This window comes from Xiphias gladius, chromosome 11 (genome assembly GCF_016859285.1).
Source record: "Xiphias gladius isolate SHS-SW01 ecotype Sanya breed wild chromosome 11, ASM1685928v1, whole genome shotgun sequence".
Taxonomy (NCBI): domain Eukaryota; kingdom Metazoa; phylum Chordata; class Actinopteri; order Istiophoriformes; family Xiphiidae; genus Xiphias; species Xiphias gladius.
Window position 1 is genome coordinate 11,761,749 of NC_053410.1, and position 123,400 is coordinate 11,885,148.

Sequence of the window (123,400 nt, forward strand, 5' to 3'; positions counted from 1 at the left end):
GACTTTTCAAAAGTTAAATTAGCACAGAGAACTGTCTCATGACTCATAAGTAGTAATTATCTTGAACCCTAAGCCCCCTGCAAGATTCATAACGTGAAGGGGGGGTGAAAAAAAAAAAAAATCCCCAATTCCCTTGGGTGTGGCATCTCAGACTGCCAAGTACTGATGTTCAAGTCGAGGCAGGACCACGTTTTAAATCAACCCTATCTCCTCATGGCTACAAAAAGACACGGCTAAAAAACGCAGGATATCGCCAAAAGTCTCAAAACAATCTTGAACTAACAATGACTACATCGCTCCGTGGGAGGTTTAAATAAATCCACCAACAGAGATGACTCACCTGATGAGTAAGGCAGACTCACAATATGACTTGACCCGGGTAACAAGGGTAACAAACTAACACTGCTTCAACACTGGACATGTCCACTTGTCCACAAAAAAATTCATTCCTAATTCTTTCCTTTGAGCACTTTATTTTGTGAAACATTGAAGTTCTAAAGAAAATCCTTTATTTATGTATTTATTTTAATTTACTGAAATATTATTATTATTTCACCCAATCGTTGTTTTTGCATCTGAATTTTGTCTGAAATTTTGGAAAAGGTTCAGAAAAAATTGTTATGTTCCATTACTTAAGTCCTTTCTTATGTACTTCACTCAACTAAAACAAGAAGTAAGAGATAATGGAGACTGGTGGGATTGATTTTAGTTTTGGCTATGAGGAATAACGTGTAAATATTTAGTTTTAAAGTTGTGGTTTCGCCACCCGAGCCAACTTCAACAACTACAGCTCCCGAGACCCTCGTCGGTGACGCGTCTTTCAATTCTGTCCAATCGCTGACTTTGGAGGTAAAAATACGGAAAAAGAGAAAGATGTCGCATCACTTCGGCAGTTTTACATCTTAAACAGTGTGTCGTGGGATAACCGTTGGTTTTTTACTAGTTATTGCGAACGTGTTTATCATTCTTGATAGTTTGGGTTTTTCGAAAGTGTTTGTTGAGTAGTTATGTGACCACCGCAGCTGATACGCGACACTGAATTAACTTCGTGGCGTCACGGTCTTGACACTGTGCATGAGTCAAAGTAGGTTTCACCGATGGAGATCACCCCTAAATCAGCTAAAGTAAAATCAGTGTGTTCTCCACCTTGTAATTCAGTGGAGTCAAGCCCCTGTGAATACAGAGAGGAAAAGGTGAGTCAAGTACTCATGTTTACTTGCGTTAACCTTGTCAGTGTGTATGCAGGTCTAGAAAAAGCACGGAATTTCGTTCCCTCAAAAAGGCCTTAGAAGGTATTAACAAGTCCTACATATTTTTATTTTTATTAACAGTGGTTAAATGTTTTGGCTGTCGGGTGACAGTCGCTTGGAAGCTCATCGACTCATCACGGTGAATCCATCACATTTCTGCCTCCTATCTGGGTCCAGGCATTGGTGGATTATGACTTATTACTATACATTATCAGTTGGTATTATTATAACTGACCTCTCTCACTGTCAAACAAGAAATATTAACATTCACTTCAGCCTGTTCAGTCATCCATGACTCCAGATCACATTAATTGATTATTTTACAAAGAAGTATTGATTATGTACAGCTGGGAAGCACAAAAATGTGACATAAATGTCAATAAATGAATGTAACTAATAAATAATTGTAGGCCTTGTTTGTTTTTGGTCATTCTTTGACTGCTATGACCATGAAAATTGCATTCTATGTGGCATTAAGAAGGTCTTAAAAAGTGTTAGATTTAATCGGAATATATAACCTCACTAAAGAACTGCTGCGCACCATGTATGCATCGTGGCTGAGCTCATGCATACTCTGACATTCATCATTATCACCTGTCTATACATTGTGTGCCCTGCCATTCATTCATTGTCTTCTGCACAGCCTCATCAGAAGCTGAGTTCCTCACTGAAGGAGAGGCTGAAGAGATCAAGGCGCTCCTTCATCTCCCCCTCCTCTGTGGCCAAACGACTTTGTGTTGATGACTTGGAGGAGGGTGGCCAGCAAGTTCCAGCAGACTCCCAGGGGACCGTTCATAATCCTCCTCTCATCATGCGCAATGTTGATGTAAACATAAGTGATGCGAGATCAGGGAGTGAAGGTTTTTTTGGACCCATTTCCGAACCAACACATCTTCCTTCAAAAGACTTGGCACAACAACGAGATCAACTCAGGAAGGAGGTTAAAGACAAGATAGAGACTCTGCGCAGACTCAGGATGGTTAAAATGTACCGAAGCAAGGTATCAGCTACCTTTTTTAATTGTCTGAGTTTCTCCTAACATAAACATAATGGCATTTATTTTGTTAACTAGACTGAAAGTAGTAATTTTATAGGTATGTCTCTCTCCCTAGAATGATTTAACACAGCTCCAAACCTTGACTGAGAAGTGGCGGAGTTGTGCTCAGGCTGCACTGTGTGAGCTCCAGTCAGATGTCCCGGTAGACGGACGAAAGGCCAGCCTGTCTGAGCTTATAGACCTCTTTGGTCTGGATGACGCCATTCTGCACTTTGAACGCACAGAGGAGGACTTCACTACCTAATAATATGCTCTGGAACATACACATCATTTGTATTATCAGTTAAAAAAAAAAAAAAAAAGTCCACTGCAGAGGAACAGTCACATTTAATATATCCCGAGTTCATGAATTGTTTTATTTGTTGCTGCTACAGTTTTTATCCACAACTTGAGTTGTAAATTTCCTGTTCAGTTTACTTGTGAAGAGAAGTGTAAATAAAACCTTGTTATCTGCTCAAGAGAAGGTTTTGTTCAGTTGTGTTTCAGCTGATCAAGTGAAGGAAAGTTCTTCATCCTCAGACGCTCAAGTTCTGCCCAGAGGAAAGACAGATATTCCGCCTGTGCTCTGGATAAGTCCTCCAAGTTCTTCTTCTGAACGATTTCCCTGTAGCGCTCCTCTGTTTTAGCTGCCTGATTTTCCTCTGAAGCTAAACAGCAAACAAGCCACATTATCAGTTTGGGGAGGCTCTAAAAACTCTTTTTCTAATGTGTTTGATTACAGCTGAAATTTTTGTTTTATTACCTATTGCTTCATAGATGTGTCCCCTCTCTGCCACAGTCACCTGCATATGGGGTAGCTGCTGTTCTAAAATTGTGTTCTTCTCAGCTTTCATTGCCGCCTGCCTCTGAAGCTGTTCAATCTTTTTTATGCGATGCTGCACACTCTGTAGATGAGTCTGAGAATAGAGCGTAATATGCATATTAACTTAAAATGTGCACAAGAGCTGATTGATGAGATCACATTGCTACATTTCTGTTACCTTCTCCTGGTAAGCTATTGTTTTCTCCAGAATGGAAACTTGCTTGGACACACGAATGTCTCGATCTGTCCTGTTGAGATACTGAAAGAAAAGGGAATAACTGACATTTATGAAGCCAGAATTTAAAATAATAAATATATCAGGCTACTCTGCACCAGCTCTTTTGATGGTACACCCCACAACAGTCGTGGAAAAAAGGCTTCACTATAAAATGGTCTCGACCACTCACGATGGATTTGTTTATATTCGGAGTTTTTCCCTCCCATTGTTTAAGAGCCTTAACAATGACAGGAAACTGCATGCCATGCCTCAGCAGACGCTACCTGAACCTTTTGCCAGAGGAAATTGGCATTCAGACCTGGAAACATGTTTTGTGTTTGCTATGCTCATCAAAATGTGGAAAATAAGATGATGGATGACTCATTTGATTTTTATGTATTTTTTCTTTGCTCAAACACCAACTCTGTTATTTTTTTAATATCACTAAATAAGGAAATTTCTTGGGTTTTTCATCCGTATCATAGGGATAATGGACTGCAACTGAGAGAAAAGTATTTTCCTGTCAACTTTTGTGGTCTGTATTTGATTAAAATGCCTCTTCACACCTTGGATCTACATTTGCAGCCAAATGAGGCAGAGAAGCTTTTCTGTGTTGCTAGAATTTTGAATCACTGCATAAACATAACTGATATGTTAAAAGCATAAAGAAAGCAAAGAATGTCTATAGTTTTTAAACCAGTCTCTAACTACTGGATTTTAAGTTTTAAAAGAAGGAAAAAAAAAATACACCCCCTATTCACACAAGCTCTGCACTGTCTGCTAACACAAGATCATCCATCTGTACTTAGGGATGGTAATAATTTACTGCTTGCAAAACATCTCATCCTGCCAAAACCAAAAGTATCTGCCTTACTATCACCAACTGAGGTTTGACCAGAAATGCCAACAGGGTTAACGTTTCACCCCAAATGCAGAGGATTCATTGCCATTTCAAGCAGATGCTGAACTTTTTGAAAACTTTGGCATATAATTGCCATGTCAGAATTATGTACAGGGTAAAATCTGTTCACAATTCCTGTAGCATTATTGCCCAGAAGTGTTGCTTAGTGCTTGTTTCCATATTGAGGTCAAAACAGTATTAGATTGAGAATAAAAGATACCCAGGTCCCAGAGGAAAGCTAAAAAGGCATGATAAGGGTGTTTTAGGATCCTGATTACACTCACATCCTGTTGCTCCTCAGAGAGACGTAACATCTGGATGTCCCTCGCCTTGTTGTTGAGGTCCTCTATCTGCATCCTCATCAGCTTGTGCTCCCAATCCAACTGGATGATGCCTTTACGGAAGTCCTTGCACTCCACCATGGAGGCTATCTTCTGCTCTCCAAGCATCTGATCATATAAATAATCATCATTTGACAGACACAGACATTTTCATAACCAATCTATTTGACCACCTCTTGAAATCAGCTCATTTTGGCACCTTTTATTAGACAGAAAATTGTTTGTTAGTATTGCATTTACATTGTAATTCAGTCATTAATCCATCATAAGAATATACATAGTTAAGGCTGACCCTGATGGTTCTGTTGAGGTCCTCCACCACACTCCTGTGGAGAAGTACAGAGTCAGTGTAGTCAGCAGTTAGGTCTGCGGTAGGCACCTCCACCTGTCCCTGTTTGAGCAGGACCTGGACCATGATGTCCATCAGGAAACGGTTCTTCTCCTTATGTAGACTAGGAGAAAGCAGGACAACAAAAAACACTGGAGGATCATTCTTTCAAAGAGAAATATAATAAAACACTAATGCTATCTACTTTTTATTACATCACCTTTTTATCTTATTTTTTTGAGTATTTGTTTATGCTCAAAGGTCACAGGGAATGAGACAAATTTAAGAATAAATGTAAGACTTGTGGATTGAGTCCATTGTCTCAGGTCATCCCTGCCATATTTTTACCCACGTAGAGTGACAAGTAAACATTTTTATCTTTTCAATCACAACTGCTTATAATCAGAATAAATGATAACATCGCAGTCATACCTTTCAAGGTCATCAGAGAGATTTTTAATTTCCTGTTGAACGGCCTTATACTCATCTCTCCTCTTCTGTAGGAACGCCTGCATCTCAGCAAGAGTCAAAGCTCTTACTTTTACCTGCAAAAGTTGTGTCCAACAGTGAACCACAGATATAAACACAGAATAATATACATACAATAAGTTTCTTAAATCTATTTAATAGCTGGGCTGCACTGAGCATTAAAGTAGTATTTCATTGTATAAAACGTGAAAATATTTGAAAAATATGCAGTGACAGAGAAGTTAGATCTACTGTATAAATTGGAAAGCCATTGTTGACAAGAATTAAAAAGATTATATTTGAACACAGACTATAAAATATCAAGCCAACTGCCTATTTGTAGTGTAGAAATGTCTCCCTATGTATTCTAGTGTTCTAGCAATGTTCCGCTGTTTTTCCAGTCTTTTACCTGTCTGTGTCCTCATATTACCTTTTGCTCACTCTCTACTTTTGATCTGCGGACAAAACAAAATCTCTCCCAGATGGACGGGTTCAAGCCTTCTGGTATATTTTCCGGAGCATCCAGCTCCTCCATGGCCTTAAGCATTTTGCCAAGCGCATCGGGAGCCAGAGAACCACACAGACGCTGCTCTTTCAATGGGTTGTAGTTGTTGTCAGTCTGAGTCCTCATCTTTTGAACCCTGAAGAAAACAAGACTCTGCAGTCTGTAGCAGACTCTGTCTGCAGGCTATCTACATATGAAGCTATGAGCCAGCACAACTACATTATGTTCCATGCTTGCAATCAAATTGTAAGTATTACAAGTATTACAAACCTGGGTCTACGCTTGAACAGCTTATACAAGTGATCAACAACATGGGTTGGTACATCAAAGAAATCCTTCCTGAATTCTTTGTCAAGAACCTTGGGAGACATGGATTATATGATGTTACGTGCACAGCCATTTACAGCCAGAAGGATTTCAGTGTTTTACCACATGGCTTACTTTGTCCTCAGCTAAGATGCTGTCATAGGTCTCGCGAAACAATTCTACTTCTTCTTCATGTCTCTTCACCTCCTCCCCAATTTCATCCTGTCAGACAAATACATGTCAATAAGATGAGAGCAGCATGTATGGGAAACAGTAACTGGCAGAATTAAAACCTGACAAAAGAAGACAGGTTAGCTCTTGCAGAACACGTCTGAGCAACAGATGTTATACTAGAATTTGGAGGAACACCACAGAGCTTCACTTCTGTTATTTCTTAAATAACAGAATCTGAAGCTGGCAGACATAAATTCCTTCAGCATTACTGTGTAAGAGTTTTCTGACCTTGTATGCCAAAGTTTTTTCAAGTTTAAGCTTGAGCTCCAGCTCTCGATTTCTTATCTCCTCTTCTATGACTACTGTATAAACAAAATAAGTGATCTTGAGCTCTTCCTGTAAAATATATCAAAAACAGCGTTAAACAGGATTTTTTTAAACACATACACAGGGTATCATAATTATCTGAAGGAGGAAACCACAGTGAGGAGAGAGGGCGAGAACAAAAGAAAGCAACAATGATGGAGACTGATTTCATGTGACCGTGTTAAGAATCTGCCCGTGTCACATAGATGTTCTGCATGTGTGTGCGTGAGTGCGTGTGTGTGTGTGTGTGTGTGTGTGTGGGGGGTGGGCTCACCTGGCATATAGCCATTTCACATTTTACTTTCTTCTCAAACAGCTTTGCCAAATTTTCATCAAACCTTTCGGTTTCATCCTTGGTGGATGCCTGCAGTTTTTTCATTTCAGTTTCTAGCACCTGCAATTACAGAGTTCACAAATGATTTATATTGATCACTAATCACAACTTAATGATTTTTCTGATCAAGGCAAAACAGCGCTGTGAAAGCATCTACTGTAATACCTTTTTGTATTTCTCTTTCTCCTCACTCAGGCCTTTGGTTTTCTTTTCATACTCTTTGTAGACTTTTCTCTCCTCCTCACTCCAGTGAATATCAGGTTTGGTCAAAATAAACTCAGGCGGAGGTATTTCCTGTGGAATAAATTCAAAAGAAACTATACGCCCTTCATGCTGATTTGTCTAATTCAACTGACACTCCCTTGAAAAGAATTCAAGTATGAAAAAATCTAGAACATCATTGGCCTAAAGGGAGAAAAATTAATGCTTTCCTGTGTGAGTGTCAATCTGTCAATTTTGGCTGCAATGAGATGTAGCATTTTGTGTAAGTCGTAAGAAATGAGGAGGAGGTAAAGGGTTTATCTCCTGCTCTTTTTTTTCTGTCTTTCTCTTCCAGACATTCAAAAATGTTTTGTGTCACAACAGTCCAAAACCCAAAGATATTCAGTTTACTATCATATATCACAAATAATCATAAAATCTTAACATTTGAGAACCATGAACCATAAAATGATTGTCATTTTTGCATGAAAGATTACTAAAATTATTAATCGAAAAAGCTGTAGATTCATTTTCTCTCAGTTGACTAGTCAATGAATTGAATTTTCATTGCAGCAAGCTAATTTATATGTATCTATTTTTGCAGACAGATTCAAGCCCGCTGATGTATTCAAACTGGACTTGACCACTACCCTAGCACTTGTTTACATCACCCGGATTTCAACAAATAAACTGACACAAAAGACAGTGCTATCTGCAACTCCAGGCATGTAAAATTGTCTAAATTAATTGATCAAACAAATGAGTAGATATTTCACAGGAACAAATGTTTTTTTTACCATATTATATACTATTCTACAAAATAATATATGTGGGATCCACTATGGTATTGATGCTTCAGCAAATATTAAAATATTTTAACCCACCATTTTCAAGATTTCCTCTTTTTTCACTTCAAGCACTCCATCCATCATGTCATCGAGAGCCCTTTCTCTGCAATTATCACTCTGCAACAGACAGACAAAAAACCTTATCAATATGACAGAACTGAACAGCTTGCACTATATACTGTAAATCACTAGGTAAAAACACATTGAATTTCCTCTCACTTTTGTTATAACTATCTTAGATGTAGTAATCGTACATGGAAGTATGTGAAACATTTGCTTATAGCAAAAAACAAGTTGAAAAAGAAAAACATTATGTTAGCATACCTTGGCAGCCAAACGTCTTTGCTCTTCCAACTTCTTCCTCTCCTCCATTTTCTGTTCTGGGGTGTGGTACTTTTGTGCTTTTATCTAGAGTGGGACAAAGTTGCATATCTCAAAAAAAACCATCAAGAATTTCAAGCTCGCTTTGTTTGTTGAATTTAAATGTTTAGAGGAGGAGGTCAGTAACCTCAGAGTCTTCCACAGTGAGCAGCCTCTCTGGCCACTCGTTGTTGGTCAGGCTGGGCTCCCACAGCTTCTCCTTCATGTCCAGCTCCAGCATGATCTCCCCGATGTGTCTTTTTCTTTCCTTCACACGGTTGAGCTCCTGCACCTTCTGCCTGTGTACGGCCTCAAATTCAGTGTTGAAAGCTGTCTTGATACGATAAATCACATCCTGCATTTGGGGTTGAATGAAATTCAGCAAAGAAAAAATATCATGACTGAGCAGTCAGCCAGTTCTCATAAATCACATTTTTATGTGTTCTTAATTTCACCTTTTTTATTTTATTTACTTTTTGCCTTAGTTTGTTTTTTGGGCACTTTTGGAAAAGTACTGTAAAACAAAAAGCGTTATTATCACATTTGTGATTTCTGGAACAGGTTCGCACCTGTAGCAGAATTATTTGGTTGATCCTCTGTTCTGTGGTTTGCAAGCTGAACTGATCATAAATGTAGGGATTTGAATATCCAAACTGAATGGAGAAACTTCCAGTTACAGCAGCACTCTCCGCCGTGTGGTCTTCTTCTCTCTGCTCTTCCTCCTCCGCGTTGGTTCTGTTGGAACTTTTCTCTAGGCTGCTCTGCTGAAAAAGGGGGAGACAAATAGTTTGTATGCAATGGCAGAGATAAATGTTGAGGATTGAACATGTGGCCATAGGATTATAAACTTTATCCAAAGAATCCTGCAGTGAGGAGAACTATCATAACATTTGCTGTTGACCACACAGCCATCTTTTGGGCACATATTCAAGCATTTTTTAAAAATTACCACAGTGAAAGGCCAACAAAGCACTGTGATTCAAAGCATCAAATTATATTCCAGCAGTAAACTCCTTTTGAATTGACCGGTTTTGACATAAAATGTATTTCCTGAGAGTAAAGTACCACCATATTGAAAAGGGTGCATTGTTGCAGCTTTTAGAAAATGTAAAATTTTTGATAAGTTCTTTGCTGTGACTTTTCAAGCTGCATTTCTGTTTCACATTAAAACCCAAATATTATTTAATCCATTTTAACTCATCACTTGTGTTTTCTTTGCAGTGTTAATCAGAATCCGAACCATAGACTGTTCAAGCCTGAGCATTGCTTACGGTGCAAGCTTCCTTTTCAAATTTCCTCATACTCTGAACCCGGTGAAGTTCCTCCACCTCTTTCTCTGTTCGCTCTTTCAAAGGGTAGTTCTTCACTTCCTGTTCAGTGTGAAACGCCTGTGGTGGACAGCCAGAGAGTATTTAAAAATCGTTTTATATATAGATCACAGCGTATTCTGATCATTATTAATGTAACACTTGTTTGACATGTACAGCAAATCCTTGTTCCTGATTTTACCTTGATAGCCCTGCCCTTGACCTTCATCGAATCCCAGCACTCTCTCTTTAGGACATCACGGAGGTAACATTTCCCCAAAATCTCACAATTGATTTCTTTTCTCACCTACAATGTGACTGCATTAAGAATCACTACAATCATGACCTCAAAACAAAATTAGAGATTCACTGGATTCATTTTAATATGTGTGCATTACCCTAGTAACCTCCTGCTCCACCATGGCCTCTAGTCTCCTCTGCTGCTCAAAATCCAGGTTGAACTCCTGCTGTTCCAGACGCTCAATATCTGGGAGGTTCGCATTTTCGCGCATCATCTCCTGGATCTGACAATTACAATACAGACTTGTTTTGTAATTTTGCACCTAACTTTAATATACTTAGTACTTTAGCTACACTGTTAAGATCTATTACCAGAATTCCATATACAGTTTTAGCCTTTGGGTTGTGAGTGCCTTAGTTACGTGATAAACAGTTTTTTTTTTTTCTCCCTAATTTATTGTGTGTATGTGCGGCTGTGGGTAATGAGCAGCTGTGTAATTACAGGGATGAGTCTTATTGAAATGAAAAGTACTTACGAAACATACTATATTTAATGATACAGTATTTTTGTGCTTACATGCACAGTGGGATGCTGTTTTGTCAGCAAGTTTTGTGTCTGTCATAATATCTCCTCAAATAAGGACTGAAATTTAAAAAAATATGTAATAAAACTCACTTACAGTATCACGTAACTCTTTGATGGTTTTCCTCATGTTTTTCTTTGTCTCAGAATATTGCTCATTGTCTTCTTTTATGACCTGTTCAATATATACAGATTGAAAACCAATAAGAGAATTTAACTGAACAACACTAAAGTAATAAACCCGGTAGTATTAAACTGGCCTTATGTCAACTTTACAACACCTTCTCAGGCTGCAGCAAGTACACCAACATGACTTGCAAACAGATAGGTTTAATAATGCTCAATTTTACAATGTAGAAAAAAAACGAAATTATACGCTATCCAACACTTCTTCACTCAACATGATGCAGCTTGACTTAAAAAGAAGCCCTCATAAAACACGTGAGTCAGATAAGAAAGCATGTTGTAGCATAAAAACAGGCTGAAAAGTGCCTCTGCCCGCATCCTTGTGTAGTTCAGGTGCGAAACCAACAGTAGACTGCCACACCTTAAGTATTAGTTCAATGTTATCAAGAAGCTATGTCCGGTGATAAAGTACTGAACTTTTAAAAAAAAAATGCTTATCTGCTTTATTTTACCACTTGTTACTTTGTTAATTTTCTCACACTATAAGTGATGACCAATCAAGCTGTTGTTCAGAAAGACTATCTGCCAAAAGCAACACAGCTGCTTTTCGAGCAAGATATCATATCATTTCGCAACCCTCCACCTGCAACATTTTAGCAGAAGAAATATCTAAACATAGTTAATATTATCCACATGGTACACCACCACAAATACTACAGCATGTTAGTCACTGACCGCCTCCCGCCTGCTTTCCAGCCAAGTGGGATGTGAAGGTGGAGCAGACAGCAGGCTGTTATAACTTTCATCCTGCTCTGTCACATCCACAGACTCTGCCCCATCGACCTACAGAGTGTTAACAACACATAAAAATAGCAAAAGGCATTTGCTTTGACACAGTGCAAGTGTTACTCGGGTTCAGTAATGTACAGGGCGTTTTTAAAAGCAATTAATAAGATAATTTAATATCTATTGCATTGTGTAATATTCACACCAGATTTATACCACAGTGTCTTAAATAAGAACACAAAATGTTGACTCATGTTTGATCGATGAAACAGCTCAGAAACAAACTGTCTCTCATAAAACAATTGACATTTATCGTTACATTCTTCAAAAATACTAAGATGCCTCAAACTCTTATCACTTAGAACATCAACGTAACCTGCTGTCCACTATAACTGGACAATATTATCATTATTATAAGTCTGTAATACAACGTATTATTACCAGTGTTTTAGAGAGGTGTCGACTCAAGTTTTATGATCATTCAGAAGATTGTAGTTTGTGGTGCTGTTGAACTGTGTTGCATTACACTGAGATGTTTTCTTAATACTTTTTCCATCATATTTATAGCAATGAAGGAATACTATATTTACAAACACCACTCCGTATAGCTTGAACATTGAATTGAACGTTATCACTTTCATGAAGATAGAATTTATTGCAGGGCTGTTGTATTAAACTGCATTAGTTTCAGGTAGATGTACCTACTAAACTGAGTGTATCCTCTGCAATTGCAGTGTGGTGTTTGGTGTGTTGAGTGTTTCAGTAGCTACAAAAATGCAATGCAGCTATTACACTGTTATGTAGTACAAATTCACAGCTAAAAAAATAGAATAGATTATTGTTTACCTCACTTTCCTCTGGTTTTTCAGTGCCGGCACGAGACCCTTGGCTCCACTCAGGCAAGTCAATGACTACAGGGTTCTCTGTATTGAATATGTTCTTCAAGAAATGAGCTATAGGCTGGCTATTCTGCGTAGCTTTGTTCACCTCAACATCCACACCTTTAATTCTGTATGGAGCCGTGGAAACACATAAAATATACATAATAAGAGAGCACATATATGGACACATTTGTTATGGGGTTTTAATAATGCCCAGCTTATCCATTAATCCAATCCGTTCATAAACAATCCTTTAAATACAACCTATGCTGTTTTAAAAACAAATTAAGTGAATTTTACAGTTATCTGTTTCTTTCTGTCTTATTGGTCAAAATTATAATAACTTTAAAGGATAAGGCTCGCAATATTCTACAGTTGTATTATTATCAACAAATCCCATGAAAGGTCCAATACCAATAGTGCGTTAGGTCGGCTATGTACAATTTCTGACTTCCCTACCCTGTCTGGCGCACTCAGCCCCTGTTTCCATTGAAGACATACATTTTTAAAAACAGGTCACAAATATAAAGTTTCATTTTTAAAAAAGGATAAGTTGTTTCCTAAAGCAACTTGGCATGGTCACAAACATTACTCCAACAGGAATAAATATTAGAGTATTTGCTGGGGACAGCACAAGGATGGTGTATATGGGATTGACTCAAAATAAACTACAGTGCTTTTGTTGATCATAATAAAGGAAAATGTCACCCAGTGTAACGGTGTGACTCACTGATATGTTTTTAGTAGTTTTTGGACAACAATGGAGCTCTATGACACTTAGTAATAAGCTATATCAGGCTTTTTGGATGGTTGGTTTTGGTCTTTTAATAGGAATTGTTGGTATTTAGAAAAATACAACAGACCTGTCCTTTAAATTCCCATATTATCAACAGCTTAAGCAGACGAAGGATTAGACATAAGTGAAACAAGAATAGTTGTAAAAAAAATTCCTGGAAGATATCATAAAAGTGACAGGACAGACAAGAAAAGATTTTTGAACTTCAAAATAAAAGTGTACAGGAGCAAGCAGAGGAGGCAAATGTGGAATGTGAGTGGGATGTGATTCAGTGTGAAGATTGTGCTGTGAAAGTTATTGGAGCTTTGTTATTCTGCAGATTGTAGATTGTGGTCATGATCCCCCTGGACCCCCCACTTCAGCTGTATTTATTTACTACTGTTCCCCGCTGCCAGCAGTATGAGAAGAAAAGTACTGTTTAATGTACATGATATCAAACTTTGTGAGAGTCACATCACTACCGTGAGCAACAGTTCCCTCTGCTGTTCACAGCTGTGCATTATGTGAGCATGACAGACTGCTCGCTCCTTTACCTGAGATTAGTGCACACAAGAGAGCCGTCTTCAAAGCCAGCAGTGAGGAGGGTCTGGCTGTCTGCAGAGAAGGCCAGACTCCTAACTCCACCAAGACGGCATGAATGACACTGCAGCTCAATGTATCGTTCCTGTAGGTGCAGCAACAGCATCGTACTAATACACACCATAGACAGTGCAAATGTGTTCCAAACGTTTACAAGAATTAGCTCCTACCATGGAAGCAGTTTCTCTAATGCGTAGTAGGCCATCTCGGCCTACAGAAGCCAGCCATAACTGATGAGGAGACAGAACGAGAGAGGCAGGGCCCCGAGGATGACCCTTCACCTCCTGCACTGGTTTCAGCTTAACCACCTGTTGACTGGGGAGACCATCTGTGTCCTGAGAGAAAGAAAGAAGGAATCCGAATCAGAGAATAATAGTCTCATATTTGTGGTTTGAACAGATTTGGAACACACAACGTAACTCAGGCTACTGTTTATATGAAAATTTCCCACGTTTAACGAAAGTTACAATATTTTGTTGTAAATGTGTCGAAGATATTTTAGTGGGATGGTGAGAGAGGTTCATCAGTTACTGTAGCATTAGGCAGCAGCAAACCTGGGGAAGCTGAAGCCGCTGAAGAGTTTTCCTCCCGTGGCAGTAAGCAAAGACCTCACTGACTCCCAGAACACAGGATTTAAGTGGATGAGGCACTTCATAATTGGACACTTTGAGGATCTGAGTAGACAGACAACCACGTCGGTCTACACAATCAGGACCTGCAGGTCAGCAGAGATACGTCATTAATGCAATAAGAAGCAGATACTGTAAACAAGTGATTAGAAAGTGTCTCTTTAATTATCCCGTGGAAAGCACCTTAAAATACACTACTCATGTTTTTTAGTTTTATAACCTGTTTGTGGCACACCTCAAAACCGCTGCCACACCCTAGACTTGATCTTTGCACTTCCCTCTAGTGACTTCTCTGTCTCACGGTCTCTTGTTTAACATCAGCTGCTGTATAAACAAAGGCTTTGTTTTTGTAAACCGCTTGGTCACTGTGCTTTCTTTTTAACATCGTTTGGGACAACATGTCTAAACATTTGGAAAAAAAATGTCCTGTCAAGCACTATTAATCAGTTATGTGCATGTCTCTAAATATAGTTGTTTTGGAAACACAACTTAAGTCCACTGTCAAGCATCTCCTTAGATGAATGATGAGACTTCCAACATTAAGAAACAGAAGGCAAGGGGAAGTCCAGTAAGCTTAAAGATTTATTTAACTTATGTAACCATGAGGTAAAGGAAGCCACTGGCCATTAGTACTCTATTAATTTCTATCAACCAGCACAATCCTTGAATTTGGTTTGATACAACTAATCACCTTGTAAACCTCTCCTCACCTACAGGAGATAATTCATCAGCTGCCGGTGGCATAATAGATTCTTATCTTTTGTTCAGTGTTTCAACATCAGCCTCCCTTGTCTGTAGCGGACCTATCTTACCTCTGCCTGAATTTGTTGAATTGCTTTATGTCAGTATCACCACATGATCTTATGAATAATGTGTTGCATATGAGACCCTCATCTTGTCTCTTTGACATATCTGCAACAGATTGTTCAAAGAGGTAATGGGAGCCTCTGGCCCTAATCTGTTCTCTATTATTAATAGCTCTCTCTCCTCTGGCTATGTACCAAATAATTTTAAGATGGTTTGTGATCAACCAGTGTTGATGTTAAAAAAAAAAAAAAAAAAAACTTCCGACCAATTTGCAAAATGCCCTAAGTAGTGAATCGGTCTATTAAATCAGTGCTGTACCTGCAAGGTTCTTCACAGGCAGAGAGAGCAGTGTGAGCAAGCTACCATCATGATTTTTGCCCTCCTGTCTAGTGCACAGTGCAAGAACTTTCACCTGTTCACAGTCCCTGATGCACTGAGTTGAAAGCGACAAAATGGGTCCAGGAACAACTAGAAAAGAAAAAAAAAAATGACAGAGGGATACAGCTGAGCTTGAGCTGCTCTGTCTTTCAATATCCAAGAATAAAATTAACAAATACATTGTTCTTTATGAGTTAAAGTGTTACAGTAATAGGAGAATAATTTTCTATATATATTTATGTATCAATTCTAAGCTGAAATTACATCTTTGTATTGATATGTACAGTGTTTTGGTATGTACAGAAAAGCAGTAACATGTCTAATCAGTAAAAACATGTTAAAAAAAATACCGCCTACCTGTGTATCCTATGACTGAAAACTTCTTTGATGGCTTTGCATCTAGTACATATATATGTGAATCTGAGGCACCGGTGAGAAGGTAGTGCCCCTCTTGATCAAAACTGTAAAGGAGCCCAAATGCACACATACACACGTCTCATACACAAACGTAAAGTATATGTGCACACAATAAGAAAGCCTGTAACCATTTAATGTGACATTTTAATTTGCTTTCCTGACCAGAAGTGGAAGAGCAGTTATCTTCTCTGGGTTTTATGGGTCGAGATAACTCATGTCTCTACATTGCAAATGTATGATGAGATACTTTGTCACAAGCACAATGTTAAACTGAAACTCTATGGTATCACAGGGATGGAGGATACTTGCACTAGGTGATCCACCGGAGTGTGGTAGAGCTGAACTTGGTGGACCAGGCGAGGCTGCTGCTCCCTGTTCAGGTCAATGAAGAGGATATTTCCTGAAGTTGTTCCCACAGCTGCGTATTGTGCAATAGGACAGCAGGCCAGACCTGTCACCTAAGTAAACACAGATTAATTCAGTTCTGATAAATGTAAGTAAAAGTCCTTTTTGCATGCTTACAGGACAAGTGTATTAATGTGGCACTACTGATGTGTTCTGAATGTTCATGTTGTAACTCTGACCTCTGCTTGAAGAGAAAGGGAACCGAGGCAAATGCCATCTACTGACCACAGCTGAAGTTCTCCAGGCTCCCTCACTGACTGCAACCAGCAGTAAAAAAACAAACGTCACATCATCGTTCACTTAAGAGACATCTACCTAAATTACAATGGCCATCAAAAGACACTATAATTCTTTAGCAACATAAAATTGTTTTACCACACAAATGTTCTTGTCAGAGTGTGACCAAGCTGCTGCAACAAAGTTTCCGCTGAGGCCATCCAGGACCTTCACAATCTTGTCTGACCGGGTTGGGTTCAACACGTAGATCTGCCCCTGAAGAACAAGAAGCCTATCATGTTCTCAGATTTTGTATTCAATATATCTTTACTTTCAAGTAATTATATGATGGAATATTGTGTTTTTTTTATGTACGACAGGCACTATGGTATATTTGAGTACTTACTGCATTAGAAGATAAAAGTAATGTATCATAGTCAGGGGAGTACATCACAGTTGTGGCAGGTCCTTCTAACTGCCATTTTTGTGTGATGTCAATCTGAGTCCCTTTGATTTGCAGACAGTGCACCACACTGTCCTGTGAAACATAACCATTTCAAAGTACTTTTAAATTGGAGGAATTGAGAATTCCTGATGCCTGTAATTGCAAATGAGATCACCAGTTGGCAGAGGAATGAATGTCTTATTCTTCTTTCAGTTTTGAAAGTGCAGTACTCAGTGTCACACTGAGCCAAGCAGATGCTAACAGGTGCATGGGCTCGTACCTGCCCTACAGCGATCAAACCAGTCTTGTTAAGGGTTAAACCTTGAAAGTTGCTCTGTCTGAGATCAGGGATGGCATCAGGGGCTGAACAACAGTGAAACACAAATCAGATGTCAAATGTCTTTTCTATTGCAAAATAAAATTAGATAATCCTTCTATGGAAGAGCAGAAATTCTCCCAGAAACTTTTTAAATATCTACAAAGTCCCAGAGTCCCACTGTGTGTGTTTGTTTACTTGTGGGGTTGAAGAGGACCGAGACAGAGAGGCTCTCTGGGTCAAGGAGGAGCAGAAATCCTTCTTTGCAGCCCACGTAGAGCTCTGATGTGGCTGTCCAGCAGAGGGCAGTAGGAGTTAGTCTGGCTTTGGTGCAAAGTTTAGTCTGTGTAAAAACATGTTTGTTTAATTTTTGTCTTTGTTTGTGTGCCTGAGAGCAAAATGGTTTTCCATTAAATATATTAATAGATCTAAAGGTCACAGCTGCATCACCAAAACAAACATATTAATTGGTGAAAATGTTTTTAATTAGTCCATATTGTGACTATTGTGAGAGTCAGACAATACCACAATGATTTCTGCCTTGTCTCCCTTGAGCCCTGAGATGGCTGATGGAGGCATCTCTGGGCCAAAATAGGGCGGTTTCTCACTGACAGTATGGGAGGTAGGTACCAATCTTTCAGCAAAGCAACCATCAGTTGCTGGAAGCTCTATCACACTGTAACACAACAAATATGATATACACATACATAATAGTACCTGACACTGTGTTATCTAGGTTCTTCAAGTGTTTTTCAGTCCCCACTGTACATAAAGGACAAATGCGGGTAATGTAGTTTCAATCATCACTTAAATCACATGCAACACACAGAATTTCCATTTATCAATTTAGACTTTAACTTCATGCTTGTACTGCCAAGTCTGCTTTACCGTGGTTTCAGGACATGAAAGCTGGCACTCTTCTCAATATTCCAGACAGTGATAGATGTAGTGCTTAAAGCACAAAGCTGGAGCCAGTTCAGAGGGTTGAACACCAAAGAAATGACATCGTGCCCAGCTTGTGGTTGTGTACAAATTGGCTCAGCATTTTGCCAGTTCCTGCATTACACAGTCATGGTTACAGTAAGAGAGCAGCTCAGACTAAATAAACATAACTGAAAATATGTAGCACATATTTTTACAGTATTATACGTCTTTCAGTGGCTCACCACACTGTTATGGTGTAGTCTGGTAGAGAGGAACAACAGCCCAAATAAGGACCACCATCACTTAATGTCAGAGATGTGTAGTCCAGTTGTGCTGTTCCTAGAATCGATATTTAGGATTTGTGTAAGAAAAAAAAAGTATGCAATAAGCATTAACAACTCAATAGACCTGCAAGAAAATTACAGTAAGATCATAGATAACACCTACGAGTTGGAATATTATGGCATTTGCATAGAGTTAGCTACTTATCTCAGCTGGTAGGGGTATTAATTAAAATACATTCAGAAGTAGTCTATTACTAATTCATTCACCCCATACATCATGACACTTTGCTTTCCATGGGATAGCATGGGGTTTTAAAAGTGACCACATGACCACCCCTGTTACATTTCACCAATGAAGACTTCTGTTTTTTTTGTCAAGTGGTTATTCAGCAATAACACAAGAACAGTTTTTGTGCCTGGCTATTAACATTCACACAGTAAACTATCCACAAGCTTAAGTGTCCCACTCAACCTAAACCTACCCGACTTGGTATCGAAACCGTTTTTTGTCAAGTGGGTGTAAATATCGCCTTACCTTTTAACTCGTTCTTCAACTGAAGCTCAGGGAAAATGTACACAAATATAGATGGGGATAACTTTTGCTCAGAAAAAGCAAAAATCCCATTAATGGCATTGGCTGTCAATGTACCAATGCCTCTGCCAGGGCCCTGAAACACGCTTTGCAATTTTGTCTCCAGGTTCAGGAAACAGATATGACTCCCACATGTGTAACAAACGGTTTTATTGTCCACAAACCCGATACTCTTGTTTGTAAAGCCTTGTGTCCATCTGAAGGGAGTAACAGAACATGTCAAAATTAGCTAGATGGCTAAATGCTATAGACACCTGTGATAAAAACGGCACATGAACGGTAAGTACACATTGTTCGGAAGTAAAAATAGATGTCTATTTGTAGCGGCTACATACCTGACTTCTAAATTTCCAATACCATCCATTTTAAGATAACTTTAAAAATACACACAATAAAAGTAAACTTTTTCACCAGCTTAACAGACAAACAAACGGGCAAGTCGTTGCGCATCCTTGGCAACCACAAAACACCTCAGAAACTACTCTTTCACGCCATTGGATGACACCCTTTTCTGGCACGCCCACACCGGAAGTAAATTACAGCGTACAGCCATAGGCTACGTCGTTGCGGACAGTTCTCTCTCTTCTCCGTCGTTTACAGACATTTTACGTTCGTGCCTAGACATTTTTCACACGCTGATCTCATCCACCACTTGAAGTGCAAGCATGACTACTGAAAAATGTTTCGCCAAAGGTACGTAACAGTCATTACTCGGTTAAATGGGGAGTCATCTGCAGGCTGCAAGGAAACTGAAATCAGCTTTCGGTTCGAAATTTAAGGGGAAAGTTAAGGGAGACTTACATTTTAGTAATGAGCCACCAATTTTCTCCGTTTTTTGCGCCAATTATCGTTGTGAATGTGTGATAGATATCCCAATTAAATGCTTAGCGCTGTTTGAAATCCTCTTTCAAATTTGTGAAAACTTAATTTTATTTACGACAACGAGAACGGAAGATTTCGCAGCATTTTTTTTCACATCCAGACCTCATTGGACCAGGTCTAGATCAGTAACTACTTAAACTTATCAAATCTCTACTAGATTATCCCAGACAAGGTAATGGCTATAAAAAAAAATACATTTTCAGATTTGTGAAACATATATTCAATTTGTCAAAACGCAAGAAAGGGAGCTTTCACTGCCCTTTTCACATCGACCATACCAGACCAGGTCCAGGTCAAAAACCACTAGAATTAGACTCGTCAAATCTAGACTGTATTATTCCAGAGAAGCTAAAGACTGTTTAAAACACTGTTACCTGATATGTTAAGCCTTCATTCTATTTGTAGTAATAGTAATGTAATGAGGTTTCCCTTAACTTTCCCCTTAATTGTGGAATCGGAGGCTATCTCCTCCAGCGTCGTCATTTTCGCTAGCAAGAGGTTTTAAGTTACACTTTTTCACTTCCTACAAACTGTCAAGTGCATATCGGTGAGTAATGTGTGTTCACTTTCTTTTCCACTGAATGCATTTTTTTTAAATTAAAATCCGAGGAAACCCGTGGAAAACGGAAGCTTGAAACGTGACATGTTGCCAAATGTTTTGTCCGCCGCCCGGATTTGTGCTGTCTTGCAAAATGCCAGAAGCAAAAACAGTAGCGATATTTTTTTTTTTTTTTTTTTTTCCCAAGTCATCGTGACTATGCGCTTTTTAACCACTTCAGTCCAGCTCGTAAAGCCAACCATAGATAACAAAGGTGTTTTGAAAATATTTCAAACAGTCAGCTCCTTTTTTTTTTCAACTTGAGAATTATCCGTATCGCAAATGGTGAAAGAAAGAATAAGGCAAAAGTAAAATGGACAATATTCGCTTCCAAAATGTAGTGGAATATAAGTATAAAGTAGTAGAAAATGTAAATACTTAAGTGTAGGTACCTCAAAACTGTACTGAAGTAGTGTAATTGAGTAAATATACTTAGTTCATTGCTTTTATCATTGATTGTAATGCACCTTTTGAGACTGAATTAAGCTGCATTACAGCTGTTTTTGATTGGAAAGCTCGAAATGCCCAAAATAAAGCCAGCTACCTGTTTCAGCCTTTACTCGCTGCCTTTTCATAAACGGATACTATAATGTACATGGCTCCACAATCAGCCAGTTAAAGATTGTCCAGTTTCTGATGCTGATAAACTTGACTAACATTAGAATCTGTGATGGTTGTGATTTTTAGATGTGAAGAACAATACATAGGTTTGAAAAATGATATGGATTTAAAGTAACATAAGTAAATGTAAATGGTAACCTTCAGGCGTTAATTGTACCAAACTTAAATCAGCACGCTCCTCTTGTTGCACTTTTTTTTTTTCTTTCCCCAGGAAGCCCTGCACCTGGTCCAGTCCCCAAAGGCCATGTCAGGATTTACAGCATGAGATTCTGCCCCTTTGCCCAGAGAACCAGATTAGTGCTGAATGCCAAAGGGATCAAGTATAGAAACATTTTATTATACTTTATTTTAATCCCTCACATCACTAATACTGAAATATGAAATTCCCGTACTCTGTGCTTTCCGATGAAATTTGCAGAACTTGCTTTTGTCTTTCAGACATGACACCATCAACATCAATCTGAAAGATAAACCTGACTGGTTCCTTGAGAAGAATCCCCTTGGTCTTGTCCCAACACTGGAGACAACTGCTGGTGAGGTGATATTCGAGTCTCCCATCACCTGTGAATACCTGGAGGAAGTTTACCCTGAGAGGAAGCTTCTTCCTCCCTCTCCTTTTGGTAAAGCTCAGCAGAAGATGATGCTGGAGCATTTTTCCAAGGTATCTTATATGAAAACCCGCATTAAAATCTTGGTGTTTTGTTTGGGTGTACATATCTACTGTTACCATCACCAAAATAATCATATTAATGCCACTGTTCTCTACAGGTAGTACCATACTTCTACAAGATCCCAGCCGGGAGGAACAATGGCGAGGATGTCTCAGGACTGGAAGCTGAGCTGAAAGAGAAGTTTGCCAAATTAAATGAGGCAGGTTGCGAAGTCGAGTGCTCTTATTTCTTTACGCATTCACTAGACATGTAATTTGGTGGCTTCCTTCCGTCCGTATGAATGAGTGTGAGTGCAACTGTAGCTGTCTATGAATTTTTATAAACGGTTAAAGATAACGAGTGAAGTGAGATCATCCATGTTTCCCTCTTTACCGCCTGTGCCTTATTCAGCGTTGATTAACACTTTAAATATAATGTTTGTTTTTCAGGACCTGGTTAATAAGAAGACCAAGTTCTTTGGTGGCGACTCCATCACGATGATTGACTACATGATGTGGCCATTTTTTGAGAGGCTGGAGATCTTTGAACTGAAACAGTAAGTATAAATCTCTCAGGACATTTAAAAATAAATACATTTTATTTATGGAGGCATTTAGAGACACTTCAGGTCACCTTAGAGAGGAGCAAAAAGTAAAAATACTAGGTACAGTAGAAAAATAAGACATGGAAGGCAATTCTTCTTTGTCATCTTTCCTTCATGGCATCTGATGTCAGATTTAATGAGGGTGACTTATGCTCGTGTGTTGTAGTTTAGTCTTAGGGGAATGATTTGATTCCCTCTGTCTTTTCAGCTGCCTTGACAACACAGCTGAGCTGAAGAAGTGGACAGAGTGCATGTCGGACGACCCGACTGTCAAAGTCACGGGGCACAGTGTGGACACCTACAAGGGGTTTTACAAGACTTACATTGAGGGGAAACCCAACTATGACTACGGCCTGTAGAAGATACTGAACAAAACCTTAAACCGTCCATTTATATTCATGTTTCTGTTTATGGTTATTGTGGAGTAGTGTATGTTTCGATGACGAAGTATACTTCAGTCAAATTTTACAATGAGTTAACATGTCAGGAATACATTTGAGGAGGGAAAATGTGTTTCTACTGGAGATTTAAGACTTATTTTGTTATGAGGGGAAAATATGATACCACTATAATGGGAATGAGGTAAAGTAATCGTATGACTCAAGAGGTTTCCAATCATCCATCTCAAAGTGTGGCACTTCTTCTAATAAATTGCAGATGTAACGACTCTGACCTGAATCTGAATTTTCTCTGTTGTGTTTACAATAAACAAAAAACGACTTCGTTTTCCCGCCGGGCTACACAGGGTGGTCCCATTTAATAAACTGGAGCGCTATCAAAGATTTGACATCAAGACAGTGGAAATGTAACAGGCAAAATTAAGTTTTGCTCTCTAACGAGCAATAAAAAAAAATTAAAGTACTTATGATGGAAAAATAATCGACTTAATAGCTGCCATCAGATTTGCAACAGTATGAAAGAAAGCAAAAACATTGCTATAATGTTTGGTAAATTAATCCAGTTTAGACTGGCATAATATGAGAGGTATTTCTGTTAAAATGGTGAAATGTTTATCTACAATCATTATCCTTCATGTAGTTGATTTGTAGCTGTTTCTTCTGAGAGGCAGAGGGATATATACTGAACACCTCTGCTCCTGGTTTTATTACTGAACTGCTACTGAATGACTTTTAAAAAAATTACATTACACTTTTTTGGCGTTAGATTTTACAACCAACAGAACCCACTGTTGAAATGCTGAATAAATAAATATATATATTTATTAGCCGGAGGCCCATATTCCCAATACACTGGTTACCGTGTCAAGTTTAACGAAAGCAGCTACAGCAAAACAAGTGCATGTCTAGATAACAGCTACAACTGAAATAATTGTTATATATGCGCCTTCCATTAGTAACATCACCTTTAGTAACACTGAATGATGTTTAAAGATCTGGTAGTGCTAAAGGTTAGAACTTATTCAGACACTGAACATGGCCAGTGCTCACAGACTTTCATCTAGGCTGTGGTGTAAACCTCCATTTGATAAGTGAGGTGTGTACTCTTGTATGAGCACCAGTGCATTTCTCAACATCTCCTGAAAATGCCTGACTGTGGCTGCGTAGAGCTCTGTCTGCAGCACCAGAGACCTGAACAGATTGACGGGCTCCGCTCTGCGAATGAACTCAGGAACCTGGACTTCCTTGGGCACCTTACGGTTCCCAATCAGAGCATGATGTAGCCTCTTCTCCTGTAGGCCCCTCTGCAAGAAGCCGAGCACATCCCGAAGCCTGTGTTCCATGCTCTCAATGCCCCACAAAGAGGGCCTTCTACTCAGCAACGAGTGCAACAGAGCAGTCTTAAAGTGGTAGTTAGTAAGGGCGCTCTTTCCTGTGAGTCCCGTTTGCTTTCTGTGCAGGAAAGTAACAATCTGAAGACAGTGTAAATGACAGGAGTTTTGTGGTAGGCGTTTAGTGAAGTGTTTCAGCAAATTCCTCTCGTAGACAGCAAAAGAGAGGGGCCAGTGCGGGTCTGGAGAGCTGTCACAATCTGATGGGAAGTGTGAGACAAAATAAGCATCTGTATCCTCCAGCTGAACCACCGGTATGATGTTCATTACGATGACTTTCCCTGAGCGGAATCGGATCTTCAGAGCACCGGCGGCATCCAAGTTGCGAAAAGTGACCTCAAAGTCGTATTTGTGAGAGATGCGTCCCCACGCTTTGGTTACAGAGATCTGAAACCACTTCATGACTTGATCTTTTGCTAAGAAAGGGGTGTTCCTGGAGCAAAGCAGTTCGTCAGGACTGTGGTCCACTTTGACGGCCTCGTTCCTGCTATGCAACAGACAAAGCATGTCCTCTCCCAGGTTAGCGGAGCCGCAGAGACAGCACTCCTCGTTCTCCCCAAACCTGGTCACCTTTATTTTGCCACAGCCCTGCATGTCTGGAGGCACGTCGCTGTTGGGGCCGCACCACAGGTGGAACTGGAAGGAGTATGGATCTGGAGGCGAGAAAGGCACTATAAGGTCGCACATCAGAGGCTTGCACACCTTCCAAGACTCGAACATGCTTCCAATCCCGACAAAGTCCCCGACTTCCATGTCTGCCTCCCTGTCGCACACACTCCTGAGCGATTCCAGTAGATCATCGGCAAAACCCTCAACAAACTCCCTCACCCTCCAGTTTTCGTGGGCTGAAGTGTAGGTGCATTTGTCACAGAAGTTGCTCAGGACATCTTTATCTAATACCATTGTCCTGGGGGTGATGGATCCGCACTCCGAAAATATGTCTTCATCCTCAGCTGGCCGGATTTCTGTGTCAGTAAGATCCACCCTGCACATCTCGATTGTGAAGAATATAATGAAAGACACAGCGCTCCAAAAGTACCAACTATAACCTCCCTCCGAGTCGGTTTCTTCCTGCTTTGAGTCCAGATGTGAAAGCTCCCTCTCCAGCTTGGCCTGCTCCATTTCAAGCCTCTCCTCATGCTCCCGCATGCGGGCCATCAGCTCCTCATCCTGGTCCGGGAGCGTGGTGTTCTCTTGAGGAAAGAGTAAGGGATGGTTTAATATGGCAGCGGCCACCACCACACACACTCGCGCTATGGCCCCCTGCATCTTCAGCTAGTTTCTAACATACATGTTTAGGCAACCTCGCAGACGTCCGGGCAGCTGCAGCTCAGATCCTAAAACAAAAATATAAATAGTTGGTTTTATTGAAAAGACAAGTGGATTCAAGACAAAAATAAGCATTGGTGTAATCAATAAAATATATGAAAATCATGGGTGAGTTATTCTTGTAAAGCACTCCACCCATCAGTGGGAGGCTCAGATCGTTTCTCTAAATATAGAGGTAGTGGGCTGAGTGACGCACCCATCCAGCATCAGACTTTGCAACATGGGAGGAAGGAAGATTGTGCCTTTTAGAAGAGCGCCGCCCTTCTCTGATAACCCCATCTAGTTACCAACACTGTGGTTGTTAACATTTACATCCTGTTAACATTTTATCCAAAACAAAATGAATAAAACCCTCCTGTCTGGGAAATGCCCATATAAAGTATGCATGAAATTCAGCTTCTAAGAGAAACAATGTAGAAAGCACTCACAATGAAATTACTATTTTCTTGCCAGGAAGTCATCAGATAGCCGACAAGTAATGCAATGTACTATACAGAAGAGGAAATTGCATAAGTTTCTTGCTCATGTTCTGGGCGTTTAGCAGATGATATATTAGCACACTTCGAAATACTCTGGGCTAGGATGGGATGAATGCCTTGCGCTGTCATCATTACAATCGTTGGAATTAAAAGAGCATTATAATGTAGATTAAAAATAGATTATGAGGTGTCAAAGTGCCGGATTTGATCTTTAAAATGACGTGTGTATGTGAGGTCACGGAGCCAACCAACATCCCCTGACTTAGTCACTGGGTTGTTCTCCAACAAGACCACCAAACTTCTGAAATAAGAAAATAACACGTAACTCCTGATAAGGACAAAAGATTGGATTAATAAGCAATGAAACGTACGCTTGCTCAACTGAAAACATTCACGGGTTTTGCTGCTACAGCCTAAATTGGTCTGGTATGACCAGTAACTTATGGCTAATTTTCGCTGCAAAACTTTACTTAAAGTCCCCGTATTTAGTGTTTATAAGCAGATACGCCAGCCTCCTCCTACAGGAGCTCACAGGTGGAGTTATAGTTGTTGACAAATACATTAATAAACTCTTCGAGCTGCTTGAAACTTCGTTATCGTGTGTCATGATCCTTATATTAAATGTTTATATATTGTTTATAAATGGTAAATAGCAGGAGTAACAGTACAGTGTCACTAAGACCACTGTTAAAATACTACAAGTTAAACTCCTGAATTAAAGGTCTTACTTAAGCAAAAGTACATAAGTACTGTCAGCAAAATGTTGATTTTTGTTGGATTATTATTGTGTGTTGACATGTAAGTAGCATGTGGCAGCTGGTCGATTTGGAGCTGACTTTAATTTAGACAGCACCGGGTAGCTCGATCAATACAAAGCTTCGGACCTTTATGAAACAGAGCTGCGACGATTAGTCGACTGACGAGAAAGTGAATCAGCAACTATTTTGATCATTGATTAATCGTTTCAGTCATTTTTAGAGTAAGACTGACAAATATTCCAGCTTCTCAAATGTGAGAGTTTGTTGCTTTGCTCGTCATATATGATAACACACTGAATATCACTGGGTTTCAGGACGGCCGGTTGAAGAAAAGGGGCAATCTGAAAACATCTCCTTGTGCTGTGTAACGTGCATTTTTCACCATCTTCTTACGTCATACAGAGAAAAAAAAACAATTACTTGATTAATTGAGCAGCTCTTGTTTTTTAAAATAATAATGTATTCTGTATGAAACATCTTCATCTGCAAAGTAACAAGTAACTGCAGCTGTCATGTGCACACTTTTCCTCTGAGAGTGCATGTACCGGGGTAAAGAGTGTGGTATTTTCAGCTAAAACAAAGTGGAGTAGCACGAAATGCAAGTAAAGTACAAGTAGCCTGATTTAAAACTGTGAAAAAGTACACGAGAAGGTGTTGATGGTAAATGTCGTTCCACCACTGTGAAGTGCACCCATTAGGCTCAGGACCTCAGGAAAAGGCGAGGTAAGGGACCAGACGCTGCCGCCGTGACCTGACTGTGAACTTGCCGAGTGATGCAGTTCGGACACGGGGCCAGCGGTTACCTCCTCGTCGGTTTTTCTCCGCAACAAAAAAACCGCGAGCCGCTCATCGCGGAAACGCGGAGGCAAGCGAACCCCCGTTCCGGACCCGCGAGTCACTCCGCAGACTGCGCCATGCAGGGCGTGAAAGTGTGAGGCTTTGAGTGCAAAACAAGACACAAGAGACAAGAAACGACAAAAAAAAAAGAGGAACTACACTGTACCCGGAAATACAGGCAACGGCGGTACTGCCGAACCTGGGGCTGACATGCTCGCACGTTCGGCAGCGCGGACTCGCTCTCCGTCGATCTGCGGGTCAAGAGAGGTGAATTTCGGAGAGGTGCGGTGTGAAAAGTTGAGACCTACCTCTGCACCGTTCTCTGGTTTGAGTTCATGGTGAAAGCGGCCTCCTCATCACCAAACTCACGCGAACGACTAGAGAACACTTCCGCACTTTTTTCTTTTTTTTTTTTCTTTAATTACACATTTCCCGACTGTCCGCTCCACCCATACCGACAGAGACCGCCCAGCTTCCTCTGCTCAACCAAACTACGGACGTCGGGCAGTGTCGGGCAGGGCTGCAGTTCCACGACGCGTTTAGGCTCTGAATTGTGCTTCGGAACTCGCCTGGGATTCGTCAGGTTTTTAAGATCTATTCAGTGTAAAAGTTATCAGTTCATAGTTGTCAGTACATCCAACGGTACACGGGGAAAAAAGCAACACTTACCAGCTAATTCGGCGTTTAAAAATCTAAACAAATATAACAAAAAATAAATAAATAAATAAATAAATAAAGTTCCTGCCCATAATTACGAGATCCTGATTTCTTAATTGTAGGCATTCTTAAACAGTGACGTGTGTGTGTGTGTGTTTAATATGAATTTTTAAAACACGTTTCAGACCGAAGACCAGTTGTTTGGGAACTGCTTGTCCAATTGGACAAAAGCCGCGCCCCCCTATTGGGGGGAAAAGCTGATATTTGGGTCAGTGGATGGAGTAAGGGTAAGTCTCTAGGAAATGAATACAGGTCTCCCCAAAAGTGACCAGGGTCGACATGTGGCGTGTGTTAGTGCGCATAAACTATTTAGTGGTGTTTCGTTTCTTTGTTTTGTTTCTTTGTTTTTTGGCCCGGTTCGGTCGTTCCGTTCTTTCTTCCCTTGCGAATACTGTGTGACATACGGTGATACTGTCGAGAGGCGACTCTTCTCATATGTATCAAGCCTCACTTCCAAATAAGAAAGTAATTGATCCCGATGTGTGTGTACATTTATGTATGACAGTAAATCAGTTCAATTAAGTGGCATTAAATTTACTCGATTAAGATGAAATTGAGTTAAATTAATTGAATTAAATTACACTGAATTGACTCATTTAAATTAAGGTTATTTAAATTAATTAAATTATATTAGCTCAATTAAAATACATTAAATTGGTGAATTCAATTGAATGGAACTAAATTAATAGAATTAAATGTATTGAACTCAATTAAACTGGGTTAAATTCATTAAATTCAGTTGATAAGGATAATTTCGCAAAACTTGAATGACTACAAAAACAGCATTTGTGAAAACCGTAAAAACTGTTACTTAATCAACAGTGGACTGGCTGCGTGAGAGCACTTGTAAGTCACGTCGCTCAGTTCCACAGTTGTAACTTTCTTTAACTAAGATCTCGCAGAATGCGAACGAACAACACACAACAAAAGGCCACAGTTTCGCCGCTGCAAATGTACAACTTGGGCCCTGATGTCGATCAGATGTGAAAAATCTCAGCTGACATCGGAAAATGGCACGAGTTCAAAACAATCCTGACCGAGCGCAAACAGCTGTTTTCGCTGCTGTTGCGCGGTGGGAACCTCAGCAGCCACGGCATTTGCGGAAACAAACCATTGTGCATCCACGAGATGTGGCGCCTTATGTGGCTCGAGTAAACCATCCCTTGACAGACACTGTTAAATCGGCGCTTTCGATCCCGTGTGGATAAGAACCTCGAACAAGTCCGTAGGTTTGTGTGACTTCGAACCTGATAACGCGCACACGCCCCCGTGTTTCAAAGGACCGCTTGTATCTCTTAGCGTTGAAATGTTCTCCACCAGCGCGGAATGGGAAAGCCCTGCGGGATGTGGTTACGCAATGTCAGATCACTTCATCACACACTAAGTAGAAACACATCATTACCAAGCTTTGTCATAGTAGAGAGATGACAGACTCCGAGGGCACGGAGACGCTCTTCCTGCAGACTCTTTGGGACTGGTTGAGGCAGCGACAGAGCCTGCTCGGGTCACCGTTTTTCCCGGTTTCGTTCTCCCTGGCCGTCTACCTGTGCTGCTGCTTCCCTTACATTTGTCTGGATCTGCTCGGCTCGAGAGTGGCCGCGGTGCGTCGCTTCAAGATCCAGCCTCGAAGCAAAGTCACATGGGCAATGGCCTGCGGGTCCCTGCGCAAAATTCTCTGCAACCACGTCTTTTTCATCTTCCCCCTGTCCCTCGTGCACTGCCACTGGAAGCCCGCGAACTCTCCTGCACTGGCACCTGGGCTCCCGTCGGTCGCCACGGACGTGCTGGCCTGCCTCCTCCTGTTCGACCTGCAGTACTTTTTGTGGCACCTCCTGCATCACAAGGTGAGCTGGCTTTACCGCTTCTTCCACATGGAGCACCACTACCACACGGCCTCGTTCTCCCTGATGACGGAGGACACGGGCGTCTGGGAGACGCTGAGCCTCAGCTTCTTCAGCGCGCTGAACCCCGCGCTCCTCGGCTGCCACCCGCTCACCGAGATGCTCTTCTTCGTCACCAACATTTATCTGTCCGTGGAGGCTCACTCGGGCTACGAGCTCCCCTGGTCCCCGCACAGGCTGGTGCCCTTCGGCCTCTACGGCGGCGTTCGGCACCACGACCTCCACCACCTGAAATTCAAGGTGAACTACGCGCCCTACTTCACGCACTGGGACCGGCTCCTCGGCACACTGCGGACGGAGGGCGCGCGGGGGGAGTTAAGAAACGCGGAGATGTGAGTGTCGTGAAGGACATTTTCCCTCTGCTGTCAACCTGCAACGCCGACGAGGACTGACTTCGACTTGGCGAGCAGGTACCCGCTGGCGAGCTCGGCGGCCTGGAGAGAGAGAGAGACAGAAGACACGTGGTTTGCCTTGTTTTGGTCGCGAACCTGGAGCTTTCTCACTGCCATGGCTCTGCGCCGGCTACAGCATCCCTTCTCCATAAAGGATCGCTCTCTCGAAGTATTGCTTAAACCCCCTGAGCGTTGAATCCACTCGTGAAATCATCCATTCGTTTGCTCTAACTACTTTACTTTTGCTACAGAATGCGCAGTATTGTTTTTTGTTTTTTTGTAATTACCCTCCGTTTTACTGGATTCGTTAAAATTAACCAAAAAAAAAAAAAAAACATCATCTCTGAAGTATCAAATGGCTCCATCCCTATATACCGAGCCCCAAATCGGACAAAAGGTAGTAAAATGTTATTATATATAAAATCTAACCAGTATACATCGATAAATATCCCAATAGTTTGTTAAATTATTAAAGTGAGTGTAACAAGAAATATAAAGCCTTATGCTTAACCTGCAATCACTTGTTGAAAGAAGTTTTTAATCAATAAATAAATTAAAAACGATTCATTTTTCTGCTCCAATTTATTTATATATTTGAGAAAGAAAATCAAATTGAATTTAATGAAATGTCGAATTAAATTTCGAGGTCTCGCGTGTACAATCGGTGGCCACTGTGAATACGCAGGGGTCGGATTTGACTTGTCTCGGGCATCTGTTTGCAGTTGTTTCCTTTCAAAGTCCCCCCCCCCCCCCTCACACTCACCTCGATTTCGGAATTCTAATCTGGACATGCGGCGTGGAGAAATGACGCGGGAAAAAAGAAATCGTCCTTATCGCTTCCCGTCTGCGCACTCCCTCGGAATTCGGATCTGAAATGACACCCACGTTGCAATTCGTCCGCATGACAAAAGCTCTGTGAGTAGGACTTGTCTGGTATGAGGCTGATGTACGTTACTCTGGTGAGTTAAAAAGGAAAAAAAAAAAAAAATGACTCAGATGTTCCAGAGACTCGTTTCTGTTCTGGGTGACTATTAATTTTAGATCGCTGCTGATTAATTTCGGTCTCCTCTTCGGCAAAGAGCCGCAATGACGAGTCGATTGACAGAAAATGTGTCACCAACAATTTTGATTAATTGATACTTTGACACACCTTTCCGCCAAAAAAAAAAAAAACATCCAAACCATCTGTTATTGCCAGCTTCTCAAATGTCTGGATTTGCTTTGAGTGATAGTGAGCAACCTGGAAGATGTGGCTGGGGCTTTGAATTGTGATGGATATTTTTCACTATTTTCTGATATTTCACGGACCAAACATTTAACTGGTTAAACGACAATGGAAACATGATACCCGATTATTTCAAACATTTTTCAAAATGACAAACATTTACTGGTGTCAGCTTTTCAGATGTGAAGATTTGTTGATATTCTTTGTCTTATGTAATAGTAAACTGAAACAAACCTGCGTTTTCGGAAATTGTGATGCACTTTTTTTTCCACTTTGGTCTGATACTTTATGGATCAACGCTTAATCAATTGAGATAATAACTGTCAGATGAATCAATGATGAAAATAATCGTTAGTTGCAGCCCTAGTGCCAAAAAAATACTCACTGGTAAACAACAGGACAAAGATACAGGGGACGAACACAAGAGATTTGAGAATAATGGGAATGTAGGTCTAGCTGTAATTTTTCAGTTACTTATACTTAATAATAATTTAATCAATAAAATAATTATGGGGTGCAGCAATGTTACTTTCTAACAAGAGTGTGGGAAAGTGCTAACAATACCGATACATACAGCGTTTAAAAGCATGTATATTTTATTATAGTTTGACAATCTTCACAAAAAGTTCTTTCAAACATGGAACTAACATGGATTAACAATAGACTACAGTTACTGCAACAAGCCTGGGAAAAGGGCAGTAAAAAGGACGTATTTAAAAGTTAGGCATTTTGCGTCTGTTGTCTATCAGCATTAGATGATTAAAACTAGACCAGTCAAACATGTGGCAAGCTATTCATCACTCACAAATGGCACATACAAGATTCTTGTGTCAACACAAGATGTGCAGTGTAATTCACTGCATGCAATTTAATTGGGAAGGCAGCAGTACAGAAAACCTCAATCAATTATTTCACAAACTGAAAAGCAGATAATAATGATTACAGCATGTCATTCCTCTGTAACACCATTGTACATCATAGTACTCCTATAAAAACCTTAAATTCTGTGTTTACAAAGTTCAAGGAAAGACAGCAAAGACTCATTATAGGCGCTCAAAATCTTAAATTAGTATTCCCTGCTCAATCCCACCATGTAAACACCTCAGACGGGACCTTTCAAAATAGTAATTTGCTCAGTAGACATCACTGCAAATATTCAAATAGTTCTCACAATAGATACATTCAAACAGAAGTGTTTTATCTGGCTGCGCTGCCAATACCCAATATATTTTTCACCCTCATTGCTTTGTACCTTTTGCCGCTCTTTTCTAGGATTTGGATCAGTTTTTTGGGGGCATCCCTGCCCTCCTTCTCTACCCATCTCCCTAGTAGTTGCAACGTCTGCTGCTCACTATCTCTGTGGTGGTCCAGTTGACAAGACTCAATGGTAGCTTTTGGTATTCCACTACGCACTGCTACATCATGCATATCCTTCCATCCAAGCTCTGCTGCAATGTCAGGCAGATGAGGCTGGAGATCCAAACCTAATGGAAAGACAGGAATAATGGGGATTAATGGCACAAAGCATGACACACATCGCAATTTTACTCATCTTGTAATGGCATTTTGATTTTAATGGGTGAAGAAAAAAAAAAAAAAACAAATGGGCAGATTCAAAAGAGCTATGTTTAAGGTAGAAGGACAACTGCCATTAAAAAGAAAATTAGTCACAATCGCTGCACCAATTTGGCCTGACTCCAGACCTTGAAATTGCTGCTCACATTCTCAGTTGTTTCAGCAAGGTTTGTTGTGCTAATTCACAGCACTTAGAAAAATAAACAAGCCAATCAGAGCTTTGTAGGCAGGTTAAAGAAAGGGGATGTCATCTTCCTGTGCCACAGCCAGAAAAATAACTACGTCAATGAAAAGTCACAACAGAAAAACTGCCCCAAAAATGGCAAAAAGTGTAGATGAGATGTACAGGTTGTTGTAATTCGACAGATAGCGGGTAACAATTTCAATCTAAAATTGTCATGATAAACATGAACTGCTTCCTGTCACCATGATAATGTGTCAACACAAAATTATTTCAGCAGGACACGTCACTCAGTACCGATTAGGCAAAACTGAACAAAATGCAACACTCCCACACAAAAACCAGATCACATGAACACAATATCAGACTGAATAATGACATCAAATGTAATGTCTGTTCAGTCTGATTATCTATCAATCAGCTATTTCATCTGACAGGCTCAAAAGATAAATTCCAATTAAACTCTAATATTGCATCAATTTAAAAACATGTTCTGGGTTTTTTCTTACCGTTAAGATACTGCCACTCCTGAAAAGAAGTAAAATGAATGTTAATGAAATATTTTCAAGTCCAAAGTGATAAAATAACAAAATGTTTACAAAAGCATGACATATACAGGAGGTCTCACCACAACAATAATGACACAGAAGAGGTACACTAACAAAGGACACCAAGGGTTTCAGACAACTAACCTGTACCTCCTATAGAAAAGGACAGCTATGCCAACATTAGAGGAGAGACAAGAAAGTGATTATCATACATTTATGTGTCTTGTGTGACAAGACCAAAAATCTTAAAGCTAGTCGGAGAGGATCAGAGAGCTATAAATGGACTAAGAGAGAATATCCTACCACATCGTCTGGATCTTCTGTTGTTGGGGCCATGATCTGACGTCTGTTCCCTTCTGAGGGAAATTATCAAAAAACAAGATACACAAAAATATTAAGATACAAAAACAGGGACTTTTGAATTTTGAACTGAACCTTCAGAATTACTACTATACACCAATATTTTACTGAGCAACACATGACGTTCTAGTGACCTCTGCTGGGCACAGTATATATGGTTGTGTAGTGGCAGAAACACTCACGCAATTTTCTCCTTCTCCAAAGGAACACAGCTACCATTACGGCAGCAAAGATTACAATTGGGACAGTTATGCCGATAATTGTCCAACTATTCCCCCCTGAAACACAAAAATAAGATTACATTTTTTTTACAAACAAAACTATGCCATGTTTGTTTTTTACTATACATGCGTACTAAATGAAGCCATCACGATTGAATTCAAATGCAGTAATGCTAAACTAAACCCCACCTTGAGTTTTGTCATTGCAGACTGTGTTATTGGTGGATGTACAGGCTACTTTGATGCCCTCAGCACCACACCTTGAACCAAAAGAAAAACAAGTATGAGTGACATACTGAATCGTGGCAATAAAAATTAACATCTTTATCATGTTTTTAAATTCTGCTATCAGTCTATGAGGACAGCTCAATACATTGGTGACACTGTTTTGGTTTTCTCACAAAACACAGAAGACCCCCCCCAAAGAAGCCATACATACATCTTCAAGTTAACAGATAATATTTGAAGGTGCAGAACTTACTCTTTACAATGGTGGCAGAGACTGCAAATTTCTGTGCCACTGCCGCAATAGTGATCCTTCTTACATCGACATTTAGTGTTCGCGGCAGGGGTACAGGGTTCAGCCTCCTCTAGATTAGCTGAAATGATAGTACAACCAGAAAAATGACATTAGAGGGAACAGTATTTTTCTAAAAAACAAAAAGTGACATATGGTGTTACCTGTGGTACATAACAGTCTACACTTCTACAATGACAATGAAGCATAACCTTTAATACTGATGTATTAGATTACCATGATTTACTTTATTTTGAAATTTACTGATGACTCGTGGATAAACTGAAATAGTGCTACTGGTTATTTTTAAAATCTGTATATCTCCCTGTGCGGAACTAGTTGGGATTAAGGCTAAAACGAATGATAATTTTAATTTTCATTATCGATTAATCTGACCATTATTTGCTGATCAATCCCTTGTTTGAATTAGAGTGTCAGAAAATAGTGAAAAATGCCAAGTCCAAGCTGATGTCTTTACATTTTTTTCGCCAATCAGCAGTCCAAAACCCCAAGACATTTAATTTATGATGATACAAAACAAAGAAAAGCAGCAAATCGTGACATTTGAGAAGCTGGATCCGGGAAACATTTGGCATATTTGCTTGATAATTTACTGAAAAATTTAGTTCATCATCAAAACTGTACTGAATAATTGACTAATTATTTCAGCTCTTATTATGATTATTCTTCTTTGTGTAAAGTTAGCATGAGGTTGTGACAAACTTCACTCCTTTACTACATTGAGATGATCGTGCATGCAAATTTTAATTATGTTGTCGTAGCTTTATGAAATTGTGCTTTTTAAACTTTAATAAGGACAGTGTAAGCAGAGATAAAAATATAATAAATCGGCTAGGTACATCACTACATAGGAACCATTACAAAATAATATTTAACAATTTATAACTAGTTATATTCATAGATATCTTAAAGGCTTTGTATGTTAAGTAGTGTGCCTTATTCCTAATTTTGACATGTCACAGTAGGAAAACACAGGTGCAAATGAATCATGGCTGAATTCCATTTAGCTGCTTCAGGTTCTGGGTCTGGGTATTGTTCATGCTGGTTCACTGTCACACTGCCGTGGTTTACTGGGACACTTGAATAGAACGGAGCCATCACTAATGTTTTTAGTAATACCTGTGCTTTTCCTACTGTGTCAAGTCCAAATGTCTGGTGTGAAAATGTTTCATTGCACCACAATCTAGTCTTTTACGATTTTTTACCAATGTTTTGTTTTTGGTATTAGTGAAATTCAAAGAAACTGCGATGTCCTGTTGTGTCTGTACCAAAGGGGTGATCGCAGGATTTGCAGGGCTCACAAGACGGCTGGGAATTAGGGTGACTGCTGTACGTCCCAGAATCACACTGCTTGCATTGTTGATCATTTGGTCTGGTATTGCAGTGACTCTCCAGCTTCTGGCCTACAGTATGGACACAGATGAGCCAGAAACAGAAGAAAATATTTTGATTAGTTTGGGCAAGCTGATGATATACACACCCAACACCGACAGCCACATGCAAACATATTCTAAAAGTCACTATTGTGGCAACTTCTCTGACAAACTTAAAACTAACAGTTTGAGGTGCACATATTTATCAAAATCTTGTTAAAACCATTTAATGGTACCTTTTTCTGCTGCGGCTCAAGGTTTTGCTTGATAGCACCAACAACACAAAAGCTATCATTAAACACCCCAAAATTTCTTAGCTTGGTGGCAAAAATGAAAAAAAATTAGTGCTGCCAATAAAACGAATCAATTCCACTCTCTTTTATTATGTAGAATAAGACAGGTATACCTCAAAACCTTTGCTCTACCTCACAGGTTTATCTTACAAGTAAAGACGCATTATGTAGAGAAATTTATCTTCGGCAACTGATCAGGCCCCCGAGCACATTGTGGTAATTTGATTTATTTCAAATGTTTGGTAATATGCACTAAAGCAAAATAAAAACTGAAATGTAAGGAAAACTTCATGCATTTTTACCTTTTCTTGAGACACTTTAATTTTAAAAGGGCCCTGTATCAGTTATATTTTAGCATCTTAAATATTTCAGTTAATATTATGCTTACATAGTGCATATGTTTGCACTATGTTATGAAATTGCTTCCAATCACATATTAACCAAACTAACTTGGTGGCCACAGCTCCTTTTTGCCTAAAGGCCTGTTATGAGATACAGTATCTGTAAGTTACCTCTTGTCCATACTTGTTGCTTTGTTTTCAAAGTAAAAAACCCATAAACTACTTTTTTCCTCCTTTTTTTTTTGCCTTTGCATACACTCTGGTTTACAGACTTAGCTGGTGAGATCATTAGAAAACTGACAGCACCTGTGATAGTTTTTTTTTTTTTTAGATTTTTTAAAATGTAAAACAATGCTAAAAAGATTGTTTTTTAAGATTTGGTTTCGTATGGTTTATGACAATGTTCTACTATATTTACAAAATATGCCAGACTTTATCATGAATAGAACAAAAGAGTCCAGGTCTTTTTTCCAACATAGCCTCTGGTATTTTCAATCTGAGATGGAGACCGGCATTTAAGGTTCGATACAAGAAATAACAGAAATTACGACCAGAAAATGTAGTTATATCAGCAAACAATCAGTAACATGTTGGTGTAAGAAGTACTCATATAATTTACTCAAGTAAAAAAATACCAGTACAACTATATAAAAGTACTCAACTACAAGTAAAAGTCCTGCATTCAAAACTTAAGTATACATACATAAGTATTATTAGCAAAATATACTTAAAGTATTAAAGTAAAAGTACCTGTTGTGACTTATTAATTATTACATCTCACATTATTACATTGTTTATCAATGTGTAAGCAGCATTTTGCTGTTGTAGCTGCTCAAGGTGGAGCTACTTTTAACTACTTCAGAAACCTGCCAAGGGTCACCAAATAAATCGGAGTCATGAGATGATGAATGGGAGAGGAAAGAAGAAAAAACAAAGCTCTGCAACACACGTCTGTTTTCAGTTTGGGGACGTTTCTCTAATCTTTTTTTTTTTTTTTTTTTTTGGAAGTACAATATCTCCTTTTGAATTGCAGTCGAGTATAAATAGGTATTACGTTGCAGGGAATGGAAATTCACTCAAGTACTCAAGTAGAGCAAAAGTACCTTAAAAATTGCACTTAAGTACGGTACTTGAGTAAGCCTCCACCACTGGATATCTAAACAGCCAACATCTGTGGATTTAAAAGGTAAAACATATAACGATACATTAAGATATCCACCTTTTATTTCTTAAGGCTGATACCTAGTTCCCTCTATCATTGCCTTACAGACAGGAGCATTTGTCACCTGCCCCTGCAGCTACACTTGAAGTGATTTTCATATTGCCATTCAACTTCACATGTAATGTAGCCGCTGACACTTACCAGGACCACACAGACAACAGGTCCTCCCTTCATACTTGTAGTCGCCATAGTCACACAGCTGCCTTCTGTTACGAAATAGTCCTTTAACTGGACGAGGGACTTTCGCTTCAGTTAGAAGTGAGGCCGAAGAGTACGCCCTTACGATAAGAAAAAAAAAAAAGAGAGAGAGAGAGAAAACGAAATTGAAAATAAGTCTATTTTAGCTAGTTGCTCTGTTGGAGACAGCCCCGGAATCTCCCAGCGAAAGGGGCCGGGGGAGCCGCTCTTTAACAGGTGTGGGGCGAATAACCAGACGCAAGTTAGCAAAACCAACCAGCTGGTCTTCGTCTCTAATGTCTCCTCTCTCCCAGAAGTAAAAATACTGTTTGAAAAGCCGTCCAATAACAATTAATCTCGCCTATAGGAGGCTTGCCTGAACATGTTTTCTTGCGCGGCAACATTTCTTCGCCTTGTTCTGGTGTGCCAAGCCGCAGTGGGCTCACGACTTCCCCCAGAGGCCGGAGGCCCGCGGATACGTGACGGCTGGTGACAAACGCGCTCGTAGGGGGTGAGCCACACCACAACGGCCGCTAGGCTGACTCCACACTTGAAAACCAGCCACAACGAGCGGCGCAGAGGTGCGATGTCAGCTTCACAAGAAGTGTATTCAAACTGTATTTTTCGAGAGAGAAGACTTACACCTGGTTCTGCTAATGTACATCTCCTTAAACGCCACACACCCGTTTAAGAGCAGTGCACGGACGTACCACCGGGACTCTTCTCTGGTAGTTTCCGGGACTCTCCCATTCACTGCTCTGGAAACATTCTCGACCAAGTTGAAATAGCTGTTAAAACAACATTTGTTTCCCCACCTGAGCCCCACCAGCCTGTCGTCCTACGTGGCGCTTAACCTCGGCCCGACCGGCGCCCTAAGGCTTTACTGACTAGCCACCTGTAATGATAAATCTAGCGTCACATTAAACCCTCCACTCAAAACGGCGGAAACACCGTTCGGGTGGTGGGGTGGGTTGGGGTTGGGGGGGCGGACTTCTACTCAACACCCGACTCTGCTGCGGTAAATGCCAATTAATGTTTAGCGTTACTTACGGCGATACGTGCGAGAGGAGCAGGACGAAGGTGGTAAAACACACAGGGAACCCGCGTGAGGGCGACGCCATCATGCCACAAACCGAAAGAGCTGTGAACTGCAGTAGCGCGCGCTTGCCCCTCCGTGTTCCAACAGGGCGGAGATTTTAAGAGGGGATTTTTTTTCTTCCCCCGTTTCTTTACTCACTTTCACATTTTGTCGCCAATAAACAAAAAAGATCTGTGTTTTTTGCAATACGTCTGACTTACTTTATAAACTTCAGACAAAATTGTGAAATACAAAAATAAACAGCTCTGAAGATGTATTTATTTATTTATTTATTTTTTTTTTTTTGCTTTTATGCAGTTTTGCAAGAGGCAGCCTACATTTTCGTTATCTTCGTGCCAAGTATACAACCACTGTGTTATGGACCCCCCCCCCCCCCGCAAAAAAACAACTATGGTTAAAAGCAGGATTTTAGAAATACCGAGGTCACCCCTCACCTCTCTCAGAAAACTTGAATCACAGACCAAAAATAAGGTCTCCAAATTTGCGATTTCTCATATTTTGTTTACTCAGTAAACAGTTCGTGTATCTACTGTAACCCAACACGGGAGACATGCCGAAGTCTTTATTTATTATTTTGTTGGCCTAAAAATAGTACATTTTATACATGCAGCACGATTCTACTGAAAGCTTACCAAGTGTAAGTTTTCTAACTGCGGAGTGTAAACTAACCCAAAAATGTTGCTAAAATACAGTCCTCGGTTCACATTCCTTAGTATAGTGATTCATCTGCAGACGTTGTTTTTTTTTTTTCGATTAATCATTTTGTCTGTAAAATGGCAAAAACAAAATACCAATCACAACTTCCCACAGCTTCCCAGAGTCTTCAGAGTTCTTGTTTTTGTTTGGTCAGCAGTAACAAACTCAAAGCTATTCACTTTTCAGTCATATATATATTATAAATATTTTTTTTCCCTGTTTTTGCTTGAAAATGACTGAAATGATGAATTGATTTTCAGAATAGTTCCTGTTTTGTTTTTTTGTTTTTTCTGTTGATCGAGCTATTGACTAATCGTTTCATATCTGAATCACACTGAATCATAAACCGATCGGTAGGGACAAACTGAGCAGGATCAATACTGTCTTCCTTCCTTTGCTTTTGAAAACTGCCCCCGTGAATCCTAAACTCAATTGATTGCCACTAGGAGGTGTTATTGCTCTCCTTTTGGTGTGATGGCTGCTAGAAATGTGGAGGGTTTTGCTCCCGCTAATGGGATCCATCAGTAAATTAAAAATATTATTTCCCCCGGAGCTGTCTGCCATACACAGTCCAGCATTTTGTTTTAAAGGACCCAATACAAACAGCAGTGTTTTTTTTTTTTTAACTTTTAAAAATCAGCATGTAGGCCAGTAAAAAACAGTATACCTTGAAAGTCTTGATCTTCCAGAATACTACATGAGAATAGGTATAACTGATTGACAGTTGATAAAATGTGATAACTGCAACCCAAACCACAAACTACAAAACAAAAAACCATCCAACAATTGCTAAACACACCTGGATGAAATATGGTTGTGTTGGGTTCATTTTAAATCAAGACTCTAATTTAATTGTGTTAACAGCACAACTCACACAATTAATTACAGACAATTGCTTTTTCGGTTACACACAGTTGAATGGAGCGCTTACAACTGGTCATACGACCAGTTACTGACTCATATCTATCTTTTTCTGTTCCTGAACAGGAAACTGACCAAGAAAATAAATAAAAGGAAGGTGATGCAGGTGAGCAAAAGCTCTGCACAGCTGGATAGCCGCCTCCCTGTTAATACCCTCTGTGCTGAAGCAAGTTCTGTTAAATGAAAGCACACTTCCTTAGTAATATTTGAATCAATATGATTTTAAACTTTGTCTTTAATTTACAAAGTTCTTGTGGAGTGATTTAATGAAGCTCTTAATGTGCTATACAAGTCATTTCTGTAGCAGGAAATCCTTTCTGTCTGTGCCACTAACTTAAGAAATTAATGCCTCACCCCCACCCCACAAAAACACCATATTTGTTTGATCTCTGCCAAGTGTACTTAACAGCAAATTTATCTTTGAACAAAATTGAAGAAAAAAATGGATTTGGCTTGGGAATAAAAACTTAACTTGAAGGAGAAATCCTGTGGGATTTGGTTGTTTTTGCAAGTGTATTAGATTTCAGGCTTTTGTAGTCCCAGTGAGTCCCAGTGTCAGATTTGTACTAGTCTGCTGCCTGCTCATGTGGCCCACTTACAGAGCAAAATGAACACATGCAGGCTCGCGCACACACACGCACGCACGCACGCACACACACACACACACACACACAGGTGTTGTAGAAAAATCATGAATTAATATTTTTAGCCACGCAAGCAGCATTCCTCTAGGGATGGCAATGTCAGTCTTTTGGTCGGTCCACCACTTTGGTCCAGACTGAAATATCCCTGCAACTATTGGATCAATGGCCATGAAATTTTGAGCAGATATTTTCAGACCCCACAGAATGAAGGCTAATGAAATTGGTGATTCCTTGTCTTTTCTTTTTGGCACCATCAAAAGGTTGACATTTGTGATTTTGACTGAAATGGTTCCACGACTGCTGGATTGATTTCCGTTAAATTTGGTGCATACATTCATGTTCCCCCTCAGGGTGAACTGTCATCACTTTGGTGGTTTGGTGATTCATTTTCATCCAGTGCCATCGTCAGGTCAAAATGTAATTTTTTTTCCTGCATTTATGAACAACAAAAACATCAGACTCAGCTGTGTGTTGTGTTTTGGTTCTAATGATCAATTTTTAGCATGCTGACATGCTAAACTTAAGATGGTGAACAGCGTAAACATTACAACTGCTAAACATCAGCACGTTAGCGTTGTCATTATGAGCAATATAGCATGCTGACACTAGCATTTAGCTCAAAGCAGGAAGTAGGACGTACAGCTGATGATCATTTTCCCCAGCTGCTAGCTAAAAGGGTAAATAAGTGGATGAGTTGGACACGGTCTTCTGGCTACAACATCGTGTATTTTGGTGCCTCATTCTCTGTTTTGTGAGGGTTAATCCTTAATGTTATAATAGCATATAAAACTGTTGCCAATAGGCCAAAATAACAGCAACACTCTCCTCCATTCTGCTGTGTGACAACGAAAACCAAATAGCTGCAAAACCACCACCAGAGAAGTTCAGCACGTTGATTTCAGCTCTGTGGAAAGACACAATCATCTACGGTCAATGTGTTCCGCCTCCCATCGCCCCCAGGTCATATGCAGAATAAGGCAGAGTAATAGCTCCACTGAGATGGAGAGGAGGAAAAATGAAATAGAATAAGACAATGTTTTGTTGTTAGGAGGAAGCTGCTCGAAGGGACTGTGTTGCAGAGCCTCCCTGGGGACACAGAAGAAGAGGGAGGAGATGAGTCGGGGGAAGCAGCAGGTAACAGCCTACTTCTCTTGGGGGAAAAGAAGCACCAAAAGAAAAGAGAGGAGACCTCAGCGACTGTCTGTATGCTGAAGTTCATTAATGCTGTTTGTTTCCTAGATTTAGTTAGCTGTAGTCACAGTGCACTGTCTTTTTTGGGAAATTGGGTCACAACAGTGCTCAAAACTAAAAAAAAAAAAAAAAAAACAAGCAAAGCAACACATTTTTCCAGAAAATTGATTGCATGCATGTCAGTGTCACATTTTGTATCAGCTAAAATATTTCCCCTAAAGTACACTGTGCATTTGTTCATTTAAAATTTCACGGATGTTGTGGAAAAGTGCTTCCTCTTTCATATTTATTTCCTTGAGGTTGAGCTTCTTCTTAAACTTGAGCTGTAGCACTTATTATATAGAGCCACAGCTTTTAGGCCTACAGGTAGTAATCATAATCCGTGAACGCACTGAGACTGAATGTGAAAGCTATATTTTCAAAGGGATTGGGTTTGCTCTTTCAATTCAGAGTAGCTATACTGCTGCGACATTGACATTTAAACATAACATAACTGTGACAGTTTTCACTTTTTCCATCTTGAAGTGAATATTTGAAACATTCACCCTAAAAAGGAACCGAGCTGATGAGATTTGCAGTTTTGGTATTCGGTGCTCACGTTCAGATGCTGAAACCATGGTATTATGGTCGATGATAATTCAGGCAAGGATATCTTTATTTTGGATGTCGTTAATGCATTAACAGTGAAAGAGGAAATAAGTAATGTGAGGCAAAAAAAATAAAATCTGCTTGTCTGCCTTGTAACCTGTGTCCAGTATAAGAGAAAGTGGGACAGGGGGTACAAACCTGATGCTTCTTCACACACAGAACAGGAAGAGAGTCATGCTGCTCTTCAACTACAGGAAATAACCTCTGTGCTGATGACGCAGGTCTCAGGGGAAGGCTCAGCAAGTTCTGTAGATCTGAAGCATACTGTACACTGAGTAACTGCCTGGCAAAGCAGGGCTGTGCAACATGTTGCAGCATGGACACACACGCTCGCATACTCAGTGACACAGTTCTTTGAGGGCTGTTTTGTGCCATACATTAAAAAGTAAGGATTGTGTACGTCACTAAATCGTCAAAAACCCCTACAATATTTCCCTGTCTTTCTCTCCCTCTGCACTGGCTTACACACAAACTAGATGAAAAGACGTTAAATCTGTAAAGCTGCCACTCGACGTTATGTCTGTGCAGAGAGATTTCTCCACGCAGCATGTCCAGCAGTCTGCCGAATTAGAGCCGAGTGTATCTGTGGGCAAGGGAGTCTGCGTCTGCACATAGAAGGGGGATTTGGCTGGGAGGCGTTCATTCGCTGGGCCGTCTGGTGGGGAAGACAATGGAGAGAAGTGCAGATTGGATGTCTTCTTCCAAACTGTGCCGAGCGCTTTTTATTCTAGCACAGAGGAGAGACAGGAATAATGCTGCTTGAATATCCCATGGAGATGGATTTACTGGAACTATTGGTATTGGAAAAATCCGGTTAGGGAATCAAAACAGAACAGAGCTGAGCCTGTGGACCAGGCCAAACTGATTTGAGCCCTGCCTGTCCTGTACTTTACCTGTCCTCTCTGTCCTCAGAGTGGGTCCACTCCAGTCATTTGTCCTTCGTCTAGACCATTGAAAGGACGTCCATCCTCCCACGCAATCCTCAAGGACAACCCGTTGTTATATATTTATATATATATATATATTGTAACAATAGCCACTTAATCTAGTGTCCATATCCAGTGTAAAATCAGGCTGCGGGGATGACGTGACATGAAAAGGGTTGGGAAACACTGTTCAACAACATAATTTGACTTTAAGTGAGCGCATAACTTTGCTAAGGCTGCACCATCCTTTGACTTTATTGTTTTAATAAAAAAATATTTAGAAATTTTGCATCTGGATTAGAAAAGACAATGAAAGACACACAGGATACATACATCATATTTCTTTCTTTTTAGGTGCAATAGTTCAGAAAATGTTCAGAAATTAGTGAAAATGTTCTAAATTGTCTCTCTTAATGATGAGAAATCCTATATAAATTAGTGGATACACAACAAAAACAAATCATTTTTGTCCGAGGTCCACTGCCTAATGTTCCACCAAATCTGAAATCTTTTTCAGAACAAACAGACAAACACAATCAACCAATAAATCACCCGCAGAATATGCACTTGAGTGAAATGAATCAGCTTCTCTGAGAATGTGGCAACATTTTACATGAAACTTTTCCCATTCACCCACACAGAAAATTAAACATTAGTGTGTAATCAAACACAGAATACATGCACGCACGCACGCACGCACGCACGCACACACACACACAACTCACTTAACTGACATTGCATGAACTAACAAAACTATCACCTCCCACCCACCAGCCTGGAATATATCAACCTTTTCATCTCGTGTCACCTTTTCTTCTAACTTTATGCATCACGCTCACATGCCTGCAGACACATGCCACATTGCACACATGCCCATTGTGAGCTGGTGTAAGTCCACACAGATTCATACATGCAAACATACAGACACACAAGCGACTGCAGATATCTCAGAGGAACTTCAGAGAATTCAGGGAGTGGAGAGTCATTTGGTTAAAGAGGACCAAACTGCAGGAAATGAGAATCATTGACCCTCCCTTGTGAGCGAATTTACAATCTGTGCCTGAAATCAGTTGAGAAAGAAAACAGAGAAAGTTAGCTGGAGAAGGAAATGTTTGAGTGTCTATAAATAGAAGACCCACGTTTGAAATGATTCTGAAAGGCATGCAGCCATTTATTATTCAGCTCATATTGCTCCGTGTTTATCACACAGAATGAGTAGAAGAAACTCGTAACCTTGGCGCGTCTCTTTGGAATCTAGATTTATTTTCAGACGATAGCAGATTTAAAACCATGGATAGGTTACGTTGTGTGTTTATGAAAGTATGAAGACGTGCAAAGTCTTCGAGGTAAATGAACTCAGATTTACAAGTGGTGGGTTTTGGTGCTGCATGAATTTTTGAAGTAATACAAATTTACGCAATGTGCTGCAGCATCAGCATGCAACCAAATAAAGTGACAAAGAACAGACGCTCTAAACTAGTAGATTAAATACAGTATTGCCAAAAAGTTGGTGTATCCCTGCAAAGCATAAATCAGTTCAGCTCCTCAAATGCAATACCAAGCAATCTAATTGTCTTTGATCAGCACCTATGAGCCATCTGCTTTGTGCATAGTTTGATTATCCTCAGACAAAGGGGATTTGAAAACGCCTCTCAAATGCTCTGCGTACCATTATTTAAGATCTTTAGCACAACCAACAGTGACAATCTGAGGTTGCGTTTGAGTACGAGGCATTAACGAAAACAAACAGTATACTGTGAACATGAAGAGGAGAAGCCTTTTGCATTGAAGAGGTGCACGGGGCCTCATTCATAATTCAGAGGCATCGCAGCGATATGAGAGACGAGGACGCATCTGTCTGCATTACGCCAGCGTTGCCTCTGCGTTGCATCACCCTCCCGGGTGGTTCGTTTTCGAGAGTTTAATACGCTCCCTATCAGTTGAGCTCTGGCTGTGGTCTAATTTCAGCCTCAGATAAGAGCCTTTATTTGTCACCCAGCTCCTTTGCCCTGTCACACAGCCTAGAAGTGCCTTCTCGGTCTGAAATCTTTGAAGGAGCACTGACTGGATGAGCTGCTGTTTGTCTTTATGTTACTTGTGACTGTTCGGTGTGCAGAATCACAAGTAAGGATATTATGAACCCTCAATGCTAACTCGAAACCCATCCCCCACACACACATGTATAGCTGTCTCCCCACACAAAGAGAGGCGCATGTGCCTTATTACACACACACACACACACACACATACACACACACACACACACACACACACACACACACAGCTGGCTGCTGGTCTGTCTGACCTAGTTTATTTCTGTAGGCTGCTGTAATGGAGGGAGCGAGCGTGGTGTATTATCTGACTGCATCTGATTTGCATTTCTGCCCTGTCACTGGCAGATGGCACCAGAGGTCGAGAGCAGAGATTTTTGGAGGCCCTCTCACAGACAACACGTAATGCACACGCGCACGCACACACAGACACACAGACACACACACACAGACACACACACACACAGACACACACACACACACACACACACACACACACAGACAAACACATGCACAAAAGCTTCACACTCTTCATATAAATACTTAAATTATCAAAAAAGCTGACTTAGTATAAACCAAATGCTTCTCGTATCAACTAAAAATCAGTATTTTGTATGTAATATAGACATGCAGGTGTGTGCTTGCAATCACACACACAAACACATGCTGTGCATATAGTACAGTTCTCACTTGCATGCTTGCAGAGGGGTGGAGATCCTGGTGTCCTGATCTGTAGCGTTCGGTTTACACCCTCTGGTCTTGCACTATTCATGCTTAATAGGAAGGAAGTGATGAATCACACTCACTTATTTGTGGTAGTAGTGAGCGTTCAAGTACAGATAGGGCCTCTCTTTCTCACTCTCTCTCTCTCTGTCTCTCTCACTCTCTCTCTGTCTCTCACACACGCACATACACATAAATGCACACACTCTCTAGAAATCACAGAGGAAGCGAACCGACATGAAACCTCAGTACTTTGTCATATTCTATCTGATGGAAGTCTCTGTCATGGTTGAAATCATCCAGAAAGAATGTGATACTGGGTTTTATTTTGACACAGAAACGGTGTGTTTACGTCCCAGCCACTGCATCAGGACATGTAAGGCATCACCGAGATGAGACCTGATACTGTGCACCTTCTCTCTGCATAGTTGTGTTTTATTAAATCTGATCAAATCTGGCTTTGTCTGTTGCAGAGAAAAGACATGTTGGCTTTAAGGTATGCCCTCTTGTCCTGGTTTATCTGACTTGCACATCCCACCCAACTGGGAATGGCGGTGTCACAGGCGCTGAGAACAAGTGCGTCCCCTGCCATAGGTGTACGTGAACGCACTGACATTTTTAAAAAATATGCCAGAGTGTTTTTAGCATCTCGACCACAGGAGCTGATTGCAGGTTTTCGTGTTACATGTGACCCATATCGTGAATGTCAAAAATGAAAATTTGCACTTTAACATAGGCGGAGTTGTGCACAGTGGCGTCTGTAGGTATCCAGGCACACACACATACTGTATTTGCGCTCACATGCACAAGCACACACAAGCCATCAGTTTTTATTTGGAGACAGGAAACATCAGGGTGTGCTCTCACTCTCTTTCTCTCTTTACCTATTTCACAGACACACACACACACACACACACACACACACAACCGTTATTCAAGGGTGTGGGGACATTTTCCATGCGGTTTGAGTGGTTAAGCTTTGCAATTGTAAAGTGTGAAAAAAATCTGCCAGATCTGCTCCACGTTAAGACACAAATGGGTGAAGTGAGTGAGAGAGATGGGGGTTAAACCAATTAGTTTGAGGCTCATTGAAGTGTTGGGTAAAAATTGCCCCCCCTCCAAAAAAAACCCCCACAGCCTTGTCACGCCAGAGAGTAACTTTTTCAAGAGGCTGACTAATATTTGATGACATTGTCATAATTTTATTCTCTGAGTTCAAAATCAAGGGCTAAGTTCACACAGAATACTACTTGTACTTGAAGATTCCCCCTTCCTTCTTCCTCTGTCTTTGCTTCCAAAATTTTCTTTGACATGGCCGTCTCTTGTCTGACTCATCCTTCAGGTCTCAAGTGTATTGTGGCGAACCGCTGTCGAATTCGCTCCGCTTTATGTCCTTTTTCTCTCCTATATCTCTCTGTCTCCCTCTTTCCATTTCCGTTTGCCCCGCGTCTGTCTCTCTCTTTGGCAAAGGTTAAGTTCTAGTTCAATGTAGATAGCTTTAAATAATGCATATTCACAATTAAACATGAATGAGCTACCTTTTTAAAAGAAAATATTGTAAATTATACAGAGTATTCCAATCTTGTGAGCTGAAATAGTTCAATATTTGGACAGATATGCAAGAAATACCCAACCAGGGTAGAATTGAGTTCTTTCTTCGTTCAGTCTGGCCTTTTGAGGTTTTTATAAGCAATGGAGAAGACTAGTCATTAACTCACAGGGTGCTAATTGTGTGGTTGTTCCTCCCGTTTAAAAGAAACTGAGCAAAAACTTGTGTGTGTGTTACCTCATTGTGCTTCAGCTCCTTTAATACAGGTAATACAGGTCCTAGGTCAGCAGAGCAGCAGGAGTTTAGCATCTGTTGGACTTTTCTCTGTGATCCCCTGAATGAGAGTCTTTGGGTAAATCATAAGTGCATTGTGCCCTTTATTTTTACTGTAACTCTTGAGAGCATCACAGCAGTGTCTTCCTCACTTTAGGTGGCATATGTGACAGTCTAAGGGATGGCCACATTGTGTGCTGTCTCTACACACTAGTAATTGTGTCATTTTTACCTCAAAACCTGTTAGCTACGCAACAGTTTGGGCTTTTCATGTCTTGCTTAATAACCTGAAATGGATGCAAGTGGAACCGGCATAAGCCTGTCTGTTTATCTGTTATTGTCTGTGGCTGCGAGCATGTGCTATGGGTGTCCTCTGTGTGTGTGTGTGTGTGTGTGTCTGTGGTGTGTGTGTGTGTCTAAATGTATGTGTTTTTGGATGCTGTGGGTGGGTACAGTCAATGAGCATGCCATGGATGTAGATCATATGTGTGCGCGCGTGTGTGTGTGTGTGTGTGTGTGTGTGTGTGTGTGTGTTCTCATTCGATGGCTGCATGCTATCAGTGTTTGTTTGGGGTTAAAAGCCCCTGTCTCTTAGGGTGTTAGCGGGGGTCATCTAAACCGGATCTGCAGCAGAATCGCTTGAGAGGCAGAAGCATAATCTGTAGCTGGCTTTGTGCTCCCAGATTAAAGTGATGATGTTTTAAACCTTTCTCACGGCCACAATATGCCTTTGCTTCCCTCCCTGCTATTCAGTATATGTGTGACAGCAGATCCACAACGCCGGGTTCAAGAAAAGGACACTTTCCTTGCTATTTATGAAAACTGGGAGCTTTAGCATATTATCTGAGACGACGCATGCATGTTCTATTCATCTATTAATTTGCTCTCAGCGTGGTGTAGCTATAGCCTATCTTCTCCAGTGTTTGAGGGGAAACAGCTGCTAATCCTAATCCCCCCCCCCCACGGGATTCTGTCAAATCACAGGCCCTTTAAAAAGCTCTGGCTGGCTGGTTCCAGGGCCAGTTGAGTGGCTGGCTGACTGGCAGGCTCTAAATGAGAGGACAGACCACGCTTACCCACTCCCGTGACTGACATCCACTAGGCCCCCAGAAAGTATGTCACTTGTTTGTACAAGCATGTATGTACACACACCAGAAATTTCCATTGCGCACTGTTTCTCCAGAGGAATCATCCAGTACGGTGAAAATAGCTTCACCCATAAACATTTTGCAGACAAGAAGTACACGTCGAAGCTTTAAATAAATGCATACCGTAGAGTGAAATGGATTAGAAAAAGGAACCTTTTGGTTTACATACCCAAATGTTTGTTGCTATAAACGATGTCCTGAAAAACATCCTTCAATATTCTCATCTGAAAGAAAACTGACAAACTATCTGGGCATCTGTAGCTCTGGTGGTCCGTAGCTCTGTTGACCACTGGTTGGTGGTCATTTATCACCACCAACAGCTACGCCTGGCTTTGTTAAAAGGTTAAAAAAAAAATCGATATCTTGTTGTTGCTGAGTGATTGCCAAGAAATAGTCTGGTTTATCCCCATGAAACACCAATTTGTCAATTTTTACACTTCGACTTTTGTACAGAATAATAATCAAGGCATAACATTTTAGTTATCTTTAGGGGTGTTGATAACCTTTGGACACAGTCAGGCTAACTGTTCCCCCTGTTTCCACTCTTTATGCTAAGCTAAGCTAACTGGCTGTAGCTTCATATCTACCTTAAAAGACATGAGGGTGGTCTCGATTTTCTCATCTAACTCTCTGCAAGGAAGCGAAAAAGAGTATTTCTTAAAATGTCAGACTATTCCTTTAAGTGTTCCAAAGTGCTCCTGCTGTGTGTGTATGTAAACTAAACAAAGAGTGTATGGCCACAATGAAAACACCTGAACAGAATCAACAGGCTTCTTTTTTAAAATTAGAAGAAGAGAGACTGTCAGGCCTGTATTTCCCCCTTTTTGCAACATATCAGGGTAAACTGAAGGCCATGCTGTATGGCATAAAAAAAAAAAAAAACTGTCACACTCTTTAAAGTGAGACTAACTTTTGAGAAAAGAATGAACACATTCTTCCTCTTACAAATGAAGAGTCGAAATCAAACCTCAGTTGCTCAATTCAGTACACTTAGGGGTCATGCTGCATTCTTACTTGAACTTGTATGACCAGTAGCGTATGGTGGCTGATATTAGGTGTCTGCGAACTTTAGATAGAAGTTGTCCTGTACCAGATAATACTGAGTCGGTTGGCTAATTTTATGACTCTTGAAAGTTCTTGACCTTAGAAGTCATAGTTTCACCAAATTTATCTTAACTCAAGGTCCACTTACTAGCTTTTCAACCGCATCTCCCGGCCTTCATTGGTTGAATGCACAGGAGAAACCTAGTGAGTTGGTGTCGAGTAAAGATTATTATGTCAAATGCATTACGTTCCTCTACTTGTGCTACCAATACACTGAATTGATTGAAATTTACAGCTATTAAAATAATTAACTAAATGAAATCGACCATCATCTTGCAGTTGCCACTTGTGGCCACAGTGGCCGTCCAAACATAGTGCAGATTTAAAATTCAAATCAGTGTGCTGTCTCCTTCCACTGCAGGTTATGGGAATACTATAAATTGAGAGAATCATGGTGGAAAAGTCCTCCAACCTAAACAACCATACAGGTTGTTTGTCCCTACCCTGGGATACGGCCCATAGGAGCGTACCGGCGACAGGTTTACCGGACCTTCGTCGTCATGGTTACAATTATAAAAATATGGTTAAGGTTGTGGAACGGTCATTGATAAAAATAAACAACATTAACTATCAAACAAACAAATCCTGTGTGAGAGTCCTGTGTTTTGTCGACCCATCCATCCACCCCAACCACCTCCTAACACGGACTTAATCGCTATATATACTACGTCACCCGACTTCCTCCTTTGCTCCCATCTTAATTACTACGGCCACTAGAGGTCGCCTAACAATGAAACATAACTACGGGTTGTAATAAGGTGCTCGCAGAGACGACCTATGGGCTTTTGATGGGATCGTCTCGGAAGACAATGTAGAAAACATAAGGGAAACATAATTCTTTAATTTGAGGAACGTCACAGTCTCCTCATCGCACGGGTCTGAGGTTTTCATCTGCCACTATTTTACTCTCTTCAGTGGTCACATGCTTCATGTATGTCGTGATTTATATCACATTTTGTTTTCATCGATACATCAACTTTTCCACCTCTGCAAAGCATAAACAGTTTTCTTTTTTAAATTTACGGCGTTCCCACTCCATTCTTTTATGCCCTTTTTTAATTGGCGCATAAAATAGTTGGATGGAAACGCACTTTATAGGCTAATTTTAAACCACTGGAAAACCAAAACTGCAATGCCAAATGTTGCAGACCGGTCTCTGGATGCATCTCTGGCTGAAGGTGATCAACTGAGAGCCACTGTGTTGGTAACATATAAAATGAACCTTTTTAAAAATACTGGAACTCAAGTTTGTCAGGATTTTGGATCCTTTATTCTGACTAAATCCTCCAAAAGCCCTCCAAATGTACAGTAAAAGCTTTTCTTTTTTAAAAATGCATCTGATGAACGACTAAACCCTGAAGCCCTTTCTCTTCTCTGAAACTCTGAAAAGACTGCAGAACCATTTCTAACTTTCACTCTCCGGCACAAACACTAATATCGGTCTCGTCCATCAGCCATTCTCACATCAGTCAGTTCAGATAATGACTATCGGCTGGTAGAGACAGAGAGTGGAGGGACGCGGAGGCTGAGCAAAGAGTATCAGTAGGCACGTTCGCACTTGCGTCCCTCCCTTGTTCTCGTTCTGCAAGGATGAGATGGGGATGAGGAGTGCGCGGGTAACTATCAGTTATCAGCGTGAGGATTAGGGACTGTCATCAGCAGCCATAAGACTCATATTACCCTCCTGATGACACTAGACAGAGAGAAGGAAGAGAGCTGGGAGGAGGAGGCTCGGGGGAAGGATTACGTCTGCTCTAAGATTTCAGGGTAAAAGTCAGGTAGAGAACAGGGCCTGTCAAAATAACGTCTGATAAATGCAACCAGTAGAATCTGGTGTATGAACCAACGGTCTCATATGCACACAAATTCACACAGATATACATAAAACCCTGCAGCAGAAGTACTTTTCGCTGCTGGGTTCCTGTCACAGAAAGCCAAGCTAAACACAATGCAAGTTCCTGTTGTACAAATGTGTGTGTGCACGCATTTGTGCTGCACTGAGTGTATATATGTAGAGCCCTATGGTAAAGCCTATATGCTCCTTTCCATGTTTTTTGCCTCTGGCTATGCATGTTGACTATTATTCAGTACAATGGACACATATATGCTCTTCATTGATCACATAGAGAGAATAAGCACTCATTTGGGTGTGTGTGTGTGTGTGTGTGTGTGTGTGTGTGTGTGTGTGTGTGTGTGTTGAGAAAGGGGAGGGGTCTGTGGCGACTGCAATACAGTAAGTGTTTCCATGTGCTTCTCTTATTCATGAAGGCACACATAAACACATCGGCTGACAAGCATGCTGGCATATCCATGTCAACAAAAACAAACACACATAGAAACAGAGCGCGTGTGAGTCATTAGGTGACTCAAGTCTTGACAGTAAAAATAACATCTGAAAACATTTACCGTATATTCATTAACAGTTGGTCCAGCTCATGACGAGAAGCACTATAATGGATTTCCATCAAATGCACCTTGCCAGCTAAACCAAGTCTGTGGCTGCTCCATATGTACATACAGCCATGTGTTTCCAAACATCTCCTCCTTCTTCTTCTTCTTCTTCTTCTTCCTCCCAATTCCACTTCCTCATTCACCATGGTTCCTGTGTGCTATCACCGGGCTATTTCGGTGCATTCACACAAAAAGAGAAACCACGCAGAGGATTTGCTGAAAGTAGGACCAAGTTCACAGCAGAGAAAAGAGTGACGTTATTCGATCGTCTGACACTTTTAAGAGCTAAAATGTTGCACAAGGATAGAGGAGTGATAATATTCAATACCTAATGTATTGTGGTCAAGATTTTACTCAGATTTATGCTGTTTGGATGGTACTTTCATAGGCTTGTTATGCTTTTTATTTACGTGATCAAAATGGGTTTTGTGCTGGTATTATTGAAGTTGACCTTAAAGATTCTTGCATCAAAACAGCAAAAAACATTCATCAAAATCAAAATGTAAGCTAAATAATATGCTGATGAAAGCCATAATATTTGTGGTAAATGTCGTTCAAAGAAAAAGCAAGATGGGATTCCAGCTTTTATGTAGTGGATTAATTTAAAAAATCTGAAAGAAATTTAGTGTTCCTACATCTCTGGACATCACTGGTTTACGTTTTCCAGCACTACTGAACCATAGTCAAAGTGAATGCATAAGTATCAGAGTAACTTATGTTGTCTTTATCTTATTCGCAGTGATTTGTTTTGTGAGTATAATTTTGCGTGACATCTCATAACCAAAATACTTCCATCTCAGCATCATTACACTGGCATGCTCCAAGACTGATTGAGCGTGTTTGCTAGTTCCCCTCATCAGCTGCCACAGCAGACCACCATGAAGAGGAGAGGAGAGGCAGAGAGGCACTTAGCATGTAAAAAGACCATATGTGTGAGCATGAGTGTGGGCACTGAGAAATGATATGCCTGTGGTCCTGCCTGGGCTTATGTGAGTTTGTGGGAGGCAGAGTATGACTTTGTTCATACTGTAGTATATTTGTGTGAGCGCCATGGTCTACACGTGTGGGTGTGTGCACTTTTTCCACAGGCTGTCACTCGTGCTGCTGCTGCTGCTGCTGCTGCTGCTGCTGAGTCTCTGGTAAGTTACAGTGCCTGTGTGATAGTGTGTGTGTGTGTGTGTGTGTGTGTGTGCGCGTGTGTTTGTGTGCGCGCGTGTGTGTACGTATGTTTCTCTGTGTGTGTTGAAGCTTTTGTTTAATTTCTACTTCCTGTTTTATTCTTGGCCTAATCCAAACGCAACACAGCTGTGCAGTCAGCCAGAGAAAGAGGGCTTGGGGGATGGGTTGCCAGGTCCTGGTGAGTGCAGCCATGCTCTACAACTGCTACCAACAGATGGAAGGGAAATGGGGTTACCAGCTTGGGCTTATCCTCTCTTTCAGGCCAGACTGACCCCCCCCATACACACACACACACAAACCCAAACCCACACAAACACACAGACTCCCCCAACCCCTCATTTGGTCATAATACTAGGCTTAAATCTCTGTATTTTGGTGTTAGCTTTTTTTTTCTTCTTTTCACAATAGCTTGAGGCATGGGCTATGGAAGACCATTCCTGCCAGAAAAAAAAAAAGAATAAACCTAACCCTAACCCTAACCTTAACCCTAACCCTCATGATAAGTCAACATTATAAGACACTAAGTCACAATTATGTTAGAATTTGGACTCACTATCACATAACTTCGACTTGAGTAAATTCTTTAACATACAATCTCATAATTCTGATTTAGTATCTGATATTTTTGACTTAGTGAGCTATAACCACTTCATAACTTTGGCTGTCTCATAATTTGAATCAGTAATTTTGACTCACTATCTCATAACTGACTTTTTCTCACAGCTCCAATAAACTGTATCATAATATTGACTTTTGACATTTTAAGTCAGAATCATGACTCAGTATCTAATAACTTCATTTTAGTAACTGACTTGACTTTTTCAAATGTATCTTCAATCCAACTTTGAATTTTTATCTCCTATCTTTAACTCTCTCTCATAATTATGACTACTTCATACCAGTGACTTACTGTCTCATCATTTTGATTTGCTAACTCGTGACTTTGGCTATCTCATATTTGTCACTTACAAAGTCTAAAAGTTTTACTTAGTAGCTTATAGTTTTCCTTTTCTATCTCATAACTTACAATCTAAATATATTTACCTACTATGTTATAACTTTGACTTACTCTCTCACTTTTCTCTGACTTATTAGGTCAAAAAACAACAAAAAAACCCCCCCGATCTATCTCATAATTTCTCTTACTAATTCACAAGTTTTACTATCATAAATTTTGACCTATCTCATGTTGACTTGTCATATTTTTTTCCCAGCAAGTCAAACTTTTGACCTACTATCTCATAATTTTTACTACTTCATATTATTGACCTACTACTTGATAACTTTGACTTACTGTCTCCTTATTAGTCCTCTTATCTCATAATTTTCACTTGTAATTTTGAATTCCCATGAGCATTTATATTTTAATCGTGTCCAATTTTTTTTTTTTTTTCCTGGCAGAAATGGGCTTCCATAGCTGACTAACATAAGGTTTACTGGGAGAAGTGGACCAACTGGTTGTAAACAAAACACCCATACACTTTTCATATCATATTGCATCTTTATCTGGCTGAATGCATAATATATTAGGAAAATTCAGATTCAAATATACAAAGCAAACATTCCTCCAAAGCGCCTCAAGAGCGGTGTTGATGCAGAAAAATCAGACAAACGAACATCTTTTAGAAGAGCCAGTGCTCAAAACATACAAATGAAGCTGTATATTGATTAGATTAATATTTCAGATGCTGCTTCTGCTGCTGTGTCCGTGTTTGTGTGTGGGATGAGGAGGGCAATCAAAAGCAAAGATGTGGACTCTCCAGCTGGAGCTCCACTGAAGTCAGCCCTCTCCTTTCTCTTCAGTCTCGCTCGCCTGTGGAGAGCTGAGGCATCTCTCTCTGGTCTCTCTCAACCCGGCACAGCACATTCATTATTAATCAACCGGAGTCTCTCCCTCTTTCTCAGCTCAGCCAATTACAGTCGGGCCCCTGCGACTGCTGCCCGTCTCATTTGACGCTGCACTGGTTGGCTTTGATGTCTCTATCAACACGAAAGAGCCAGGGACCGAGTCTTAATAGAGCAGAAGGGGATTATGTGACTGCCTGCCTCTGGAAGGGGTGGAACTTTTTTTTTTTTTTTTAAATATAGATGTTTAATTCATACTTTACTTTATTATCGGGAGCCTCTGGGCCATGCTTTAGCCAGGGTCTTGTCACTCTCTGCTCTCCTATCACAGCGACATGGTTGTTAATCCTGTTACTTTTCATTTGGGGAGTCACACAGGCCTGCAAGCAGAGCAGGCTCGACTACCAGGGGCCGTGCGCTCCTCCCTCCTGGGCTGGTAGCCTTTCCTTCCTCTGCTCATTTCATGTGAAGAACGCCTTGATTAACCAGCAGCAGCCACTATGCATGCAACACTGATGGTTTGGTATGAGGTCAGGCTGCTTTTGGCTCACAAATGTTAATGTTTTTATCAGGGTTCGGAGGGCAGTTTGCTTTGAAATCAATTCAGGAAATGTAAATGTACTGTTACTTGGAAGAAATATCAAAACAAAAACTCTGTCTGATCTTTAAAGAAACCATAAAAGTGAAAGTGCTCAGTTGTGTGAACCTCAATTACCAGTCAAGTTCGAACGAAAGCAAACTGTTGCGGTACCTCTCCGAAGCCTAAGAGTGCTTAATCTTCAGCAGATTCGTACGTTTTTTCTCGCTCAAAAACTGCCGTTAATGTAGACGCGCAGCTCGCTGGTTGAGTCACTGTTATTTGTTTGAAGTGGGCTCTTCGCCCTCAGTTGAACTTTTAATAATAATAATCCTTCCATCATTTCCCTACCTCAGGTCCCACCCGGTATTTGCAGCGCTGACCTTTAAAGCAGGAAGTTACTGTTAACACAGCTCCAGCAGCTGCGACGACAACCTGCTTTACAGCATTTTTCCTCATCAAGTGCAGCGCTTGTGCAGATTTTCCCTCCCCGCCGCGCTGCGCATGCTCCACCTCGCACATGCTCGAGAGTTCAGATTATGGTGCCTGGCCCTTAGAATTATGGCTTCGTTTGACAGACGCGTCGTCAAGTTGAAGACTGCACTGGCCTCGCCGTCTGATGACAGCTGCACATTACAAATTTCCTTTTCATTCTGCATGATTTTCATTAACTGTGAACAGCAAAGGGAGAATATTACATAAACCTCTGATGTAATTTTCTGAGCATGACTCAAAGCACTGGGGAACCCCACGCAGAAGACACATCTCAAAGCTGGTTTCTTTAAGAAAAGACAACATTGCATACATTTATTAGGGATGGACGCCAATTCCAATACATGCAAATCACCACTGTCCTTTAAATGTAGTGTTGACATTATTGCAAACACTTGTCTCCCTGCTGTTTTGTGTATTATATTTTTATTATCTTAGGATAAAAAAAACATTAACAATTACATGGGATGCCTTGTTCTGCATAATTTAACGTATACACAGTGGGAACAGGAATGGCAATGCTTTAGACATCATCACAGCCTCTTCATAACCCCACCCACCCCCAACCCACTGCCCGCATGCAGTTTGCACTGCACAAAGGCCAAAAGTCACGTGAGACAGCCTGCAAAGAGCACAAGAAGCATTCACAGTAAAGGAGGATAGGAAAGGAGGATAGGGTGAAGGGGAGGGAGAGTAAAAGATGAGGAGAAGGGGGGAGGAGGAGAAGAGAGGGAGTGAAACAAAGTGACTGCAGCACTGGCCTTGGTTTAGACAGGAGAAGGAGCAGCATAGTCCTAGTATATCATTCTAACTTCTCCCACACTTCAACTCCCATCTCCTGATTGTGGTACTCTTTCCATTGTCTTTGACACAAAAAAAGTTTGTTTATATATGCATGTATATATGTATATACATATACGTATGTATATATATATAAACACATTTTTATAGCTACAGCACCTTTTCCCATGGGGCAACAGTGTCAATACCTCGCACATGGTACATGGCCGTGCCAAAGAAAAAAAGAAAAATAAAAAAAACAATATATTGGTCAGGATATTTATCTTTTTTTCCCTAAAGTTGGCATTTGACATGATGATATTCTATTGCCGTCTGGGGGAGGGAAAGGGCCAAAGGTTCTTCTTTTGAGTTTATATTCAAGTTTTCTCCTTTTTTTTCTGGTGTATAATTTCTTCTTTTCCTGTTTAAAAAGAGTTCACACTTTTGTGATTTGCGTGTGCTGCTCTTCATCAAAAGGTTCATTTTCCGGATCAGAGTCAGTGGTGTCAGAGTATCGATAATGGTCTGGCTCATTGTCGCTAACGTCCGGGGTGACGGATGTTGAAGTGCTTGCCTCAGAATTCGAAGGCTCCTCCACGGCTTTCGTAAAATACAACTTCACCTGGAATTGGAAATTAAAGACAACTGGCTTCAGTCTTTGCAATGGAGGTAACCATGAACAAGTCTTATCATTGCTCTTTCCGTTATTTATCTAAATCCTGCCAGCTTCTGTTACTGCTTACCTTGAAGTTTGGCGAGAAGTAGCGGTTAGCTTTGTCTTTGTTGGCCTTGTCCAAGTCGTTCTTAGTGAGCGTCAGGATGAGGTAGTCCCTGTCGCTATCCCTGCAGCTGTCCCTGCTCTCGGCGCGCTGCGGCTGCGTCTGTAGCTGTGGTTGCGGCTGCCCCTGGCCCGGTCCCGGTCCCCCCTGCTGGCTCTCCGCGTTGTTCACTGCCCCGTTCTCCATCTTGTCCCCGCTCTCCTCTGGTCCAGGGATGAAGAAGGTGTTCACCCAAAAGTGAAACATTTTGTCCTGGAGGGGAGATAATGAAAGATGAAATGAGGAACTTTCTAGGTTTTTGATAAAAACGTGTTAATGGGCTCATTTTTTAAACCAGCCGCGATAGCGTGGCTGGTATTGCTTTCAACTTGTGAGTCTGTGTGTGTGTGTCATCATGGCAAAATGTGGTCTTGGAGACGCCTACTGTGGCGGGAACTACCACAGAGGCCATTTGGAATACTTTGGCAGGTGTGTGTGTGTGTGTGTATGTGAACAGATTTAGTCAACGCAATAGTGTCACAACTGAGCGAGATAGTCACGAAACTTGACAGGTATGTAGTTGAGATCAAAATGAAGGCCGAGTTTGACGATGGGTGTGGTCTGACCCATGAGTACTGAGTACTCCTGTAATAATGTATTAACAACTACTGAGCACTCGTGGGTTGGAACGTCAACATGTTGATGGGCGTTGTGGTGTGATCCCTAGTTTCATTGTTAACAAATCTCCCTTAAAAAAAAAACAAAAAAAACCCCTTCTCACAAATAACGCTTCATTTAAAAAAAAAGAAAAAAAAAAAAAAAAAAGAAATAGAAAAATAAAAATAGGTCTCAGTAATTTCCTAAAACACCCAGCTGTTTTAGATCATTTCTGAGCCTTTAGCCACTGTGGTTTTAGCAAACATTACTCAAAACAGTGCATTTGGCATTGGTTGGAGGACTATTTTTAGCTGTCGATTTATACACATTTGTTGCATTAGTAAGCGTCTATGGTGACTGTGGGATCGGGTGCCCTCACACGTGATACTGAAGGAACATGTCAACCAGTGCAACAATGTGGGAAATTGATGTGATTTTAATCATAAACAAAAGGGGTCTTTGGTAACAGTAAAAAAATAATAAGCGTTTTGGTCTCTTCATGGGATTTATGGACAACAACAACAAAAATACAGTGAGAAAATGCTTAGTCACATGTCTGCTTATTCTTCTTTGACATGACAGACATCATGACGATCGACAGCGGAAACAAGCTCTTAATGACTGACAGACCTTTGTCAGTGACAAGGACCAAACAAATTAAGTTACAATGAAAGCCACACAAACACAACTGACCTTCTTCATCATCTTATTCTGTTTATGGAAAAACTCCACTTTGATGTCTCCACATACTGGCAGCGGCTGGGGGAATTCGAAAAACATGTGCTTGTCCTCGCGCCGTGTGTGAGCGGGGTGCGACGTGTGAATCTTCACTTTCAGCTGGTACACCACAAATTGAGGATCTGCGGAAAAAATAAGTAGATGTCGCACGGGAAGGGGGACGGGGGGTCAAGATTATGAGATTTGTGAGGAGAAGAGACAGAAAACACAAGAAGAAGAGGGAGTGAGTGACAGAGGAGTAGGGAGTGAACCAAGAGAGCAAGACAAGATACTAGTGTTATTACATGAGTTTGACAAAAGAAACAGCACACCACACCACCACCACCACCTCCCCCCCATCTGAATAAGTGCAAAAAAAGTGACAAAACATTATATTAAAATTAAGGAGGTGAAAGGGAAAGTTACAGACCACAAAATGTAACACCCAAAGAGACCCAGAACCAAAGACACAGGACCCTATTCTGATAGACAGTCACAGTTTGGTCTTGGACCAGTGCAACTTGATGCATATACAAGAATTTTAACCCTTCCTTCTTCCTGTCAGGGTGGGGGTGGTGTTGAAGATGACTTCATATGCCTGTTAGCTAGTCCTAGGCAACATCTCTACCCCAGACTGCTCCTGCCTGGTGGATCTCTGGGGCCTTATAAAAGCAAATGAGTGAAATGATAATAATGGATGAAAGGCTCATTTACCCCAATGCCAATTCCCTTTCTTGAAGCCCTGAGGGGTCGGCTCGCTCCTGTTTTTAACGGTACTGTCCCCTTAGAGAGAAAGAAGGAGATTATCACAAACAGGGCCTGGCTGGCCTGTCAGGGGCTTGACAGCACACAAGGCACAAACACAAGAGCTCTACACAAATATTTACAGATACGTGCATCTACATAGCTTTTCTTAAAAACAACATACAGTGCGTGGCTTAAAAGTGGAGTCGTGCACCTTATACATTTGACATGGGACCTTGTGTGTTGTGTGATACACGAAGGGGAAGGAAGAAAGAGGGAACTTGAGATTGCTGAAAATCTCAAACAACCACAAAACATTGGATTCAACATACAGAAATGAGTCATGTTGAGTTATTTGTAACAGAATTATCAAAACTAGCTTCTCCTCTTTTATTGCTGCAGTGAGCTAAAAACTGTGGCTAGAAAAAGGGTGATGAGTGTGTACATGTATTAAAGACGTCAAACTCAGAATAGGGCCTTTTTAAAAAGGGAGAGTTAGGAGGAAAGTGAAGTACCAATACAGTCAGGGCTGTTCAGCACAGTCAGGTGTTAGAGTGAAAAGGCCACAGAAACGAAGGAAGAGGAGGCGTTTTTTTTCGGACCGGCAGTTAAAAATGGACAAAATTCAGATACAAAAAAAAAAAAAAAAAAAAAAAGCACAACATTGTGTGACTCAGACACATTTGAGCAGAAACTGGATTGTTTGACTTCTTTGCCTCCTAAGACCATAACAGAGCATTACTAAACGACTAAAAACTGTTTTCTATTAACAATAAAATACACAGTACTAACATGTTGAGAAAATGTGGACACGGACAGAGAAAATACATTTCTGCTGAAATTCTAAATGTGAAAAAGTGTCATTATCTGCTTAGACGCTACCCAACATCTCACGGCCGTGTCAGTGGTATTTTAGAGGATGTGGAAAGTTCAGTCCATATTGATGTTGATAAAAATTTTGGTTACAGCACGCTTTTCTCTAAAGCATATTCTGACACCGACCGCTTTGTGTCTGTGTCACTCTGCCACTGAACACAGGACAAGTGCCACTGTTTGCGCACACACCGTTTTTCAACAATGTCATACCACTCAAGCTCTGAGCAAACATGCAGTGATATGCAAATACTCCTTTAACTACAGTAACTTATTAATGCTCAAATGCTGTGCGGTTGCATGTAAAAATAAAATCACTGATCAAAACACTTAATTCCTCTATGTTATAATGTCTATAATTACTTCCTGGTTATGTGTCAATAGATCACATGCCATGTTGAGTAGTGGCTACTAACAGTCCAGTGTGTGATTCTGCAGTTCACTTGCCTTGTGCAGAGGCTTTGAGTTCTATACTCTGTTTAAGTTGTGTGTAATTCAAATGTAATAACATTTGAAATTCCATTACGCCAAACATAGGGGACCTCATTTAAGCAGAGAATAAGTTGGCCTTGTTGTAAGCAGCAACGAGATCACTTAATAAGTAAGAAGCTGCTTTTATAAGTCAAAACGTCCCAAAATAGTTAAGCAATTTGTTTTGTTTGTTTTCGAACCCCCAGCAGAGTACAACTCCCCTCTACCACAGGTGACCTGCTCTGTTCTGCGGTGCTAAACTGTAGCGTGGGTGAGCCCTACAGCGCACAACACATGCGAGGCTCTCCATCAGTTTGAACAACGGCACGCATGCCTACGCCCTAGTTTGGAGTTAAAGTTGAACACGAGTGTGACTCACTGCAGGTGCCCCCGCTGAACATAGGGAGAGTCTCGAAAACCATTTTGTGGAAGAGGAGCGCCACCGGCTTGTACTCTAGCTGGTTCTTCAGTAGGTAGCTGTAGTAGTAGACGTAGCGGCGCTGGCTTGGGATCGTTACTCCCTGCAACAAAAGTGACAATGTTTAGAGATCCTGAAATGACGTTTTCTTTTCTGTGAGCACTCAAGTAAGTGTTTTCAACTAGAGCTGAACCTGAAAATCAATCGACAGTTTTTCTGATAAAGGAGATAATTGGTTGAGTCATTTTCAAGGAAAAATGCAAAATATTTCCAGCAACCAGATTCTTAACAGTGAGTATTTTCTGCTTCTCTGTTTTACAATCACTACAAACTGAGCTCCTTGGATTTTGGTCCGGCAATGTAATAGCCTTTTTTCACAATTTTCTGACATATAACAGACAACGATTAATCAGGAAAATAATCAGCAGACTAATGGGTAATGAAAATAATCTGTTGCAGCCCTGTTTGCAACAGTTGATGTGAATGGATAAAGAGCTGCTCTGTCGAGACATTTGGTCTCCGATGAAGATCTCACCTTCTTGTCCCTTGTCCTGACTTCACCGTAAAAGTCAAGTGCTTCTTGGGCCTCCAGGAATTTGCCGCGATGGAGGAGATAGGCGCAGATCATGACTCCAGTGCGGCCCTTCCCGGCCTTACAGTGGATGGCCGCCACGTGATTGTCATCCTCACTCAGCCACTGGTCCAGGTCTTCACAAAACGGCTTAATTAGCTCCAGCTGAGGAGGGTTGTGGTCTTCGAAGGGGTACTGTGCAACTGATGCGTGACGGGATGCAGGCCCACGCAAAGTCATAATGAGAGAGGGAAGGATTGCGGACAGGAACACAGCGGCAGACAGGTCAAAGGAGACGAGACGGGGAGGAAGACACAGTGGACATTTTGTGAGATTTTCATGACACGGTGTCACCAGGGTTTTACGTTAGATTGTTTATCTAAGAGAGAGAAAGCATCTACAGGAGACATAGAGCAGCCTACCTCTGCAGTTAAATTTGGCAGCATCGTAGTGTCTTTCTGCGCAGCTGAAAAGGGAAGAACAAAATCCAGTTAGCGATCAAACAGTGGAAGATAGTGAGTAAACAAAGAGCAGTTCAGGTACGAACGATATGTGGAACACTTACAGGTTGTAGATTTTGTAATGGTTTTTATGCTTTGAATCCAAAAACCTGTTTGCAGGAAGAGATATAACCAGATAGAGAGTATATTTATTAGACCAATAAATAAGATTAACAGCCAGAGCAAAAATGAAGAAGCACAAATATTCTATAATAAAATGCCTCTCCGTTTTGCTTTTCTATGATCACACAGCAGAAGGAGAGGCAACACAACTCACCGTACTACATCGTCTATATTGTTTCTGTACACGCCTTCGAGTCTCTCTGCTGGAAAGCCCATAGCAATGATGTTTGGGTAGATATCTGTTCAGGCAGGGGTCAAGGGAATGTACATTGTGCATGCCTGTGGAAATCAAGCCTCTACAGAAAAGAAGTTGCCATTACCGAGGCGCCAAGCACCACATCTTTAATGGCAAATTCTTACAGCTAGTAACTTCTATTAAATAATGACCAAAAAAAAAAAACCCTTTCATTTTAGTCTGTAGCTGTTTGAATGCGTAGGTGGTCAGAGTAAAAGCTCACGTACAAGAATGCAGAGATGAGCAGCAGAGCATGAAAAAGTTTCAGCCAATGTAAATATGAGGGTGTTGTAGTTATGGATAGATAGGTGGTGCGCTGGTCAGTGTCTGTGTGTTGGTGTGTTGTGACAGATGGCCTTGACAATGAGAAGAAGGCAGAGAGGATGGGAGTAACAGCGCTCCTACTCGAGGCAGGCCCACATGTGGGTGCACGGGGACAGTCTCCGCTCCCTGACCTGCATGTATTTTTAGAGCCCAAAAGTTATACTGGGACGATCGCAAATGTTCAGCTTATCTCTCTTTTGAGCTCAGCCGGACCAATTTGAATATCTAGGAGATCGAATGCAGGCAACATGAAGATACAAAAGGTAGGGGGGGAAAAAAAAAAAAAAAAAAAAAAAAAAGTTTTGTCAAACAAGAATCCTTTGTGTCAGAACTAGCGGGCTGCAGGTGCAGCAGAAGGTAGTTGTTGCATTTCCGTGACATTCGGCGATGGACAACACAAGTGGAACCACACACACCAGATTCCACCACGAGTTTAACCTCTGGTTGCACCACCTTGCTCGTGCTACACCTTGTCTGCGTTTAGAGCTGCCCTCCAGGACCGCAGGCGGTTCCACAATTCAGAGCAGAATGGTGATGAAAAATGTCACGGCCAATTATATGGTGACATACATTCAATCTTAAAGGCGCACATCAGTGTCATGTTGCAGTGAAAAGAATAACTGAGTTGGCATGCATGTCTCTGAGGCTTGGCTGCAATGCCTACCTGTAACTGAAGTCTGGTCGTTGCCGTAAACTGCCGGATTCACACTTTAACCACTGACTAAAGGGCAACCTTTTCTTACACTACCTGTGCCACAGTGTCAAAAATAGAAAATATCAATATCTCAAAATTGGAGGTGTCTGGTTCATTTTGAGCAGATCTTATTTTTCCAGAGTCAAATCACTTTTTAACTGGTCAGAAAAATTTGACACACGCATTTGACTACTCGTGAGAAATTGCAACTGGCCCTACACAATCCTCAACTTTGCTAGTGTGCACACATACAAGTACTTGCACGTGCAAAAACCACACAGGAACAAGCCTTTTTCATGGTACACACACAGTTCCTTATTCAATAAGTAGACCTGCTAATTGGGAAAAATGTTGGAATCCAGAACAAGTAGCCAAGATCAACTGTCCAACAACGGCCATATATAAAAAGATGAAAGAAATTTCAAACATTTTCAGATGGAGATCTTCAATAAAACTTTGTCAGAAGGATTCAATAAGGGTGCTAATGCAGCTTGGTGCAGCTGAGGTATGCTCAACATGGGCCTTGATCCATAAACTCAACAAGCCCAATAGCAAATCTATGGTATTATTTGCATACTGCCAAGCTGCCTTCCCTGTAGCTCACAGCATAGTAGCCTATCTATACATACTGTGCCATAATTCCTTCCATTAACGCCTCAAAGACCCAATTAGGAGCCAAATACTGGTTTTCTATGCTATTTAATGGGCTATCTAACCCTTGGACCTACTGGCAAAGTGATCCCAGTAAGACTATTCTAAGTGTTTTTAAAAAGCTCCAGAGCTCCCAGGAGAGCCTCAGCCCAGGGCATCGGGGGCTTGGTCTCTGCAGCTGGGAGGAAACGCACATGCGGGACCCCCGACGGAAGCTCAAAGTAGGAGGGGAAAAAAGAAAAAAGAAAAAAAAAAAAAAAAAAGACCGAAAATCTGCCATTTCAGGCACGCCTTTTCTTTAAAGCCAGCCCTGCCTCGGCTCTATGCATACGCCAAATCCACAACTGAGAACGAGAGAGAGAGAGGGGGAAAAGGGAGAGTGGGAACCGGCAAGCGCTGAGCGAAGAGGGGGTGGGGAGGACAGGAAAGGAGGAGAGCAGAGGAAAGGGGGCAAGCAGAGGGAGGGAGAATTAGAGTGGGAGTAGTAAAGAAAAAGAGCAAAGGAGAGGTGGTGTGTTGAGAGGGTAAGAGAGGGAGAGAGCACTCAGACAGCAACGCTGATACAAGATCACTGGCAACTCTATTTTAAGGGCAATTCCCAGAACTGTGATACTTCATTACATAACGGCAGAGAGCCCATATTGTTTTTAGACACCATACCAAAAATGATAAAAAGGGCCCACATCTGAAGAAGAGGGGACTTGAAGTAGAAGGAAAGACGCCCCTTTTGAATGGCATGCCCCCTTCACACCTGCACAAGGCTGCAAACTGCAGTCCTGCCACTTACAGACATGCCACAAGCTTTACTACATTACAAAACCAGGTTAAAAACATCTGGTCAAATGTTGTGATGCACACATTTCCGCATCTATAGCCACACGTACATCCCAGCTGACACTACTCCCCACTTCTCTGTGCCCTTCAATATGTTTCTATCTCTTGTGGCATTACTGAAGCGGGGTACCTCACTAAGCTTTACACTTCCATTCCTTGGGAAAAGAAAAGAAAAAAGCCTACTCAGCATGTTTGAATTGATACAATACTTGACAATAACCAGAGCAAATTCGGTCCATAAATACACAGGCCTGTTTAATTTTCTACATGCTGTGCGGAACCAGACAGGGCTGCAACTTACAACTATTTTCATTATGGATAAACCTGCCATATACTTTTTCTTGATTAATTGATAAATCTTTTAAAGTGTCTAAAAATAGTGATGAGATGCAACTGCTCAAAAGATCCGAAAAGGCGGTTTGGCATCCTGATACAAAGTCAAGTGCACATCCACCGCAAACATGACCCATTCTCAGTATTGTCACACATCAGAGTTTGCATTTAGTTGGCCATAGTCAACCACATCAGCTGCTAATCTAGTTTATCCCCCAAACAAGTAAAAGTGCCAACTTTTGTACCAGTGATACTGCACCAGGGAACCAGTGGTAATAGATGAGAAATGAGTCTCGCAGAGGGGCGTGATATAGCAAAAGTTAATTGTGGAAATGATCATATCTCCATAAAGGAAAGGGAAGATATTAATTTGATTTTTCAAAGATGTGTTGAAAATCCATCAATGATAACTGACCCATAGAGGACACAGGTGAGGTGATGCAAAGTAATAGTGAGCTTACAAAATTTTGTTATCATAAACCAGAGACCATCCCACCATATGGTGAACTTACATATACTCTATGTCGCTGTGTATACATATCGAAACATCAGAAAAGAGATTTCAAGACGAATAAATAACTAGACAGGATCTACCTGCCTTCAACCACAAACTAATTTAAAAAAAAAAAAAAAGAAAAAAAGAAAAAAGAAAAAAGAAAAAAGGACTTAATGCCACTCAATTTTACAAACTCAAGCTAGGTCCACCACTGGGTTAAATGCCCTGTCTTCTTTTCTTTTTTTTTTTTTTTTTTTTTAAACACTACTGTCCAGTCGGACGTGCTTCTTCCAGTTATAATATGACTGTGACATTTATGTGTGCTGGTTTGACAGATCCACCATCTTTCAAACATGCTGGGTGACAGCAAAGCTGCGCTCTGACCAACTAGCCAGTGAGCTAAGTAGCGGCTAACTCCCTCACATCTCTGTTTCCACTTCTACTCATCAATGCAACTATTACCCGTCACTAATCAGTGTCCCCGGTGCTGTGAAAATAAGGAACACAGGGAAGGATACATGTTAAGTCCAGGTCGAAACCATCCTCTTGATATCTCCTTTTGTTCCGGCTGACCATTTCTTTTATAATCGCAGCCATTGTAGCAGGTGACAGGAGTCTATATGGGGTAAATGATGAAAACAGGTTTTTCTAGTATTGGCTGACTGGTCGTGTTTTGTCGCAGTCGGTGGGTCTGCTCTCTGAATTTTGCAGGTCCTCGCAGAGACGTGCTAGCCCGCAGAGCTAGCGATGGCTGTGGGTCGGATTAGACAGGCTTCCTCTGGATCATAAAGACGGGCCTCGCTCTGCTCCTCCGTGCAGGCCCGACTTTCCCAATCCTGCAATTCGTCTTGCAAAGACCTCCGAATCAAATACATGCAGTTGTCCTCAGATAAACCTCTAGATGCCAGACACGGTCCAAGCCGATGGCTCAGTCGCAGCAGCCGCTGCGATTGACAGCGAGATAGTGGACTCACCGGTTCCCGAAACCCGTATCCAGACGAAGCTAGCTCGCTAGCTAAGCAGCTAGCTAGCACAGCTAGCTAGCAACAATAGCTAATGCTGCCTCCTTCGATCCAAAAGCCTCCTAACGATTCAACATTGTCCTCGACTGATTGCCAAGAACACATCTGAGAAAAAAAGTGACAGGCTCCACCTTAAATGTATATAGAGTATACAAAGCTCAGGAATCGGCAGAGATTGGTTTGACAGCTCGGTCCCGGGGAATCATCTTCTTTTCTCGCTCCTCTCGCTCCAGCTGAACTCTCAGGCTCCCATCATGGCCTCCACCGAGGGAAAAAAAGAAGGTAGAGCAGGCTGGGATTTTAGAACAAATATCCCTCCGCCCTCGCCATATAGTTCCAGAGCTGAATTAAAACCAGCATACGCAGTATCAGCTGATAGTGTTTCAACAGTTAATATTGGATGCTGATAAACAACCCCTGACATATATAGTTGACTAAACCCTAAAAAGCGAAACAATGGAGTTATTTCGTGCCTCTGGCGGAAGAATAAAGTGAGTACGTTCGCGACGCTCCCTTCTGTCAAAGTGATCACGTGTGGCTGTAATTAGGGAAGTTTCCAACATAATGTCACTTTTCGCGGTTTAAACTGTCATTTCAGGCCGCAACAAATATATCCTTGCAACATGGCAATCCATAGCAGTCCATACGGCATGTTTACACTGGAAAATTAATATTCTTTAACGTACAAGCCAAACCTAAAGTCAATCCTAAATTATACCAACTTTGTTAATTGCATGGGCAGTGTTCTTGTTTTCACCGATGCAGACTAGCAGTACAAAAAAATAAATAAATAAATCAAAAAACTTAACAAAATTAAAAATACATCCATTCCCTACATTTGCAAGATTATATTTTCAATAATTATAACAATAATACTATATAAATTAGTTATTCAATAAATCAGTTAGATGATCCACAGAAAATTTGCTGGCATAAAATTTTAGTCATTGATTAATCGTTCAAATTTTTCTTTTTTTAAGTGCCAAAAAGTCACTGCTTCCAGATGCTCAAATGTAAAAATTAGCTGGGTTTCTTTTTCCTTTATGATAATAAAATGAAGCGAGCAATGTGAAGTCATCACTTTGGACTCAGGGAAATTGTGATGTGAATTTTTTTTTTTAATGTTATAGACAAATCAGTTAAGTGATTACTTGAGAAACAAACTGGCATATTAATGACAAAAAATAATCATTAGTTGCAGCTCTAGTTTGGATGCATTTCCACCACACCAGAATAACTACATGTGTCCATGTCCTACCTTTCAGAAAATGGTTCTGGGGGCCCATTATTGTTATAGCCAAACGGTACCAGCCACAGAACGAGTAGGGCTTCACATCCATGATCTTCACACCCATAATGCAAAATAACTGAGGACACAATCTCTCCTAATGAACTGTGTGTAAATATCAGCCCACATCTGGAACCGAGGAAGCCAAAATCAGCTGACGTCCATTCCAGATAAAATCGGAGATAACTAATTGACATTGTCATACTTAAATAATCAGCCTTGAACATCAGTCTTCATGCCAGTGGAGATGTGACCTGTGTGTTACTAGAGGTAGTACATCACATTTTGGGGTGTTAAACTAGAGTTAGCCTATATTCAACAATATTAGGCCTGTAGGACACGAGAGATTTACACCTGTAGCCGTCCTTGTCATTTCTCCGTGACGTGGCATGTTGGATGTACAGTAGTTGGAGATTTTATAAAGCACTGAGGGTGCAGTTCAGCAGATTTAAATGGGGTTACCTGGAACATCGCAGATTAAATGATCTGATCCCAGGTAAGGCTAATTAGGAATCTGCTTCTTACAGGGGAGACTGGTTCTCCTGATAGAAGAGCACTCATCTCATAGCAATGTAAGCCCTTACAGCTTAATGACTGGCAAAATTAATCAGTCCTTCAAGTTCACTCAAACATCTCTTAAGTGTAATTTGAAAGCGCCTCAGGATCTCCTTAATCTGTTATAAAAGATCTAGCTGCCAAAGCCAGTCCAGAGCCAAACCCTGTGTTTTCCAAGGTGCACAAGATTTTAGACCATTTTAAAAAACATCACCACTGTTGACTGGCGCTAGTCCGAGCCCACTCGCCATTTAACATCAAATCAAACTGTTTTTGGACAACAGGAAGAAACACAGGACCATCTTTGGATCTGGTCTCAGTGATTGAAGTTATTACGATGAGTGCAGTTATCACGCTGACCTCCTGTCAGTGCCCTTTTACTTGCATTTACTGTACTTTCTCATGCAGTTATTTCTATGTTTTTTTTGTTTTTGTTTTTTTTTTACCAGTTCCCACCAGCAGATAGCAGTATTGCACTTTTGGCTCCGCAGCCCCAGAATGCCACACTGCTCAGGAGACTTCAACCTTCAACCTTAAACTGAAGAGTATGCACCTTGTACAGACTGAAGTTAATGTATGGTATGTTGCACAACCAGTGGCACACAGACAAAATCAGGACAGAGATATCACAGACGAGAAAACATTTAAATCCATTTCATTAAAGGATATCTGGTTTAGATTACAAATCACATTATCCTAGTATTAGGCAGTCACCTATGATTGATAATAACAAATAATTTCCTACTACATTTTATGTACTCATTTTCATCCTCCTAAAACTGCAGCTCTTTATTACATGAATGCACATTCCCACTTTATAACATCACACAAATCTCAGACGCATTTTAGGCTTTTATAACGTTGACATTTGAGAGAAAGGCACTTTCACATTTAAAAAAAAAAAAAATCTATGCTGTATTTCACAATAATATGAAACATTAACATGATGAAGTAATTAACATCCATACATGTGAAACAAACAGGCACTGTAGGTAGTGATAAAACTGCATGTAACTTTCATTGATGTCATACAAGTAACTTGAAAGACTGCGATGTAACAGCCTCAAAATGCCATAAAAATGTTTTTTTTGTTGTCATGCATCCTTGAGATATTACATGTAAATATTAAAAAATGATTTCCCTGTCTTGGGATGTGCTCCTAAACTTAAAAAAAAAAAAAAAAGAATCTCAAGTTACCTTTAATTTATTAAAATACATAGCTTAAGTTAATGTGCACATAAAGATACAATGCGTTTACAAATCACATCGTTTTATAGGAATGTAAAAATGTAATGCTTTAACTGCTTGAGACAAGTCATTTTGATTTGGTCAAGACAAAACACACACCCCTGCCAGAATTACTCATTATTTATATAAATCTAATTTCATCACTTTATATGAGCATTTTTCATATAAGATAAAAGAAGAATCTATCTAAAACATTCCTGAAGGGATGGATGAAATGTATATATAACCGCCTTTACGAACTAACTGTATGGTTTTATAGTAGAGTGTTGACTGCTGATCTGAGCGTTGTGTTGATTACTCGTCCTTTTGAAGAGAGGTGTAGTATTCGACCAACACCTTCCAGGCCTTGGGGGCCATGAAACCATCGGGAGGGTTCTCTCCGCTCCGAGCCAAGTTCCTCATCTTGGTTCCAGAGATGAACTCAAACTCAGCATGTCTAAGAGACAGGGCAGTATGGAGAGAGTGGGTCAGAGAGTGAGGATAAGTCATTAGAAGTTTTGGGGAGTCTTCCAATATTACAATATTTGCAAATTATACAGTATGATGAGGCCATAATTATACCTGCACAGAAATACCAATAAGGTGGATATAAACACACTGAATCTACAAGGCTGAGTCTCATAATTTATACTGACAGAATTTTTGGAGCTGTCTTTCGATTTAAGGGGAGGCTCTGGCTCAGCAGGTAGAGCAGGTCGTCCACTAACAAGAAGGTCGTTGGTTTGTTTCCCTGGCTCTGCCAGTCTGTATGTCAAAGTGTCCTTGGGCAAGATACTAAACCCCAAATTGCCTCCAATCGCTGTGTGTGTGTGTGTGTGTGTGTGTGTGTGTATATACAGAAAAAAGTGTTCTTTGTATAGAAAAAGCGCTGTGTGAATGTGGCAGTAGTGTAAAGCACTTTGAGTGGTCAATAAGACTAAAAAAGTGCTATATAAGTGCATTCCATTTACCATTTCGACTACAATCTGCTTGCAGTGTCAACAGGATAGGACGTGGGGACATAGATGGTGCACATTTTCATGAAATTCACGTTTTGGTTGAAAAGATTTGGGCCTATAAATGTGTGTGGGAGGATGTTATGTAATGCTGTAGACCTGTAATTTCACAGCAGGTCTAAAAAAAGTGTGGTGACACATTTTAATATAAGAAATTTAAACCCAAAGTAACCAGCGGCATTTGTGATCTACTGCTCTTTGTCCCTTTCATTTGCTCCAGTTTTTCTGCAAATCTTTCTTCACTCACCGCTCTGCGTCATAAAAGTCCATAGCCTTCTTGCTTTTGTTGTAGGCAGCTACCCTGAAGGGGATGATCTCCACAGAGGTGAGGCCCGGGGCCATGGTGAGGACCTTGCCTCCGTGGGTTGGCTCATACAGGTCTTGTTTAGTCTCTGGGTGAGGCATGCCTGCAGGGTCCCGGCCAACAATGTAAAAGTTTGCTCCTGCGATCATTCGGGCTCTGCAGTGCCACTGCACCTGTTGAAAATTGGATCACATGCAGGTTAATATTCAATCACACACACATATCATGGTTTAATGGCTGAACAGTCCACTGACTGTAACATATGACTTAACAATAAGCTACCGCAACACTGCTCCTCACCTCTGTGGGCCCCGCATACATCATAGGTGAGGGGAAGATGGCAACAATGGTGTTGGCTTGTTCCAGGATGCCCTCGTCCAACACAGCAGCATGCTGCTTCATCCGCCAGTCCAGAGGCACGTCATCATCTTTGGTCCAGCCGCCGAGTGGGTGCAGTAGGAGGACTGGATTCTTGTAGCCTCGCTCCAGCAGACGGCGCTTGGTGTCCTGCATAAGCAGGGCGTGGCCGTTGTGGACTGGGTTACGCAGCTGGAATGCAAATACGGCATCTAAGGAGGACAACATGGAGGGGCACAAATACAGTTCACATACCAAGACTGTTTGTAGTTATAGCAGCAGTATTACAATATTTGGGCTGTTGAACTTCATGATTTGTGCAGTCCAAAATATTTGATGGATATTGTGCATTTTTATAGCTGTCACAACAAACATGCTCATCATGCCTTTTACATAACTCAGGTAGACTTTGTTTCATAAATTTGGCATCAAAATTGCTTGTGCTTTGTGTTAAAGGATAGGTCTGTTGATATTCTATAGTTTTCTTACTGTCAACAAATCCTATGATAAGAAAGAAACCCCTACAATGAATTGATCTTACTAAAACGTATCGTCTGGTTAGCCAAAGGCCGACATAGCTTATTTCTCTTTGCCATTGAGCTCCGCTGTGTCCAAAAACTATTAAAAACTCATCAGTGTCACACACTGTTGCACTGGGTGACATCATTACCACCCACAAGAGCATTATTTTGTGTCAATCTCACATATACCATGCTAAATGCTTACTAGTAAACCAAATCTTCAGCAGAAAATAGTCCCCAACAAATGCTATACTTCCTTGTTAAAGTATTGTTCGCTACTGTTCCCAGCTATTGGAAGAAATCAGTTAGCCTATTTTAACAAGAAAAAGTATATATTTTTGAATTGTTTCAAACTGTTCAGTTCCTTAGGAACAAATGCACTTGGGTCTGAGAGCCACAGACAGGAGATGGACGTTGCTGGTTTTGGACTCATCATAGAGAAAACACAGAATATTGTCAGCCAAATCTGTTGAGAACACATCACAACATGCTTGCACCAGTAACAAAACTCAGGATAGGACCACAGAAAAAAAACAAAAATACTGAAAAACAAAAATGACCAAAATACATACTGCATAAATAAATGACACAATCTTGAGCACAGCATTCATATGAAAGTGAACAAGCACGTGAGAATAAAAATGAAAGGTGATCACACATCATTGTTCATCACTTTTCAGACAGATACTGTTCTGTATGTCTCCAGTGATCACTGAACACAAATCACAAACATCGCCATGCAGCTTTAAATTTACCATTTTATTTTTTCATCTGGTCCTTTGTCAAGTGCTTCTGAAAGACAAACGGTTCACTGCTAAACACATTGCTTTCATGTTTACATTTACTTTTTCCCTTGCTGCAAATGATATTTTATTTATGGAATGGTATTAATCAAAAATGTCACATCAGTAGCTACTTACAACTATTTCTTTGCCATTTTTTGTTCCCCAACTGTTACTGTAGTTTTGTTAGTAATTTAGATTTTCTAACCTGCTTTCATGTCTTTGAACCGCTGCTTGAGCTCCTGTGGAGTGAGGCGGTACTGGTCAAGCCCGTCATTCCATTTGATTCGCTCCAGCACCTCCAGGTCGCCCCCCACCAGCCAATCACCTCCCTCCATAACCATCTGTATAAGGTGATGAACAGAGAATACCAGTCATTTTTCCTGACTCAAATATTTACTTGTAAATGCAATTAGTATTAATCTTCATTGCTTTTGAACTGACTTTAATAATGTAATATTTTTTCTGGGGCTTGATTTATGTTTTGTATGCCACAAAAACACAGAGTAGACATTCAATATTGACACAGTAAAAGTAAACAAGGACGTAGGTGCTAAGATCTTGCTAACGGAAGTGCAATCATGTGGCAGACAATGAAATTAAAACTGTGCGTGTTGAAGACATCTGATGAATGCCTTATTACCTTAATGTAAGGGTGCTGTGGACAAGTGGTGCCCCACTGTCTGGCACAGCGTTCCTCCTTGCGGTGTACGTAGAACTCTGGGTTCCTGAGAATAGCCATTCGTGAACCCTGGTACTCCAGAGCTACAGCTGCACAACCGTCCAGCTCCTGCTTGGTCTCGGTGCTGACGGGCAGGACGATGGGAACTGACAAGTTGATGGCCCCACCTGAGACAGAAGAGGACGCCGTGATCTCAACCAGTGAACAAAGGCAAATATTGTTTAAGAGATGTCATTTACACTAAGAAAACAATTACAATGCAAGTCGCGCTCAGCACAACCCATGACTCAGTTCTGATTTATGTTCGGGTATAAGGAGTACTTTTACTCCAAGGGGTACTTGTGCAGTCGCCAGGGGGTATGTGGTAGGATTGTCAAGAGCTGCAATCAATTTTAAAAAATAGAAAATGCAATGTCAGTTAAAAATATCTCTACACAAACTGAGTCAACCGTAACACTTGAAAATGAAATGTCCAGCTTCTCCCTCCCCGGGCGGCAGCTGTAAAAATGCAGACTTGACAAAACCGAACTACATAGTGACCGTTCAACAATATTCACTATTATGTAATTAAAACTGTTCAACAACTCTGAGTCACCCGGTAGGGCTTTGGTTGCAGCAGTTAAAGGTAAAACTAAAGTAATCGTTAATCAGATGCTAACGTCTAACATGCTTGTGTTGGCCCTGTGTTGGACTATGCTGCAGGGGTGTCAGGATTTAAGGCTTACATGGGATGAGATCAGGGTCAAAATACATTTTTATTTATATTGTCCATATATCATGGTCTTAGAAAGAAGCTATTCCGGAAAACAAAAGAAATACATATGTATTTTGAAGATGGTGACATACTGGAAAAATTCAGTAAAACTGACACTTTTGCATTGTCAGAATATATGCAAAAAATGTATTGTAGAGGTAGCTTTTTTATTCTTTCCCTATTTTGCTGCATTTTTGTGCAAAACACATTTTACAGTCTGTTCTTTAGGGACATGTATGACATGTAGTTTGTAGCAGCGGTTTGTTTTTTGTCTTTGGAACATCAACATCAGCTGCAGGAAGTCTTAGTTTAAATGTGGTATGTCTGTTTTTCGTGTCATCCTGTGTGGGGTGGACCACTTCAATGGTATGACATGAAAATTAATGAATCATTCATACTTTGATTCATTCACCCACATTTTTTTTATGATTTAAAAATAATGTCTACAATTATATGTAATCGTGACTTTGGTTCCCAAATTGAAGGGGAACAAGGGTTGGTGCTGCCTTGTGGGCCAGGGTGGTGTAGAGCTAATGTCCTGGCAGTTTTGTCAGAAGAGTAAGTGTGACGGTGCAGTCGCCTCTTACCATCCAGCAGGTTGCCAAAGTGTAAGACCTGGAGGAACTCTCTCTCTCTCATGAAGCCCTTCAGAGGGCTAGCCCAGCCCTCTGCCAAAACCTGCACCCACTGCAGATCCAACTGTGGACAAAGAATAATCACTCATTATCAACAGCCTGAACGGAAGACGATACTGAAGATATTTAACATATGTTCCCACCTCAGGAAAGGCCATGGATTTAATTGCATTGATGGTATTCAGTGTATTACAAATGTTGATACACTAATCAACAAGCCTGTGATTATACTATGAATGAAAAAAAATCAATGAATTATGGAATAATGGCAAGAAGGCTGGATGGTTGGAAAGCAGGCACAGACAATCAGCTGCTTTCTTTTTAAACTCACATATTGGCCCTAAACTTTTGACCTTCAGTGCCTAACCATATAAAAGCCTCATTGTGCTGTGTTTGAATGTGACATGGCTGCTGACATATTTATGATCACTATATTAATTTCCTCACCAAATCAAAGTGAGACGTTCTGAGATAACATGTTGTACACACAGCTTTGGATGAATTATAGACCGAAGATGGGGGTGTTATTATGTTTTCTTTATAAATTGGCTTTCAACATAACTATTGCTGGTTTATTTTCTGACCTCTTATACAACATCATCATATTCAGGGATACTGAGCGTATTAGTGCATATAAATCACTTTGAGTAATCTCTGTATTTTCAATTCTTGCAAATGCTGCAGCTTGAATAAAAGGTAGTTAAAAAGTACCAAGCTAACAGAAATATCTTTCAACTTTATTTCCACTTGTAGAAATTGTATTAACGATCCCATGCACAGTGTTTGAGACAGTATTTTAAAAGCTTAGGCAAGGAATTTAGTGTGTTGCCATATTCAGGACATTGACCAGAAAACAGTCCCAAAGAAAAAAAATGCTAAATAAAAACACAAACATCTATTCTTTTGGTAGAAATTTTCATTCACCTCCAGGGAACTGACCTAAATGGTGGTTTGATGCGAAAATCCGGTGAGTGTGCCTCTGAGTGCCTCAAGCACGTTGCTGTATGCCTGGTAGGCTTTTATGTCTTTATTAGTACCCAGGGGAGTCAGAGCAGTTCATTAGAACACAGGGTCCAAAGAGTGGAGAATGTTTATGGCCTCATCATGAGCAGCTCTCTGCCATGTCCAGTATTGACCCACTTGTCCTTTTGCTGTGTGATAAAAAAAAAAAAAGCCTATATACCGGAGTGGTGAGTTACCTTGGTGATGCTGATGGTGGGAAGCGCATTTGCGTCAGCCGCAGCAAGATTCAGCCTGTTCTCCGGAACAAAGAGTTCATTCACCTCCTCCATGATCTCGCTTGGTACAATATTCTATATACAAGGAGAAAAAGGGAACATTTATCTGACTATTACTTTAGCGATTTATAATCATTTGGTCTATAGAATGTCAAAAAAACTGTGAAAAATGCCCATCACATATTACCCAGATCCCAAAGTGACATCTTCAAATTGCTTGTTTTGTCCAACCAACAGTTCAAAACACAAAGGTATTCGATTTAGTGTCATACTGTGTGTGAAAAGCAGCAAATCTTCACATTTGAGAAGCTGGATCCAGAAAATGTTTATCATTGACTCGATTAATCTAATATCAAAATGTGTGTGTGTATGTGTATGCTTGGTCTTTAATAGTAGATATGACAATTGTAATATTTTGGATATATTTTAAGATAAGAATAAGTGAAAATTGTTCAGAAAATGGTCCAGAAAATAACTGTCAAATGTTCGATATAATTTTATAAAACTTGATTCTACTACGGTATACTTTTGCAGATACCGCTGATATTTGGTGTTAAAAGCCAGGAAGAAATATTCGTAAAACTTTCATGTCACAGCCTACAGTAATTCCTCTGTCGCATTTGCTGATTTAATTTGTCCTCCAGAGTATTGCTAGTTTCCTGTCTTACCACATAGTTTATTGCATTTGGTGAAGAGGGGAGGCATGTGGCAATTACTCAACTTCATGGGAACCTGCTGGGATACATATTGACACAGCTTGCCTCAGGGCTGTTTTTAAGCAATGCACTTACATGCATGCAAATGCAACTTTATAAATTATTCAACCATTAACTACATTTCATCTTCCATTTCTTCTCCTTGACTGGAGTGCTACAATCACAATCATCAATTTTTTCTCTCAACAGCTGCTTTCAAATATACATATATATCAATGACAGCCTGGCTTTGTTACATGAAAAATATCTTTACTGTAGGTTCCTTTTGCATTTAAGTACTATTGAATTCAGCAGGGCATGAGAGTGATTTGAATATTAGTGCAGCTAAATTCCCATCTTGTAAGCTGTGGGGAACAGGAGGCCAATTTTTAAAAATCTTTTCATAAAGCTCGTTGTGTTGACTCAGAATTCTTTTATTAAAAAGTAAGTCACCTCTGCCTCAGTGACGGGGCCGTAAAAAGCTTGGGTACTTCATCAGCAACTTTGACCTCAGCAAAGCAGATGCTTTCTTGTCCTTAAAATGTATTTGTATTGTTGTAGTTACTACAGGTCCATTAATGTATTAATCTATCTATTAATCTGTGAAAGGTGAACATTGCTGTTAGAACAGCAATTTTATTTTGATCTCATATGTTTTAATATTGTGTTCAAGACCTGTACACCTACTTATTCATGAAATTATCAAATCGGCCAATCGAGTAGCGGTAGTGCAATGTATAAAATCATGCAGACTCAGGTCAGAGGCTTCAGTTAAAGTTCACGTCAAACATCAGAAAGGGGGAAACGTGATAAAAGTGACAATTTATCGATCTTCCAATGGCTACTTCCAGCATGAGCATGCACCCTGTCACAAAGCAAAAGTCGCCTCAAACTGGTTTCACGAACAAGATAGTGAGTTCAGTGTACGTCAGTGTACGGCCCCCCAGTCACCGGATCTGAATCCAGGAGAACACATAGCCCATCCTTGACTATACTGAATTTGCTTTATGACATAAGCAGCTTTTTTAAATAGGGATATATTATTCCGTGTACCGAGAGATTTATAGTTATTAGCATTGGAAACTGACATCACTCACAAAAAAGTTCCTTTGTCCACAGTTGAAACCTGTCTGTGCAGTACAGTGAGTCATTGTACTACAAACATCTAGACAAATTTTGAGGGTCAGCATAGAAGCACAAAATTCTCGTCCGTCCCACCCACCTGGTCCCTAAGCAGCTCCAATACTTGGTGGAGGCATTCGTTCACGGAGAGCTCTCCTGTTTTCAGAACAAGCTCTGGCGCCTCTGGACGCTCATAATCTGAATCAATCCCAGTAAAACCTGACAACAAATGTAAAACCATAAAAAGAAATGTCATTGAGACCCCATAACTGTTGACATTCCATTTTTACTTGTATAAGATATAATATGACCACAGTGTGAACACAACTGCCCTGTAGTTGTAGAGAGGGCTTGGCACTACTTAAATAACTCTCATAGTGGTAGCATGCAAAACGGTAGGAGAAAGTTTATTGAGCTGAATATTGTCACACAGACCTTTAATCTCTCCAGCACGAGCCTTCTTGTAAAGTCCTTTTACATCCCTGCTCTCACACACTTCAAGAGGAGCATGGATGAACACCTCGAAAAATGGTAGCCCGGCGCTCGCATGGATCTTCCTCGCCTCAACACGATCCTGTGGAAGAAAATAGTACATATACTTCATTTAGATACAATTTCAAGTGTTGCGGTGTATTCTACACCACTGATACTTTTGACTTTGGATATCTCCTACCCAACTTCATCAGATAAGGTTTTCTTTTCTCAGCTATTTAAATGAACAGATATGCACCATCACATGACTGCAAGTATTAGTGTTTTCTGACCTTTGCGAAAGGAGAGATGAAACTGGTGATGCAAACAAGCCCAGCGTCGGCAAACAGTTTGGCCACCTCAGCAATGCGGCGGATGTTTTCCTCGCGGTCTTCGGCGGAGAAGCCCAGATTCTTGTTCAGGCCATGGCGAATGTTGTCCCCGTCCAGTGAGTAGCAAGGGATAGCATGGGACACGAGATACTCTTCCAGGGCAAAACTGATGGTAGTCTTCCCGGCACCAGACAAACCTTGTGGGGAAATGCAATTACACGTACAAGCATGATGGTGGGTTGAATGAGGCACCGTGTTTAAAATAGTCCATATCAGATTAAACCCCATCCCAGGTATGGTTCCTGTGTGGCAGAAGAATGAGCCACCTCATGACCAGGAAGTGGATATCTTATAAGACTATAATAATTTACCGGTGAGCCAGATGGTACAGCCTCTGAAGCCTCCCCTGGTACCCACCACCTGCCCTCTCTTGCTCCGGCTGACATGGTGGGCCTGGTATACCACATTGGTTGACCTGTTGAGATCCTGAAATAGAAGAACACAGGCTCAGACAGAAGAAAACTGAAGGGGTTCTGGGGGAATTACTAATGGTAAAGATAGCTTGATGTAGAAAAAAGGGCATACAGTAATTGAGAAGTGGCAATAAGCCATCTTACTGTGCTACATCTAAATGTATTCAGCTCAGATCATGTTAGCTATGTTATGCAACACACACATACCATGATGACTTGGATAAAAATGTAGAAACAGTAGCTGATGCCATACGAATTAACAAAACTTATTACTGCATTGTGCTAACTTACATGTCGTGGTTATTTGCATAGCAGTTAGAACTAGGTCTAGCATAGCATGACTGGTTCTACATGCCCTGCTCAAAGTAACTATGTGGACCAGGCTCTGGATAAATGAGGCTGTATTGACTTCTAGAGGGGAGGGGTAGAGGAGGGAGCCATGGAAGGGATGGAGGGAGGGAGAGGACTGACTGGACAATGTGTCCAGTGTGCTGCCTGCAGCCCAGCGATGATGTGGCAGTGCTCATGCCCACACGTTCGCCCTCTGCACCCACTCTCCCTTTTTCCCTGCATCCATCCCAAGGCTTCACTTATTTCATATTCACCCCCCCCCCCCCCACCACCACCACCCCAACTCCTCCTCCCCCTCCTCCTCTCAATCACTATCCCCTTTTGCCTACAACCTGTCTTCCACACCTCCACCCAGTCTTACAGCATCACACATAAAGGTGTGTTTCAGTCAAGGATGTGGGGGAGAATCACCACACAAAGTTTTCATTTACGGCTGTCTTCCGATTTGAGGAGGCGTTGCATAAATTTGCTGGGTTTATAGATTACCAATCCGGGCATTGCTGGTATTGAAAAATAGAATTCACACCAAATATGATTCATTGGTGAGTTGAAAAGTTTAAAAAAAAAAAAAAAAAAAAAAGGGTCGCTGTTGTATGACAAAGGTGTGACATTCAATGCAGCAGAAGGATGTAAATATATACTTCTGCCCTGACCCCTGACTTTAAGGGGCGTTTATGTACTTGTACACATCATCAGTTAACAGTAAAACACGTACTCTGTATGCTCTGTATGATGAGTACAGTCTTCCTCAAATGGCACATAGTCTACAGTTTGTGCAAGTATACACCCGAATTACACGGGTGAGCTGTAGACAAACAGTCCATGTTCTCCAAAAGACAGGAGACACTTTCTCTCCTCCCATTGAAGACTCAAGCTGGCAACACACCGCCCCTCTTCCTGCCTTTCTACCTTTCAACCGTCATGAAAAACACGACGCATTTTTTGGCATTTCAAAACTGTGAATTTACTTGAGAGAAAATTTCAAGACCAAGACCCACCTTTTTAGACATGCTTTTATCCAAAAGCATGACTTCGCTTCACATTATTAAACTTATTTCATTTTAATCCTTTTTTTTTTGTACCTCTTCTCTCATTTCATTTCACTTGCTTTTACATTTAACTGCCCTGTGGAGAAAGGACTTTCAGCTGAATTCCTGAATAAGAAATATGCTATAAACTCTTGTTATTAATCTGGAAAACATTATGTAACTCTTTCCTGTTGCTCCTAGTTCAGCCTACATGCTTTTCCTCGGGAGATCACAACAGGTAAAACTAAGATAATAAATGTTCTGAAATTTCTCAACTGAACACATACATGCAATAATGGAAATAGTCAAGATTTTTTGTCAAATTAACGCTAACGCTTTGGGTCACTAAACAACTCACTCAACAGTATGTATTAAATTATGCTGATTTTAGGGCTGCAACTAATGAGTATTTCCATCATCAGTTAGTCTACAATTTTCTTAAATAGTCATTTTGTCTATAAAATGTCAGAAACCTGTGAAAAATGCCACAGTTACACATTTAAACACATTTGATTGTTGTCCAATCCCCATCATATTCACTTTACAGTGGAATAAAACAGTGATAAGCAGCAAAGACTCACATTTAAGAAGCTGGTTTCACATTTTTGACTAAAAATAGTCCCTGATACTCAGCTCTGTGTTAGTTTTTTTTTTGTTGGGATTAGTGTCCCACACTGTCTGCATCTGCCCTCACACTGGACAAAGACACATGGCTGGTTGTGCCTGCCGCTTTCTTGCTGTTCTCATTTGTGGGATAACTCAACACACAGCGGGGTCCAAAAGTCTGAGACCACCTTCCCAGCGGCGGTGTCAGACTTTCTGTCAGACCCCCTCTGTATGTACTCGAACTTAGCCGCGTTCCTATGCAGCATCAGCCCTGCCATCCCCACCTCACAGTGGCTCCTTTCTCCCCCCCCCCTCACAAGACGCCCTGTGTTATGAATGGGCCGAACAGACACGGATACCTCACTGCAACAACCAGCCCCATTCAGAGTCCAGGCATGTCGGTAACCATCACATCTGGCAGTGCAGGAAAGAGGCATACAAGTGAACAGAGGACGAGCTTTTAAAGCAAAGATCCAGCGTTACTCGGGTGGGGGGAAAAAAAAGTCATCTATTGTGCCTACTTTTTCGCTGCCTTTTTCTATGTGATCGCACCGGACGTCAGCGGTGAGAGCGTCGTCATTAACTTGAACTTACAGCGGATAGTCGGAGTGTGATAACTGTGAATTAAGAAGACACTTATTTGACACATACTTGTGAGGAGTTTTGACCACATCTCGGACGCTGCCCCCTTGACACTTCTCCTCTCTCCCCGTTATCTCCGCATCCACTTACCGTACGAAGCTTTTTCACTCCGGACATTTCGTGCGAGCGTAACACCGCCGAGGGACTGCTGAACACCGGGCTTCACACACACACACACACACACACACACATACACACACGGTCCTGGCTGTTGGTGGGGGGGGGGAGTCTGCCGCTCACTCGACTCGTAGCCCCGAAACTTTTGGCTATGGTACTCGAAGAAAGACGAAGGGGGCTTTTAAAAGGGACTTCCAAGACACGTAGCATTCCGCTGGCCCAGCCTCTGGCCCTCCTCCTCCTCCGCCGTCCAGAAATCTGCATAATTTGCCGGATACTAGCCAATACTCAGGCATAACGACACGACGGGGCTGAGCGTCGACACCGGCAGGACTGGGCCCCGGAGGTTGGGCATGACATTCCCTCACACTGGTGCTTTGTCCGAGCAACGTTAGCACAGCCTCTGCCACGGAATGGCTAATAGGACGCCCCGTTACAGTAAAATCTCGATCGCACGGCTTTGGAGCGGAGCCGGTAGAAAGCACATTAGCTCGCCTCGAACCGGGGGGGGCTGGGTGGGGGGGAGGGGGCACCGTTAGAGGTAACAGTGAAGCTAGCTCGTTTCAGTTACGCTAGCCGAGTTCCGTCGAAGCAAAATGGCAGAGAGTATACGCCGCCGTCCTCTTCTGGCTTGAAATAATGTCACTTCGTTGATGTCATTCCGCAGAAGTGTTTCGTACAAACATGTAGTAACCTCGCTCTATAGCGGGTTAGAGGTTAAAGGTCACGGTTAGAGGTGAGCCAGGTGTGTTTAACGTCCATTAAGAAAAGGCTCTTTACAGTCGGTTGTCCATATTAGATATGCACTAACACATTTTGTGAAGTCAGTCATCAACGGTGTCTCTTTGGGTCTCAAACGCAGTCGTTCTGCGTGTATCTTATGGTTCGCTGTCGTTGTACGGGTGGAAAACAAACAAACAAAAAATACACACTTCAGAAGTGCTGCAGTGTCGGTGGGTGTTGTGCCAGTGCCGACCCACACCGACACCCTCTCTGTGTGTGACACTGTGACCAAAAGGCTCACACTCACTAATAACTTCATGGGGTTTAATGGTTGTTTAATAGTGGCTTTGTAGGCGGTTAGTAAATCATTCGCCGTTCACGAGAATGACTTCTGGATTGCCAGTCTGCGGAAAAGGTCCTCTGGCAAGTGCTTATCCCTTTGATTTAGTGATCAGGGCAGTTGCACGAAATGGGTTTCTCACTTTCTAATAAGTTGCCAGGCCTGCAGTTATCAGCTAAGTAAATCATCAGTGAAAGATTTTGATCCATCCGATCTGCAGTTGTAATAGTTTTAAAAGTCACTAAATGGATTTTGGAAAAACCTGGAAAGGCTTAAGTTGTTATTTTTACTGGCACTCATCTGCAAAGAATTACTAAATGATTAACCATTAATAAAGCCATTAGTTACAACTTACAACTCCATGTAAAGGGTGGCTGACCGCACAATTTTAAATCTAGCAGCCACAAATGGCAGCACACTTCAGTTCAGGAAATGTTTCGGTGCTTCTTGACAAAATAATGAATACAGATATATAAAATTCCTATGCCGAAAATGTGTACACTGCAAAAATACATTCTTTAATTTATGCTCTAAGCAATACTGGAGTAGTAATACTGTGATGGTACAGGTGAACTTGAAGTTAAATTTCTAGGCTGGGATCACTGGCTGTTTCGGTGTCACCAAATCTCCCTTTTCTCAGGCACAGGACGAAGGGAGTGAAAAAATGCTTCTTTCTTGATTAATTCAGATAAAAGGCCAGGTCAAAAAGTGATATGCTCATGATTTACATAGGAAAAGCATTCAGACTAAGATGCTCTCATTAGGAACACAATTTTCACTCCATTTTGTGAATAAAACACAATAAAGCTAAATATAATGTCTTCTTTTCCAGAATCCACACTGTCTGCCTAAACCTCAGCAGGATGCTTGAACAGCTGACACTCATTCTCAAAGTCACAGCCGTTGAGCAGTTCTCTGTAGTGCTCTCTGACATCTTGATAGAGCGGCACGGAGGCCCGCTGGTCGGTTAAACTGGGGAAAGTCACGGGCTTCTCGTTGAGCAGTGGCTGCAGTCTCAGGTCGCCTCCCCCACAGTCGTATAGAACCAGGAGTAGGTTAGCTGCATAGGGCAACATGTGGCTGGTGCGGAAGGAGCGTTGGGTCTGCGTGGCGTAGTTTGTCGATGTCAGGGCATCACTGTCCTTGAAGAAGCCCAGCAGGGTAAGCAATGGCAGGATGGTTTCTGCATGGCCGACCTGGACTGTCACGGCTTCGGTCACCTGCTGGCCTGACCTGACATATAGCATATACAACATCAGTCTCAGGTCTAACACAGAATGAGCTCTGCTTGAAAAAATTTCAAGAAGTGTTGAATTAAATTATCCATTAATGGATTTGTTGATCTGCATTAAGTTAATTGCCAACAACTTTGGACATGGCTAATAGTTGAAGATGTTTATTAAGCAAAAATACCAAACAATCAGGCGTCAGCTTCTCAAGTGTGAGGATGTGCATTTTTTTAAATCATTGAAAATCAAACAACTTTGGACAAACCAAGACATTCAGAAACATCACGTTTGGCTCTTGGCATTTTTTTTACTACTTTTGGACATTTTGTAGACTAAACAAAATAACTGATGAATTAACTGATAATGAAAAGAGTCGTTGCAGTCTTAGTAGATATCACATGAAACATCTATTTCTGGCCTCATATTAACTCAGGAACTGATTTTGGTCAGTAGTTTAGAGAGAAGAAAATTATAACCAGGCTGATAATACAAAAAAAAAAAAAAAAAAAGGAATTAAAAGTGTTTACATGCATTTAAGTAACCAGGGAACAGCCCAGTGGTGTCTATAGTTGTGACTATACCACTCTTATTTTGTACATCTGAGTGGAGGGACACATTTTAGACCTCCATAATAGTAACTATGGGATATGGCAAGTCTTGAACTATGTTACTAGTTTGAAAAATATGGATATAAAGGAAAGTAAATCCTCTTGCCAACAGCAAAAGTAAAACAACAGATATTTATGCAGTTTTTCAAAAGAATAAATAAATAAATAAAAATCTCTGTAATGCTCCAGCTAAAGTTTGCCACAGCTCCTAAGGCTTTTTGTCAAAAAAATAAATAAATAAAAATCACATCACCATAAAGAATGGAAACCTGTAACTCAGAGGCAAATGAATAGGGTGTGGACACAAAACCAGCAATTAACAATTTCTTAATTATTTGTAACTGGACCCATGACATCGTGTTACTTTCTGTGTGTGCGTGTGTAGTGCAGTATGTTGGGCTTTTGTCACTTTAAAACGTTGACGTGTTCTCTTTGCGTTCCTTCAGTTGTCTGACGTTGTGCTATTGTGTGTTCGCTCAGATTCAAGTGTTACAGTTAGTCACACATCATACATTTGTGATATTTTCCATAATTTGCCAGGGGTCCACACCTTCAAATTAGCCTCCATGGCCAGTAGAGCTTGGGAACTGAACCTGTTGGCCAGTTCTTGGCAACAGTGATGGACACAGACCCATGTGTCTCATTCTACTACTCTGTGTCTTACCATGCAGTTATTTAAAGGATATGATTGGTGATATTGTATATTTTTCTTATTGTCAACAAACCCCACGAAAAGACAAAAACAAACAACAAACGGATCTTACTAACAAGTGTTGTCTGTGTATCCGAAGCCTGATATGGCTTCTTCTCTAGAGCTCCATTGTTTTCCAAAAACTTTAGAAAAACACATCAGTGAGCCACATCGTTGCACTGGCCGACACGTTCCTTCATTACAATGAACATGGGCACTGTGGGTTATTTTGAGTCAATCTCGCATACACCTTCCTACACCCACAAATACTCACTATCACACAAAATGTGTATTAATCCACGGCTGAAAACAGTCCCCAACAAATGACCAGCATGTTTAATGTCTCTTGTAGGAACAAATGGTCTCGGGCTGAAAGCTAAAGACAGCGTGAGGATGTTGGAAAATATTGAGAGACGTACTAATGCATTGTTGGTGTTGGTCTTTTCAGGGGATTTGTTGACAATAAGAAAAAAATAGAGTTTTACGCTGCCTTTCATTTTTTCGGTACCCAAGAACATTTTAAGTTTTACTCACTGGTTCTCGGTGGCTGCTTTCTCCAGCCGACTGAAGACATCATGGAAGAGAATGCAGCTTGACTTACTGTTAATATCATAACCATAGCTTCTTTTCCAGAATTGCTTCAGATCATTTGCATACTCCATAACCTGTTGAACCAGACAGTACAAATAACTGCTAATCCGGACGTGGGGTGGGCTTTATGTGAAGAAAAAAAGATAGAAATCTTTCAGTCTTTCCTCAAGCAAGGTAACGTTTCAGGCTACTATAAGTGTTAGGTCAGGTTGTAACACAAGACACAAAGCACTCTTTGTGACATGGATAATACCAAACAGTTCCTCAGTAGAGAATGCCTTACCTACTACTTATTTCTAAAACAAGTAGGAGGTAAGGCAGGAGTTTTTCTTTAACTTAGTAATGCAACAGATGTAATACTGTATAGGGCCTCTAGCTGGAATTAATATGCAGCCCCTTATCCGGCTCTGACTTTTAAATTCAGGTTTAAAAAAACTAAACAAACAAATAGATTAGATATAATCAAGATTTTGCCCTACTAAGGTGTCTTTGGTGGCATTGTTCCTCACATGATTTGAGGGTCTAAGACTGATGGCGCTGGGTACTCTTACTTAAGTCTGTTAGTTTGCTTTATTCTGTTTTTTTCCCGCCTTAAATCTTGGAACATTTCCTTGCTGATCCTTTCGAGGTTTTCTGTTTCTTGCAGACTTGCTATTGATAAAATTACACAAGGTTTTAGCAAATCATTGTACACATTGTGATTAAAAAGAAAAAATGGACATTAATATGGATATTTTTGCATTCTGAAATTCAGGGCAGTTTTGGAAAAGTGTCTCCTTCTGTAGGAAGACATCTTATGTGTCCATGTCGCAATAATGATTAACAGTAAATTAGGTGAAAAACAAGAAGTTCATGTTACTGAACTATCAACATTTCTTCCTGCCCTCGTTTTGGACTGAAACCTGCATGCTTTCAAAGTTGAATAACAGACATTTGAGGTCATTGCAACATTGAATATATAATGATTAAATAGCTGAGGCCCGTACCTTTGCATCGACCTCATCGAAGAGCTGACACCAGGGCGAGTTCACTGTCCTGATGGCAAACTCGTAAGCACAAAAGTAAAATGCAGCTTCAGCCATATCTAGGAGAAAGGTTGCAGTGAAATGTTAATAAGAAGTGAAATCCGACAAGACGGGCGGCCTTTATAACAAACATAAATGAAAGCACTGGGAAATGTTTCCTCAAACCAAACACCATGGTATGTTTTGTTTAACTGCAACACCGAGTGAACACTGCCTAAAGGTCAATAAATTACTAACTTGGTAGGAGCCCTGACATTTTCAAATTAGAAAACAGCTCCACCTACTGTGCAGACACTCAAAGACATGCTCTGCATTCAGAAAACATTAATATCTAATGCTTTATTTTACAGGTCACTTCACAGTCTAATTTGTTACTAATTATTTGGAAAATGTAGACAGTATTAAATTGGTACACTTTGAATTAATTATGTACAATGAACTGTGAGTGGGACATTGGGAGGATTTTAGCAAGTGCATAGCAGATGAGTTGAATATGCAAAAATTTGCTCAATATTGAGGGAAGAGAAAGTTTTTCAATGATAAATGAATAATGAATTGATTTAAATGGGGCAGCTTTTAAGGAAATTCCTCTGAAAGTAAGAAACTGTGTATAAACTCAACACATCTAACTAAACAATAATGCTCAATAACGTTGTTTCTATTTTCCATATTCTCAGTACCTAATTACAAAGTTTTTTTCCAGAAAATCCCTTGGGAAATTACAGATATGTAAAATAAAAAGTGACCATTTCCTCTGCTTGGAATATAGGACATATACTCGATCAGGACAATAGTAGCTCTTTTCCTTTGGGTACCTGTCAAGTAACAGATCTGGGATCTATATTCAGTTTTATTCATACATTTAAGAAACTTAAACACATTGTACACTAAAATAAAGATAAATAAATCAGAGTAACATGCTTGTATTGGAAAAGATCGCCCTAACACAAATTTGACCACCCCCTGAGTAAAATGTAACTAAGTTGTACATTTACGCCACACTGTACTTAAGCAGTTCTGTTTAGTTTTTAACCATTGGGTTGACTCTCAGTTTTGATACTTATACTTTACTTGAGTACTTCCATTCTAAGTTACTTCCTACTACTACTACTACACTACATTTAGTTGACAGCTTACCTTGAAGCTCAAGCGTTTATAAAACAAAAACAAAAAACATTGCCATGGACCAAACACACCACTAAATGGCACTTAAACATCAATGAATTAGTTAAAATAGTCCAATAATACATTATACTGTGTACTGATATTATGCAGAGGGCTGCATTATCAATGTGGGTCTCTTTGCAAAATATAGTGAAGCTCCCATCTATAGTATAGTGTGCTGTTTGCACTGTACTTGGTTGGAGCAAGGAGCCCAATAGCAAGCGTTTACCCTGAGCCCCCAGGCAGGTTGATCTGGCCATATTTAACACACTCACAGGGGTATTATTTCATTGTGAGCACTTTTAAATTTGGTGCTTTGAGCACATTTGGCGGAAAAAACTTTTGTGCATTTACTTAAAGAAGATTTTGAATACAGGACCCTTTACTTGTAATTGGGTGTTTTAAAAATGTTGTGATTGGTATTTTGCTGAAATAAAGGATATGAACACTGACCGTCTGTGATGGCGTTGTATGGGACACTGAGACGGTCTGCGATCTTCTCCTCGACCCTCCTCATCTCGGCTCCCCGCTTGAACTTGTCCACCTCTGTCAGGGCCGTGGGGTTGTTATCGACCTCCTGCACAAACCTGGTGCACTTGTCGAAAAACCTCATGAGCGCATCGTTCACGGCGTGGTCGAACTCCTTATCTGGGTGGAGGGGGGAAGGAAAGGGTTACTGCAAATGCATCTGAGTCGTGAGCAGTGACGGCGTGGCTACCGCGCTCGTACCTCTGATGGCCCACAGCTCCGTGAGTCCAGCCTTGAAGGACAGTGTGCTGTTGACACACCTGTGCTTCGAGCTGGTCATGAATCTGATGAGTCCGCCTCGAAGGTTCTCCTCTGAAATCAGCGAGGGGAACAGCTTGGACAGCCTGACGGCCAGGTGCTTGTGATCGCTCACTCCTTTCTGGACGAGTCGGCCGTCCATGTCCTCGGTGTACCACATCGTCCACTGGGTCTTGATCTCGCGCAGCCAGCTGTCCTGGCCAGAGGCGCTGCTCTTGACGAGGTCGTAAAGCCTCTGCATCTTCTTGACGTTTTTGGCGGTCGGGTATCTGGTGCCGTGTCTTATAATGGCAGTCAGATGAATTTCGCGACATTGCGCAGACGGAGGCTGTAAAATCGACCTGTTTACAGCGAGTATGTCCTCCACGAGATACGGATTCACTTCCTCATACCTCCCCTTCGTGCTGAAATATTTGGCGATGGCCGGTATGTCTGGGTTGTCCTCGGGAACCACGTTAATGCGGAAGCAGTAGCAAAAGACGGCGATGGTGGCGAGATGAACGACACTGATTTTCCATAACAGGGTCGGCATGATGCGGCCAAATGCGTCGCCGTGTTTGGCCGTGTGCGGCCCCCACCCACCAGACCCAGAGCCGATCGACGTCGATGCGGGGCTGCCCAATCACCGCGGGACACAGAGGGTGTGATGGACTTTGAACGTCGGGTCAAAAATCTGGTCCTAAGACCTGAGTTGTTTTAGTTGCTGCTGTGCTGATTTGTCAATGGAGACGTGTTTCATCGAATTGCCTCCTTTTTCTCTTTTTTGTCGAGTCGGTAACACACAGAAAAACCTCGGACGAGGTCATCCACCATACTGGCTGCTTTAGGGCTGCAGCCGACTATTATTTTTTCGTTATCAATACATCTGAGTGATTTTCCTTAATAACTGGTTGATTGTTCATGCAATAAAATGTCAGGAAACAGGGAAAAATGGCCATCATTAATCCCCGAAGCCCAAGTTAACACATTAAAATAGCTTTGTTTTGTCAGACAAGCTGTCAAAAACCTAGTTACGTTGTTCACTGTTCATGAAACTAGCAAATGTTCACATTAGAGAAGCTGGAAGTTGGTGAATTTTTGGCATTTTTGCTTAAAAATTCAATAGAACAATAAATCGGTTTTCAAAATTGTTACGAGTTAACGTTCTGTCAATCAACTATTTGATTAATCAACTAATCATTCCAGCTATAGAGCAGTGTTTGGTCTCTGGGTGCCAGGGGAAATAATGAAAATGCCATGTATAGTGTTATTAATAAAGGCCCAACAAGAAATTTTTTGCCCTGGGCCCCCCAAGGAGATTGGCCACTTTTTAATACGTTTTACGTTTTTTTATTCTTGTGCTTATGTGCATTTTATTTCTAAAGGTGCCTTTAAAAAATGTTATAAAACTAGTCATGTAGCACTGATTTACCCTGTAGCTAAAAATACTATATTCTTCCATAATTTTTTTTATAGAGACCTATGGTGCATTCAGAATGACATATGAATTTAGAGGCTTTTATTGTATCTCCTGCAACTTGAAAAATTTCTTTGTAGTTTGCCAGCAGTGAACCATGTTTAAAGAAAATCCCTTTCCAAGATCAACGTTACACCAGAAACATACCCTGGAGGTGCATGGCACTCTTGCCATGACATTGTTAATACTGATGCATCGAAGTGACGCTGGTTTAATTAAGTTTAACTGCTTTACAAACAGTTACGTGGTTTCATCCAGTGGTTCCCAACCTGAGGGTCGGCCCCCTCCAAAGTGTCACTACATAAATCTGAGGGGTTGTGAGATGATTAATAGGTAAAGAAAGAAGAAAAAACTAAGTTATGTTACACAAAGTTGTCTTCAATTTCCTCTAATTTTTATGTGAAATAGAACATTTTAGAGGTGAAATGTCTCTTTGGTTGAACTGCTAACAGTTCATTCCGTACTTATCCAAAACATGACAAGAAGCCCAAACTAGACAATGCTTTCTTTTAAGGGCTCACAAGCCAACAGTACTGTGAACCACTGATTTAATCTTTTAGAGTATATTCATATTCTTCATATGTTTTTTAATGTAAATTTTTCATCTGAAAAACATCAGTAACTAAAACTCTCAAATGTAATGGAGTAAAAAGTACAATATTTCTGTCTGAAATGTAGTGGAGTAGACATATAAAGTACAATAAAATAGAAATACTAAAAAAAACTATAAATACATCAAAACTGTAGATAAGTACACGACCTGAGTAAATAATCTTAGTCACATCCCACACAGTTGCTCTTTTCCTTTTAATCAGTCACTAAAAATTATCCTGGCTACCTGCGAGTCAACCCCCTGGAAAAAACTAAAAGTTATTCCCCATGAAATAAAAATATCTACTGTTGCATACATATGTATGTTGATAAAAATAGTTTTTTTCTTGCTAGATTGAAATATACTGCAACATGAGACAACTCACTGGCAAAAGTGAGTAATGTTTGCAACTAGCATTTTGACTAGTCATAAATTAATTGTAGATATTTGTAATGTGAAACTGGCTAAGCTGATAACTGATTAAGGGCTTTTTATATATATAGAAATATCTATATATAGTTCTATCGGCTGGTTTGCCATATCTATGGAAACAAACCCATATCTCATAAAATCTTGATAGAGCGGCATGGAGGCCTGCTGATTGGTTAAACTGGGGAAAGTCACAGGCTTCTCGTTGAGCTGTGGCTGCAGTTTCAGGTCGCCTCCCACACAGTCAGGAGTAAGTTAGCTGCATAGGGCAACATGTGGCTGGTGCGGAAGGAGCGTTCCCTCTTTGTACCGTAGTCGATTGATGTCAGGGCATCACTTTCCTTGGGGAAGCCCAGCAGGGTAGGCAATGGCAGGATGGTTTGTACATGGCCGACCCGGACTGTCACGGCTTCTGTCACAGGCCCAGCAGGTGATGGAAGCCCATATACAGGACAAATGGGGTCTGCTGTAACAATGAAGGAGCTGTATTTCATAAGTATTAACTATATAAAACCATAAGAGAAGACAAAATACTAATACAAATCAGAATATGCAATCTGTACCAAGCAACATCTGGGTTGTTAGAACCAAGTGTTTATACCACTGTTATTTTTCAGTCTGTGTGTGTGTAAGGATACATTTTAAACCTCCATACTTGTAACTAAAGAATAGGACCGAACTAAGATGGAGGGACAAGCAGATAAAACCAGTGATATCGCTAATTATTTTATCTATTCCACTGAAAGTGTTCATGAAGGTCTTCAGCTAGTACAACCTACATTTGTATTAACTGCAGTCTTTTAGAGATCACTTACTGGTTGTCGCCGGCTGCCTTGTTCAGTTGGCCAAAAACGTCATGGAGGAGAATGCAGCTTGACTTGCCGTTGATACCATGACCATAGCCTCTTTTCCAGAATTCCCTCAGGTCACCGTTGTATTCCATAACCTGTTTGTGCAGAAAGTTCAACGGTAGCCTGTATGTTGGTGGGCTTAACGCAGTTTATGGCAACCTGCTAGTTTTACATTATGTGAGGTAAAATTTCAGGCGGCCTGACTTTTAGGTAAGCCTGTAACATGGGAAACAAACACCTTCTTTTTCCCCTCTGTAAACCTTTCCACTGTTGTACACTTGGCGATAAAGATCTCTATAAATAAAATCTATTTGTGACAGTGGATTAAAATGTAAATTTCCTGCCAAAGCTGCAGAGTATGGATATATTTGTATTTTGAAATTTGGGGCTGTTTCAGACATGTATAATACAGATGTAAATAAGCAATGAATGGTGGCTGAATTCCATTTAGCTGCTTCAGATTCAGGGTCCTGGTGTTGTGCATGCTGGCTCTCTGTCAAACTGTCATGGCTTACTGTGACACTTGAATAGAACAGAGCCATTGTTAATGTTATTTGTACAACTGTGCTTTTTCTACTTTGACAAAAACCTGTGAAAAAGGCCGATTGTTCAGGAAAACATCCCATTTGTTTTCACTGTGATAAACAACCCCATAAATAAATGAACTTGAAAAAAGCAGTTCACCTTTATGACTAACAAATATGTTATAAATGTAATAAGCCTGATAAACTCCGTAGATGACTTAAGAGAAGCATTTGATGCCACTGCCAAATTAAATGTACATACAGTTGATCACTGATGCTCTTTTACCTTTGCTTCATCCCCATCAAAGAGCTGACGCCACGGGGAGTTCACCACCTTGATGGCAAATTCATAAGCACACAAGTAAAATGCAGCTTCAGTCATATCTAGAGGAGAAATGTTAGTATAAAATGTTTAGTGTCGAAGTTACACAAGAAATGCAGCCATTTAGAAATCTGAGATACCAGAAAAATGACATACTCTCAGAATAAACTAGAAAGTACTTAGAGACTGCATACTCCCATTTAAAGCACCAAAAACTATTCATCTATCTAGTAACACTGCAGGTGCTCGGAAAGTAGTTTATCTTAATCTCATAACTGAAGAACCTGGGTAGGCATTGCTTGCTAAATTATAGTGCCTTTTTGAAGCCCATTGAACTACTTACATGCTATAAATGACAAGGTTCACCACAAACGGGTGCAGACGCCTCACTGCTTCCAAATCAGAAAACAGCTCCACCCAGTGTCAGATACCATCACTGGGATGTTCTGCACACTATCCTCCCCAACACTTACTATTTTACAATTCTTGCATTTAATGTGGTGTATAATAGCTAATATATGTATATAATCAATATGCACTTATTGTATTGTCTGTTTCAGGCTGTTTGTTTACTATGCTTGGATTAAAGGACAACACTCTCAAGAATCTGGGATTACCCTTTCATACAGGGACCTGTTATAGACCTGGGACAGATGTCCAGTATAGTCTTGAGCAGACATAGGAGAAACCCAGTGTATAGATGCGCGTATATCCTTGGGAGTTTTGATGAAGGCTAAATCTTTAGACTACATGCACGCAGGACACTCAACAGTTTAAAAAGGCAGTCTTTCTGCAGATAAGCCTGTGTGTGATGAATCTGTACTGGACAGTGAGAAGATCTGCGATCTCCTCTTGACTCTTCCTCAACTCTGGTCCCTGCTTGAACTTGTCCACCTCCGTCATAGCTGAGGGGTTGTTATCTACTTCCTGCACAAACCTGGTACACTTGTCAAAAAACCTCATCAGTGCATCGTTCACCGCATGGTAAAACTCCTTATCTGGGTAGAGAGAAAGGAAAAGGTTATTGCAAATGCATCTAAGTTGTGAACAGTGGCAGTATAATTACCATGGTCATACCTTTAATAGCCCACAGCTCTTTGAGTCCAGCCTTAAAGGACAGTGAGCTGTTGACACACCTGTGCTTTGAGCTGGTTATGAATTTGATGAGTCCACCTCGAAGCTTCTGAGTGAGGGGAACAGCTTTGACAGCCTGACGGCCAGATGCTTGTGATCACTCACACCTTTCTGGACGAGTCGGCCGTCCATGTCCTCAGTGTACCAACATCGTCCACTGGGTCTTGATCTCATGCAGCCAGTTCTCTTCACCCGAGGCGTTGTGCAGGACGATGTTGTGCAGCTGCTGAATCTCCTTGATGTTTTTGGTCGTTGGGTATCTTGTGCCGTGTCTTATTATCACAGTCAGACCAATTTTATGACATTGTGCAGATGGGGGCAGATGGATCTGTCAACATCAAGTATTTCCTCTATTAGATACAAGTTTACTTCCTCATACCTTTCTTTTGTCTTGAAATAAAACTTTTCCAAACCTAAAACACCTGTGTGACAGCATCAAAAATGGGACTGAGCAGAGTCCGGTCCAGTTTGTTTACCCCAGTTTTATCACAGCACTTCCTAAAATGTATTGTGCCTACACAATAGCCATTGATTGACAACCTCAAAAGAAAAAATAGTAAGAATGGAAAATTTAATCATTCACAGAATTCTCATCGGATATTTCAATCGACATCATATACTGTCATCCAGCTCCCGCTTGTATTTAAAAACTTGAATCATTCTTTGCAATGAAAAAATGGTTCCAGTTGAACAAAAATCCTGTGATCAATTATGTTTTTAATATCTTACTGTTGCACTGTGAAGTTGTTAGGAAAACCCCTTTGTTTAACCTTCTCTATCGCTCTCACCACAACTTTTGGATTTGATAGGTATACAAATACTATTTATCACAGCTCCAGTATTTTCCCTCCAACTGCTTTCAGATCAAAGTAGCAATGATAAAACATTCACCACAGAGCTGGAGGTTCCAGTGTGAGAACTCATCAAGATGCAGAATGATTTGGATGTTTTAGTAAAATACAGTATGTCCTTATGCAGAAGATTGTGCAGTGTTCACAGTTTCATTGACCTCTCATTTGTCATTTAATTCCCCCTCTACTCTACATTATCAGTGAGTCACAGGGGTGCCTTTTTCATTCTCATTTGTCTACCAGTTATATTTCAGCTCACTAGATGCTGTCGGGTAGAAATTCAGTCTTGTAGGATTTCACTGCATTTCACTTTAGTCTATTTTAATAGTTGCTTTTCTGGCTTTGCGCTTTATACTGAACTCATAAAGCTCTACTCATTAGTAAAAAGTCAAAAGTATTTTATATGATTTCAGTACTTAAACTCTATCATAGGGCACACAAATATCAACATGCATTTAGGTGTTTCATACTACTACTGAAAAATGTCAACATGAAACATATGCAAACTCGACAAGTGCAAAACCCCCATCTGCAGATTTTGACATCAAATATAACAAAATTCCTATAGCAGGCCGAATTCTCTCATTCACTGAAAATGACTTATTCTCAAGCAAATGTTGGTTAGAAATGTAATCTGAAAATATGTCATAAACTGCCAGGCCTATTTCCCATTTCATACATAGATATTAGCACATCTAATATCAAATGAATTAAGATAGTTCAGTTTCAGTTTTGAGTATATTTTTCCTAATTTTACTGTTCACCTTTTTTATATATATTATCTGATTGTTTTAACGGTATCTGCGGCAGTTTCACTGCTTACTGTAATTCATTAATTAATACTCTAGTATCTGTCATTTGAAATTTCCAGATTTCAGTTTGGGTTAAGTCTGTACAGGAAAACCTGTGGACTCTACTGGGTCCAGCACAGGGTACCATTCAGTGACCAGTCCATTCAAAAGTCTTTCAAATGAAACAGATTAGGTCCTAAGAGATGAATAAAACTGATCCATTACTGATCCTCGAAGGAGTCACATATCAGTTAAGGCTGTTGAGGATGTAAAGTTACCTAAAGAGGCAGCGAATGCTCTGTCAGACTAAACAGAAGAAAATGTACAGAGTGGGTATTAGCACAAGTATGCATTAAAATGTCAATTGCAGTTTTAGTGGAGTGATGCTTGCGAAGGTCAGACTGTAATTTCAACTCTGACATGTTTTATTGTGCCAAATACAGGGACTTTTTTTTTTTTTTTTAGGACTATGACTGCGAATGTCCTCCCCCTGTCACTGCCCTACTCAAGTCGACATAATCATTTATAAACAGTGGAATTGTATCATGATGATTTGATCATGTGTTATTGAAGCAGCTGTCTACATTACTGATCGAGCAATGTGTAATTAAAAACTAACAAAATGAGTGACTGAAGGTTTTGCCTTACATTTATTAAGAGTTTTGTCTGATGTCATTCATTAATGGTGGAACACAGTCGATTGCACTGAACGTCACTTTGATTATTTTATGTGATTTTCTTTATATATTGATATTGTAAAAAAACAAAAACTTTTTTTATGAATACTGCAATATTGATTTTAACCACATTGCTGCTCTACCCATTATATCAACCATTACTTTGGTAAGCCCCTTCCACAAAAGGAAGCAGTAAGGTTTCATGCTAGTTTTCTGACGTAACGTTCTTATTAGCTAAATTATCAGTACATTCAGACTGTATTTTGCTGTATTCTATCCATCTATTTTTTTTATTGTACATTAGAGCTATATTTACAAAGCACAATGTTTACTTTTTAAAAAAAAATATTTGGCGTGCTCGGACCTTCACCGACAGATGGCTTCGTTTGAGTTGAGTGTTGTTGGCTTGTGCAGCTCAAACGCTGCATTTTCTGCGAAGCACCGTTGCTGCATTCACGTGCTCCTCCGGCTGTCCAACTTTAGTAGTTAAATTGTAAAAACGTCTCTTGTCGCGCATTCATTCTCAAAATAAATGATTAAATTCATCGTAGTATTGTTCTTTTTTTTCTTTTTTTTTTTTGGAAATAGAATGTGTTGCTGCGACCCGTCACGCCATACGCCGTCGTTTAGTCATACAGGCAACGTAAGTATCGTCAATTTTGACCTACATTTCTGATGGGGCGTGAAGGCAGCACGGGTGACGGTATGAAGGGAGCTCCCCACTTTTCCAGTCACAAACCACCTACCCATGAAAGCCCAATGAAGCGATCCGTACCACATTGCGGTGGTAACAGCTACAATTAGAGAAGTCCTTCAAGATTTCGACAGCAAGGTAATTACATTAAACACACATTTAATACTGTTTTGTAGAAAGCAGACCTATCCAAACGCTGAGCCCTCTCAGCCCCGTGTAGGGTCGGTTAGTTGACACAGTGACTCCAAGTCGTGCCAAGGTAACTGCTAGTTAATGTGTTATACAAACTTTCAGATAAACAGCTGTATTGTAGCACACGTTAAGCGGCGTTACTCTACCATGTACAAAATTTGACGGACCATTTCTTAACGTTATATTTACCACCAAACGTCAGCTAACTAACCTTGCTCACTGGCCTTGTGTTGAAACCTTTTATCAATTGACGACAAAACATCTTCCGTTAGAGTTAATCCAGATTCAACGTGATGGGCGGCGAAGCTACACCCAGTCCGCGGTGTGTTAATGTCGACCTAGAGCTGGTTAATATGTAGTTTGCAAAAACAAATACACATTTCGCAGCACTGTAAACCACAAACATGTAGCTAACCGTTACCCCAAAGATCACAGTGTGGACTGTATTGTAGCTAGCTAGCGAGCTAGCTAGCTAAATGCTGAAGACGCAGGCTTGCCTATCTATTTTTAGGTTTTCAGACTATAAGCTTTTAAGCCACACTATACAGCGGCTGCTGACGTCTCAATGTGAATGAAAGCAGTGTTTTAAGCCCGTTGAGCCACCTGTTTCAGCCATGATTTTGATGTAACGCTGTCTCACCGGTGTGCCCACTAACGTTACAGTGGCAGCACATCGCCGAAAATATTTTCAGCTGTTTTTTTCTCTGTAAATATTAATATAGAGTTCTAACGGCAGTCAAACATTTTTCTCTGCTCTCTCCTCTTGACAGGGTCACATTAGAGGTCTGTTTCGCCTCGTTTATTCGACTAAAAGCGGGGCGGAACGGGTGACCTGATTTAGCATTGTTTTCCACAAAGTCTTATAGTGTAGACATGTCCCTTCCTCTTTTAGGGAAAGAGGGGGCTAACTTGATCACAGATGTGTTTGAACAGTTGTGTCGTTGGAAAAACCCACACATGCCCTGTTAGCAAGACATGCTGTGTATGACAGCTAACCCAAGATCCGCTAAGGCCACAGTAAAAGGCTGTGATCAAAATAAACAGGGAGACGTCTGTGTGAGGGAACTGGGGAGAAAGCAGCTTTTCACAGACATAAACAGTGTAAATGCCGTCTGTGTAAAGGCTGCATAATGTAAAGTAAGTCAATGGGGTGTGTTGTTGTCACTGCATCCAGCCCAGTTGCAGAGAAAACCTCATTGCTGTAGCAAAGCATGTCAGACTATCAACAAGCAAACTGGTATGTTTGACAAGCAAGACACAGCAGTTTCTTGTCTTTTAGTGGTAACAATGAGTATTCTGTAGGCAAAGCTATGATTCAGCCTTGGAAAACTGCTGACAACCAAACTTACTAACAGTATCCTAGATCATCAACTTTCTCTGGAAGAAAAGCACCTTCTTACCACTGCTGTGAATAGAGAAAAGGCAAACTCTGTTTTTGTGAGTGATATTTAATTTTCCAACTCCAGAAAAGAACACAAACTCCTTCTCTGGTTGCTCGTTGCTTCCATAGGCTGCAGTTCACTTAATGACAATAGAGCGTGGTGTCATTTTTATGAATGAACGTAGCATAAGTTTACTGGATATGACCCATCAATTAGTCAGAGTTTCACATTATAATTCCATAGCTAACTGATTATTAGCGTCCCTTCTAATGATTTTTGCACTTATCTGTATCACATGTTTGTGTCATCTTCTGCAAATATCTGATCTTGATTTTGAAGACAGAATTAGGAAAGATATACAAGTCACAAATATTAACAGGACAGTAAGAGGAAGTGAGATGAGACTCATACAGAAACTCGGAGTTGAGGAAAGAATGCGAGAGAGGGACAAGGCCAACAGATGAGAGCAGATGCAGAGACACAAAAGGGAAAGGATGAGCACACACACTACAAATCTTTAGTTAAATGTAGCCTCTCTGTCTAAAGACACACTGAGAGTGTTAACAGCGCATATGTTTGGTGTTTATAAATTGAGTAAAAGCCTGAAGGTGTTTTGATAAAGTGATCATACCCATAACCCCCGTAAATACCTGACTAATCACTTCTCCACTGCATGAGCAGAACAGACTTTAGCAATACACTCCTACACTTAACAATTAACAATGGTTTCTTAACATTTAGATGAAAACATCAGCTCAGAAAGTATTATAACTATTATATACAACTTAGTATATATATTTCAAGACTAGAGCAAGCACGATCATTAAAATTGTATAATCAAAGCCCCCATTCTAAGTATAAATACACTCTATAGAGTGTACATTCTTAAAATATATATACTAAGTTGTGTGTGTGTGTGTGTATATGAGTACCATTACATCTATCTTTAAAAAAGTTTATAATGGTGACAACCTATAATAGAATTAACACTTGTATGACAATGTCAACAAAGCTGGGCATCATACGCATCACAAAAGTAGATTTTATGGCAGAACAGTTCTATTGGATTGTATTGTATTTTACATATGCCCCTAATAAAGTGGCCACTCAGTGTATGTTGGACCATTTGACCTTTTGTCTCCATCACACAGATTAATTTAATTTGTTTTGTCTTGTTACCATATCTTCAGCTGTCCACTCCACAGATGATATCTAACCACCTGTACTTAACTTAAGGGTAAATTCTGAGTGTAGCCAACAGTATACACATTGATGCAAATGTTTGTTTGCCTGACCAAGCCTGAAGGATTCTTGGTAAGATCAAACTGTTGCTCATCCAAATTTGTTGTTGCTGTTGATACAGTGTACAGATTCCTGGCAATTACCCTAATGTTTGTTTTGTTGTTTTACCTATCAGTTTATTTTTAAATAGGTTACTGGTCAAAGCGGCTTCAGGTATCAAATGGAAAAATACTATTTGGGTCTTTTATACATTCTAAAATTGATATACATTTGACAATGTTTATTGGACCTTTCTAAAATGATTACGAATTTTCAAATGTGTGTATCTTCTCCTCTCCAGCGTATTTGAGCCTCAGTACTCAAACCACAGCTTGGGTATAATGCTCTTAATTGATGGCCTTGGCTTGTTTGTTGTTCTAGCATATGGCACTACAATGTTAGTGCCAGCCAACAGCCATTGATCATTTGATTTCCATCATAATTTTGCCTCTAGAGAAACAATATGTAATGGCTCTAATCTTGTTTCTGCCATAATTAGAAACACATGAAGTTTTACTGCCACTCACATGATGTCCCAGTTTCCCATGGCCTACAACTGCTTTTTGGAAATCTAGGCTACTAGAACTTTGATGTAGGTTATTTTTTGTATTTCAGAAAAGAAATTATATTAGAATACTGGATGAAATTTTAATAACCCTTGTAGGACAAAAGGGCAGTGTTTAAGTAGTCTAATATCCTCACTTGGCAGGGCTTTGTTTGAATAACAAAGGAGCCACACAGACTTTAAGTGAGTTTGGCACCATTTGACTAGAAATAATGTGTATGTGGGGTTTTATATTAGACTAGAAGATGCAGGTACCTGACAAATGTAGTGGCAAATGCATGTGGACAAGGGTGGGCAGCGGGAGTAATGGTAAGGGATTTTAAGTGGTGCAAGAGGCCCCTTTGAAAGCCAGCTTGTTTTCTGTTTTGTGTAATTGTCTAGCTTGCTTACACCTGAGCTTGGTAACCCCCTGTCCTGACTTATTTCGTGTAGCTTTGACTCTCTCCTCCTGTATTTCATATATTTAGATCAAGTTTCTCTGGGTTTTTGTTTTACATACATTTCAAAAGAGTCTTTTCAATTTAAGGTACTTTAAGTAAATCCGGCAACTAAGTAGCCTTACTGCTGTAAACCTACTCCTGCCCTAATTTTTGCAAATTTTGGCCTATTTTAAATGCAAAATGCAACTTGATGCTATATCGATGGTAGATGGTGTGATTTTGGCCAGTGGCAGGTCAGATTGCAACTGACCTTGAAGGAAGACTATACATTAATTAAAATGTAATTATGTAGGTACATTGTGTGAATGTTAAAGAGACCCTAACTAACAAAGCAGGGCTAAAAAAATCTGGTGAGAGATGGTTTCTTTTTCCATAGGAACTTGAAACTCCACCACCTCCTTGTATGTTAATGGTATAGTGTGCATCTTTTGTGTAAAAAAAAAAAAAAAAGCCTCTCTGCATTAATGTGTAGTTGAAGTATCTTGTTTCTTTTTTTTCTCTTGTAATCATTTTAAAATGGTTGTCATAAGGGAGGAACTTGCTGTAGATTACTTTACTGTATTTGCATGTAAGGAGGCGTGTCCGTAATACTTCTTTTTTGGAAATTGTACAGTTCCAGGCAACAGTGAAATAAGCTTTATGACCATACATTCCTGTATACTTTAACGTACAGTATTATAACTCTGTCTGCATTTATGGGTGTTGCCATTTGACTAACTCTTTTTAAGGCCCGTTTACACTTCATGGTTAAAGAATGCAACAGTGTAAATAACATGATTGAACTGAGAAATGACTGGAAACACACACTGTTGCAGTTGTGTCAGTGTGCCTCCATCCAGGAGCATATGAACCACTGGCTGATTGTGGAGGATATTTTTTTTTTTCTTTCCTTCCTAGTGAATATGGTTTATCTTATGGTACTATGGAGTTTTAAAGTCATCAGGCATGATCATCAAAGTGGTACAATGGATGACAACTTTATATGAAAATTGTGTAATTCAACATAACAGCCTCCAAAATGCTGACAGAGCTTCATTCAGGCCAGTAGGGAGATATAAGGTTATGTTATGGTGTTTTAAATTGTAGATTGTTTACATTCACTTTAAGTCCAAGAAAGGCATGTATTTTGCAAATTGTGTTGTGTGAAAGAAAGTATACCACAATGTTTATTGAGTTTCTTTAACTTAGCCCTTGTTACAGGGTTTCACTGATTATTCAAGAGTGCTGTTGGTAAGAAACACAATTTTCTATTTTTACCCAAGTTGTCAGCCTTAAGAAAAGTGTTGCTAGTGTCCAAAAATGCAAAGTAATGGGAAGTCTTTTAAGCTGTCAGTCTTGTCAGTTGACACAGAACTTTTGCACTTTAGATAGTTGATATATGAAAAGATGGGCTAAATGCTGTGCTGAAAACTAATTACTCCCTGTTGACAACGAGTCCCCTGTGTGATATTCTAGATATTATTTCTGATGTGTCTGCGCCACATACAATTGAACAGAGCGTCTAGGCAAGTTGTGTGTTGGTCCTCTGGGGCTGTGAGGGCCTGACACCCTCATCAGTGACTCATAAAGCTGCAGGTGATTTTCTCATTAGCAGATAGCAACTACCAGTACATTGGTTGTTGTGCAATTCAGCTCAGCTTCTCCGAGACTTCTGCAAGAGCCATCTATGTTTTACGGTCTGTCTCATCTCTACCCTTGGCCAAACATGTTGCTCTGTTAATTAACAGACTAGTTGAACATAATAATTGTTCAGTAAATGTAGGGTTGCTAGAGTCTTTATGTTGAAGCATATTTTGAACTAGGTTGATTTGGCATTATTGACTTTATCATACTTCATTGTTTTCTTTATTATATCATGACAGATTAGCTAAATGGTTTTGTAACATTGTAGTAGAGGAAAATGTTGCATCTGCCCCTTAACACTTCGTCAACTTTAGCTTAAATTATATAGGGATGAATGATGAAGTGATCAAGGTATTTAGTCACTTAAAAACTGACGTTGCAAAGGAATAGAAATGGTTAATTTTATTGAAAATATTATTCCAAGGAAATTTTATGTGTCAAAACGGTAGAAAAGTGGATACTACACTTTCTGAATGTAGTTTAGTTTAACAATGCAGATGATGCAGCCAATCATATAGTTATGACCATAATTAAGTTACACTCTTACCTACTATTTGGAATGGGAAGGTTTTCACTCTCCCTCTACCCCTGTCGTCTTACTTAAGTACAAATAAGAGGTGCCATGTTCCTAGGTAGTAGTAGTAGGAGGTTATGTAATCCACATTTTGAAAATTCTGTTGTCAGCCATTATGGATCCATTTACCTTGTTTCTAACAAGACTGTTCAGACATGTCATGTAAATGTAATTATTTTTATCTAATATGAGTTTACATATCTGCTATTAAAAGAAGCTTGGTATTGTCTTGAGTCATGGGTCCCTGAGGTGACGATTAATCTGTTGCTCAAGGAAGCCATAGAGTGAAGAAAACACTTGGGACAGCATGGGAAGATTATTTCTTGACTATAGGCAAAAATAAACAAGTGTAAGTGTAGTATAAAAATGTAAAATTGATGTTTGTGCTGATTCAAATTTACTTTTAAAGGACATGTTATACTGTAACACTCATCTGCATTGGTTTTAATATTGATTTGGTGTTGCTGAAGGCTCCAAGGCGATCTTGATTTAGGAATGCATAGAGAGGTAGAGCATAATCATACAGTTAATACAATCATGTTAATGGTTTTGATGATATTTATTGCTGGCTATACACTGGACATTTGTATGAAATATAAGCAAGCAGAACACTTAAACACTAATGGAGGTTTTGTTTTATAGCTAAGTGAGTTACACAGTCAAGTTAATTTATTTATAAGTGCATGTAAGTCATTAACAAGGTAAACACCAAAACATGATTACAACAAAATATCAAAACACGGTTAGAAATTGGACACAGTAGTGAAAGATAAATTTAAAAATGAATAAATACAATTTTGAAAAAACAAGTAAAATAGTCATTCAAGAGTTTTAAGTTAATTTGAACTTGGGTAAAAGGAAGAAATGTGAAAAAAAAAGTTTTCATTGGGGCTATTTTGGAAGCAAAAAAATGTTCCTGGAAAGACCATGTCAATGATGAACTTTTCCAAATAAATTTTTCATTGGTATTGGGTTGGTGGCAGAAATCTCAAAGCCTTGGCACAATACAGAAACTATGTGAATGGATAGCAAGTGGTAAAGTGTTTGGCTGGAGTGAACACATAGTCATCCTATGTGTTCACTCAAGCCAAACACTTTTGAATCATTTAGTCTATCCCTCCCAAACACATCAATGAAGATAGGCTAAGTACTGGTGGTCGCTGAGCATCTTGGAAATTTTCAGTGCATAACCAAAGTTATGTAAGGTGTATTTGACCTCTGTGTATGAGTGATTTGACCAGAGTTCTTCTCATTTTGAATGTTTTCTGGTCAGTGGTCATACTTGATTCTAACTCTGGGGCTGAACTAGTAGTGTGTAATCCTCAACAGGAACGTTAACCGTTAATTTTTAACCATAGTATCTTTCACTTTAACCAGGCTGACCCAGTCGTGTAAATATTGGCCTTGCATTGTCTACCTGTGGGGTATTTGTATACTAAGTGTAAAGGGATACAGGTGAGAGCATGTTGTTCCCTCATAGTTCATTTGTCTCGCAGGATAAAAAACCTGTAAAGTGATGCTGCTCTTTCAAAAACTTTGCACAAAGAAAAGGACAACACCCTTAGGGCACAAGTTAAGGGGGAATATCGTCTTTGTTTGGTTTTTTTATGCAACTGACATTGCTTGCAGGTTGTGCAATGTCAAGTCTGTTTTAACTAACCAAAGATTTGACCATTTTGTGTAAATGTATCGCATACGGATAACCTGGTCAAATGCAACATGAGATGTCACACATGAGAACTAACAGTGAAATCATGAACAAGACTGGTCTGTTGGCCTATGTGAATGAGGCAATTTTGTCTTCATTTGGACTGGGGCATCAGCAAAACGTTTTATGAATTGACCCACATTTCTACCATTTTAGAAGTTGACCTGATTTTAAACAAACATAGCTAAACAACAACAGAGACTCATGACTTTGTTATTTTCTCAATAATCAATTAATTGTTTAGTCCCACGAAATGTCAAAAAATAATGAAAACATTTCTCCACGCCCCTAGTGTTGTTTTCATATTTCTTGTTTTGTTTGACCGTCCAAAGCCCAAAGATATTCAGTTTACCGTTACACTTATGTCAAAGAAAGGCAGAAAGTCCTCACATTTGAGAAGCTGAGAATTTTGGGGCTTTTTTGCTTGAGAAGAGAATGAAATGATTAATCAATTATCAGATTATTTACACATCACTTTTCTGTCAAATGACTAATTCACTAATTGTTGCAGCTCTACTTTATTCACTAACATGCTGTTATAACATGAGGAAAAGTTGTTTTGCATTATGGTATTTGACCTCAACTCTCATATCCTGTCAAACATAGTTGCTAAAAACAAAAATAGTGAGTGATCCAATGAGTCTGTTTGTCAGTTTGTATCCAGCAAGACAAAACTGATACTGGTATCATCATTGCGCATCCGCACCTCTTTTGTTCTTCTGTAATCAGTTTTTTATTTGGAATTTTTCGATTTTGCTATACCCTTCTAGTTAACCTTGTTTTTAAGCTTGTGTACTCAATATCTTTGCAACTTTCCAATTCCTTTTGAATATCGCTTGAGGTCCATATTTCCAGCAGTGTATACGTTTGTTTAAAGGATCGCTGAATTATGTTTTTCATCTAGTCATATCTCAAAGCTCCTCTTGCTGCTCATTGCTTCTAGTTGCCTAAGAACAAGGTTAGTTTTACATGATGATGACAATGCCCAACACTTGTCATGGGTACCGTGATGGAAACACATGAATGGTTGCAGATTTTATTTCAGCAACCAGCTCAAGCATAGACATGCTGTTGTTGTGAAAAGCCCTTATTATGACGACATCCTGATTTGAGTGTTTAGTGATTGTTACTGTTACCTAAGAGACATACTGTATTTGTCAAAAAAATAGCTGCATATTCCGGTTAACATAGTAATGCTGGAAAACCCCCCCCCAGGTTAATGTGCCTGTGCGTGTATATATGTATGTGTGCGTGCATGTCTTGTGTGTTGAGTCTCTGTACTGTATATCTGTAATCACATCCCAGAAATATTCACGTATCTGTACTTCTGCAATTTGAAAAAAGGCCATTCTTTTCACTGGGAGAAGTTGTAGCTGTTTATTTTTTGAGGGCCAAAAAAAAAAAAAAAAAAAAAAGACAATACATGAATGAGCAGCAGGAAACAAGTGTGCAGCAATAGAGACAGAGTAGGAGAAAGGACAACAAATCAGCACTGGTTCCTGATCATGCAGGCAGGCAGGGGGATGAAGGAAGAGGTGGAAACTAAAAGACAGAGAGTGGAGACAGGTCAGAGAAACAATTTTCCTCCTCTATGAGGTCAGTGCTGTGGGAGAGGAGGGAATTTTGGAATGCAAAACTAAGAGCAATAAGTTGAATGGCACAGGTGCCCAGGAGCTCAAAAGTAGAAATGCAACAGGTTACTATCAAGACAAAATATTTAGTAACTGCATGTCTAGATGTAACCTGTAGCAGTGGCAGAGCCAGTTTGGTTTCAATCATTGGTCTGTCTTCTCACTAGAAGTTGTTATACCTGATCTGAACTGACTTTCCACTTCTCTGAAAGGCAGTTAAAAGCCATTGTGACTGAGTCATTTGTTCCCACTTTTGGCTGCCTAAAGATGGGCTACGGATGGTGCGTTTATGTTTGTGTCGGCTTGACATATTGTCGCTCTTGGGTGGGATTTTTTTCTGTTGATGTCACATGTGCTAAACCACCCAACTCCACACACCCCCTTCCCACCCTTCCCCTTGGGCCCCACCAAACTTTCAGGTGGGAAAAATTTACCACATGTGGGAGGAGTGCAGTTTTCTTTGACTGCGATCCAGTCCCATTTTCAGTTTTAAGTCACTTTTTATCAGTTTCTCCAGTGAGCACTGCTAATTTAGCTATATTGCTCCCTGTGCTGTTGTCACTTTTAGTTTTGCTGTTGTCACTTTTGTGGTGGCAGTTTCGCTGATTAAGGTGTATGCAGCAGAAACAGATCTAAAAAGTAGAGGAAGTGGTGACATGAAACACATCAAAGTTCTAACCTATTCCCATGATGTTTCAAATCGGTTCAGTCGTAGACTGCTGCATCACCAAGATGCCTCCTCAGTGCTGCTTTGATGTGATGTTTCCCTCACGATTGGTGTCTGTTTCATTCAGGCCATGCTGTTGCATTTATAGCCGTTTAATAACAATAGGTTATTCACTTTAGAATGGAAGAAGCAAGAAATGTAAAATTGCAACTAACAGTTATTTTCATTATAGATTAATCTGCCTTTTATTTTTTTCGATTAATCGTTTGGTATAAGAAAAATCACAATCACAACTTTGCAGAGGCCAGGTTGACATCTTTAAATGTCTTGTTTTGTTTGACCAAAAGTGTAAAACCCAAGGTATTCACTTTAGTATCATATTACAAAGAGAAGCCGCAAATCCTGCCATTTTAGAAGCTGGAAGCTGAGAATGTTTTTGCATTTTCTAACTATTTTGCTTGAAAAATGACAATAATTTTTCTGTACTAATCATTTCACAACCAGCTGCCAAGCCAGTGCTTTACCCATCAAACTGAAATCCACCCACTAAAGCAGTCAGGCTCATTGAGTCTTTCCACACACACATGGAGTATACACAGAGGTGGGTATTTTTTTTAGCTAGTGCACATAGCTGTACTACGCTGAAAATCATTAAAGAGGTCAAATTTTAATTACTTAAAGCAAGAAAAGTTAGCTTTGCTTTGCACGTGAGAACAGCGTCAGAGAATAAAATCAAAGTAAACGTTGTAAAGCTAGCGCTACTGTATGGTCCCTGTATCACTTATTAATTAAGAGTGAACTCTGCTGGCTTATGAGCAGTTTGAAGATGCAAAGTTTAGATGGTTTATGTCCTTCTAAAAACCCTCAAATATCCCATCTCTATCGTCTTCTGTGTGTGTCTGTGCGTGTCTGTGTGCGTGTGTTTGTGTGTCTGTGTGCGTGTGTGTGTGATGTCTAATGTTCCGGTCAAGTAAAAAAAAAAACAAAGGGAAAAAAAAAGAGAACCACTTCCCTAAACACCTTTAAACAACCTTCGACAGCGTGGCACGTAACGATCCTATCCTCTTGTGTTGTCTTCCTCTGGTGTGTCGTATTTACAAAGGTTCTGAAAGGAAACCAAAGCCTCTGTCTTTTGTTTAGGGAGGGGCTTCAGTTTTTATCTTTATCTTGTATCAAAATTCACAAGATCATAAGGCTGAAGCATTTCCAATCTTTCCTCTGATTCTGTAGTTCTCTGCCCTCAAACAATATTGTCCTGAGGTCATGTTTAATCAGATTTCCATCTCTTTTTCTTGTGGCTGAAACATCCTGCTACTTGGTCTTTAGGTGTTGATTAACCTCCGCGATCAAAGAAATGTGAATCTTCACGCTCCGTCACACTCTTTTTCCATCACCGAAATAGATATACATATTCTCATGAAATTTTAGCATACAAAACACAGCTAATTTTGAAATTGATAGCACCCTCGTATTCAGGATTTCTGGGGAGTTCCCCTGTAATCGGAATCCTGGGTAAATAAAGTTAGTTTATTAGTCTCAGGATTAGTTAGTTTTTTCCACTGCCAGCTCAGTTGAGTCAGATTATTTCTTCATGCTGTAAGCTGATTCATGGACCAAAGGTCCTCAGCACACAGCTGACTCAGTGACAGCTTATCTTTGATCTGTCTCAACTGCACACTGTTAACAGACTGAGGTAAGTGCTCCTTGTCTCAGTTTCTCTTTAGCTCCAATAAATCCTTTTCCCCTTTGCACTCTTCACACTATGTTAAGGCACACAGCTGGGTTGTCACATAGCAATGAGGAGTCTCATGCTGTGCTGTTTGAACGCCATCCATATGCTTATTTTTACACTTCCGCCTCAGTGTTTGTATGTTACATTAGGTTATTAGGTCAGATTGTTCTACAGACCTAAGCAGGAATAAATCTGATGCCAGGTGTTGTCATGAGTTCTACATGACCCAGCTTGTAGCCCATTTTATTTGGCTCTGTTTTTCTGGCCTAAATGAACGGGCCTCTGAACAGAGCCGAGGTGAGATGAGGTACTGATGTGCAGTTTGTTGTCCTGCCAACCAGCCAGCCTGCCAGTGTATTTAGCTGCTATTGGCCTGAGCTGAGCTGGCTGTGCAGGGGCCTGCCTGCTGGCTCATAGCCCTCTTTACAGGGGTGGGGCTCTCTCAGTGCTGACCTTCACTCTGATTTATGATTTCCTCCTGCAGTCTGTTTCCCTACCATCCTCCTCCTTTCCTTCTCCTGTCCATGCAGTAGATCAGAACTTGGCTTCCAGCTGTACCTCAAACTCCCCTGAACATAAGCATGGACACCCTGTGTCAAACAACCATCATCGGGGTTTATAAAAAATGCATGATATGCAGCAGATTTGTGGGGTAATTCTGTTAATACTAAGCTTAGGCGGTTTCCAGAAGCCTGGATGAGAAACACACACTATGGAAAAATTCAATCACAGGATTGTATTAGAGCTGCAACAGTTAGTTGATTAATTGAGTAATTAATCAAAACGCGTACAGTGTAGGAACTGTTAGATTTTCATAGATTTTTTGTTTGTCTTGAGGTATAAATTGGTTAACTAACCTAAATTACATGGTGAGTTGACTTGGCAGTCTATCTGTGCACACACTGTAATATTAGTGGTTTTGAACCAGAAACCCATTCATGCGGGCAGTTCAAAAGCACTTCTTGCACTTCTTGTGTGTGTTGACACTGAAACTCAGTGGAGAAGAGGGTTATGTGTAAAAGAGCTAATCCACTCAGTATGTTACCAGTGATGTACGAAAGGTTTCCCTGCAGTGAGGATCAAAGAGGGGAAACCTGCCGATCGATTGAGTCGTCATTCTGTTGTTGTTATTGTTTTAAAAGCTTTATAATGATGACAACTTTTCATTTAATGTTTTATGGCTGTGAAATTGAGCTTAAGTGGTTTCATCTGTGATTTTCAGTAGTTTAGTGTTGGCCGAACAACCTGTGCGTCGTGCTGCTCTCCTATTCAGTGAGTATATATACAGGTTTCCTGGTCTGGCCAGGCAGCCAGTCCAGGACTATACTCACCAGAGTTTGGTAGTCATCACTAGCATTATGACTCATTTTTCCTTTATAGTTGTGGAGAATGAGGGAAGTGGATAGCAATCACTGCATTCTGATTCAGTGTTTTATTTTTCCTTTTAACAGGGGTGCAGTGTGTGAGTGTGGGGGGGCTGATGAAGTGAGGAAAGCCAGAGGAGACCACTGTGGTTCACCTGCTATCTATTGTCCCTAACCCTGATTGACCCTGCTGCCTACTTTCGCTAAATAATTTCAAGGAGAGGCTGGGGTCCCTCTGGGTGCAAGAATCACCATGTGCCAAAACTGGAGAGGACTTCCCACTGCCCCATAAGACTGCCAAACCTCTTGTGAACCTTCCTCTCTAGTCTGAGGACCCTCCTTATCCTCCACGTTGCCCACTGGCAAAGATGAAGACAGTGGCGGCATGGTCAGTAGAGGACGTCTCTGACTGGCTGAGCAAAGAGGGGATGTCAGAGTATATAGATGCCCTCCGCCACACGGACGGCCCTGCCATGCTCAGGCTCACCGAGGCAGATTTCCAGAATCCTCCCCTCTCGCTGGTGTCATCTGATGGCGGGCAGCAGATGATGGAGCGACTAGAGACGCTGCGGATAGAGAACCATATGGAGGCTCACAAAAACGGTCACGCAAACGGGCATGCAGGTGGGCTGCCTAATGGGACAAGCAAGCCCCAGAGGAATGGCACACTGGGGGCGAAGGACATTAGGATAGAGATGGTCCACATCCCCATCCCTACAATGGAAGCGAAACACTCCTCATTCCCTGCTGAGTGGAGGAAGACGGGCATAGCATTTTTCTATGCAGTGGTGTGCTTTGTTACCACCACTGTTGTCATTTCAGTGGTCCATGAGAGAGTACCACCAAAGGAGCATACCCCACCACTGCCTGATAAGTTCTTTGACCTGTTTGACAGGGTGGAGTGGGCCTTCTCCATCTGTGAGATTAATGGCATGTTGCTGGTGGGACTCTGGCTTATACAATGGATTCTACTCAAGCACAGGTACAGTCAGAGTTCAGTAAGCAAAAAAATAAAATAAATAAAATCTGACTTTGAATCTGAATACCAACTAAATGAAAATGTCATGTTATTCATTTTCTTTGCCTTTTTTTCCAGGTCAATTATAGGTAGGCGGTTCTTTTTCATTGTGGGCACACTCTATCTGTACCGGTGTATTACCATGTACATCACCACTCTGCCTGTTCCTGGGATGCACTTCAAATGCTCTCCTAAGGTATAATACATGCACATTATTATTTCTCTCACCACTATGAAAGGTCTGTTTCTTACTTAACTGCTTTTGGAACGAACATCCTGAACTGGCAAGTTGAGCAAACAAATGAGACCTCTTTTGTGAGCTGAAAGCCTTTGAGTGTTCTCCACTGACCATTGATTGATTGTGCATGCCCATTCTTTTATTAGTAAGAGGGGGTTCGAGTGGTTACTCTACTTTTTTGTAGTTCCTGTGCGATAGTGATGCAAATACTTTACTAGAAAAGCAGTTTCATATGTATTTACTTCAAGCCACTGTGTGCAGAATTGCACATTCATTTTTTGTTAATAGAGAGATTAGACAATCCTGGTGAAAATAGATGATAAAATAGATGCAGTCTATGCGTTGTCTCCACATCCTGTAGTTCATAAAGCTCATGCATGCACTGTTTCCTTTTGTGGCATCAAATGTAAACAATAACCCTTTTTCTCATGCACTGAATTTCCTATAAATATTTTCGAGATATATTATTACTATACATTAGTATTTGCACTTTGTGCTACTTTTTGTTTCACCAATACCACCACTAATATTTTAGGGGAAATGTTAGTGGAATATAATACTATCCACTGTTTTTCTTTACCCAGCAGCATTACAATGCTTGTTAGTGTTGAATGCTTTAACACTCTGAAAAGGACCATTCTTCATACAGTAAATTGGTATATTTACTACATTTTGCTGCTCATTAATTTGTGTTTTAACTAAAAATTTTGAATGCAGGAGTTTAACATAACCGATTATTTTTACACTGTATTACCATAATTTCTTGAGTGAAGCATCAGGACACCTGTTACCTCTGTTCCATCTGTAACCTCAAATTAGATCACTTTGTAGCAAAAGTCAGAGAATTTGAAAAAGCTGTACTTACAAAATATTGACGAGGAAAAATATCCACACGCAGTGTAAGATTATCTCAAAAGCAATGGAAAAAGTAATTTAGAGGTGGCATTACAGTTGATTCTAGACTCAGGTGGAAAACTTGATCGTAGTTGTCCTCACCAATGCCATGAAGAAATGAACACTTCCGTCTGGATTAATTCATGTTGTGCTGCTGTATTCTCTTTCTCTCCCTCATATCCTGCTTTTTACATTTCTGTAGCAGGTACCATTGATATTATCAGCTACTATACTTTTTTTTTTAATAAAATGAAGAGGATGTAATGTATGGCTGTTTCTTTCAGCTTCTTGGGAACTGGGAGGCACAGATGAGGAGAATAATGAGGATGATTGCTGGTGGGGGCCTATCCATCACAGGTTCCCACACCATGTGTGGAGATTATCTGTACAGTGGCCACACCGTCATGTTAACACTAACGTACCTCTTCATCAAGGAGTGTAAGTTCCACTGTGTCTATATTATAGTTTAAGTAAGAATGTACTGGAAGGTTTAACCTCTAGGACACACATGAAGCTGATTTTACCTTCTCAAACTCTCTTTATGTTTAGTAATATGCAGCAGATCATTATGATGACCCCCATCTGTCATAATTCCTTCAGAGGGTCAGATCAGATGTCAGAAGAAAGGCATTGATCAGAAATGGTGACTGGGCTGTTTAAACCATGTGGCTTTAAATGCCAAGAGTAAGCACGTTCTCGATCACAGCTACATGTAAATGTTGACTGTCATTGCTCACTTGTGCATGATCTCCAGATGTATTAATTTTGATTCTTAAATTGGCATTAAGATGTACTTATCGAAACATATGCTCAATTTCATAGCTGATGGTTGAGGTTCTCACACACACCTTAATTTCTCAGTGCTATCTGTACCTTGCTCTTAACATGCAGTATTTCTCGACTTTGGCAACATTACCCCTAAATTCTGTCAGGAAATGTAGATGCAATGGAAACGTAATGTAAATATTGCACCGTTAACTTATGCATCTGTTAACATGTGAGTTTCAATGTGCAGAGACATTGCTCCGTTACATAACTACATTTTCAGGTATCAGCAGGCATTTCCTTCGCCTAACTAACTTGGTTTACACCTCCAAGTGGCTCCAGATGAAGTGCCACGGTCGGAGGTTGTCACATTTTAACTGCTTTGACAAGTTGTGGAGATTATTACATTTCTCATGCAAGCTTTTAGTAAACACTTCCTTCTTCTGCTACATCACATGGTCCTACAATGATTTTCCACTGAGTTCATGTGGACAAACCTGATTGATGCAGCAGTGGCATCTAGTGGTGAAAAGGACAACAGTTTGATTAATACTTAATGCCACATTGGCCCTTCTCAGCTTTTGAGGCCAAATACAGTTTTTTTTCCAGCAGCTAGCTGACATTCACTGGCCCATTTAGCTGTTAGAGATAGTTTCACCTCTTCCCTAAAGTCAGTACTGTTGGTTTGATCTGATTCTTTGGTGCATTAACCCTGCTGAGGTGTGTTTTTAATTTTTTAATTTTTTATGTTTAATTGGCAGATTCCCCCAAGCGGTTCTGGTGGTACCACTGGTTTTGCTGGATCTTAAGTGCTGTGGGAATTTTTTGCATCCTTCTGGCCCATGACCACTATACTGTGGATGTGGTAGTGGCATACTTTATCACTACACGCCTCTTCTGGTGGTACCACACTATGGCCAACCAGCAGGTAAGTACAACCTGCTGCACAGGTTATGTTGCTCTTTTGGATTTTGAATTAAAGTAAAAGTGAAATGAGTATGAATAATTAGAAGGCTTTATTAAGTGCATTTGCCCTGTGGTCCTCATTCAAGCACTTTCCTTTTGGCATTAAAGAATTGAATGTATCTTGTATTCAGGGTTGGACGACATGACAATAATCAGTATAATGTGATAAGATGGATATTCATCAACTGTCAGAGACTTCATCATTCGTTTTATACTGAGGCAGCTATCCCTTTAAAGGAATAGTTTAATGTTTTGGGAAATATACTTATTCACTTTTTTTGCCATAACTTAAAGACTGGAAATAGTCTGGCACAAAACCCCCCTGTAATATTTACAAGTCACTGAGACATGACGTTTTAATTAGAGAGCTTTGGAGGTGCTGGTATGCAGATTTTTGGACATAGCAAGGTCAGCTGTTTGCCCCTGTTTCCAGTCTGCTGGCTGTAGCATCATATTTAATTTACAAACACGAGAGTGGTATCAGTCCTCTTGTCCTGTATTGTGGGTAATGCTGCAAATCATTGAGGAAAGCTTTTATGGTAATATTGGCGTTATAGGATTTTTTTATCGAGGTGATGATATAACTTGAATTGTCGGATTTTTAATTCACAGGTTTACCCAATTAAAATATTTCTGTTGAGTTATTTTAGCTATAAATTGTCCCTCAAGTACAACATTGTATCTGATTTCTGCTTGTCCCCTGCTGTCTGTGCTTTTATCTGTGCATAAAAGATTACACGTGAAAGACTTTAGAACAGAAAGTACAGCTGACACGCCGTAAAATCAGTAGTCCCAGTATAATTTGAAGTAAATTGGTCAAAATAAAAAAATTAGCTAGCGAAGAAATTAGCGTTAGATATTTAATCACCACACTAATAGCATTTGTGTTCTGAACATCTTCTCTTTTGTTTCAGTCGCTGAAGGAGACGTCACAGAGTAACCCGTTCTCGCGGGTGTGGTGGTACAGACTGTTCCAGTACTTTGAGGAGAACGTCAGCGGTACGGTCCCCCGTAACTATCAGCCGCCGTTTTCATGGCGGGTGTTGCAATGGAACCGCGGTCTGAAGTACAGCAGACTGGATATCCAGTGACTGCTGTCGTGTCACAGCAGGCAAGGACTGTGACTTCAATAAGTGCTGTTTTTACCCATGGAAGATGACACTGTTTAATGTAGCGCTGTCCTTTCACCTCTAGTAACAGACACATCCCTGTCCAAATGGGTAAATGGGTAGCACTGTGACCCACCTAGTATTTTTATTTTTATTTTTTCTTGTTTGTGTGTGTCTATATAAATAATTTCTCTTGTCGTCTTTTTCCTCTGGTAATATTTGTCAATACGGAGCATTAATTTATATTTGTTTTGTGTCTTTTCCTCTTCGTGGGCCATATAACACTTTCTGCTTTTGTAGCAGATCTATGAAACATTTCAGCAAACTTCTAAAACTCAGTTTTTGGCCATAAGGACTCAAATACTTTTTCTTCCTCTCAGCACAAAACCATAGTTAATGTCGTCATGTTCTTACAAGATTTTTTAGTGCAAATAGTGTCAATCAAATGCTTATTTGATAACCAAAATGCCATAATGCCATTTTTTTTCTTTTTTTTTTTTTTTATAGCAAATTACTTTTTGTAAACTGTCCTTGCTAAAATGAGTCAAAGGTGCAAAAAATAATTTTTCTAAGTATGTCAAACTTTATTTTTCAAAAACAAATGATGTCCAACAAAAGATTTTTAGATTTTTACCTTTTTCAAGATGGATAACTGAGAGCATAAGAATCTAATGTGGTATACCATTATTCCAGTGCCTTTATTAGCTTGATTGTAAAACAGTTCAAGTACTATGTGTCTTGTATCTCTCTGCTGCGGGTGTGATCACGCCACGGTAGGAAGTGGTACTTAGTTAACAGTCTTGTTCCCATGAATGTAAAAACAACTACGCCAGCCTTACTAGAAGATTGGTCTTCCCAAAATGAAGTGCAGTGAGTGAAATGTCCTGTTTATTTATTGACGCTTTATGATGTCAGTTTGTGCTTAGTTGGTTTAAACTTAGTTGGTTAAAGCTGTTCTAACAGAAAAAATGACTGTTAAATGTATTTTCTTTTAATGTCTGTAACATTTCATTTTTGCTAACCAGTCCTTAACCAACACTGTTCATGTTCGAAGCCCGATCATTGGCACCACAGCGTTTGCTAGTTTTGTTTTCCACTAAATTATCGGCTAAACATCACTGCCTGATTGGAAGTTGTATTAGAAATGTCGCCAATGTCCAAGTTATTCTGGACCTGGACATGTCTTGTGCATCATTGCTGCGACTCTTGCTCAGGACATAATGAGCCCCAATCTTGTTCTCCACATTGAGTCCCATTTTGAAATCAGAATTATCCTCATAACTGTCTTCTCTTGTAACCTATGTAGTGATGAGATGTGGAGGAAAATGTTCAATGTGACAAGTTGTAAAAATAGAAGCTTTAGGCAAAGTTTCTGAGCATGTCTATAATGAATCTGTATGTGTTTTGTATAGTTTTTCTTGTATTAAATCAAGCTGCTACCTTTCAGTTGGAAGACAGTTTATCTTCTACATTATAAGTGCAACGCCAAAACAATCTTCTCCTAGAAATAGCAAACATTCGACATGGAACTTATATGTGGGGAACAAACTGAAGCATGATGCATAGAACTGGTGATATATTTGGCCATTCGTTTGTAAACATTGATTTTTCATGAATTTGAAAATGCGTCCTTATAGATGATCCTATTACATGTTGACTTTTCTGCTTTTCCTGGCGTAACTATGAATAGTGAAAAGTGTAAAAAATAAGTATTACACAAGTTTATATATAGGAAAAAGATTTAACTCGTGAAGCTTTCATTTCAAATTAAACTGATTAGCTTTGTTGAAAGAAAAACCGCACTAAGCTTTAGATCATACAAATTCCAAATAAATAATGATCATGTGAATAATTTCTTTTAACATTGTTAAAGGGAGGTGAGAAAATATCATTGTTTTCAATGTGAGCTTATGTAGCCAACAAAAGTCTTAATGTTTGAGAAAAAATTGACACCCTCTTTCCAGTAGCACTGTCCGATCATTTCACTTTTCCAGAGAACAGTTTCTCAGTTTTTAAGAGCACAGCCGGTTCCTCACACAAGGCCATATTTGGTTTCAGATAATGTTTAAGGTAATGGTCCAAACATGGCTCTCCTAATAATGTTTTGAGTGCTTTGATAAGGATGAAGGTTTGGAGTTTGTCTTTTAGTTTGCCAATGAAGATGGAATTTTTTTTTTTTTTTGGTCTCCAGGAAATTAGTTGTTTATTCTCTACGTTCCTTTGTAAACCTCTCATCCGCTTTGTCCCTTTTTGTGTGTATACCAGATGTTTGTAAGATAAGATAAAGGATTCTCCTTGGGACGCTTTTGAATAAACCATTTTACTATACTGTATTTGATTAACTGTCAGTCTCTTTTTTTTTGTTATCAGTTTATCATAAATTGCAGATTGTGTCAGTCAGCTCATTGTGCCAAAAGATGACGTCGTGGCAGACCCATGAACAGCCAGCAGATGGACACAATGAGTTACATAAATAAGACCACTACAGGGAGGGGTGGTTTCTCACTCCAAAATGTGTTTTTGCTTCCAATATGTCTGTCATAGTTATTTCCTGCATTAGACCTGCTCATTCTGGGCATCTTGTTAACCCTTCAAACCTGTTTCGCTTACATTTCAAACTTCAGTCTTCTCATCCAACCAGTTGTTTATAGTCAGCCAGTTAATAAACTGCTGAGAATGAGATTTATGAGTGAAGACACACCACCTACAACACACTTATGCTTGAGTTTTCTAGCCGTAATTAGCCAATCTTATAGTCTTTCTATTTCACCTTTCATAGTAATAACTTGAAGCGTGAAAGGGGTCTCTGGTATTGATAAAACTTACAGAGAATTATCACCTGAATCTGCAGCTCCCCTCTGCTTTACAGGGTTTGATAGTGAGTTTTGGCTCTGGGTTTAGCTGTCCAGCCCGCAAGTTTACTTTTCTGATTCAGTCTCACTGCTCTCAAAGTGTTGTGTTCGGCCCCAGCAGGCAGCTGTTTTCAGCTAAAAATCTCTAAAAACCCTCTGTACACTACTGTACACTTCTTAATCAGCACCAATCAGAAAACAGTCACAGTTAGTGAGCATTTAGCAGCCAGAGAGACAGATATTTCCCTCAGACTAAAACAGAGTGAATATTGGACTTACATTCACCAGGTGGTCAGAAACACGACTGACTGATATGTTGCTCTGTAACTGCTGGATGTGTGTATAAACAGTTTGCTAACAAGTTCACCATATCAGCTTAAATGAGCCCCATGATGATGAGTGATAATAGTCAATGTTATGTTTACAGCTTGTTTCCAAGTGGACAAAAAAAATCAGTTATTGCAGGTTGAAAGTGCCTTAAAATGTGGTTTCAAAACTTAAGAATTTGTCTGCACTTAATGTTTAATATTCCTTTCTAAATGTGGAACAATTAAAAAAAAATGTAGGGTCACACCATTTAGAGTTTATCTTGCAAATCATCCAGGGACTGCTCCGGTGCTGATTAAAGTGGATTCTGGCCACAACAGCCTCTAGGGATACGAGAGATCCAAATAAAACTAATTAGACCACAACCTCAGTTGCTGATCATCAGTGGCAATCAGTTGAAGTCGAGTAAGATGTTCTTCTTGGGGGAAGTCCTTATCGTGGGTCTTCAAATGGCTGAAGAGGCCAATTCTGGAACCACAACCTTTCCTGGTGTGTGGGCACTGATGTGAGGTGCTGGAAGTGGAATGTGGGGACTCTCTCCTTTCTTTGCTGCTGCTGCTTGACTCCCGGCAGCCTGTCGGAGATCATCTTCTTAGTATTTGGCTCCTCCTGCTGTTTGTTGGCCAGCAGTTCTGAGTAGAGGCCAATGTTTTTGGAGGCGTGTCTCAGGCATTCGTATTTCATGGCCTATCAATCTCAGCTGGTGTTTAATGATGGTAGTGACAATGCTGTCAATGTTTGCAGATTCAATGGTGTACCTCACTGTCTATGTCTGCCCTTGAGGAGAGGTGACTTCCCACGTAAGAGAACTGGTTCACATTTTCGAGGCTTATACTGTCAATTGTTATTGTTGGCGAGGGTGCAGGGGAGTCCAGTGGGGGCTGATGGGAGAACCTTGGTCTTTTTTTTGTTCATGGACAAACCAAGGAGTGTGTACCCCCTGGCAAAAGCATGATCTTTTTCTGTGTGGGCAACAATGCCATTATCATCTACATATTGCAGCTCCACAATGAATATATGAAAGGTCGGGGGGGCAATGATGCATCCTTGTTTTATTCCAGTTTCTTCCTTGAAAGGTTCGGTCTCACTGCCATTACAATGGACTGTTGCTGACATGTCTTGTTGAAGGAGCTTTAGAATCTGCTTTTCTGGACAGCCAAGCTTTTTACAGGATTGTCCAGAGGGCTTTACGGTTCACAGATTCAAATGATGTAAGTAAGGTTGATGAAGGCCGTGTATAGTGGTTGTTTTTGTTTTCGGTGCATTTTTCTTGTAACTGCCTGGCTGTGAAGATCATGTCAGTTGTGCCTCGGCCAGATCGGTAACCGCTCTAAGATTCAGGGAGGATTTCTTCAGACATTGGGAGGAAGTCGCTTGAAGAGAATGCGGGCAATAATCTTCCCTGTTGTGGACAAGAGTGAGATGCCCCTGTAGTTTCCACACTCTGTCTTGTTTCCCTTTTTTAAAAAGGGTGACAATAAGTGCTTCTCTGAGATATGTGGGTATTGCCTCTTTGTCCCATATCTTCATGATAATGACATGTATATGCTGAAGGAGGTTAGCCACACTGGCCTTCAGGATATATGCTGGGATCCCATCAGGGACGGCAGCTTTATCGTTCTGTATCGTTGTGATGGCATCAGGAACCTGCAATCCATCTGATCATCCATTTCAAGATCTTTTGTCTGTCCTGCATCCATATACGGCTTTAGTGGCATTGAGGAAACCCCTGCTTCACCTGCTATAGCAAGATTTTGAATTTCATTGGCTTTCGCTTTCCACCATTTGTTTTTAAGCCCCTTACCAAGCGTTGGACAAAGGCCTTGGCTCTGGAGTGAGCTTCCCTCTCGGCTTGGCAAGTTTCTGCCGGGCACAAAAGGCCTGCCGTTTTTTGGAAATA

General features: G+C 40.4%; 10 protein-coding genes and 1 pseudogene across 16 annotated transcripts; 4 read left to right on the top strand and 7 right to left on the bottom strand.

Annotated features, from left to right (window-relative positions):
• The first annotated feature begins 809 nt into the window (after positions 1–809).
• On the top strand, positions 810–2,622 carry sfr1 (SWI5-dependent homologous recombination repair protein 1). Its single transcript, XM_040138540.1, has 3 exons — positions 810–1,193; positions 1,894–2,250; positions 2,363–2,622. The coding sequence occupies exons 1-3, from the start codon at positions 1,098–1,100 to the stop codon at positions 2,549–2,551; spliced, it is 642 nt and encodes a 213-aa protein (XP_039994474.1). The 5' UTR covers positions 810–1,097; the 3' UTR covers positions 2,552–2,622.
• A 139-nt stretch (positions 2,623–2,761) lies between these two features.
• Positions 2,762–19,681, bottom strand: cfap43 (cilia and flagella associated protein 43). The gene is made up of 38 exons (XM_040138541.1): positions 19,505–19,681; positions 19,113–19,366; positions 18,536–18,632; positions 18,258–18,425; positions 17,895–18,045; positions 17,568–17,712; positions 17,334–17,416; positions 17,015–17,146; positions 16,768–16,884; positions 16,572–16,649; positions 16,297–16,445; positions 15,928–16,031; positions 15,511–15,660; positions 14,311–14,471; positions 13,927–14,091; positions 13,711–13,841; positions 12,347–12,509; positions 11,450–11,557; positions 10,686–10,763; positions 10,164–10,289; positions 9,968–10,072; positions 9,730–9,846; positions 9,028–9,222; positions 8,607–8,813; positions 8,423–8,506; positions 8,135–8,215; positions 7,215–7,343; positions 6,990–7,109; positions 6,638–6,745; positions 6,311–6,397; positions 6,140–6,228; positions 5,795–6,005; positions 5,329–5,441; positions 4,861–5,020; positions 4,512–4,676; positions 3,288–3,368; positions 3,050–3,203; positions 2,762–2,954 (listed from the first exon to the last, which is right to left on the bottom strand). Exons 1-38 carry the CDS (start codon positions 19,531–19,533, stop codon positions 2,779–2,781), a joined length of 4,971 nt encoding a protein of 1,656 aa, XP_039994475.1. The 5' UTR covers positions 19,534–19,681; the 3' UTR covers positions 2,762–2,778.
• Positions 19,682–19,713: 32 nt separating this feature from the next.
• Positions 19,714–22,906, top strand: LOC120796130 (glutathione S-transferase omega-1-like). 2 transcript variants are annotated; one of them, XM_040138537.1, is made up of 6 exons: positions 19,714–19,862; positions 21,482–21,590; positions 21,709–21,931; positions 22,039–22,140; positions 22,370–22,476; positions 22,733–22,906. In XM_040138537.1, the coding sequence occupies exons 1-6, from the start codon at positions 19,835–19,837 to the stop codon at positions 22,881–22,883; spliced, it is 720 nt and encodes a 239-aa protein (XP_039994471.1). In that variant the 5' UTR covers positions 19,714–19,834; the 3' UTR covers positions 22,884–22,906. The 2 variants fall into 2 exon arrangements, with proteins under 2 accessions (XP_039994471.1, XP_039994472.1); XM_040138538.1 differs by lacking the exon at positions 19,714–19,862 and adding an exon at positions 20,279–20,598.
• Positions 22,907–23,386: 480 nt separating this feature from the next.
• LOC120796126 (inositol 1,4,5-trisphosphate receptor interacting protein) lies at positions 23,387–28,127 on the bottom strand. Of its 2 annotated transcripts, XM_040138532.1 has the most exons (3): positions 28,025–28,127; positions 25,605–25,650; positions 23,387–25,506 (listed from the first exon to the last, which is right to left on the bottom strand). In XM_040138532.1, exon 3 carries the CDS (start codon positions 25,469–25,471, stop codon positions 23,969–23,971), a length of 1,503 nt encoding a protein of 500 aa, XP_039994466.1. In that variant the 5' UTR covers positions 25,472–25,506; positions 25,605–25,650; positions 28,025–28,127; the 3' UTR covers positions 23,387–23,968. The 2 variants fall into 2 exon arrangements, with proteins under 2 accessions (XP_039994466.1, XP_039994465.1); XM_040138531.1 differs by having other exon boundaries at positions 23,387–25,650.
• Positions 25,251–31,190, top strand: LOC120796129 (cholesterol 25-hydroxylase-like protein). 2 transcript variants are annotated; one of them, XM_040138536.1, is made up of 2 exons: positions 25,251–25,280; positions 29,882–31,190. In XM_040138536.1, exons 1-2 carry the CDS (start codon positions 25,251–25,253, stop codon positions 30,668–30,670), a joined length of 819 nt encoding a protein of 272 aa, XP_039994470.1. In that variant the 3' UTR covers positions 30,671–31,190. The 2 variants fall into 2 exon arrangements, with proteins under 2 accessions (XP_039994470.1, XP_039994469.1); XM_040138535.1 differs by lacking the exon at positions 25,251–25,280 and having other exon boundaries at positions 29,334–31,190.
• Positions 31,191–32,529: 1,339 nt separating this feature from the next.
• On the bottom strand, positions 32,530–39,962 carry fas (Fas cell surface death receptor). Of its 2 annotated transcripts, none has more exons than XM_040138534.1 (9): positions 39,831–39,962; positions 38,745–38,881; positions 36,643–36,777; positions 35,318–35,435; positions 35,026–35,096; positions 34,798–34,893; positions 34,559–34,608; positions 34,217–34,235; positions 32,530–33,435 (listed from the first exon to the last, which is right to left on the bottom strand). In XM_040138534.1, the coding sequence occupies exons 1-9, from the start codon at positions 39,902–39,904 to the stop codon at positions 33,149–33,151; spliced, it is 987 nt and encodes a 328-aa protein (XP_039994468.1). In that variant the 5' UTR covers positions 39,905–39,962; the 3' UTR covers positions 32,530–33,148. The 2 variants fall into 2 exon arrangements, with proteins under 2 accessions (XP_039994468.1, XP_039994467.1); XM_040138533.1 differs by having other exon boundaries at positions 34,559–34,611.
• An 18,469-nt stretch (positions 39,963–58,431) lies between these two features.
• On the bottom strand, positions 58,432–69,773 carry ptena (phosphatase and tensin homolog A). Of its 2 annotated transcripts, XM_040139674.1 has the most exons (10): positions 68,995–69,124; positions 65,064–65,148; positions 64,852–64,896; positions 64,709–64,752; positions 64,251–64,489; positions 63,677–63,818; positions 61,924–61,992; positions 61,186–61,352; positions 59,821–60,108; positions 58,440–59,699 (listed from the first exon to the last, which is right to left on the bottom strand). In XM_040139674.1, the coding sequence occupies exons 1-10, from the start codon at positions 69,071–69,073 to the stop codon at positions 59,514–59,516; spliced, it is 1,344 nt and encodes a 447-aa protein (XP_039995608.1). In that variant the 5' UTR covers positions 69,074–69,124; the 3' UTR covers positions 58,440–59,513. The 2 variants fall into 2 exon arrangements, with proteins under 2 accessions (XP_039995607.1, XP_039995608.1); XM_040139673.1 differs by lacking the exon at positions 61,924–61,992 and having other exon boundaries at positions 58,432–59,699; positions 68,995–69,773.
• Positions 69,774–72,506: 2,733 nt separating this feature from the next.
• On the bottom strand, positions 72,507–85,102 carry LOC120796965 (bifunctional 3'-phosphoadenosine 5'-phosphosulfate synthase 2-like). The gene is made up of 12 exons (XM_040140203.1): positions 84,668–85,102; positions 81,849–81,963; positions 81,439–81,674; positions 81,110–81,248; positions 80,775–80,893; positions 78,819–78,932; positions 77,572–77,683; positions 76,192–76,397; positions 75,757–75,892; positions 74,189–74,457; positions 73,832–74,061; positions 72,507–73,025 (listed from the first exon to the last, which is right to left on the bottom strand). The coding sequence occupies exons 1-12, from the start codon at positions 84,692–84,694 to the stop codon at positions 72,884–72,886; spliced, it is 1,845 nt and encodes a 614-aa protein (XP_039996137.1). The 5' UTR covers positions 84,695–85,102; the 3' UTR covers positions 72,507–72,883.
• A 623-nt stretch (positions 85,103–85,725) lies between these two features.
• On the bottom strand, positions 85,726–92,541 carry minpp1a (multiple inositol-polyphosphate phosphatase 1a). The gene is made up of 5 exons (XM_040139170.1): positions 91,795–92,541; positions 91,519–91,713; positions 89,863–89,960; positions 88,820–88,950; positions 85,726–86,990 (listed from the first exon to the last, which is right to left on the bottom strand). Exons 1-5 carry the CDS (start codon positions 92,381–92,383, stop codon positions 86,606–86,608), a joined length of 1,398 nt encoding a protein of 465 aa, XP_039995104.1. The 5' UTR covers positions 92,384–92,541; the 3' UTR covers positions 85,726–86,605.
• A 1,313-nt stretch (positions 92,542–93,854) lies between these two features.
• LOC120796382 lies at positions 93,855–100,649 on the bottom strand (annotated as a pseudogene).
• zgc:91976 (uncharacterized protein LOC492359 homolog) lies at positions 100,186–120,644 on the top strand. Of its 2 annotated transcripts, none has more exons than XM_040139171.1 (6): positions 100,186–100,310; positions 113,419–114,313; positions 114,428–114,545; positions 115,766–115,919; positions 117,008–117,174; positions 118,127–120,644. In XM_040139171.1, exons 2-6 carry the CDS (start codon positions 113,700–113,702, stop codon positions 118,301–118,303), a joined length of 1,230 nt encoding a protein of 409 aa, XP_039995105.1. In that variant the 5' UTR covers positions 100,186–100,310; positions 113,419–113,699; the 3' UTR covers positions 118,304–120,644. The 2 variants fall into 2 exon arrangements, with proteins under 2 accessions (XP_039995105.1, XP_039995106.1); XM_040139172.1 differs by lacking the exon at positions 100,186–100,310 and adding an exon at positions 100,317–100,431.
• Positions 120,645–123,400: the final 2,756 nt, after the last annotated feature.

Excerpts from the sequence above, each read along its gene's own strand:
- ptena (XM_040139674.1), bottom strand. The coding sequence starts at position 69,073 with ATGGCTGCGATTATAAAAGAAATGGTCAGCCGGAACAAAAGGAGATAT. Across the intron at positions 64,897-65,063 it reads AATATAGACGATGTAGTACG|GTTTTTGGATTCAAAGCATA; the intron begins GTGAGTTGTGTT and ends TCCTGCAAACAG. Across the intron at positions 60,109-61,185 it reads AGAATAAGATGATGAAGAAG|GACAAAATGTTTCACTTTTG; the intron begins GTCAGTTGTGTT and ends TCTCCCCTCCAG.
- cfap43 (XM_040138541.1), bottom strand. The coding sequence starts at position 19,533 with ATGGATGGTATTGGAAATTTAGAAGTCAG. Across the intron at positions 14,472-15,510 it reads GCCTGTGAAGAACCTTGCAG|GTCCTGATTGTGTAGACCGA; the intron begins GTACAGCACTGA and ends GCTGACCTGCAG. Across the intron at positions 6,006-6,139 it reads CTGTTCAAGCGTAGACCCAG|GGTTCAAAAGATGAGGACTC; the intron begins GTTTGTAATACT and ends TGTTTTCTTCAG.
- LOC120796130 (XM_040138537.1), top strand. The coding sequence starts at position 19,835 with ATGACTACTGAAAAATGTTTCGCCAAAG. Across the intron at positions 22,141-22,369 it reads AGTTTGCCAAATTAAATGAG|GACCTGGTTAATAAGAAGAC; the intron begins GCAGGTTGCGAA and ends TTTGTTTTTCAG. Across the intron at positions 22,477-22,732 it reads GAGATCTTTGAACTGAAACA|CTGCCTTGACAACACAGCTG; the intron begins GTAAGTATAAAT and ends CTGTCTTTTCAG.
- minpp1a (XM_040139170.1), bottom strand. The coding sequence starts at position 92,383 with ATGCCGACCCTGTTATGGAAAATCAGTGTCGTTCATCTCGCCACCATC. Across the intron at positions 88,951-89,862 it reads TCGATGAGGTCGATGCAAAG|GTTATGGAGTATGCAAATGA; the intron begins GTACGGGCCTCA and ends CTGGTTCAACAG. Across the intron at positions 86,991-88,819 it reads AAAGCAGCCACCGAGAACCA|GTCAGGCCAGCAGGTGACCG; the intron begins GTGAGTAAAACT and ends GCTATATGTCAG.
- LOC120796965 (XM_040140203.1), bottom strand. The coding sequence starts at position 84,694 with ATGTCCGGAGTGAAAAAGCTTCGTACG. Across the intron at positions 76,398-77,571 it reads CTTTGGCAACCTGCTGGATG|GTGGGGCCATCAACTTGTCA; the intron begins GTAAGAGGCGAC and ends CTTCTGTCTCAG. Across the intron at positions 75,893-76,191 it reads CACAGCACCCTTACATTAAG|ATGGTTATGGAGGGAGGTGA; the intron begins GTAATAAGGCAT and ends CACCTTATACAG.
- sfr1 (XM_040138540.1), top strand. The coding sequence starts at position 1,098 with ATGGAGATCACCCCTAAATCAGCTAAAGTAAAATCAGTGTGTTCTCCA. Across the intron at positions 1,194-1,893 it reads GTGAATACAGAGAGGAAAAG|CCTCATCAGAAGCTGAGTTC; the intron begins GTGAGTCAAGTA and ends TCTTCTGCACAG. Across the intron at positions 2,251-2,362 it reads TTAAAATGTACCGAAGCAAG|AATGATTTAACACAGCTCCA; the intron begins GTATCAGCTACC and ends CTCTCTCCCTAG.
- LOC120796129 (XM_040138536.1), top strand. The coding sequence starts at position 25,251 with ATGTCTTCATCCTCAGCTGGCCGGATTTCT. Across the intron at positions 25,281-29,881 it reads CCTCAGCTGGCCGGATTTCT|ACGCTCTTCCTGCAGACTCT; the intron begins GTGTCAGTAAGA and ends GAGGGCACGGAG.
- zgc:91976 (XM_040139171.1), top strand. The coding sequence starts at position 113,700 with ATGAAGACAGTGGCGGCATGGTCAGTAGAGGACGTCTCTGACTGGCTG. Across the intron at positions 114,546-115,765 it reads ACTTCAAATGCTCTCCTAAG|CTTCTTGGGAACTGGGAGGC; the intron begins GTATAATACATG and ends TGTTTCTTTCAG. Across the intron at positions 115,920-117,007 it reads GTACCTCTTCATCAAGGAGT|ATTCCCCCAAGCGGTTCTGG; the intron begins GTAAGTTCCACT and ends TTTAATTGGCAG.
- LOC120796126 (XM_040138531.1), bottom strand. The coding sequence starts at position 25,582 with ATGCAGGGGGCCATAGCGCGAGTGTGTGTGGTGGTGGCCGCTGCCATA.
- fas (XM_040138533.1), bottom strand. The coding sequence starts at position 39,904 with ATGATGGCGTCGCCCTCACGCGGGTTCCCTGTGTGTTTTACCACCTTC. Across the intron at positions 38,882-39,830 it reads CTCCTCTCGCACGTATCGCC|GGCGTACTCTTCGGCCTCAC; the intron begins GTAAGTAACGCT and ends TCTTATCGTAAG. Across the intron at positions 34,612-34,797 it reads TTGGAGAAGGAGAAAATTGC|AAGGGAACAGACGTCAGATC; the intron begins GTGAGTGTTTCT and ends AATTTCCCTCAG.